Source organism: Heterodontus francisci, chromosome 5 (genome assembly GCF_036365525.1).
Source record: "Heterodontus francisci isolate sHetFra1 chromosome 5, sHetFra1.hap1, whole genome shotgun sequence".
Classification (NCBI taxonomy): Eukaryota; Metazoa; Chordata; class Chondrichthyes; order Heterodontiformes; family Heterodontidae; genus Heterodontus; species Heterodontus francisci.
In genome coordinates this window covers 79,208,183-79,352,361 of record NC_090375.1, presented here as the reverse complement: position 1 = coordinate 79,352,361, position 144,179 = coordinate 79,208,183, and the positions used below count along the sequence as shown (strand labels likewise).

The following is a 144,179-nucleotide window of genomic DNA, read 5'->3' as shown; positions in this document are numbered from 1 at the left end:
GGGTGGGGATGGCGGTCATTATGTCAGGGGAAGGGGGATCCGGAGGGGTACAGTTGTTCCCAGGAGTCATGGAGGGGGTCCTCTGTTGGCCACAAATTGCCTACGAAGGAAGAGCTCCAACACTCCCCCCACAAAGCCTACAGGGAGGGCACCTCGTTTTACACAGCGTCCTCCCCACATGATGGAGGCCCCCCCGCGCTGCTGTTAAGATCGCAATGGCGGTGGGAAGAGGCCCTTAATTGGCTATTAATAGGCCACTTGATGGCCTCAATTGGCCTCTAGACGGGAAGGTCGTTGTCAGCCTATCCTGTCCCCGGAAAGATCAGAACTGGGAATCCCAGTGTCGGGTTCCATGCTGGGCAGTTCGCTCCAATTCTCCAGCCCCCTCCCACGTCACAAAATCCACCTTCTGGATGAGCACAAGATCTGGCCCATTGTTTCCCCTGGCTGGGGAATCTAGAACAAACGGGCACAGTTTCAGGATAAGGGGTCAATCATTTAGGACTGAGATGAGGAGAAATGTCTTCAAAGGGTTCTGAATCTTTGGAATTCTCTACTCCAGAGGGTTGTGGATGTGCCATCATTGAATATGTTTAAGGCTGAGATTGATAGATTTTTGGCCTCTCGGGAAATCAAGCGCTATGGGGAGCAGCTGAGAAAGTGGAGTTGTAATTCTGAGGGAGTACTATATTGTTGAAGATGCTGTCTTTTGAATAAGATGTCAAATTACAACAACAACAACTTGCATTTATATGTCAACTTTGAACTAGTAAAATGTCTTTAGATACTTTGCAGGAGTGCAATCATACAAAAATTGGCACTGAGCCAAAGAAGATGAAAATAGTAGAGGTAGTGTTATGAAAGTAAGGGTTTGTATGTTAGAATCATGGACCTTGGTTTATTTGGGAAAACTGAAAAGACTCCATGGATTTTTTTTTACAAGGGTCACTGAGAGGTCTTGTTTGAAAACAACCTTTACTAGAAGTCACATGCCTTAAGCCCAATAAACAACAGAAACGTTGGTGACTTGGGGAAGATGTTTACAAGAAAAGTGACATGTCAAGATTTATGATGGTCAGGAGGTCGCTTTTGGGATATTGTTTTGGCTTCATGGTTGGGTTGTGGACTGTTTTGAGTGAGTTGGAGATCAACCTGCCAAGGAAGAAACACCCAGCTCATTTTTCCTGCACCTCTCTAAGTGACTCGAAAAAATCCAGTGTGTCAGCTCTTGCTCTATCTCTGGTAATCCAGAATGGGATAACTGAAACCCCTGATGCCACAATTCTCCTGGAAAGCCTACCAGACTACTTCTTGACATCTCCAGATGACCTGCTCCAGAAAAGATCCCAGTGATCTGTCTCCATATACCCAGATGCCAGACCAAAAGGGACAACTGAATTCTTCAAGAATTAGCAAGTATTTGGCCAAAGAATTATTTGGGATTTTTTTTTGTAAAAGAGCTCTGCAGAGAAAATGTCTTTATTTTTCAGTTAACTAGAGTGCGTGTGTGTGAGTGTGTGTAAGGGGCTAAGGTAAAAAGGGAACATTCATATTTCAATCTGTGTGTTAATGCTTTGCTTCATCACTGGATAACTCTTGTTTTACAATTAACTGATAGTTTTGTTCTTTATTAAAGAAACCTGGTTGGTGTATTTTATTCAGGGATAAAAAGTAGAGTATATGATTGACCATATTGGTACCAGGGTAAACATTTAAATATATGTTGTGAACTGTGGACAAGTGGAACTAGAAAAGACAGTGCAATGCTCCTGCCTTGGTCATAACAGTAGTCAAAGAGACTGGTTTTAAGGAGTGTCTTAAAGGTGGAGAGGTTGTGGAGGGAATTCCAGAGTTTGGGACACAGCCAGCTAAAGGCACGGCTGTCAATGGTGGGACGAAGGCAGTGGAAATGCACAAGAGGTTAGAGTTGGAGGAATGCAGAGATCTCAGTAAGTTGTCGGACTAGAGGTTACTGAGTTAGAGAGCAATAAGCTCATGGAGGTATTTGAACACAAGCATGCAAGTTTTAAAATTGAGGTGATGGTGGACAAGGAGCCAATTTAGATCAACAAGCACAGGGGTGATAGGTGAATGGGACTTGTTGAAAACTAAGATATCTACAGCAGAATTCTGGATGAGGTAAAATCTATGGAAGGTGGAAGATGGGAGGTTGGCTAAGAAAGAATCAGAACAGTCGAATCTGGAAGTAACAAAAGCATGGAACATCTGAGGCAGAGGTGGAAACTGGTGTTATTATGGACTGGAAGAAGGCAGTCTTTGTGATGGAGAGGTTTTGGGTTTGGAAGTACAGCTCAGGGTGAAATAGGATGCCAAGGTTACAAAACATCTGGTTCAGCCTGAAACAGTGGCCAGGGAGGGGGATGGAATCAGCGGCTAGGAAAAGGAGCTTCTGGCAAGAGCCGATGATAGTGACTTGGTCTTCCCGATGTTTAATTGGAGGAAATTTCCACTCTTTCAGGACTGGATGATGCACAGTCTGACAACACGGACTGTGGACGGGTTGAGAGGTGGTGATGAGGTTAAACTGGATGTCGTCAGCCTGTGCTTGGAACTTGATGTTGTGTCTTTGGATGATGTCGTCCAGAGGTAAAGGTGTGGGGGCGGCAAGAGTAGCCATTGATGCGCCTGGATAGATAAGAGTGGAATCAGAAAAGGATAGTCTCGTTTCAGCTGGACAGTAGGGGAGAGGTGTTAGAACCATAGAACCAGAGAAAAATTACGGCACAGAAGGAGGCCATTCAGCCCGTCGTGTCTGTGCTGGCCAAAAAAACTAGCCACCCAATCTAATCCCACCTTCCAACACCTGATTCATAGCCTTGCAGGTTACAACACTTCAGGCGCATGTCCAGGTAACTTTTAAAAGAATTGAGGGTTTCTGCCTCCACCACCATGCCTGGCAGTGAATTCCAGACACCCAACACTCTCTGGGTGAAATTTTTTTTCCTCATGTCCCCTCTAATCCTTCTACCAATCACCTTAAATCTGTGCCCTCTGGTAATTGACCTCTCTGCTAGGGGAAACAGATCCTTCCTGCCTACTCTATCTAGGCTCCTCATAATTTTGTACACCTCAATTAAGTCACCCCTCAGCCTCCTCTGTTCTAAGAAAAGCAACCCTAGCCGATCCAATCTTTCCTCATAGTTGCAACTTTCAAACCCTGGCAACATTCTTGTACATCTCCTCTGTACTCTCTCCAGAGCAATTATACCCTTCTGTAATGTAGTGACCAGAACTGTATGCAATACTCCAGCTGTGGCCTAACCAGCATCTTATACATTTCCAGCATTACATCCCTGCTTTTGTATTCTATACCTCTCCCAGTAAAAGAAAGCATTCCATATACCTTCTTCACCACTCTATCCACCTGTCCTGCCACCTTCAGGAACCTGTAGACATGCACTCCAAGGTCTCTCACTTCCTCTACCCCTCTCAATATCCTCCTGTTTATTATGTATTCCCTCACTTTATTTGCTCTCCCCAATGCATTCCCTCACACTTCTCTGGATTGAATTCCATTTACCACTTTTCCACCCACTCAACCAAACCATTGATATCATTCTTTTAGAGTCCACGGCTATCCTCCCCACTTTCAACTACCTGGCCAATTTCTGTGTCATCAGCAAATTTCCCAATCATGCCTCCCACATTTAAGTCCAAGTCATTAATATATACCACAAACAGCAAGGGACCCAACACTGAGCCCTGTGGAATGCCACTGGAAACAGCTTTCCATTCTCAAAAACATCCATCGATTACTACCTTTTGTTTCATGTTACTGAGCCAATTCTGGATCCAACCTGCCACAATCCCCTGTATCCCATGGGCTTTCATTTTACTGACCAGTCTGCCACGGGGGACCTTGTCAAATGTCAAATCCACGTAGGCAACATCCACTGCACTACCCTCATCAATCCTCCTTGTTACTTCCCAAAACATAACCTTCACTGAACAAATCCATGCTGACTATCCTTGATTAATCTGTGCCTTTCTAAGTGGCAATTTATCCTGTCCTTCAGAATTGATTCTAACATTTTACCCACCACCGAGGTCAGATTGACTGGCCTATAATTATTTGGCCTAGCCCTCTCACCCTTGTTAAACAATGGTACAACATTTGCAGACTTCCAATTGTCTGGTACCTCGCCTGCATCTAATGAGAATTTGAAAATGATCCTCAGCGCATCCATTATTTCCTCCCTGGCTTCCTTTAACAACCCGGGATGCAATCCATCTGGCCCTGGCAAATTATCCACTTAAAAGGACGTCAGACCCTCAAGTACTTCCTCTCTCATTATACTTATCGTATCTAATATTTCACATTCCTTATCTTTAACGACAATGTCTGCATCAACCATCTCCTTTGTGAAGACGAGACAAAAAACCTCATTAAGAACCCTGCCCACACCTTCTGCATCCACGCATAAGTTCCCTTGAACATCTTTGATAGGCCCTACCCTTTCCTTAGTTATCCTCTTGCTCTTAATGGACTGATAAAACATTAGAGATACAGCACTGAAACAGGCCCTTCGGCCCACCGAGTCTGTGCCGAACATCAACCACCCATTTATACTAATCCTACACTAATCCCATATTCCTACCAAACATCCCCACCTGTCCCTATATTTCCCTACCACCTACCTATACTAGTGACAATTTATAATGGCCAATTTACCTATCAACCTGCAAGTCTTTTGGCTTGTGGGAGGAAACCGGAGCACCCGGAGAAAACCCACGCAGACTCAGGGAGAACTTGCAAACTCCACACAGGCAGTACCCGGAATCGAACCCAGGTCCCTGGAGCTGTGAGGCTGCGGTGCTAACCACTGTGCCACTGTGCCGCCCATCTTCGGGTTTTCCTTGATTTTACCTGCCAATAATTTTTCATTTCCTCTCTTTGCTTTTTTAATTTCCTTTTTCACCTGCACTTTCTATACTCCTTTTTTTTTGTTCATTCATGGGATGTGGGTGCCACTGGACAGGCCAGCATTTATTGCCCATCCCTAATTGCCCTTGAGAAGCTGGTGGTGAGCTGCCTTCTTGAACCGCTGCAGTCCATGTGGAGTAGGTATATCCACAGTGCTGTTAGGAAGGGAGTTCCAGGATTGTGACCCAGCAACAGTGAAGGAATGGCGATATAGTTCCAAGTCAGGATGGTGTGTGACTTGGAGGGGAACTTGCAGGTGGTGGTGTTCCCATGTATTTGCTGCCCTTGTCCTTCTAGTTGGTAGAGGTCGCGGGTTTGGAAGGTGCTGTCCAAGGAGCCTTGGTGCATTGCTGCAGCGCATCTTGTAGATGGTACACACTGCTGCCACAGTGCGTTGGTGGTGGAGGGGATGAATGTTTGTAGATGGGGTGCCAATCAAGCGGGCTGCTTTGTCCTGGATGGTGTCGAGCTTCTTGAGTGTTGTTGGAGCTGCACCCATCCAGAAGGTGGAGAGTATTCCATCACACTCCTGACTTGTGCCTTGTAGATGGTGGACAGGCTTTGGGGAGTGAAGAGGTGAGTTACTCACCTCAGGATTCCTAGCTTCTGACATGCTCTTGTAGCCACGGTATTTATATGGCTACTCCAATTCAGTTTCTGGTCAATGGTAGCCCCTAGGATGTTGATAGTGGGGGATTCAATGATGGTAATGCCGTTGAATGTCAAGGGGAGATGGTTAGATTCTGTCTTATTGGAGATGGTCATTGCCTGGCACTTGTGTGGTGCGAATGTTACTTGCCACTTACCAGCCCAAGCCTGGATATTGTCCAGGTCTTGCTGCATTTCTACATGGACTGTTTCAGTATCTGAGGAGTCACGAATGGTGCTGAACATTGTGCAATCATCAGCGAACATCCCCACTTCTGACCTTATGATTGAAGGAAGGTCATTGATGAAGCAGCTGAAGATGGTTTGACCGAGGACACTACTCTGAGGAACTCCTGCCGTGATGTCCTGGAGCTCAGATGAGTGACCTGCAACAACCACAACCATCTTCCTTTGCGCTAGCGGAGGGTTTCCCCCCTGATTCCCATTGACCTCAGTTTTGCAAGGGTTGCTTGATGCTATACTCGGTCAAATGTTGCCTTGATGTCAAGGGCAGTCACTCTCACCTCACCTCTTGAGTTCAGCTCTTTGTCCATGTTTGAACCAAGGCTGTAATGAGGTCAGGAACTGAGTGGCCTTGGCGGAACCCAAACTGAGCGCCACTGAGCAGGTTATTGCTGAGCAAGTGCCGCTTGATGACACTGTTGATGACACCTTCCATCACTTTACTGATGATTGAGAGTAGGCTGATGGGGCGGTAATTGGCCGGGTTGGACTTGTCCTGCTTTTTATGTCCAGGATATACCTGGGCAATTTTCCACATTGCCGGGTAGATGCCAGTGTTGTAGCTGTACTGGAACAGCTTGGCTAGGGGCGCGGCAAGTTCTGGAGCACAGGCCTTCAATACTATTGCCGGAATATTGTCAGGGCACATAGCTTTTGCAGTATCCAGTGCCTTCAGTCGTTTCTTGACATCACGCGGAGTGAATCGAATTGGCTGTAGTCTGGCATCTGTGAAGCTGGGGACTTGAGGAGGAGGCCGAGATGAATCATCAACTTGGCACTTCTGGCTGAAGATTGTTGCAAATGCTTCAGCCTTATCTTTCGCACTGATGTGCTGGGCTCCCCCATCATAGAGGATGGGGATATTTGTGGAGCCACCTCCTTCAGTTAGTTGTTTATTTGTCCACCACCATTCACAGCTGGATGTGGCAGGACTGCAGAGCTCAGATCTGATCCGTTGGTTATGGGATCACTTAGCTCTGTCTATCGCATGCTGCTTACGCACTTTGGCACGCAGATAGTCCTGTGTTGTAGCTTCACCAGGTTGACTCCTCATTTTGAGGTATGCCTGGTGCTGCTCCCGGCATGTCCTCCTGCACTCTTCATTGAACCAGGGTTGGACTCCTGGCTTGATGGTAATGGTAGAGTGGGAGATATGCCGGGCCAAGAGGTTACAGATTGTGGTTCAGTACAATTCTGCTGCTGCTGTTGGCCCACAGCGCCTCATGGATGCCCAGTTTTGCATTGCTAGATCTGTTCGAAATCTATCCCATTTAGCACGGTGATAGTGCCACACAACACGATGGACGGTATCCTCAATGTGAAGGCGGGACTTCGACTCCACAAGGACTGTGTGGTGGTCACTCCTACCAATACAGTCATGGGCAGAAGCATCTGTGGCAGGCAGATTGGTGAGGACAAGGTCAAGTATGTTTTTCCCTCTTGTTCGTTCCCCCACCACCTGCCGCAGACCCAGTCTAGCAGATATGTCCTTTAGGACTTGGCCAGCTCGGTCAGTAGTGGTGCTACCGAGCCACTCTTGGTGATGGACATTGAAGTCCCCCACCCAGAGTACATTTTGTGCCCTTGCCACCCTCAGTGCTTCCTCCAAGTGCTGTTCAACATGGAGGAGTACTGAGTCATCAGCTGAGGGAGGGCAGTAGGTGGTAATCAGTAGGAGGTTACCTTGCCCATGTTTGACCTGATGCCATGAGACTTCATGGGGGGGTCTGGAGTCGATGTTGAGGACTCCCAGGGCAACTCCCTCCCTACTGTATACCACTGTGCCACCACCTCTGCTGGGTCTGTCTTGCCGGTGGGACAGGACGTACCCGGGGATGGTGATGGCAGTGTCTGGGACATTGTCTGAAAGGTATGATACCGTGAGTATGACTATGTCAGGCTGTTGCTTGACTAGTCTGTGGGACAGCTCTCCCAACTTTGGCACAAGCCCCCAGATGTTAGTAAGAAGGACTTTGCAGGGTTGACAGGGCTGGGTTTGCCGTTGTCGTTTCCGGTACCTAGGTCGATGCCGGGTGGTCCGTCCGGTTTCATTCCTTTATATTGACTTTGTAGTGGTTAGGTACAACTGAATGGCTTGCTAGGCCATTTCAGAGGGCATGTGAGAGTTAACCACATTGCTGTGGGTCTGGAGTCACATGTAGGCCAGACCAGGTAAGGACAGCAGATTTCCTTCCCTAAAGGACATTAGTGAACCAGATGGGATTTTTACAACAATCGACAATGGTTTCATGGCCATCATTAGACTAGCTTTTAATTCCAGATTTATTAATTGAATTCAAATTCCACCTTCTGCTGTGGTGGGATTCGAACCCATGTCCCCAGCGAAATACCCAGGGTCTCTGGGTTACTAGTCCAATGATAATACCACTACGCCACTGCCTACCTCCTGTAGGCTTTCTAAAGTATTAAGATTTTTGTGATCATCATAAGCTTTCTTTTTCTGCAATTACTTACCCTGTATACTTCCAGATAATCAGGGGGCTCTAGATTTGGCAGTACTACCCTTTGTTTGTGGGGACATGCCTACACTGTGCCCGTAGTATCTCGCTTTTGAATGCCTCCCACTGGTTTGCCACTGATTTTCCTTCAAGTAGCTGTATCCAGTCCACTTTTGCCAGGTCACTTCTCAGTTTCGTAAAATTTGCCTTCCCCCAATTTCGAACTTTTATTGTTGGAGAATGCTGTGGTCAACCATGTCAAAGACTGCAGATAGGTCTAGAAGAACGAAGCGGACTAGTGCACCACTGTTACAGAGGATGTCTTTGTGAATTTGATTAAAATTGTTTCATTGTTTGGCAGGGGTGGACAGATTAGAGAGATTCATACATGGAATTACGGGACAGATGGGTATGGATCTGGGAGGTGACAGCATATTCAAGGACTGTTCCAATACATTACAGTGGTGGATTAGCAGGGAGTCATTTTCCTTACAATAAGATAAGATGAGGTGTAGTGTTACATTAATCTTTCTCTGCTGGTGTTAACTGAAGGAGGAATGAATATTGGCTAGGATACAGAGAATTCCCTGCTCTTCAAATAGTGCCTGGAGTCTTTAACATCCATTGGAACAGATAAACAGGGTCTCAGTTTAACACCTTAGCTCCCTCAGTATTTCATTGGAATGCCACCCAATATTTGCTTGTACAGGAGTGAGGCTTAAATCCATACCTTTGACCGAAGGGCCCTACGCTGACATGTGCATCAACACATAGCTGTAATCCTGACATTCTGCCTTATGTTGTGAGTAATCTAGTGGCTAGTTCCAGGAATTTAAATGAGCAGTGTGCACATAAATGGATTAGTGTGTTTCCCTCTTGCCTTTTTTCAGATAGAAGCTACAGGATATATTCATTAGCTGTGGCTGGCAATATAGAGTGCATCTGTGAGACCCATGTGGTAAGAGTAAAACTGAAGCCTATTTTGTTAAATTTGAACCTTTGGGAAGATGCTTTTTTCAAAAATTTTGAGGGAAAGTTACGTTTTAGGAATCACTTACCACATATATTCAGAAACCACCTGATATCATGGATATATTTTCCAAACTCATTCCTTTACTTCCACCTCCCCCAAATCCAGGCAATGGTATCCGAAACTGGTGCTGTGGTATGATCAGAGTTAATGGTTTTCAATCTGAAACCACTGTTTTCATTTGCTGTACATTTTGTTCCAGTTAGCAGTTACAATTTTAGACAAAAAGAAACTTGTTTCCAATCCACGTCATGCTCACTTAATGGTACTCATGTTTCCCATTTCTTTTCTCTGGTGACAGTGAAAAATGCTCCCCTGCCCATGTCATCCAGGAGAGAGTGTTTCACCAATGGAATGTTTTCGTGAGTTTTTTCCACTCTTTCATTGACAAATATATGTAGGACTTGAACCTCATGTCCAATAGATGCACAGTAGTCAATTTTTCTGGCTGAGGCAAAGTAAGTTGATAATTTAGATTTACCATTGTTAACCATGTTTGCCTTTCACATGTTGTAGCTTTCTTAAGCTAGATCTGTGACCTGGACAAATGACCTTCCATCATTTTCTTTAGTAAATACAGCTGTGAAGGAATTTACTGCTTGTGAGTCTCCTAGTAATGTTTGTAGTGTCTCATGCTAATGCTACAACCTCAGTAGAGACTGTTAACTTTAAAAACAAGAGATATTCCCAGGCGGATTAAAGAATTGCAGAAGATTTCATATTTTAAGACTTTTACTATAACTAAAATAAAAATCAACATTAACGAAACAGTACTTGATCTAATCTTCTAATCTTTGGCCTCCTTGTCTCGAGAGACAATGGGTAAGCGCCTGGAGGTGGTCAGTGGTTTGTGAAGCAGCGCCTGGAGTGGCTATAAAGGCCAATTCTAGAGAGACAGACTCTTCCACAGGTGCTGCAGATAAAATTGGTTGTCGGGGCTGTTACACAGTTGGCTCTCTCCTTGCGCTTCTGTCTTTTTTCCTGCCAACTGCTAAGTCTCTTCGACTTGCCACGCTTTAGCCCCGCCTTTATGGTTGCCCGCCAGCTCTGGCAATCGCTGGCAACTGACTCCCACGACTTGTGATCAATGTCACAGGACTTCATGCCGCGTTTGCAGACGTCTTTAAAGCGGAGACAAGGACGGCCAGTCGGTCTGATACCAGTGACGAGCTGGCTGTACAATGTGTCCTTGGGGATCCTGCCATCTTCCATGTGGCTCACATGACCAAGCCATCTCAAGCGCCGCTGACTCAGTAGGGTGTATATGCTGGGGATGTTGGCCGCCTCGAGGACTTCTGTGTTGGAGATACGGTCCTGCCACCTGATGCCAAGGATTCTCCGGAGGCAGCGAAGATGGAATGAATTGAGACGTCGCTCTTGGCTGACGTACGTTGTTCAGGCCTTGCTGCCGTAGAGCAAGGTACTGAGGACACAGGCCTGATACGCTTGCATTTTGTGTTCTGTGTCAGTGTGCCATTTTCCCACACTCTCTTGGCCAGTCTGGACATAGCAGAGGAAGCCTTTCCCATGCGCTTGTTGAATTCTGCATCGAGAGACAGGTTACTTGTGATAGTTGAGCCTAGGTAGGTGAACTCTTGAACCACTTCCAGAGCGTGGTCGAAGACATTTTTTGATGGGGCATTTCTGACGTCCTGTCCCATGATGTTCGTTTTCTTGAGGCTGATGGTTAGGCCAAATTTGATGCAGACAGCCGCAATCCTGTCGATGAGTCTCTGCAGACACTCTTCAGTGTGAGATGTTAATGCAGCATCGTCAGCAAAGAGGAGTTCCCTGATGAGGACTTTCCGTACTTTGGTCTTTGCTCTTAGACGGACAAGGTTGAACAACCCGCCACCTGATCTTGTGTGGAGGAAAATTCCTTCTTCTGAAGACTTGGACACATGTGAGAGCAGCAGGGAGAAGAAAATCCCAAACAGTGTAGGTGCGAGAACACAGCCCTGTTTCACGCCACTCAGGATAGGAACAGTACTTAGTAGGTAGCTAATACACTAAATTAGAGAAAGGTATTTCCCATTAATTTATTAACATACTCGAAAACCCCACACTACATTTATACATTACAGTGTTCTCATCGAAAAGGTATCCTTGCAGTTTAATGTTCCAAACTCCTCCCAGCTGCAATGGGTTGGATCTCCCAAAGCCAACATCCTTTTCACTCACTTCTTCTGAACACATATAACTGGTTTTTCGTTAATAAGGTAATCTCTGATGACCCCTTTGGTCTTTTAGCCTCCGCAAACCTCGACTTTTGAATCAGGTTCAAATCTTAGCAGCCTTTTGCTCCATCAATGATCTGAGAGCAACTGTTTTCCAGAAAGCAGCCCACTGATTTCTCTCTCTCTCTCTCTTTAGGTTATGCTGCTCTGCTGTTCTTCCTTTCTGCCTCCAGACCTAGGAAAGCCTCTCGAATTTATCTCGATCAAAAGTCAACAGTTATTTGCCTTTTACAATTCTGAGACCATGGGCTGAATTTTTATTCTCCAGCTGCGTGCGGCGGCACAAGTTAATAGTCTGGTTGGGCTGCACCCCACCACCCCCCCCACTCACGTGGTGGGGGCGGGCTCTGCGACACTGGCAATGGCATCAGCTGCCTCTGCGCAGGCACTGGCGCCATTTTTAAAAGGCAGCCAGACCTGCCGCTAAATTTAAACTTTTAAAGCTGTCACCCCATCCGCCCACCAGTACACTGCGAAAAAAAATTTCCCTTTTTCCCTCCCCCAATGACACTTACATATAATAGCTGCCCTCTCCCCATCCCAAAACACTTACCTGGAAGATCTGACCTTTCTCCACCCCAAATGTTCAAAGTGCAGAGGTCACCCCTTCCCCCCCCTCCCGTACACTACACATGCTGATTTGACCCACCACCGCCACCTCGCCCACCCCCACCCTACTCGCCCACTACACCAAAAAACCTAAGTATTGCCCTTCACCACCTCGGTGGTGCCAGCTTTCCCTGGATGGGAAAGTGAAGGTGTGCGAGTGCCAGCCACCGCACGGAAGATCCCAGGCAGCCAGTAAGATCGGTGTCAATTTTACTTAAATTTATTCATTCTCTTAATTTAAAAATGTTAAGTTGGGTCCCGTCGCCAGCAGCTGGGGCCCGCCATGGAGCCTTGCCACTGCCGGGAAAATCAGGTCCAGCACTCCTGATGTCAGACTCCACGATGGGCCACTGCTGCTAGGTGACGGCACCCAAATTTACATATTTAAATTAAGAGAATGATCCTTGGATTTTCAAAAGGCCTTTGATAAAGTCCCCCACAGGAGGTTGGTTAGCAAAATTAAAGCACATGGGATATGAGGTAAGATACTGGCATGGATTAAGGATTGGTTAACAGGCAGAAAACAGAGAGTAGGAATAAACAGGTCATTCTCGCCTTGGCAGGCTGTGATTAGTGGGATACCTCAGTCATCAGTGCTTAGGCCCCAGCTGTTCACAATATATATATCAATGATTTGGATGTCGGATGACACAAAACTAGGTGGGAATGTGTATTGTGAGGAAGATGCAAAGTGGTTTCTAGGGGATTTGGACAAAATAACTACTCCCTGGTTCAATTAACCCAAATAGATTTGGATCACCAGACATTGAAGGTGTAAAGAAAGCTCACATTCCAGGGTCTGCCAAGATGATAGAATCCACAAACGCAGGAGTGTTTAAACCAGCTGGTCACATGACTAAACTGCTGGTCGAGGCTTTTTTGAACTACACACGGGAAAGTTTGAAGACAGACTGCAGATTGCAACTGAAACTGGAACAAGAGAGCCTCTCTCCTGGCTGGCTCTCTCTCACTTTCTCACAAACCTTCAAACCCACTGAAGTCGCTTAAACCTCAAGAGAGAAAAGACTCCTACATCGAAACAAGTTAAAGCGTGCACTGGGCCCCAACCAATGGCAAGACTTACCGGCAACCAAAGACTTCACATCGAACTCAAAGGACTGTAATTACAACCCAGGTATTGCCTCAAACCTTTCCCCTTTATTCTTTCTACTTTTTCTGTCTCTATCTGCATGTGTGTTTATAGCGTTGCATGCTAGTGTGGTCACGTCACGTATTCGTAATCATTAACCGAATAACAGTTTAAGAATAAACTTCCACCTTTTTTGTTTAAATGTAAGAAAACCTGTTTGATTTGATTTCTTTGCCTTGCAATTGGAAAGCAGTAAACAAGGATTCACTGAGGGGGGAGCTAAAAAAACACGGTGTTTTAAAATTAAACCCTGTTACAGTTAAACCAGGCAAAGGCCGAGAGGGAACCCCTAGACCTGTCTCACCTGGTCGTAACAGTAATTTGGGGGCTAGCATCCTGGATTTGACCCACAAATGAGGAAATTGGAAGTAGGAAGCCAAATTGATCCCAATCAAAAAAGAAAAAAGATTTCAATACAGGTTTTCTTGTGGCTATGTGTGCTAGAATACTAACATGTTTGCGACTGAAGCCAGTAACTACCCAAACCAGGGTGAAGTTACTTGGGATATGTTAAAAACACTGTCCATGAAGGAGTTGAGGAAAATGGCTGAGCAGTGTGGGATCACTGTACGTGGCAAAGCTAGAAAGTCTGAACTCCTAAGACTAGTGGCCAACCATTTTTCCCTTGAATCTGAAGAAGCAGAAACAGGATTAGAGATAGACTCCTAGAGGTAATTGCCAGCAAAGATACAATTGGAACGGAGAAAACATGAATTTTAGGAAAAAGAAAAAGAGAGACAGGAGAGAAAGAACCTTCCTGAAGGAACGTGAAAACAAAGAGAGGAGAAAGAGAAAGAAACTTCCAGAAAGAATGCGGAGAGAGAGCTGAGGCAGCTTGAGTTAACTCGGGGGTGACAGAGGATCCCCAGTGAAAGCACGGCCAATATGGAGGAACGTAATTCAGGGGTGGGTACTGAATTGTTAAAACTTTTCCAAATGATCCCAAAATTCAACGAGGGAGACGTGGAAGTGTTTTTTGTGTCTATTGAAAAACTGGCAAGGCAGTTAAAGTGGCCAGCTGAGGCTTGGACTTTGCTGATACAGAGCAAGTTAATAGGAAAAGCCCAAGAGGTTTATTCCATGTTGCCAGATGAGAGTTCATCAGATTATGATGTGACAAAAAATGCTATCCTCAGGGCATATGAGTTAGTACTGGAAACCTATCACCAAAAGTTTAGAACCCTCAAGAAGCAAGCTGATCAAATGTATCTGGAGTTTGAGAGAAGTAAGCAGCTGGCTTTTGACCAGTGGCTGAGAGCTCTTAAAGTGCAACTCAGCTATGAAAAATTCAGAAGTAATTTTGCTAGAGGAATTTAAAAACTCTCCATAAAGACACTTGTAGAGGAACAGAAGGTTCATAGAGCCCGGAAAGCCGCAGTGCTGGCTGACGAATTTGATCTCATTTATAAGTTGGTTTCCCAGGGGAAAACCTTCCCTAGTCACCCCCACAAATCCGAAAGGGACAAAGGGTGGGAAGGTGACAGAAGCCCAAGCAGTCCTGGGAAGGAAAGGAAAGCAGGAGACACAGGGGGCTCTCCTCCATCCAAAAAGGAAGGTGCTGTAAGTAGGAGTGAGACCTGGAGACCTGTGTGCTTCCATTGGAATAAAGCAGGGCATTTAAGAGCTGAGTGCTGGAAACTAAAGGGAAAACCTGTAGGGTTAATCAGGGCAAACCCGCTCAGTGAAGGAAAAGGGATCCTAATGGAAAGCACAGCAGAGCAAGCTGTGGCTTTAACTGCAGTAAGAGTGTGACCCAGGAAGCTTACAGCTGCAAGTGCAGGAAAATTCAATAGGATTCCTGAAGGTTATCAGGGTTTTGCATCTGAAGGGAGAGTAACCCCATACCCCTCGAGTGGGGCAAGCAAGCCCATAGTAATCCTCAGGGACACAGGGGCCACTAGATCCCTTTTACTGGGAAAAGGCCTGACCATTCCTCCAGAGAGTGCAGCAAACACTAGAATGGTGGTGAATGGTATTGGACGACATTGTATGCCTGTACCTTTACACCGGTGCACTTGGAGTGCGACCTTGTTTCGGGACCGGCGACTGTAGGGATTTTCCCTAGTTTGCCTGTGGACAGAGTTGACCTGCTCCCAGGTAATGATCTGATGGTGATAAAGATGGTAGCTTACCCATTAGTGAGAGACCACTGGAGGTCAGAGAGATAGGGCAGTGGCAGGAGGTGGTCCCCTGCAGTTTCCCTGAATGTGTAGTGAATTGTCTATATGGACTTCAGTAAAGCCTTTGACAAGGTCCCTCATGCCAGACTGGTACAAAAGGTGAAGTCACACGGGATCAGAGGTGAGCTGGCAAGATGGATACAGAACTGGCTCAGTCATAGAAGACAGAGGGTTGCAGTGGAAGGGTGCTTTTCTGAATGGAGGGCTGTGACTAGTGGTGTTCCGCAAGGATCAGTGCTGGGACCTTTGCTGTTTGTAGTATATATAAATGATTTGGAGGAAAATATAGCTGGTCTGATTAGTAAGTTTGCGGATAGTGATGAGGATACAGCAGGATATAGATCGGTTGGAGACTTGGGCAGAGAAATGGCAGATGGAGTTTAATCCGGACAAATGTGAGGTAATGCATTTTGGAAGATCGAATACAGGTGAGAAGTATACAGTAAATGGCAGAACCCTTAAGAGTATTGACAGGCAGAGAGATCTGGGCGTACAGGTCCACAGGTCACTGAAAGTGGCAACGCAGGTGGATAAGGTAGTCAAGAAGGCATTCGGCATGCTTGCCTTCATCGGTCGGGGCATAGAATATAAAAATTGGCAAGTTCGTCTGCAGCTGTACAGAACCTTAGTTAGGCCACACTTAGAATATTGCCTGCAATTCTAGTCGCCACACTACCAGAAGGACGTGGAGGCTTTGAGAGGGTACAGAAGAGGTTTACCAGGATGTTGCCTGGTCTGGAGGGCATTAGCTATGAGGAGAGGTTGGATAAACTCGGATTGTTTTCACTGGAACAACGGAGGTGGAGGGGTGACATGATAGAGGTCTACAAAGTTATGAGTGGCATGGACAGAGTGGATAGTCAGAAGCTTTTTCCCAGGGTGGAAGAGTCAGTTACTCGGGGACATAGGTTTAAAGTGCGAGGGGCAAGGTTTCGAGGGGATGTGCGAGGCAAGTTCTTTACACAGAGGGTGGAGAGTGCCTGGAACTTGCTGCTGGGGGACGTGGTGGAAGCAGGTACGATAGCGACGTTTAAGAGGCATCTTGACAAATACATGAATAGGATGGGAATAGAGGGATACGGTCCCTGGAAGTGCAGAAGGTTTTAGTTTGGACAGGAATCAAGATCGGCGCAGGCTTGGAAGGCTGACTGGCCTGTTCCTGTGCTGTACTGTTCTTTGAAGCTATGATCAAACCAGCTCCCCCAGCCAAGCCTGAATTAGCACTGCAGGCAGACAACCATGAGGTCTGTCTGTCTGAGATTTTCTTTGGAAAGTTAGAAGACCCAGGGAATGAGTTAAATGGATTTTCCCTCGTTGAGACTCAGCGAGCTGTCCCAGTATTGAGAGAGTTTGCCACTACTAAACGCATCTTCCCCTGTCAGCGTTTCGAACGGATCGTTCCCTCCGTGACACCCTGGTCCACTCCTCCATTACCCCCACCACATCGTCCCCTTCCCATGGCACCTTCCCCTGCAATCGCAGGAGGTGTAATACCTGCCCATTTACCTCCCCTCTCCTCCCTATCCCAGGCCCCAAACACTCCTTTCAGGTGAAGCAGCGATTTACTTGGACTTCTTTCAAAGTAGTATACTGTATTTGCTGCTGACAATGTAGTCTCCTCTACATTGGGGAGACCAAAAGCAGACTGGGTGACCACTTTGCGGAACACCTCCGCTCAGTCCGCAAGCAGGATTCCGAGCTTCCGGTTGCTTGCCATTTCAACACAGCCCCCTGCTCTCATGCTCACATCTCTGTCCTGGGATTGCTGCAGTGTTCCAATGAACATCAACACAAGCTCGAGGAACAGCATCTCATTTACCGATTAGGCACACTGCAGCCTGCCGGACTGAACATTGAGTTCAATAATTTCAGAGCATGACGGGCCCCCCATTTTACTTTTATTTTTAGTTATTTTTTTCTTTTTCCTTTTTTAAATTTTTTTTTGGTGTTTATTTTATTTTATTTCATCTTAGTTTGTTCAGTTTGCTTATCCACTGTTTTTTTTTCATGTTTGTACTTGCGGCTGTTCAATTTTCAGTCCTATCTGTACTAATGCTTTGTCTTTCAACATACCATTAACATATCATTTTCCTTTGCTCCACGACCTTCTGGTCAGCTATTCTGTGACCTTGTCCTATCTACATCTTCTCCTTTGTTATCTCTTGCCCCACCCCCACTTTACTTGCTTATAACCTTTGATATTTCTAATATTTTCCAGTTCTGAAGAAGGGTCACTGACCTGAAACGTTAACTCTGCTTCCCTCTCCACAGATGCTGCCAGACCTGCTGAGTATTTCCAGCATTTCTTGTTTGTATTTGACAGTTAGCACAGGCTGCCCAGTCTGAAACTGAAGCAGAGGGAGTCCTTGATTGCTACTATTTACAGAAAGAGGAAGTGGAGTTCCCCTCCCAGGCCTGGGGGCAAAGAGTGGACAGTGGTTCACTAGTTAGTGGTGCCACAGAGGTACCGGAAAGATATATTAAGAATGGCCCATGAGATTACAGTGGCTGTGCATGTGGGTATACGAGCAACCAAACCCACATAAGACAGCAGTTTGACTGGCCAAAACTCCACAAAGATGTTGTGGAGTACTGTAGGAGCTGCCACACGTGCCAAGTTGAGGGGAAACCCCAAACTACAGTGAAATCTGCACCCCTAAGTCCTGTTTCGGTGTTTGGAGGACCCTTCAGCAGACAGCTGGTGAACTGTAAGTGACCCCGCCGAGAACAAAAGGGGACAGGCAGGCACAAGGCTGGAGAATGGTTAGAAAGGAAAGGGGGAAGAGGGATCAAGTGGGCAGGTTAAAGGAAGTCTGGGAGGAACCCCAAATGGAAACCCCCTACTGTCCAATCAGCCAACCCCAAAATATTTGAGAAGTTAGACCCCACATCCTCCTATGTAAATGCAGACACTAGAAGCACCCCACCAGAGTTGCTAACAGCATTTACAGGAACCTGCAGAGACAAAGTAAGTCCTCAAGTGGGCAGAGAAACTGTGAGGGTGATGCCTCACTTAGTTGAAGTGCCACAGGGGAGTGCAGCAGTGTCTGGACAAATAACTGCAAGCAGGAGTGTCCCAGAGGACAAAGGGAAGATTAGCAAGGAATCCACCCCCACAGTCAGGAGAAAAGGGAAGCAACCATCCCCTAAGATGTAAAGCCCTTGCATGACTCACCAAAGCACTGAAAGAATGTTCAGAGTAGAACCGCCCATTGCTGACGCCCATGATCAGAACTCCCACTTAGGGCTAATTAATTCTAACCCTCCCGCTGCAAACCTCAACAAGAACAAAGACACCCTCGGCAGTCATGGAAATGTGCAAACTGAAAAACTTCCCCAAAAACAGGATGCCAAAAAGGGCAGAAAAGACAGGCTGTAACAACTGTTAGGATTTCTGAATGAATGAGAGAGATGCATGTGTGTTTTCCTGTACTTATCTTCACTCTAGCCCTTTTTAATGAACTGCTCTTTAAAAACAAAATCGCAATTCATTCTGCTGGGTGTGGAGGTGTCATGAAGACCCTCACTTGCCAAGAATGAGACATATTAATTTTGTCATATTTACATTAATTTTAAACTGTTGCTGGAGTGAAGAAACGACTTGTTTAAAGAGATCACCAGACATTTGGCTGGAGAACATATGCATACTAACAGACAGTGCTTGTGGAGACAAAGCAACTACTCCCTGGTCCAATTAACCCAAATAGATTTTGATCACCAGACATCGAAGGTGTAAAGGTGGTTCGCGTTCTAGGGTCTGCTAAGATGACAGAATCCACAAACGCAGGAATAGTTAAACCAGCTGGTCACATGACTAAACTGCTGGTCGAGGCTTTATTGACTACACAGAGGACAGTTTGAAGACAGACTGCAGATTGCAACTGAACCTGGAACAAGACAGCCTCTCTCCTGGCTGGCGCTCTCTCACTTTCTCACAAACCTCTGGACCCACTGAAGTCGCTTAAATCTCAAAAGAGTAAAGACTCCTACATCGAAACAAGTTAAAGCAGGCACTGGGCCCCAATGAACGGCAAGACTTATCGGCAACTGAAGACTCTACATCTACCTCAAAGGACTGTAATTACAACCTAGCTATTGCTTCAAACTTTTCCCCTTTATTCTTTCTACTTTTTCTGTCTCTGTGTGTGTTTATCATGGTCGTTAACTGATTAAAGTTTATGATTAATAAACTTCCACCTTTCCTGTTTAAATCTAAAAACTTGTCTGATTTGATTTCTTTGCCTTGCAATTGGGAAGCAGTGTACAAGGATTCACTAAAGGGGAGCTTAAAAACAGTTTTTTAAAATTAAACTCTGTTACAGTAAAACCGGGCAAAGGCTGAGAGGGAACCCCCAAGACCCCTGTCTCACCTGGTCGTAACAGCCACCTATAAGAGAAACCAACCTCCTCCTCCTGACCTTCCAATGCCAGCAGCAAGTCCCCACCAGCAACATTTTTGTAGCTCCCATCATCAGTAAGCCTGCTGGTCAATACAAATTTTTACTTTTGTTTTTAAAAGAACAGAAACTGACCTCATTGCAGTTGATTTGGCTGTACCCAGTTGCTCAAAATATGTTAAAAAGTAGCAACACAAATATATCTCTTAAAACAAGAAAATAGTCACTTTAGTATCAATTCTAAATTATTCAAGATTAGGGAAGTCTTCAAAGAAAACTACTGTAGGATAAGTTAGTGAATGAGGTAGTTGAGACAATGATGGGCTACAAATTGATAAAAAGGAGGTATCAGAAAGGCTGGGCTGTACTTACGGTTGATAAGTCAACAGGAGCGGATCAGATGCATTTGAGGATACTGAGGGAAGGGTGGAAATTGCAGAGGCACTGACCATAATCTTTTTTAGATACAGGGTGGTGTCAGAGGACTGGAGAATTGCAAATGTTACACCCTTGTTCAAAAAAAGTGTAAGGATAAGCCCAGCAACTATAGGCCAGTCAGTTTAACCTCAGTGGTGGGAAAGCTTTTAGAAATGATAAAATGGGACAAAATTAAGTCACTAGGCCAAATGTGGACTTGTTAAGGAAATCCATGCTGGCTTTCCTTAAGGGTAAATCGTGCTTAAAATACTTGCATGAGCTTTTTGATGAGGTAACAGAGAGGGTTGATGAGTGTAATACAGTTAATGTAGTCTCTATGGATATTCAAAAGGCATTTGATAAAAGTGACACATAACAGGCTTGCCAGCAAAGTTAAAGTCCGTGGACTAAAAGGGACAATGGCAGCATGGATACAAAATTGGTTGAGTGACAGAAAACAGTAGGGGTGAATGGTTGGTTTTCAGACTGGAGGAAGGTATCGTGGGGTTCCTCAGGGATCAGTAATGGACCACTGTTTTTCTTCATCTATATTAATGACATAGACTTAGGTGTGCAGGGCACAATTTCAAAATTTGCAGATGACACAAAACTTTGTGAGGCTAGGGACAGACTTCAAGAGGACATAGGCAGGCTGGTGGAATGGTGGACACATGGCAGATGAAATTTAATGCAGAGAAGTGTGAAGTGATACATTTTTGGTAGGAAGACTGGGAAGAGGCAATATAAAATAAAAGGATACAATTCTAAAGGGGTGCAGTAGCAGAGGGTTCTGAGGGCATATGTGCACAAATTATTGAAGGTGGCAGGGCAGGTTGAGAAAGTGGTTAATAAGGCATACAAGATTCTGGACTTTACAAATAGAGGCATAGTGTACAAAAGCAAGGAGGTTAGGGTGAACCTTTCACAGGCACTGATTCGGCCTCAACTGGCCAATTCTGGACATCTGGAAGGATGTGAAGGCATTCAAGAGGGTGCAGAAAAGATTTGCAATGATAATTCCAGGGATAAGGGACTTCAGTTACAAGAATAGATTGGAGAAGCTGGGGCTGTTCTCCGAAGTTGAGGGTTTGATAGAGGTGTTCAAAATCATGAGGCGTCTGCACAGAGTAGATAGGGAGAAACTTTACCCATTGGCAGAAGAGTCAAGAACCAGAGATCACATATTTAAGATACATGGCAAAAGAATCTAAGGTGAAATGAGGAAAAACACAGTGAGTGGTTTAGGATCTGGAATGCACTGCCTGAGAGTGTGATGGAGGCAGATTCAATCGTTGCTTTCAAAGGGGTATTGGATAATTATCTGGAGAGATTTTCAGGACTACAGTGTAGTGGAACTAGCTAATTTACTCTTCAGAGAGCCATCTATTCTATATATTAAAATACAAGTAATGATACTGATGATACAAGAATATACTTGAAAATGCTGCAATTATCAGCTGCTACTTGGAAATAAAGGCCAGGTGGACCATGTAAAGCTAAAACATTAATTGTTGGTAGTTTAAGAACTTCAAAACTGTTAAGTAGAATTCCTTGCCATGTGAAACTGGCAGAGTAGGGTGTTCTCATGGTTCGCAGTTTGCCGAATGTAAAGCACAAATGATTTCGCAAGTTGTGTGTGCAGTTTCACACACTTTCAAAGTATAGTAAAGGTGCTTAAAAATTCTGCAAACTTGCACTTGGCAAACAATCGCTTGCCATACTAAACAAAAATAATAATTGTAGCGGGAACAAACTTCAAATGAACAATGGAATGACAGCAGTTCAACATTTAAGTGCTGAGTTTTGATCATGTTTGCATCCAAAAATGTACTACCGAGATCAAACAAAATTAAGAATCTGCATTTATATAGCACATTTCACAATCTCAAAGATGTTGCCAAGTATATTCAAATCATCCTATACCTTATCCTGTTCAGTTTTGCAGCCTACACCTTAAGTTAGCTTTGGTATCATCTGCAAAGTTAGCCACTGTGTTTGTGACTCTTAGCTCCAAATCATATATTAATTTTTTAAAAACAAATAGAGGTCCCTAAACAGATCTGAGACCCCACTGCTAATATTCTTTCCTAGATTGATGACAAACCCACTGGGTTCTACTGGCAACCAATTACATAGCCATTGCAAATTATTTCCATCTATACCTGCTTTCTGTTTTAGTACCAATCTGTATACTGAAACTGTAAAGCAATTTTGGAAATCAAGTACGCCATATCCACTGTCTTGCTCTTAGCAGCTCCTTTGTCACACCCTTAAAGAAAAAACAGTAGATTGTGTGAAGGGGAAATTTTGCCACTCATATTGGCTATATTTTACTTCTATTAAGATGCATCATGATCTTATTTTTAAATCAGGATTTTTGTAACTTTACCCACAAACTCAGTAATCTATAGCTTTTTTAAAAATTCAATCATGGGATGCAGGCATTGCTGGCAAGGCCAGCATTTATTGCACATCCCTAATTGCACTTGTGAAGAAGCCACCTTCTGGAATACAACCAACTAGTTTTCTAGGCCATTTCAGAGGCTAGTCAAGAGTCAAACACATTTCTGTGGGACAGGAGTCACATATAAGCCAGACTGGTTAAAGACTTTGCACGTCTGGCACCATCTGTGAAAAGAGAAGCAGAGTTAACGTTTCGGGTCAGTGACCCTTCCTCAGAAGAAGGGTCACTGACCCGAAACGTTAACTCTGCTTCTCTTTTCACAGATGATGCCAGACCTGCTGAGTGGTTCCAGCATTTCTTGTTTTTATTTCAGATTTCCAGCATCCGCAGTACTTTGCTTTTATTTTTGTGGTTAAGAGCATTGGGTGAGCCAGATTGGTTTTTAATGACAAAATGGTAGCTTCATATTCACCAGCACTGATACTAGCTTTTTAATTCCAGATTCCACGGTGGAATTTGAACTCGAGTCTCTAGATTGAAGCCTCAGGAATACTATTCCAGGAACATAAGCACTGTGCTTTAATAAAAGCAAAATACTGCAGTGCTGAAACTCTGAATGAGAACAGAAAGTGCTGGAAATACTCAATTTTCTCTACACAAATGCTGCCAGACCTGGGTATTTCTGGCACTTTCTGTTCTCATCACTGTGCTACTGTACTTCTATGGTTAATTTTGCTACTTTAAAAAAAAAGTAGCTTTTGCTTTTCTCCAATCCCCAAGCAATTCTTCAGTATTCAGAACTTCCAGAAGATTTATGCCAGAGTTCCTGTTTGTCAAGGACCCATGGATGCATCTTATCTGTTCCAGATTTTTGATGCACTGATGTATCTTATCTGTTCAAAGATTTATTTACTGTAAATTTACATAGCAGCTCGACACCCACGATGGTTGTAATGTGAACAATGTCACAACTCACCTCTTCAAAGCCCTCTAGTTCCCTTTCCAGATCAAAAAAAGTTAATTATCTTCTCCTTGAAGACTGAGGCGAAACACTTATTTCGCACTTTCACCAGCCTGCGTAGCAGCTGATAGCACTTTCCGTGGGACTACTCCACACCTCATTTTTGTCAATTTAGCTAAAAGAAATTACCTCCTCCTCCTGCCATATTCAATTTCAAAATTTTTGGCAATCTCTTGCCTCTCTTACAATCCTGGTATCATTAGTTATTGAACCAATCTTAATTGCATGACACTTTCTTTTATGGATTGCAATGCTATTTCCCCCCGCTTTCAGTTGCTTGTGTTATGACCCTATAGTTTTTTTTCAGGAAGAATGCGGTGTGCCTTTAAAGAGGGAAAGGGAGCAGTACTGCCTTAAGACAGCAAACTCCAAAGACTGAGTCAAAGAATGCATTCTTGTTGCTCGGGATACAACCATTCAAGACCAGAGATGGAGAGATACATTGTTACAATTTAATTTTGAACTGGCTTATAGTGGAAACAGACAGTTCTAACTCAGAGAAACAGATAGCTGTGAGTTAGCACCTGAAAGGAGTACTCTCAGACCATTTAAACTGAAGGAAGAAAATTTAGTTTGTTCATATATTATTCTCTCTCAAAATTCTAAAAAGTCAAGCCAAAACAGAGATCTCTGATATTTTAAACTGAAGGAAGGGAAGTTAGACTGTGACAATCTTTTATCCCTCAAAAAAAAAATTCTAAAGCCAAATTGATTCATTAAAAAGTGTTTGCAAGTTGTTAATAGTTGAAATTCATCAGTGGAGAAGGAGCAACTATTTCAACTTCTGAATTAGACTATGGACTGTTCTTCTGCTGAAGAACCTTTTTCTCCCCCATCGGACAGCTGTGAGGACTTCAAACAACCTTGGACTGTTCCACATCTGGCAGGAGCGTAAATCTGCAAGGCCTCTAATTTTTTCTATTTTTAAATGTTGTTTATATCTTAGTAGTGTTTAAGAATTTAGTTTACCTAATTAAACAATTAATTTGTTGATTTAAAGACACCTGGTTTGGTCAGCCTCATTCAGGGGTTAAGAGGGTGCGCCTTTCTTTAATTTGGCTGCGTCTTTCTTTAATTTGGAAAGTTTAAAATGATGTTAGGCAATCTGTGGAGGGATAGGATTGAATTAACAGTCCATTTTTCCCACCACAATCAGAATCATATATTTTGATTGGGGGCTTTGACTGGAGCGGTCGGTCGTAACACTTGATAGTCCATCTGCATTACCTCTAACAGTTGTTCCCATCTGAGATCTCAAAGCCCTTTTCATTTTTTTCAATATTCTGATCTCTGCATTAAATGAGATCTGATTGCTAGGTGTGTGGTTTTGGGAAGTGTAGGGCGAAAGTACAAGACTATGAAGAGGTGAAGATGATGGGGAGGTCGACTGATATGCTTCGCGTCCATTTTATGCCTGTAAAATGAATGTCGTTTCTAGAGCTGTAAATAACTCAAGAAAATGCAGTCTACAAATCTGCCATTCACTCAAGGCTGATAATTCCTTGAAAGCTCAACTTCTGACAAGCCACAGGTCTGCCGATTCAGGTGCATTTTGGAAGCCGTAGTTTTATGTCAGAAAATGGGCCATTATGAATTTCAAACCTAATGACTTAACACTAAATTAATTCAGCAGAACTCTCTAAATAAAATGGTGCATATTGTATTTTTCCAGTGGAAACTCAGATTGAAGGTCAGGCTTTTTCACATTGTGTTTATTTACAAATATCTGCCTATGTCAGAGACTAGCTCCTTCTTTACCTTAAAGGAACTGGCAGGCTTAAGTCAATCACAGATTTGTAGACTACATTGTCAACCCTACATTTGGCACTCAAGAGACTGACTGCCAACAAATACTTCATATTTCTGTCCAGAGGATGTTCAGCTTAGTTTTAAACATTTTCAGTTGAGTTACTAGGATAGTTCACGATAGAGGTGTGGATTTAGGTTAAATGATCACTGATAATGTCATCTAGTCAGAGCCCCATCATTTGGAGATCCTTTCTGGAAAGGAAAAGTTGAGTAGTTTTTTTTTTAAGAAAATACACAAATTAGACAAAATAATTGCTACTTCGTGCATCCAAGTGTATGGATTTTGAAATGCCAAAAAGATCACAGTACTGCATGACAAGTGAGAAAATTTTTTTATTTTTTTAAAAAAAGCATTTTTTCCACCAATGCAAACATGCAAATTAAAACCAATATTTTCCCCTTTTCAGAAAGCTGTATTTGTTTCTACACAAAAGTTTTAGTGTGGTGGGATAACCCCATGGTAATATGCTATAATTTAAGTCATGCATAAAATCTCCATAAATTTGGCACAGCACACAAATAATGTATACCTACACATGACAAAACATTTAGTGCAAGTCTTCCAGCGGAAGAATGAAGCATCTGATCTGTTCATGTTTGTCTTTAGAGGCCATAGAACTCAATCTGAATTACTAGCATAAATTAAAAGATTTCTAATATGAAATCAGGCAGTTCTGGTATAAATACTCAAAAAATCCTATATGTTGGCTTTATAACTGCCCAACACTTGCCACAGACTGTAACAGATATGGGTGAAATAAAAACTGACAAATGTTACATCTGTTGCAAATCTAAAAAAACAAGGCACTTAGAGCAATCAAGACATGCAAATATGATGAACCAACATTAATGAAGCAAAACCAGCTAATTTGATTGTAATAAGATAAAAAGGCAAATCAAAAACAAACATTTGCCAATGAAACTCGGCAAAAATATTCAAATGCATAGTCTGCACCATGGCTTAGTGAACAGTTTGTGTTTTTTCTAGTCATAACTTAGTAATAAACTGTAAACTACTATGCCATACACTACAGGACAGCCAATAACAGCAAAAACTGCATGAGATTAAGACTTCAGCTACTTTCCTAAACTGACAAAATTAATGTATTATTTTTGCTTCTGGTCTAAACAAAAATCTGTTTAACAGACACACTTAGGTAACAAAACTAAACGAGATCAAGTGCTGCACTTGTGCCCATTAGCTAAAACATAATTTATGCTGTTTAAACAAGGCTCAATCACTTTAACCTGAGCCACACTGATGCTCATTCAAACCCAGTAGTTTTGTTTTGGAGAAACCCAATGACATTCAAAATAAACATCATTTAAACAGTTCAGTTTAGTTAGCTCCGGGAAAGAATGTGGCTTTCATGTTGGTAGATAAATATGGCTTAGATTACAAAATGGTCATATCAGGATTGAGTCTGCCTGTAATGCATTTTAGCCAATATATATACTTCCAGATGGAAATTACATGCAGCTTACAGAAAAACAAATAAAACTGACTGATTCACCATAGAATCAATAGCCCAATTTATTTTCAAAGAAATCATTCGGACCTATAGTCAAGCGCACAAATTTGCAAAATTGAGGCCTAGTAAAACTGATTTACGAATAAAATCTATTTTGTTGCAACAAGCAAAAATATATTGAAATATTTGTTTATAGAAAGGGCAATTTCCCTGGCTATTTCAGGAATGATGAATACTAAAAACATACACAAATTCTAGAAACAATATTGATTCATAGCTTTGAGCTGTATTCCAGCTACAGCTATTGCTGCAATATATTACCAAGAATAACTATCAGTATTAAAAAATGTTAATGTTTGTGTGTCTTATCAGTCTTCTTCTGCAGCTTGGGCTTCTTCAACTTGTGAAGATGTTTTGGTTATAGGGCTATTCCAGGAGGCTCCAGATGGTTCTTTATCAGAGTCCATTCCAGAACTAAATAATTTTAAAGTAAAATAAAATTGAAAGTCTTGCATGTATATTTTTTCCTTAAAATAAAATTGAGAACAGCAACACAATTAAGCAAGAGATTTCATAAAAATTGGGCAAACAGACTGGAGCAGTGGGGGAAGAGGGTGTAAAGAAGTGCGGGTTGCAGCACTGAGGCTCACTACGGACCAGTTCTCCATTTGCACAGGCCTTTATACAGCCTCCGAGTTCTGTCTTTTCATCCACCTGCCTCAGGCCACATATCAAAAGCTTATTCCTGGTCTTAAATTTGTCCTAGTCTTAAATCAGGAACTTTTTATAATTCCAGGGGTAGAATTCCCTAAAGTGCTTTCCTGAAAAACACTTGAGGAAGACGAACAGGATTGGCAATGATAATGCGACTTTCACAACCTAAAAGATCCTAAAGTGCTTTCCAGCCAATTACATACTTTAGGTGTACTCACTGTTGTAATATAGGGAAAGATTGGAAAAGTAGCTTAAAGGCCTGCTCAGGTCAGGAAAAAGAACCCGACCCGAACCCAACTGAACCACAGCGGACCAGAGCCCGATCCGGCCCAAGTCCCTAGGATTTTGCCCCTGAGCCCAACCCCCCCCCCCCCCCCTTTACTTACCTTACTGACACCAAACCTGCAGAAGCTCCAGCGCATGTGTGACGATGTCATAGTGACATCACTCACTCACCTGCGCAGACTCAGTTCCGTCCCAGACTCCCAGCTCAGATAAGTTTTTAATTTCAATACTTACCAGCAGAGCACTTAACGTGTGTCCCCGGCCAGACCTGACCCGAACCCGAAAGTCGGACCCGGAAGAGGGGCCCGACCCGACCCATGTCATCGGGTCCCATCAGGTTCGGGTCGGGTAGCAAGCCTTTAAAGTAGCTCCCCCACTGTACATGTGACATTTTCTTTGCCCTCCATTACCAATTGTCTTTATGTTCTTTGATTAATATTGCTAATTTATATTATATTAATTGTAGCCTGGACTGAGATTGTGCACATTAGAAACTGGTCAAGATATTCACACAGATCAAGGAGGCCTATAAGAAACAAAATGTGTAAATAATGGAAGGTTTAAATCTGCAGATAAATTGGGGAAAAGTTAGATTTATTGCATGCTTTAATAGTTTCCTAAAGCGGCACAGCTTCAACCCAAAAAGGGAGCAGGTAATACGTTATTTAGTTATGGGTAAGAAACCAGAAAAGTAGGCAATTTGGTATTGAGAAGCATCAATCGTGATCATAATATGATGAATTCCATTTGAACTTGAAGAGTAAAAGACATATCACAAGCCAAGATTCTAGATTGAAACAAGAACACAAGAAATAGGAGCAGAAGACCATATGGCCCATCGAGCCTGCTCCGCCCATTCAATACGATCATGGCTGATCTTGGGCTTCCATCCCACTTTCCTGCCTGCTCCCCATATCGCCTGATTCACTGTGAGCCCAAAAATCTATCTATCCTAGCCTTAAATGTATTCAATGATGGAGCATTCACAACCCTCTGGAGTAGAGCATTCCAAAGATTCACAACCCTTTGAGTGAAGTAATTTCTCCTCATCTCAGTCCTGAATGATTGATCCCTTATCCCCGTGTCCTAGATTCCCTGACGAGTGGGAACAATCTCTCAACTTCTACCCTATAAAGCCCTTTCAGAATCTTGTATGCCTCAATTAGATCGCCTCTCATTCTTCTAAACTCCAGAGAATATAGGTCCAATTTACTCAGTCTCTCATCATAGGACAACCCCGTTGTCCCAGGGACCAATCTATTAAATCTTTGCTGCACTGCCTCCCAGTGCAAGTATATCCTTTCTCAAAAGTGGAGACCAAAACTGCACACAGTATTCCAGGTGCGGTCTCACCAAAGCCCTGTACAATTTTAGCAAGACTTCTTTATTCCTGCACTCCAATCCCCTTGCAATAAAGGCCAACATGCCATTTGCCTTCCTAATAGCCTGCTGCACCTGCATGTTAACTTTGAACATCAATACTTGCCAGTTTCACACCTTTGAAAAAATATTCTGCTTTTCTATTTTTATGACCAAAGTGAACAACTTCGCACTTCCTGACATTGTACTCCATTTGCCATCTTGTTGCCACTCACTTAACCAGTCTATATCTCTTTGCAGCCTCTCTACATCTCCCCGCAGCTTACCTTTACACCGAGCTTTGTATCATCAGCAAACTTAAGATATATTACTTTCTGTCTCGTTATCCAAGTCATTAATATAGTATATAAATAGCTGATCCTTGCGGCACCCCACTATTCACTGCCTGCTAACTTGAAAATGCCCCATTTATGCTCACTCTCTGCTTCCTGTCTGTTAACCAATCCTCCATCCATGCTAATATATTACCCCCAACACGATGAGCCCTTATCTTGCCTATTAACCTTCTGTACGGCACCTTATCGAATGCCTTTTGAAAATCCAGGTATACTACATCTGCTGGTTCCCTTTATCTACGGTATTCGTTACATCCTCAAAAACTCTAATAAACTAGTCAGACAGGATCTCCCTTTAGTAAAACCATGCTGAGTTGTTCTAATCATACTATGCTTTTCCAAGTGCAATGTTAAGACTTCCTCAATAATAGTTTCCAGCATCTTCCCAACGACTGATGTTAGGCTAACTGGCCTGCAGTACCCGGTTTTCTCTCTACCTCCTTTCTTGAAAAGCGGTGTAACATTTGCCAACTTCCAATCTGACAGGACGATTCCTGAATCTAAGGAATTCTGGAAAATCATAGCCAGCGCATCCACTATTTCTGCAGCTATCTCTTTTAGAACCCTAGGATGTAGGCCATCTGGTCCCGGGGACTTGTCAGATTTTAGTCCCTCATGTTTCTCCAATACTTTTTCTCGACTGATATCAATATCCTTAATTTCCTCACTCTTTTTAGCCCCAGGCTATCTTTTAGAGGATGAGGGAAGGGAATGTCTGGAATAACATGGCAGAAATTAGTTGATCAACAGCATAATCTGTTCAAATGGATTATAAGGCCTATACATTCCTAAAAGACAAATAGGGTCCTTCCACCATGATGCAATGATGGTCTATGAGAGTATCTGGGACCAGTATTAAACAAAGGGGGAATGCAAATAAAGGGAAGAGTGAAGGACGCAGGCATGAATGAGTACTGGGTGGATTACAGAAAGGAACAAAAGGCACCAAGAAAATGACGACAAATAGGGAGTATGGAAAAAAAAAACTTGCAGATGGTATTAATAGCAAAGTACATCAAGAGATGGCAAAGGAAGTGAACCCCCTAAAAAAAAACTGACAAATACAAGATAAAAGGTAAGACAAAATTGATAAATTAATAATTTGCTTAAGTTTTCACAGTGGAAAAGGTAGATGACACTAGAAATGCAAAAGATTAAATATTAGGGAAGGTAAGAAACTTACAGGCATTTGAACATAGGAACAGGAGTAGGCCATTTAGCCCCTTGAGCTTATTTGCCATTCAGATAAATACATACTTGTATGAACAAAAAAATTGTAATGAATAAAATAAAGTAATTGAAGCTGGACAAATCTCCAGAACCAGTTTTCACAGTATTAAGTAAAGAAATTGGAGATGCGTTTATAATCTTCAAAAATTGAGCATTTTTCCCCATTACTTAGTCAATGTGGCTTCAAATTTACCTGCTATCCTCTATTACAGCTTGGTCAGCCTCTACCGCAGAAGACTCAACTTCGCCACTACATTCACTCTCCTGCTCCGAGGGTCTGCGTGTTTTCTCCTGCTCCAAGGATATTTCCCTACAAGAGTGAGTCAAGAATATAAAAACGTTTTAATACAAAAAGGTAACTTACTCGCTTTACAGTGTGCATATACAACACTGCATTTTGTGGCTCTATTACAATCCTACTGTCAAGAAAAGCAGAAAACAAGAATATGTACCCAGGTTTGAAATGTGCTGCAACATGTCATGGCGATCTTGAAACTCAATAGAAGCTGACAAAACGGTCCTTAAATTGTTGTCAACAGGAAGGTTTGCCCTGCTACGACAATGCTACGCGAGGACAAGTTCGGATATGGTGACATTTATGGTTGAACAACCTACCTAACATTCAATGGCCAGAAGAGAAAAGCTACAGCTAGGCAGGAAATGACATCCAAGAGGTAGAAAGACCACACACGAGTTTAAAATAAAGTTCACACCATGCAATACTGGATAAACATAAATCAGACTGCCAATTAGAGTACAATGCTTTACAATTCTTTACACACAGACCAGTATAGTTCATTTGTGAAATATAAACTATTACATAATCTGGCACCACAATACACAAATCTATACTGTGATGTCCAAGACACTTGATAATTTGTATTTGTAAAAACTTGTATCTGGCACACTGCCTATCCTTAGCTTTAGCAAATTAACACTGCAAAATAGAGTAATTCAGGTGCTGAGCCTACCAAAACTATTTTGAAAGGTTTTTTTTTCTCCAAAGAGAGAGATATTTTGGGCTAGTTTCCTTTTTCGTGAACTTTTTGTCAAGAGGCAAAGTGAATAATGCCCCAAAGTCACTGCCAAATGCCCTTTAGACAGTTGCTGAAAGTTATCAAGGACTACAAATGCAATTTTCCTCCGAATTTGCTTCTAATCTTACTGGACAGAGCTCAGTCCACCGACTGACTAGACAGTATCTCAAACATGTCACTGCACAGATATCCAAGTACCCCAAAGGGCAATTTAATCATTTAACACAATAGACCATAACATTGTGGTAACAGCCATTTTTAGGTAAAAGTGGAATGTCTGAATTTTTTAAACTCAAAAGTGACTGATTTGACAACACAATATTTAGGACATTGATTTTACAAGTCATAAGAAACTCTACAAGTATATCTCATCTAAATACCTTACTCTACTTTCTAAAACTTCTATATGAAGATGTTTTTCTTCCAGTAATTTCTTCAAAGCCTCAACTTCCTTCTGTTTTTCAGCAAGTTCCTTTTGCAGTCTGTAGTTAGTTTCTTCCAATGTTTCACAGAAAGCCTGTGATAAAAAAAAACATATAAATGTAATACACTGGTTCTTGGAATGAACGATATTGTTCCGATAATATAACGACTATGAGACTATGCCTTAAATAATCAACTATGGTAAAAATGTTTTGCAACTTTCAAAGCATAAATGACATTAGTGTGCTGATAGAAACAGAAATGTTGGAAACATACAACAGGTCAATCAGCTGCCAAAGGGATAACACTCAAATTATTAACCCCTCTCTCTTTTCCAGACACGAACCAACCATTTGCAGTTCTAGCATTTAGGATCATCTTTTTACCATTACTGCATGGATAAAAAATTTTAAATCTAAGGAATAAAGATTACCCATTTGAGTTCAACTTCATCTAAATCTGCCAACCAGTGTAGGAGTAGAACGTTTACTTTATATCTTCCAGGAAATAATGTGTTGAATATCATAATATTGTTGTGACTTTGCAATTAGGAGATGTTGCACATCATCTCTTACTCTCATGCTATATAAAGTCTCAGACAACTGCACCAGTTTGAGTTGAAATCTATATTCAGTAATCACTTGATAGTAACTCCACTGCCCCCAAAAGACCATAATCTTGTAAGAATGGAACCATGATGTGTGCAGGTTAGATATCATTCAAAGACTGAAGAAAATTCCCCTAGCTATGTAATCTATTATATTCTTTGTCCTTTGGTACAGAGGTGTTCTAAAACTAAACACAGGGGATGGGAAGGGCCCTGCACAGGAGCCATAACCCCAAGTGTTGGCATTAATATTCCAAGCACACTGCATTGCAATTAAAATTTAGACTGGCCGGTCACATTTACTAAAAGTGGGAGGATTGCTTCATGTAACATCCTTGCATCTGGAATAAAAACAGAGAATGCTGGAAATACTCAGCAGGTCAGGCAGCATCTGTGGAGAAAAGAAACAGAGTTAACGTTTCTGAATTGTTATGAAAGGTCATCGACCTGAAACGTTTAATTCTTTCTCTCTCCACAAAGGCTGGCTGACCTGCTGAGTATTTCCAGTATTTTCTGTTCTTAATTAAAGTGCAGCATTTTGCTCTTGTAACCTTGCATATGGTAACAACTGGAACCTGACTGAAGGATGCTAAGCAAGTATCCACAAAGTGAGCCACAATCTTCTCTGCAAAATATTAACTGTATAGGAAGTCCTCAAGTCCTAGCCTTTTAAAAAGTCTTTACTTGTGCTGGATCTTTGCACATGAAATTAATAAATGTCAATACTGTATAACATCCTCTGCGAAAGAACATGGCTTAGGACTTTATAAGCATGTACACAATGTAACTGAAGTTCAGGCTTTGACTTGTGTTTCTCGACCCAACTGAAAGTGCACAGTAATCTTAGGACTCGAGCTAGAGCTAAGGACATTGTCAGATCACAAATATGTTGGATCTACAATAAGGTTTGTTAAGTCTACAAGTCAAAATTAACACCAGCAGTATCACTATCCATAAAATAAATATGAATTCATAAATTCATTAAAAATTGAACAACAGATACATTCGCTTGCGCATAACAATGTTAATGTTTCAGTTGGGAACCTGTGATGGCCGAACTGGGAACAATTTTCAAATCTCTTGGTTAAAATGGGACGTCACCACGTCAAATGGGATAACCTTCTGATGATCAAAACACAAATGGATTTTGAAAGATTGAAATAACTGCAACATGAACCCAAACTGGATCAAGTTTTGGGTTAATGTTGAACAGATGCTGAAGATACAGCAAAAGAGATGTTCAGCCTGAGGTGAAGGTGATGTGCATGAGGGGTTCGGTGTGGACAAGTAAAGTACTAAACCAATTGGACCTGTATAGGGAATGGTGTGAAAACATACAAATGGGCTGAAGTACACCAAGGTTGAGAGTGATATACTATGCAAAAGTGCCAGAGTCTCACTGGACCCTTTATACTTGGTCAATTTAGAGTTAGAAGTAGATCAGCAAAGCAATTTTGTCTGAGTTAGAAGGATGCGCATTCAGGTCTCATGCCAGAGTCATGAGCACATAATCCAGGCTGACACTTCAATACAGTACTGATGAAGTGCTGCAACAGCAGTCTGCACTTATGGAGTAAAAAATACCAAGGCACTTCACAGGAGCAATTTCAAACAAAATTTTACACCGAGTCACACAAGGAAATATTAGGACAGGAAAAGAGGTAGGCTTTAAGGACTGTCTTGATGGAAGAAAGGTTTAGGGAAAGAATACCATAGTTCAGGGCATAGGCAGCTGAAGACACAGCTGCCAATGGTGCAGCAATGATAATCTGCTCACTAACGCTCAGTTTGGGTTCTGACAGGGCACCTAACTCCTGAACTCATTACAGCCTTGGTCCAAACATGGACAAAATAGCTGAAATCCAGAGATGAGGTGAGAGTGATTGCTCTTGACATCAAGACAGCATTTGACCGAGTGTGGCATCAAGAAGCCCCATCAAAACTGGAGTCAAAAGGAATCCAGGGTAAAACTCTCTGCTGGTTAGAGTGATATCTAGCACAAAAGATGATGGTTGTGGTTGTTGGAGGTCAATCATCTCAGTCCCAGCACATCACTGCAGGAACTCTTCAGGGTAGTGTCCTAGACCCGACCATCTTCAGCTGCTGCATCAATGACCTTCCCTCCATCATGAGATCAGAAGTGGGGATATTCGCTGATGATAAATCCCCAGGGCCTGATAATCTACATCCCAGAGTACTCAAGGAAGTGGCTCTTGAAATAGTAGATGCATTGCTGGTCATTTTTCAAAATTCTATAGACTCTGGAATAGTTCCAATGGATTGGAGGGTAGCTAATGTAACTCCACTATTTAAAAAAGGAGGTAGAGAGAAAACAGGGAATCATAGACGGGGTAGCCTGACATCAGTAGCGGGGAAAATGCGAGAATCCATTATAAAAGATGTAATAGCAGAGCACTTGGAAAACAATGACAGGATCGGACAAAGTCAACATGGACTTACAAAAGTGAAATCATGCTCGACAAATCTACTGGAATTTTTTGCAGATGTAACTAGTAGAATAGATAAGGGAGAACTAGTGGACGTGGTGTATTTGGATTTTCAGAAGGCTTTCGATAAGGTCCCACATAAGCGATTAGCGTGCAAAATTAAAGCACATGGGATTGGGGGTAAGGTGGATAGAGAACTGGTTGGCAGACAGGAAACAAAGAGCAGGAATAAACAGGTCTTTTCCTGAGTGGCAGGCAGTGACTAGTGGGGTACCACAGGGATCAGTGCTAGGACCCAGCTACTCACAATATATATTAATGATATAGATGAGAGAATTAAATGTAATATATCAAAGTTTGCAGACGACACAAAGCTGGGCGGGAGTGTGAGCTGTGAGGAGGATGCAGAAAAGCTCCAGTGTGATTTGGACAGATTGAGTGAGTGGGCAAACACATGGCCGATGCAGTATAATGTGGAAAAATGTGAGGTTATCCACTTTGGTGGCAAAAACAGAAAGGCAGATTATCTGAACGGCGATCGATTAGGAAAGGGGAGGTGGAGAGAGACCTGGGTGTCCCTGTGCACCAGTCGCTGAAAGGAAGCATGCAGGTGCAGCAGGCAGTTAAGAAGGCAAATGGTATGTTGAACTTCATAGCGATAGGATTCGAGTACAGGAGCAAGGATGTCTTGCTGCAATTATACAAGACTTTGGTGAGACCACATCTGAAGTATTGTGTGCCATTTTGGTCTCCTTATCGGAGGATGTTCTTGCTACGGAGGTAGTGCAGCGATGGTTCACCAGACTGATTCCTGGGATGGCAGGACTGACGTATGAAGAGAGATTGGGTCGATTAGGTTTGTATTCGCTAGAGTTGATAAGAATGAGAGGGGATCTCATAGAAACCTACAAAATTCTAACAGGACTGGACAGACTAGATGCAGGAAGGATGTTCCCGATGGAAGGGGGTCCAGGACCAGGGGTCACAGTCTAAGGATAAGGGGTAAGCCATTTAGGACTGAGATGAGGAGGGATTTCTTCACCTATAGAGTGGTGAACCTGAGGAATTCTCTACCACGGAAAGCAGTCGAGGCCAAATTATTAAATATATTCAAGAAAGAGTTAGATATAGTTCTTAGGGATCAAGGGATACGGGGAGAAAGCGGGAACAGGGTACTGAGTTTGGACTAAAAACAAGAAATGCTGGAAATACTCAGCAGATCTGGCAGCATCTGTGGAGAGAGAAGCAGAGTTAACGTTTCAGGTCAGTGACCCTTCTTCAGAACTAGCAAATATTAGAAATGTAAAAGATTATAAGCAAGTAAAGCGGGGGTGGGGCAAGAGACAACAAAGGAGAAGGTGTAAATAGGACAAGGTCACAGAATAGCTGACCAGAAGGTCGTGAAGCAAAGGCAAATAACATGTTAATGGTGTGTTGAAAGACAAAGCATTAGTACAGACAGGGTGTTAATGGACTAAAAATTGAACAGCCGCAAGTACAAACATGAGAAAAAACAGTGGGTAAGCAAACTGAACAAACTAAGATGAAATAAAATAAAACAAACACAAAACACATTTAAAAAAGGAAAAAGAAAAAAAAAAGAAAAATAAAAGTAAAATGGGGGGCCCCGTCATGCTCTGAAATTACTGAACTCAATGTTCAGTCCGCCAGGCTGTAGTGTGCCAAATCGGTAAATGAGATGCTGTTCTTCGAGCTTGCGTTGATGTTCACTGGAACACTGCAGCAAGCCCAGGACCAAGATATGTGCATGAGAGCGGGGCAGGGGGGAGTGTTGAAATGGCAAGCAACCAGAAGCTCAGGGTCCTGCTTGCGGACTCAGCGGAGGTGTTCCGCACAGCGGTCACCCACTCTGCGTTTGGTTTCCCCAATGTAGAGACCACCACATTGCGAGCAGCGAATACAGTATACTACATTGAAAGAGTTACAAGTAAAACGCTGCCTCACCTTGCTTATAACCTTTTACATTTCTAATATTTGCTAGTTCTGAAGAAGGGTCACCGACCTGAAACGTTAATTCTACTTCTCTCTCCACAGATGCTGCCAGACATGCTGAGTATTTCCAGCACTTCTTGTTTTTATTTCAGATTTCCAGCATCCGCAGTATTTTGCTTTTATATTACTGAGTTTGGACGATCAGCCACGATCGTATTGAATGGCGGAGCAGACTCGAAGGGCCGAATAGCCTACTCCTGTTCCTATTTTCTATGCTTCTATCTCCTGACTCCCCAATGCCAGTCCACCATCTACAAGGCACAAGTCAGGAGTGTGATGGAATACTCTCCACTTGCCTGGATGGGTGCAGATCCAACAACATTCAAGAAGCTTGACACCATCCAGAACAAAGCAGCCTGCTTAACTGGCACCCCATCCGCCACTTTCAACATTCACTCCCTTCACCAGCGACGCCAACTGGCAGCAGTGTATACCATCTACAGGATGCACTGCAGCAACTCACCAAGGCTCCTTCAACAGCACCTTCCAAACCTACGACCTCTACCATCTAGAAAGACAAAGGCAGCAGATGCATAGGACCACCACCACCTGCAAGTTCCCCTCCAAGCCACACAGCATCCTGACTTGGAATTATATCGCCATTCCTTCACTGTCGCCAGGTCAAAATCCTGGAACTCCCTCCCTAACAGCACTGTTGGTGTACCTACACCACAAGGACTGCAGCGGTTCAAGGTAGCTGCTCACCACCACCTTCTCAAGGTCAATTAGGGATGGGCGATAAATGCTGGCCTAGCCAGAGATGCCCACATCCCATGAACGAATATTTAAAAAATAAATTGGGGATACACAGGAGGCCAAAATCGGAGGAGCGCAGAGATCTGAGGGTTGTAGGCTGGAGGTGGTTACAGAGAAAGGGAGGTCAGAAGACATGCAGAAAACAAGGATGAGAATTTTAAAATCGAGGCGCTTTTGGATTGCAAGATAATGTAGATCAGAAGCACAGGGGTTATGTTTGGAGATGCCGTCTTTCAGATGCGATGTTCAGCTAAGCCTCCATCTGCCCTCTCAGATGGATGTAAAAGATCCCTTGGCACTACTTCAGAGAAATTACTTCATTACTGTTCGTGGAACATTGCTGTGTGCAATTTGGCTTCCATGTTTCCTGCAATCCAACAGTGACTACACTTCAAAAGTACTTCATTGGTTATGACGTGTTTGGGATGTCTGAAGGTTGTGAAAGTCATCACATAAATGCAAGTCTTCTTTTTCCCCATCCATTGGAGGAATCCTTTCTTGCTACTGCTAGACAAAACTAAAACAGACAAATGGATTTCTCTGAATGCAGTGCAGTTCTGGTTGGTCCAGTTACAGAGGTGAGCATATGTCTTCTTGATTTTGCTAAGACATATAAGGCGATGATCAGATATTTCTTTCTCACCTTGATGACCATGGCAGGGGAAAGGGAAAAATGCTACATTTTCTCTGGTTTCTCCATGAAGTTAGTGGCTTTCGCAGAAAATGTGAAAATTCCAATTTCTGTCCTGTGTGTCAATGCTGCACTCTATGTGGCTGCTTAAGGAGCACAATTATTGCTGGTGTTATCATATGCCCTAAAAAGCAACAAATTTCTTTCAAATGCTTGCCTTGAGAAACAGTTCCCAAATTTTGACAATGAGAGGCCTTAAGACAAGGAGCAAAGAATGTTTATTTTAGGAAAAATGAACTGATGCAATGGCACAGGTCTCTGGGCTTTAAACAATGTGGGAATTCATCAGCAAGTGTGGCACCACTTAATTGTAACATCATGACATTCTAGGAACGCTATGTGCTGAGCAAGCTTATTAGAATCTATTAAACTGGGCTAGGCTAAACTACAAAGGACGTGGAATGAAGCATTCTTTGTAGTTATAGGGCGGATGTAGATATGATAGGAAATACCAAATTTATAAACTTAAAGGTCACACTGAAATCAATTAACCATTCTTCAAATCCTTCACTGAATTAGTTTTATGTTCTTTCACATATGGAAAGCACGTACAGGACACCAACTGCAATTTTGAAGCTCTAAATTGAATAAAATTTTGTAAATTTAAGACCAATAACCTAGCCAGATTTAGATACAAACGCATGATCAATAACAACACAATCAGCATCACAAGGGCAATCAGCCGTGACAACAGGAAGGAGGTCTTACAAACGTGCATGAAAGGGTAGATTTATAGACACAAAATAAAAATTATCCCTCCAAAACATAAGTGCACTATTTTCATCCAGCTTGCACAGCATCTAAAAAATATTGCAGCAGGAATTATAAATAAAAGATTGAGTGCTTGTCCAGGCTCAGTAACATTTATAGCAACATCTCAGACGTTGATTTTTTGACTAAAATCCGGCAACGTTTGCCGACATGAGGTCACTTCGCATCGACATATTCAACATTAAAAAGTACTGGAACCTACTATATGAACTTCACCCATGGCTAGCGTTCCTGCTTTCTTCAACAAATGTTTCAATATCTATTAAAACAATGATACTATTGTGCACAGAAACCATTTGTTCATTTGCTGTAATCATATTACACCTCAGAGAATTAAACTAAAGACTTACCCTACTCTCTTCTAGGCTGTCAAAGGGACCTGGTGGATCATCCAGACATAAAAACTCTCTCACCGAAGTGCTGAAAAGACAAGGTTACTTCAGTAGAGAAGATGGATTTGGTTGCAGATCAATTTCCGACAAGTTCCACGCATTTGTATAAACAGATTGAAGACAAGTCCCCCGGTATTCAGGGTTAATTTAAAAGAAGCAGTATAGCGGGCCCAAGTTCTTCAAATGGACGCATCGTAAACTTTGTTTTGCCATTAATCACTGTTCATTTACATTTTCAGTTAGTGTTGCCATTTCCCCCCAGAAACTCTCCATTTCTGTGGAGCTGGCATTCTCCACAATGATGCTTTCTCAGCATTTAATAAAAATTCGAGTTCACTTAAATCCCCAATTTATGTTCAACCATTAAGAGCACATGAAGAAATATAATGTTAAAGGTTCTATTTTATTTGGATTATATGGGGAAACAATGAAGGAATCCCATGTATGGCAGAAATATCTAGATTTACTTAAAAAGGTATTAGCAGCTTAGTGCAAGTTGATTTTCTGCTAAACATGTTGATCTCCTCTGCCACAACCTCTCTTTGGCAAGTACAGAATGCAAAAGAAAGACGCATTCATACCTTCTAACAGCATCCAAAATACTCTCAGGACTTAAAAAAAAAAAACCAACAGTCCCAATTTTGTCACAAAAAATAAATATGCTTTGGTAAACAAAAAGTGGTTCAATTCAAAATAAAATGTTAGAATTTGATTCAAGTTCCAACAGTGGCTGTGGTGATACAAGCAGCACTGGCACTGGGTTTATATAAATGTGCATGACATCTTCTATTTATTATTCCAGCCTCCAACATGAGAATTGGAACTACCATTTTTTAAGCCACTGCTGCATTCATGGGGCTAAATATTCATATTAGTAGCCCGACAAAAAAAGATAGGAGTCTGTAGAACATTCTTGGAAGTCATTTTTAAAAGAATAGATCTACCGAAAGACACTTTCAGTTCATTAATTGAAATGGGGCCTCTCAACCATTAAAGTAATTTTTTTTAAAGAGACAAAGAGGAAGAAATTTATCTTCTGATTATTCATTAAATATCCATTAAAAAAAAAAGCCTGCAACCAATCTGCAACTGTTTAATAACAAATTTTTAAAAACCTACCAGAGGTGCCAAATTGCTATCCATAAAGCTCACTTTTAATATTATTAGAATGGGGTAGGAATGGAAGATTCCTCATATTAAAACCAATTCATAACATTTGATTATTCCAGTTTAACAGCCTGGAGAGGACTAATGGGTCCCAAGTCTCAACTATGTAAGAGCAAGAATAAATTGGGTCTTGGAGTCATTATGACACACAAGGTGCCCATTCAGCCCATCGAGTCCATGCGAGCTCTCTGTAGAGCACTCCAAATCAGTCTCATTCCTCCACTCTATCCCCGAAGCCCTGCGGGTTTATTACCGTCAAGGGTAATAAGTTATAAGAGGATACAATTAAAATCCCAGTATTCGCTGTAAGTCAGGAAATGGAAGGGAGGGAGGAACTCAAGAAAATTACAATCACCAGGGAAGTGGTACTGAACAAATTGTTGGAGATGCGGGCTGACAAACCCCAGTCCTAATGGACTTCATCCTAAGGTGTTAAAAGAAGTGGCTAGTGAGATAGTTGATGCGTTAGTTTTAATTTTCCAAAATTCCCTAGATTCGGGGAAGGTTCCATTAGATTTGGGGCGGCACAGTGGCGCAGTGGTTAGCACCGCAGCCTCACAGCTCCAGCAACCCGGGTTCAATTCCGGGTACTGCCTGTGTGGAGTTTGTAAGTTCTCCCTGTGTCTGTGTGGGTTTCCTCCGGGTGCTCCGGTTTCCTCCCACATGCCAAAGACTTGCAGGTTGATAGGTAAAATTGGCTATTAGAAATTGCCCCTAGTATAGGGAGGTGGAAGGAATAATATAGGGACAAGTGGGGATGTGGTCGGAATATGGAATTAGTATAGGATTAGTATAAACGGGTGGTTGATGGTCGGCGCAGACTCGGTGGGCTGAAGGGCCTGTTTCAGTGCTGTATCTCTAAACTAAAAAAAACTAAGATTGGAAAATAGCGAATATAAGTCCTTTATTCAAAAAGGGAGGGAGACAGAAAGCAGGAAACTACAGGCCAGTTAGCTTAACAACTGCCTTAGAGAAAATGTTAGAACCTATTATTAAAGACGATATAGCAGGGCATTTAGAGAAATTCAAGGTAATCAAGCAGAGTCAACATGGTTTTTTGAAAGGGAAATCATGTTGCCAATCTATTGGGGGTTTTTGAGGGAGTTACATGTGCTATGGATAAAGGGGAACCGGCGGATGTATTATTTTATTTTTTTTTATTATTTTTTTTTAAAGAGATACAGCACTGAAACAGGCCCTTCGGCCCACCGAGTCTGTGCTGACCAACAACCACCCATTTATACTAATCCTACATTAATCCCATGTTCCCTACCATATCCCCACCATTCTCCTACCTACACTAGGGGCAATTTACAATGGCCAAGTTACCTATCAACCTGCAAGTCTTTGGCTTAGATTTCCAGAAGGCATTTGATAAGATGCCATATCAAAGGTTATTGCAGAAAATAAAAGCTCATGGTGTAGGGAGTAACATATTGGCATGGATGGAAGATTGGCTAGCTAACAGGAAACAGAGAGTAGGCATAAATGGGTCATTTTCTGGTTGGCAAGATGTAACGAGTGGTATGCCACAGGGATCTGTGCTGGGGCCTCAACTTTTTACAATTCATAGAAATGACTTAGATGACGGGACCGAAGGTATGGTTGCTAAATTTGCTGATGACGCAAAGATAGGTAGGAAAGTAACTTGTGAAGAAGACATAAGGGGGCTACAAAGGGAGAGAGATGTGTTAAGTGAGTGGGCAAAGACCTGGTAAATGGAGTATAATGCGGGAAAGTGTGAAATTGTCCACTTTGACAGGAAGAATAAAAAAGCATATTATCTAAATGTGAGAGATTGCAGAGCTCGGAGATGCAGAGGGATCTGGGTGTCCTAGTGCTTGAATCGCAAAAGGTTAGTATGCAGGTACAGCACTTAATTAGGAAAGCTAATAGAATGTTATCGTTTATCGTGAAGGGAATTGAATACAAAAGTAGGGAGGTTATGTTTCAGCTATACAGGGCATTGATGAGACCACATCTGGAGTACTGTGTACAATACTAGTAAGGAAGGATGTAAATGCGTTGGAGGCAGCACAGAGAAGGTTTACTAGACTAATACCTGGAATGGGCGGGCTGTCTTATGAGGAAAGACTGGACGGGCTCAGCTTGTATCCGCTGGAATTTAGAAGAGTAAGAGGAGACTTGATTGATACAATATCCTGAGGGGTCTTGACAGGATGGATATGGAAAGGATGTTTCCCCTTGTGGGAGAATCTAGAACTAGGGGGTCACTGCTTAAAAATAAGGGGTCGCCCATTTAAGACAAAGATGAGAAATTTTTTCTCTTAGAGGGTTGAGAGTCTCTGGAATTCTCTTCCTCAGAAGGCAGTGGAAGCAGAGTCTTTGAATTTTTTTTAAGGCAGAGGTAGATAGATTCTTGACAAGCAAGGGGGTGGAAGGTTATCGGGGGTAGGTGGAAATGTGGAGTAACAGTTCAGCCATGAACTTACTGAATGGCGGAGCAGGCTCAAAAGGCCGAGTGGCCTACTCTTGCTCCTAATTCGTATGTTCGTATTCGTAAGCGCCCATCCAATTTTCATCCTCTCCGCTTCCACCACCCTTGTAGGCAGTAAAAAGTGGCCATGTTAGCAATGGTCCAATTAACTGCTATAAAAAGGACTTCCATTTATATAGCACCTTTCATGACCACAGAACATCCCAAGCACTTTACAGCCAACAAAATACTTTTGAAGTGTAGTCACTGTTGTAATGTAGGAAAGACGATAAACATTAGTCATGATGTATGGAAAGCTTAAATACCTGTTAGCAATATCTTTGTGCGCCACGAGATTTTGCAGAAATGCCTGCAGTCCTAGTTGTCTGTCTTCCAGAAAGTTAGGGTCATAATTATCCTTGAACCAACGTTTGGGAGGAAGTGCAAGACGAAAACCTGGAAACATCTCCTTCAGCTGGAAGAAATTTGAAGAATGTCACAGTTTTTGTTTTATTGGTTAAATGGAATTTCTTGGTGCCAACACATCCTTGCTCGAACAGCTTTCTTAGAAAAGTTCTTTGATTATATTAAATCTACATCCACGCATACAAAAAATAAAAGTCTGATATGTAAAGAGCCTGTGAATATATAATTATGAACTCTAATCTAAGTTATGTGGATACAAATGTAACGCATTACACAAATATTTACATCTAAGCACTTAATGCAACCTACCTGAAACACAAACCCTGTATTTTCTCTTTACACAAGCTGACTGCCAAAGAATTCTAGCATTGAGACTACTTCTATTTATGAACAGATAATCTCGAGAGGGGTTAACTTTGTTTGAATGAGTGGAACTACTTCATGATACTTTCTACTACACAGTGAAATGGTCAAATTGACAATTTTGGCTTAAAGTAATGCAATTTGGAATCAAACCAACTAAAGATCACAACCCAGTACCAATACTGTGGAACTTAACATTACATTTCAATCTTTAACTTATGATTTTGTTTCAAATACTAAAAATTGAAGTGAACTGCTAAATTAGAGCCTGATAAAGAGAAAGGCCACACTTTAAAAAAAGCCAACTTTATGTCAAACATGGAGCTATTTGTAAGAAAATTTATTTCATTTAGTCGACAGAATCACTAAAAAACCAGGGCCCAAAAAACGTAAGAGCACCATTAGTAAAATCATCTGATTTTTAAAATATTTGTTCCCAGGATGTGGGCAATGCTGGCAAGGCAGCATTTATTGCACATCCCTGTTTACCCTAGCTCAGTGGGTAAATATACAACCTAGGCCGATAGTGCATCTGAAACACAAACCTTGCATTACCAACTTTCTGGTTCAGCCACACATTAAATACTTCCCTTGCACTGTTTCTCTATGCCTGGAACTTGTAAAATATGTTAACATATCCAACGAAGCATTAAACCTCTGAAGAGTTATCCGCAGTCATGTTAATTGGAAAACATACCTACTAAAATAATTTTACTTGGAGCTATCTGACAGCTCCATCACTAGCAATTCCAGATTTAAAGATGCGTCCAGATTTAAATATTTATTTCCCCATATCTTTTGTAAACAGTGTAAAAGGATCTTTTCTCTTTAAAAACAGAACTTTCTAAAACACAATGGAACACTGTCTGGATCTCGATTAGTGGCTGATAGGCAGCTGATCCATTTGGCAAGTAAAGCCAAAAACAAATAATGGCGCTTCTTAACATATGGAATGTGATTTAAAAAGGCTAAGGTAACCAATGTACATGGGATGATGTTACCATAAAGAGTACAAACCTCATTCTGCACATAAAAAATGCTCGCTGTATTTGTAGGTACGGCCCATCTAGTCCAGTTGCAGGAGTGAGGGGGTGCCTAACTTCAATTTTTTCCATTTTCCAGGGTATAAATTGTCTACTAATTTGGTCTCCTGTAAACTTGAATTTTGATATCAAAAAATGTTATCAAATTATGGCACAGCTTGGTTTCCATACAGGAAAATTTAGAATGAGTTAATAAATTCACCAGGTAAATTACAAAGAGCCTTCTGCTGTGAAAGTGGGGATCAATAATTTAACCAAAAGTGTTTCAATAAATACAAAGCAGGTAAGCTCATTTTGTACTCATCATTTTTACAAAAAATGCTCAACAAGATTTTTACCCCTTGTTCTCAGAAAAAGTTCCAAAGAAACTGGCCAATAGAGAAAAGAAAACACATATATAGGAGGAAAATATCTTTCAGCCATTGTTTTGCTTTATGACATTTGTATTATTTCGATGATACCAACTAAAAAACTGCATAGTTCATCTTCTGAATCAAGGGAGCATGGATTATGTTGTTCTTTGGTAAATTCTTTTTATTGTATTATACTGATTTCACTTTCCTTGTAATTTATAGAATAACTATAGAATGGTTTGATGGAAGATACAAGTCAGGACATTGTGTGGAAGATGCATTAAACTTGAAGCTTTGTTGATTCAGTTATTTCCATGCATTATTTCTAAATGTAAATGGCAAGTTAGCATCAAGTGTTCTTATAAAGTATGGCAATATTTGATCTATAAAAATCTAGCTAGTTGCTTTGAAAGGAGTACAGCTTATTCTAGCTTGCCATGCAGTCTGGGTACAGACATCCATCATTAACCCCAGAATCTCAGAACTGACCGTATCAAGACCAGGGCTGGGGAGAATCGCATTTGGAGCAGCGCGCATGTACAGTGCAACATGATCCTGGATTAGATGGATGATTCCGCATTCATTACATCCCCTCGGGTCATCTGTTAATGCAGCATTAGACGGTCACCATTGTGAAGTGTGCACAGACACAAATTGCAAGCACTCCTCTCCCATGTTGTGAGCTGCATTGCCTGAGAGACTAATCCTTCATTCCAGGAGACTCCCAGACAATCCAGGAAGGCTGGCTACCCTATGCAATACTGAACCAAACAGACAAGGAAGAGTCAATGTTTAATCCCTGGTGTATGTTTTCAGCCAAGGTGGCAATATGGGTCCTTCAATTAGACTCAGTAATCTTGCTCCTGACCATTATCCAGTGATCCCTGGAGGAAACTCTGCAGGTGGATATTGAATTAAGACAGGATCTAATCTGTATGTCACTTTCTAAAGCTCAGTGAGAATTGAGAGAGAAAATAGAGCACAGCTCCACTGCTTCAGGAGAGAGAAACGGGGGAGGGGGGGGGGGGGGTTGAAAGAAGAAAGGCCACAAACAAAATGTAACTAAATTAAATCAAAAAGGGAGCCATTTACAATAAAATGATTTATTTCCCTAAATGGTAGAGACTCACCGTTTAAAAGTTCAGGGCCCCAAAAAAAACTTTCCAGCACCATTAGTGATATCTCATTTTTAAAAATGTTTTCAGGATTTGGGCAATGCTAGCAAGGTCACATTTGTTGCCCATCCCTAGTTGCCTCAAATGATAGTGCCATTGGGCCTTCTACTTGAACTACTGCAGCTCTTGTGGCAATGCAGCTCCCACAATGGTATTGGGTAGGGAATTTCAGTATATTGAGCTATTAATGATGAGGGAACATCGATATACATCCAAGTCAGAACGACGTGCAACTTGGTGATCCAATGACATTGCTGCACCAGTCCTTGGTGATAGAGGTTGCAGGGGAGGGAAGTACTGGCAAAATAACTGAGTTTCTGCAGTGCATCCTGTAGATTGTACATACTGCAGCCAGGGTGTAGTGGCACTGATCAAATAAACTGTGTTTTGAATAATGCTCAAGCTTCTTGACTGTTATGGCTACACCCATGCAATCTAGTGGTGTTTATTCAATTACTCCTGACTTGAATGTTGTGGATGACTGATGAGCTTTGAAGTGGCAGGTGGTTGAGCCAAGAGTAAAGCCAGCTCTGCCCTTATAATCTATGTGGATACAGCTGATACAGTTAAACTTTACATCAACGGTGACAACCCCGTCCCCACCGACCCCGAAACAAGATGCTAATGATGGGCTCTCAGCACCAATGGTGTTGTTGAAGACTAAGGAAAAATGGCTGGGCTCTCTCAAAAGATGATCACTGATATTTTTGTAGTGAGGATGCTACCTGCCTCTTATCAGCCCAAGACTTGATGCTATTCACATTTTTTTTTATTCGTTCATGGGATGTAGATGTTGCTGGCTAGGCCAGAATTTATTGCCCATCCCTAATTGCCCTCGAGAAGGTGGTGGTGAGCTGTCTTCTTGAACCACTGCAGTCCATGTGAGGTAGGTACACCCTCAGTGCTGTATGAAAGGAGTTCCAGGATTTTGACCCAGCAACAGTGAAGGAGCAGCGATATAGTTCCACGTCAGGATGGTGTGGGGCTTGGAGGGGAACTTGCAGCTGGTGGTGTTCCCATGTATTTGCTGCCCTTGTCCTTCTAGTTGGTAGAGGTTGCGGGTTTGGAAGGTGCTGTCTAAGGAGCCTTGGTGCATTGCTGCAGTGCATCTTGTAGATGGTACACACTGCTGCCACTGTGCGTCAGTGGTGGAGGGCCTGAAAAACAAGCAGGCTGCTTTGTCCTGGATGGTGGGGAGCTTCTCGAGTGCTGTTGGAGCTGCACCCATCTAGGCAAGTGCAGAGTATTCCATCACACTCCTGTCTTGTGCCTTGTAGGTGGGGACAGGCTTTGGGGAGTCAGGAGGTGAGTTACTCGCCGCAGGATTCCTAGCCTCTGACCTGCTCTTGCAGCTACGGTATTTATATGGCTACTCCAGTTCAGTTTCTGGTCAATGATAACCCCCCAGGATGTTGATAGTGGGGGAATCAGCGATGGTAATGCCATTGAATTTCAAGGGGAGATGATCTGATTCTCTCTTATTGCAGATGGTCATTGCCTGGCACTTGTGTGATGCAAATGTTACATGCCACTTACCCGCCCAAGCCTGGATATTGGCCAGGTCTTGCTGCATTTCTACATGGACTGCTTTACGATCTGAGGAGTCGCAAATGGTGCTGAACATTGTGCAATCATCAGCGAACATCCCCACTTCTGACCTTATGATTGAAAGGAAGGCCATTGATGAAACAGCTGAAGATGGTTGGGCCTAGGACACTACCCTGAGGAACTCCTGCAGTGATGTCCTAGAGCTGAGATGATTGACCTCCAACAACCACAACCATCTTCCTTTGCGCTAGGTATGACTCCAACAGCAGAAGATTGCCACTGATTACCACTGACTCCAGTTTTGCTAGGGCTCCTTGAAGCCATACTCGGTCAAATGCTGCCTTGATGTCAAGGGCAGTCACTCACCTCACCTCTTGAGTTCAGCTCCATGTCCATGTTTGAGCAAAAGCTGTAATGAGGTCAGGAGCTGAGTGGCCCTAGCAGAACCCAAACTGAGCATCGCTGAGCAGGTTATTATGACGGAAATGTTTGATAGCACTGTTGACAACACCTTCCATCACTTTACTGATGATTGAGAGTAGACTGATGGGGCACTAATTGGTCGGGCTGGACTTGTCCTGCTTTTTGTGTACAGGACATACCTGGGCAATTTTCCACATTGCCTGGGTAGATGCCAGTGTTGTAGCTGTACTGGAACAGCTTGGTTCGGGGTGCAGGAAGTTCTGGAGCACAGGTCTTCAGTACTATGGCTGGAATGTTGTCAGGGTCCATAGCCTTTGCAGTATCCAGTGCCTTCAGTCATTTCTTAATATCACGCTGGGTGAATTGAATTGGCTGAAGACTGGCATCTGTGATGCTGGGGAGTTCAGGAGGAGGCTGAGATTGACCATTCACACTGTACTTCTGGCTGAAGATTGTTGCAAATGCTTCAGCCTTATCTTTTGCACTGATGTGCTGGGCTCCCCCTTCACTGACGATGGGGATATTTGTGGAGCCACCTCCTCCAGTTAGTTGTTTAATTGTCCACCACCATGCACGACTGGATATGGCAGGTTGCAGAGCTTAGATCAGATCCGTTGGTTGTGGGATCGCTTAGCTCCATCACATGCTGCTTATGCTTTTTGGCATGCGAGTAGTCCTGTGTTGTAGCTTCACCAGGCTAACATTTCATTTTGAGCTATGTCTGGTGCTGCTCCTGGCATGACCTCCTGGACTCTTCATTGAACCAGGTTGGTCCCCCGACTTGATGGTAATGGCAGAGTGGGGGATATGCCAGGCCACGAGGTTACAGATTGTAGTTGAGTACAATTCTGATGATGGCCCACAGCGCTTCATGGATGCCCAGTTTTGCATTGCTAGATCTGCTTGAAATCTCTCCCATTTAGCACAGTGGTAGTGCCACACAACATGATGGAGGGTATCCTCAATGTGAAGATGATGAGGACGAGGTCAAGTACATTTTTTCCTCTTGTTGTTTCGCTCACCATCTGCCAGAGACCCAGTCGTGCAACTATGTCCTTGAGGACTCGGCCAGCTCGGTCAGTAGTGGTGCTGCCGAGCCACTCTTGGTGATGGACATTGAAGTCCCCCACCCAGAGTACATTCTGCACCCTTGCCACCCTCAGTGCTTCCTCCAAGTGCTGTTCGACATGGAGGAGCTCTGATCAATCAGCCAAGGGAGGGCAGCCGGTGGTAATCAGCCAGAGGTTCCCTTGCCCATTTTTGACCTGATGCCATGACACTTCATGGGGTCTGGATCTAATGCTGAGGACTCCCAGGGCAACTCCCTCCCAATTGTATATCACTGTGCCGCCACCTTTGCTGGGTCTGTCCTGCTGGTGGGACAGGACATACCCGGGGATTGGTAATGGCAGTGTCTGGGACATTGTCTCTAAGGCATGTTTCGGGAAGTATGACTATGTCAGGCTGTTTCCAGACTAGTCTGAGACACAGTTCTCCCAACTTTGGCACAAGCCCCCAGTAAGGAGGACTTGGCAGGGTCGACAGGGCTGGCTTTGCCGTTGTCGTTTCCAGTGCCTAGGTCGATGCTGGGTAGTCCGTCCGGTTTCATTCCTTCATGATTTCATAGCAGTTAGATACAACTGAGTGGCTTGCTAGGCCATTTCAGAGGGCATGTGAGAGTTAACCACATTACTGTGGGTCTGGAGTCGTATGTAGGCCAGACCAGGTAAGGATGGCAGATTTCCTTCCCTAAAGGACATTAGTGAACCAGATGGGTTTTTACAACAAATGACAATGGTTTCATGGCCATCATTAGACCAGCTTTTAATTCCAGATTTATTAATTGAATTCAAATTCCACCTTCTGCCATGGTGGAATGCCCTTCTGTAGGCTTGCATAAGCTGCTTCATTATCAAAGGAGTTGTGAATAGAGCCGAACACAGTAAAATCAATGAACAACCCCCCTCCTGATTTTTGGCAGAGGGAAGGTCATTGATGAAATAACTGAAGATTTTTGTGCCAAGGATGCTTCCCAAAGGAACTTCTGCAATGATGCCCTGGGATGCAATATTCTCCAAAAACCAGACCCATTTTCCTTTGTGTCAGGTATGTCTCCAGCTGGTGGATTGGTTTTCATTTAATGCCCATTGACCTCATTTTCGCTAGGAATCCTCGTTGCTATATCCTGTTGAAAGGTGCTTTGTTGTCAAGGGCAGCTATTCTTTCTTTCTGCCCTTCCCCTCTGATATTCAGCTTGTATCTGTGATGCAGCAATTCTTTCTGCTTGATCACATATAAAAGGACAGCGTCACTGCAATACATTTCAATTGTACAAGCATATACTGGAAACATCTTTCTCCTTTTCCTTCTTGAAGGTGGTGACTCATGCCAATGCACATCATAACTTCCCTACCACCTAACTCAGCAGAGTAGGGATTAGATGTAGGTTTACCCTGGTCTGTATGGCTCTGTGGGCAAATACACTATCAGGTATGCTAATGAGCTATCAATATAAGCAGCTTCAAAAAAGAATCTCACTAGCACATCTTCAAAACAAAGTTTCTATTTTGGAATTTTTCTTTGACATGTGCCCCAGAGATTTCATATGTCATCAATTCAATTAAGATGAAAAAACCATCTGTAACAAGAAATGCAAATTTGAGAGTATGCGCCTACATAGTTATTTCCTCAGCTCCATATTTGCATTAAATCTGAACTTGCATTATTTATGTTTTAAGTGCTACTTTAAAATAGTTTTTCTATCAGTCTATTTAAGGAAAAATAAAATGTTACAAACCTTGTCATTCAGTCGTGAAAAATCTGTATATCTCCTAAAAACCACCCAGCTCTCGTCTAGATGATTTTTCACAAGTATCTTGTAAACCTATGATTAACAAAATGATGTAAAAGTGTACATGCAAAATTGTAGGTTCAAAATAATGTTCAACAATTTAATTGTTAAGTATTTAGAGACTCAGTGAAAACTATAGCTGAATTAAGGAGGGAAACAGAACTTCACTTCGAAGAAATGTTTTTCAATCTCTTGTATGTGCTTTGTTCTGATCTAAACTGGAGAAACACAGCAGGTAAGGAACTGAACAAGAGTTCCTGCGCTAAAAGTGCACATCTGGATTTTGGGCAACAGACTCCAGATCGGACGCCTTCCCCTTCTTCAAATAGCCTGTTTACTTATTGCCTAAGGTGAAATGAACTACTCAAAGATCACAAACTATGGAGCCATAAAGCTGCAGCCTCGGAGAAGCAGGCAAAAAAAAATTTGCACTGAAAAAAGCTCATTTCAAAATATGCCTTCTGTCTTCACTCATTTCAAATACACATGTTGAAATGACCAAATCAACAAAACCTAGAGTTGTACTAAAGACCATCACAAACCTCTAAATTTTGTAAATGCATTTGATAAAGTTGGACAGATCATTGATTTTACTTTAGGGCCATGTTACATGCTCAGATTGCTATAATATTTTTGTATGCAAAACTTCCGAAGCCCAAAACATCTCATTATTCCCCACCCAAATGTTATGCATTGCACTTTACATACACTAGATTATACCAACATGCTACTTTTCTTACAAATAGAATTAAGAAAAACATATTCATCATAATGCCTCATCAAATCAAATACATGCCATGGGGCCATATCACCTAATTATCATAGAATCACTGATATAGCAGGTTGCCATTCAGCTCATCAATTCTGTGTCTCTTTGGTAGAGCTATTCAATTAGTCCCACTCCCCTACTCTTTGCCCATACTCCTGTAACTGTTTTTTCTTCCAAGTATTTGTCTAATTCTCTTTTGAATGTTACTACCAAATCTGCTTCCACCCTTTCAGGCAGTGCATTCCAGATCACAACAACTCTCAGTGTAAAACAATGCTTGCCTCTGGTTCTTTTTCTCAATTAGCTTAAATCACCCTTCTCTTACCTTCACATGATCCATCTCCAATACTTCCCTTCCTTCCCTTGACTTCTGTCTCTCCATTTCTGGGGATAGGCTGTCTACTAATATTCATTATAAGCCCATTGACTCCCAAAACTGCCTCAACTCCACTTACTCATACCCTGCCTCCTGTAAGGACTCCGTCCCATTCTCCATCGCATCTGTTCTGCTGATGCAACCTTCCACAACAGCGCTTGATATGTCTTCCTTTTTCCTCAACCGAGGATTCCAAACTAGTCCCCAGCCGCGCCCCACCCCTCAACCACTGCAGTTGACAGGGCCCTCGACCGAGTCTGACCCATTTCCCGCACTTCTGCCCTCCCTCCCAGAACTGAGATAGGGTTCCCTTTGTCCTCACTTTCCATCTCACCAGCCTCCACATGCAAAGGATCATCCTCTGCCATTTCCACTACCTCCAAGCATGATGCCACCAAACACATCTCCCGCTCACTGCTCCCGTCAGCATTCCGAAGGGACCGTTCCCTCTGTGACACCCAGGCCCACTTTTCCATCACCCCTGATACCTTGTCCCCTTCCCATGCAATCGCAGGAGTGTAAAACATGCCCTTTTACCTCCTCTCTCCTCACCATCCAAGGCCTCAAACACTCCTTCCAGGTGAAGTACTGATTTGCTTGTACTTCTTTCAATTTAGTAAACTGTATTTATTGGTCACAATGCGATATCCTCTACATTGGGGAGACCAAACATGGATTGAGTGACTGCTTTGCGGAACACCACCGCTCAGTCCGCAAGCATGATCCTGAGCTTCTGGTTGCTTGTCATTTTAATTCACCACCTTGCTCTCAGGCCCACATTTCTGTCCTCGGCCTGCAATGTTCCAGTGAAGCTCACTGCAAGCTCGAGGAACTGCACCTCATCTTCCGATTAGGCACTCTACAGCCTTCTGAACTAGACAATCAGTTCAACAATTTCAGACCCGCTCCCATTTTGATTTTTTTTTAAAAACTGTGCGTCAGTCTTAAACTTGTTCTTCATGTTTTTGCTTTCAGTCAGAGCTGTTCATTATTCTGTCATTGACACTCTCTCTGCACAACTACTACTCACTTACTCCAACTATTATTACTCCCTTTGCCTTTTGCTCCATGACATCTTTGTCATTTAATCTCCCCTGCCCCGACAGACCTTCAGTTTTGTTCTTCTACACCCTCCCCCACCATTTCACTTGCTCAAAACCCATCACATTTCTAACCTTTGCCAGTTCTGATGAAAGGTCATCACCCTGAAACGTTAACTGTGTCTCTCTCCACAGATGCTGCCAGACTGAATATTTCCAGCATTTTCTGTTTTTGTTTTTATTTTAGCTTAAATCTGTGCCTGGTTACCAACCCGTGTCACTGGAAACAAATTTCTCATTTACTCCATCAAATTTGAGCCATTTTTGAACGCTTCTACCAAATCTTCTTTTAACCTTCTCTGCTGGAGGTTATTTTTTTTCTAAATTTGCCATTTCGATCCCAATGCATTTTGTTACGGCCAGATGAGAAAAGGTGTCGAGGGATCTCTTTCAGCCTTCATCTGGTCTTACTGTAACAGGGTTTCAATTTTTATCACACCATGTCTAAAGCTCCCCCTTGGTGAATCCTTGTTCACCGCTTTCCAATTATAAGGCAAAGAAATGAGCACAAACAGGCTTTCTTAGGTTCAAAGAAAAAAAGTGAAATTTATTAAAACTTAAACTCTTAATTCGGTTAACACCTACACAACGCGCCCATGCTAACATGCACACGCGATACACACATGCAAACGGACAGGAAAGAGAAGAAAAATAAAGTGGAGAGGTCTGAGGCAATCTCTGAAGAGGGTTTTTGTTACTGCACTTTGAGCTCGCTATAGTCCTTTCTTGCAGGTAGATCTTACTTTTCACTGGGGCCCAGTATTCTTCTTAAACCTTGTTCACTGTAGGAGACTTTTCTCTCTTGGGGTTCATATGTCTTCAGTGGTTTTCAGTTCTGTGAGAAAGAGATGTTCTCAATCCAGGAGTCAGGAGCGTTCAGTTTAAATTCTCTGAGGCAAGTTCAAATTCAAAAAACTCAGGTTGCCGAGCAGGTTAGTCATGTGACTAGGGGGTGAGACCACGTCCGTTTGTGTATTCGGTCATCTCAGTGGTCAACCTGGAATGCAAACTCCTCCACCCTCAACGTCTAGTAATCAAAAGTCCACTGTTGATTGAATGCGTCAGGGCATGGTCTTTTGTCCCTTTTAAGCACTATCTGTAAATATGCAAATGTGTTTCCAATCAAGGGTCTGGTGTTGCTTTCTTTTAAAAAAGAAGTTCTTTCTTTACTCCAGTAACAGTTTAAAAATCAATTTTCATGTGGTGAAATTAATGTGCCTCATTCTTGGTAGGTGGGGGCCTGCATGACTCCTCCACACCCAGGGGAATGAAATCGGATTTGAAAAAAAAGTTTCATTAAAAGGTTTTAGAGAAACATAAGATACAGAAAGAAAAACCATGCATTTCTCTCATTCATTTCCACTCATTCATCAATCTTAAAGCCTATTAAAGTTGTCTTTTCTGGGTGCCAGTGCTGCTTTAATTTCCCTTTTTGGCATCCCAGTAACCATTTGATTCTTTGGGGAAGCTTTTCTTCTGTTTGCCTAGGGTCTTGGTCCCGGCTGAGGTAATGTTTTTTCTCGGAGAGTTAGTGGTGGGCAGGTCGATCCTGAACTCTCAGTACTTTGCTGAGTCATGCAAAGGCTTTTGATTTCATGGGATGGGTGGTTCCCGTTTTCTCTGAGTGTGGGGAAGCATTCTTGGTTATTCACCCCTTTGTTCTCTGAGACATTCCTGCCTGCAGGTATGTGTGCAGACTTGACTGCACTCTCCTCCGGCAATTTGACGAGGGGAGGCGTCACCCTCATTGTTTCTGTGCCCCCTAGAGGTCTCTCTTTATCTCTGCAGGTTTCTGTAAATGCTGTTAGCAACTCTGGTGGGGTGCTTCCAGAGTCTGCATTTACACAAGAGGATGTGGAGTCTAACTTTTCACATTTTTCGGGGTTGGGTGACTGGACAGTAGGGGTTTTCATCCAAGATTCCTCCTGGTCTTCCTTTAACTGGCCCTCTTGGTCACTTTTTCCCTTTCTCTTTCCAAACCTTTGCCAGTCGTGTGCCTGCCTGTCCCCTTTTGTTCTCGGCAGGAGTCCCTTACAGTTCACCAGCCCTCTGCTGGAGGGTCCCCCTAACACTGATACAGGATTTAGGGGTGCAGGTTTCACTGTAGGTTGGGATTTCCCCTCAACCTGGCACATGTGACAACTCCTGCAGTACTCTACCACATCTTTGTGGAGTTTTGGTCAGTCAAACCACTGTGTTATGTGGCTTTGGTCCTTCGTATACCGGCATGCACAGCTACTGTAGTCGTGGGCCCTTCTTAATATTTCTCCCCGGTAACTCTGTGGCACCACTAACTGGTGAACTATGTCCACTCCTGGGAGGAGGACTCCATTTCCTCATCAGTACCTCATTCTTTAAATAGTAGCAGTCAGCAAACCCTTCTGCTTCACTTTCAGATTGGGTAGCCTGTGCTAACTCTTGCAATACAGGGTTGGCTCACTGAGCCACAGCTAGGGAAAATCCATTTAATTCATTCCCTGGGTCTCTAACTTTCCAAAGAAAGTCTCAGACAGACAGACCTGGTCATCTGCCTGCAGTGCCAATACGGTCTCCTCTGGGGGAGCTGGTTTGATCATGGCCTGATCCACTACACATTCAGGGAAACTGCAGGGAACCATCTCCTGCCAAGGCCCTGTCTCTCTGACCTCCTGTGATCTTTCTTTCACTACTGCGGGGCTACCACCTTCACCCCCGCCAGATCATTACCGAGGAGGTCAACGCCAATCAAACGCCAGGCAAACTAAGGACAATCCCTACAGTCACCAGTCCTGAAACTAGGCCGCACTCCAGGTGCACCCGGTGTACAGGTACAGGCATACACTGCCCTCCAATACCACTCACCACCATTTTGGTGTTCATTGCAGTCTCTGGGGGAAAGGTCAGGCCTTTTCCCAGTAAAAGGGATCTAGTGGCCCGTGTCCCTGAGAATCACTGTGGGCTTGCTTGCCTCACGAGGGAGATAGGGAACTTTCCCTTCAAATACAAAACCCTGATAACCTTCAGGAATCCTATTAACTTTTCCTGCACGGGCTGCAGTAAGCTTCCCGTGTTGCACTCTTACTGCAGTGAAAGCCACAGCTTGTTCTGCAGGCCTTTCATTAACCCTACCAGTTTTCCCTTTAATTTCCAGCAGTCAGCTTTTAAATGCCCTGCCTTATTACAATGGAAATACACAGGTCTCCGGGTCTCACTCTTGCGCACAGCACCTTCCTTTTTGATTGGAAGAGGGCCCCTTGTCTCTCCTGCTTTCCTTTCTCTCCCAGGACTGCTTGGGCTTCTATCACCTTCCCACCCTTTGTCCTTTTCAAACTTGTGGGGGTGATTAGGAAAGGTTTTCCCCTGAGAAACCGACTTATAAATTAAGGTAAACTCACTGGCCAGAACGGCCGCTTGCCAGGCTCCCTGACCCAGCTACTCCTCTACAGGGGTCTTTATTGAGAGAGGGAGAGAGTTTTTAAATTTCTCTAACAGAATTACTTCTCTGAGAGTCTCATTGTTGAGCTGTATTTTTAGATCCATCAGCCACCGGTCAAAAGCCAGCTGCTTACTTCTTTGAAACTCCAGGTAAGTTTGATTTGCTTGCTTTTTGAGCGTTCTGAACTTTTGACGGGTGGCTTCAGGTACTAATTCACATGCCCCGAGGATAGCATTTTTGGTCAGTTCATAATTTGATCAACTTTCACCTGGCAGGCTATTTTAGCTGTCTTGCCAGTTTCTCAAAAGACACAAAAAACACATCCATATCTTCCTTATTAAATTTTGGGATTAGTTGAATGAGTTTTAGCAGTTTTGTACCCAGCCCAGAATTATGCTCCTCCATACTGGCTATGCTTTCACTCGGGCTACTCTGCTGCCCCCTAGTTAAGCCGCATCAATTCTCTTTCTTCGCATTCTTTCTGGAAGCTTCTTTCCCTCTCTCCTGTCTTTCATTATCTTCACGTTCCTTCTGGAAGGCTCTTTCTTTCTCGATCTCCTGCCTCTCTCTTTTTCTCTTTCCTCTAACTCAAGTTTCCTCTGTTCCAATTGTATCTTTGCTAACAGTACTCTGTCTGATTCTGCTTCTAACACTGCTTTAGCTTCTTCAGATTCAAGGGAAAAATGGTTGGCCAGTAGCCTTAGGAGTTCAGACTTCCTAGCCATGCCACGGTTCAGTGATCCCACACTGCTCAGCCATTTTCCTCAACTCCTCCATAGACAGTGCTTTTAACTTATCCCAAGATACTTCACCTGGCTTGGAGAACTACTAGCTTCAGTTGCAGACATGTTAGTAATCAATCACACACAACCAAAAGAAAACCTGTATTAATCTTGCTCTTTCTTTTTGATTGGGAACAATTTGACTTCCCACTTCCAATTTCTCTCATTTGTCTGTGGGTAACATTCCGGACATTAGCACCCAAACATCTGTTATGACCAGATGAGACAGGTGTCTAGGAGTCTCTTTCAGCCTTCACCTGGCCTTACTGTAATAGGGGTTTAATTTTTAACACACCGTGTTTAAAGCTCCCACTTGGTGAATCCTTGTTCACCGCTTTCCAATTATAAGGCAAAGAAATGAGAACAAACAGGCCTTCTTAGGTTTAAAGAAAAGTGAAATTTATCAAAATTTAAACTCTTAATTCAGTTAGCGCCTACACGACACGCCCATGCTAGCATGCACACGCGATATACACATGCAAATAGGGACAGAAAAGAGAAGAAAAATAAAGTGAAGAGGTCTGAGGCAATCTCTGAAGAGGGGTTTTTGTTACTGTGATTTGAGCTTGCTGTAGTCCTTTCTTGTAGGTAGATCTTACTTTTCGTTGGGGCCCAGTATTCTTCTTAAACCTTGTTCACTGTAGGAAACTTTTCCCTCTTGGGGTTCATATGTCTTCAGTGTTTTTCAGTTCTGTGAGAAAGAGATGTTCTCAATCCAGGAGTCAGGAGTGTTCTCAGTTCAAGTTCTCTGTGGCAAGTTCAAATTCAAAAAACTCAGGTTGCCCAGCAGGTTAGTCATGTGACTAGGGGGTGAGACCACGTCCATTTGTGTATTCGGTCATCTTAGCACTCAACCTGGAATGCGAGCTCCTCCACCCTCAACGTCTAGTAATCAAAAGTCCATTATGGACTGAATGTGTCAGGGCATGGTCTTTTGCCCCTTTGAAGCACTGTCTGTAAATATGCAAATATGTTTCCAGTCAGTGGTCTGGGTGCTGCTTTCTTTTAAAAAGCAAGTTCTTTCTTTACTCCAGTAACAGTTTAAAAATCAATGTTCATGTGGCAAAATTAATGCTCCTCATGCTTGACGGGTGGGGGCCTGCATGATAATTTTTTTAGGTTTGACGGTTGCTTACAGAGAAAGGATAAACAATACACTTGGCTAACTCCATGCTTCATCTAATCAGAGATTTCAAAAAAATTGGTGTCCAAATTGCTAAGTGATCTGAAACATCTCAGGGATTTGAGATCAGGCATGATCGTATTGAATAGTGGAGCAGGCTCAAGGGGCTGTATGGTCTACCCCTGCTCCTATTTGTTACGTTCTTATTCTATGAATTATTTCTGCAGTGATTGGGTTGTTGAGCACACAAAGTACTCAAAGGATGATCAATGAGATAAGTGATTCCCTGACTGTAGCTGATTGCTCCAAGATTATACTTCTCCCACTACACTGAATCTAATGTTCATGCAAGTCTTTTGCAGAAGTCCACAAGGATATATTTTAAAGCCAAACAATTCATCATTGTCCTTATAAACAAATGTTTCGGACATATTCCTTTTTACTTATAGGAAACTCCAAGGAAAGAAAGCCTACAAAGGTTCTGTGCCCCCAATATTTTCTAGCAATGGTCTCCTACCCACACGCCTAAATGTGCTGACTTGTGATTTCTATGGGTTCCATTCTGCAGAAATTGGTTTCTATTCATTTGTAAGAGTGTCAGCTGGTGATATGATCGTATGACAATATAACCAAGCTCAATCCGGTCCTCAGCCTCGATCCAGCCAAACAAATTTCAGAAAGAATTAACAGATGATCTGGAACAGGAACTGTGGGAACCCCTCAAATTAAAAAATGGTCAAATGCAGCATCTCTACTGTTGCCTTGGCCAAGTTCAGCAGAAATAGAATAGGCCAGGGAATGTAACCTGTGAAACTTCCTGTTCGATGCGCCTCATTGTGGTCTCAGCTAGCTGAACCTCGGACAACAAAAAGATCTTTAATAAAAACAAGAAATGCTGGAACCACTCAGCAGGTCTGGCAGCATCTGTGAAAAGAGAAGCAGAGTTAACGTTTCAGGTCGGTGACACCTTCTTCGGAACCGGTTCCGAAGAAGGGTCACCGACCCGAAACGTTAACTCTGCTTCTCTTTTCACAGATGCTGCCAGACCTGCTGAGTGGTTCCAGCATTTCTTGTTTTTATTAAAGATTTCCAGCATCCGCAGTATTTTGCTTTTATAAAAAGATCTTTAACTTTCATTCTGAATAAGACAAATGTTTTTGCCTGTTTAAAATGAGTCCTCCTGTCCCGATATTGAAGCTTTTTGCTAGAGGCTGTCTGGTAACTCACTCAAATAGCTAGACTACATGCGAGTCAAAATCAGGAACAATGGAGAATTATTTGATTGTATACAGACAATTGCAATTGAATGCAATCCCACCCATACTTTCGCCAGATTTCTTGCGTCACCTTAGACTGGGGTTCACAATTGTAAGATCTAGTTACAATGGCTTTTTAAAAACTCAGTATTTCTATACTTAGAAACTCAAGACTAATTTTCTGAGATCACAGTCTATGGCTGGAATTCCTCACGCTGGGTGCAGAAACAGCAGTGGCCGCCACTTACGGTGGTGCTACTGGGACTGAGGAGCTGCCGAACCTCTGACTTACCGGCAGCTCTTGGAGGCAAGACCGCCTGCTCCAGAGGGGTAGAAGCCTCGACCATAGCCAATTAAGGGCCTGGACCATGCAAGATCACTGCATGACTTCCAGGCCTGGCAAAGGCGGGCTCTTCCCCTGACCTTTTAGCCGGTGGGCGGGGCCACTACTAGGACATAAAATTCTGGCATATATTCCAGAAAACTGACAAGTTTAATAGGTCACTACTTGCAGAGAAATATAGAATATACAGGGGGAATTACAGAACAGCTGTAAATATAGAATATACAGGGGGAATTACAGAACAGCTGTAAATGCAATGCCAGGCACATAGAACATTTACCAGACCAACATGCCATCACCACTGTCACCTACCCATAAGTTATGAAACTCAGAAATCAAGCACTGAATACCAGCATGATCTTTAGGACAAGCTTTGAGCCCACCATGTTTGCATGACAGTTTTGTAGTAGTCACAATACATATCTGCAGGGTACTTGTCAAGGTGATCAAGTATCCAGCCTCAAAAATGGTTCATAATGTTCACAGACATTATAATAATGCAAACCTCACAGAAAAAAAATCCCAAATTAATTAAGCTTAATCCAAAAGTACAGTTGTCAACTGTAACATGCATGTCAAATGCAAACAGATTGCCAAATTTGTCCATTTACCCCCACTGTGCAGGACAATGAACTAGTGCCTCAACATATACTATTGACTCCAGAACCATTATGAGCTGGATTTTATGCTCGCCCCCGCAGTGAGTTTGAAGGCGAGGAGAGCATTTAATCAGGAGGGATGGTGGTGGGTGAGGACCCCGCCATCGTCCTGCCTCCAACCCAATTAAGTCCACTGCCAACTGAGGCCTGAAGTGGGTAATTAATGCCCAATGAAGGACCTCATCCTGCTGCCGGCAGTATTAGCCCAGTGGCGGGTGGGCCTCTCGATACACCGGGAGCACAACAAACAAGCCCGTGTGGGTTGCTTGCCAGCTCCTGGGGTTGTTGGGGTGGAGGGGGGTGCCTGTTGCAAGCCAACACCCTGCCCTTGTTGCTGACTCGCTGCACTCCCTCATGACTCCCACCCTGCAAACTCCCTTCCACCATGACTCACCCGTGGCCTGGGTCCCTCGCCAATTCTCAGCCTCAGGTGAGGAAACACTGTGGAGCATCCGCGAGTCTGACAGCATCGTGGATAGCACGTATAGAGAGGTGGTCACACCGCAGCTGAAGGGACTTGAGGAAGGAAGGGAGTGGGTGACCACCAGGCAGTCCAAGAGAATCAGGCAGGTAGTTCAGGAGTCCCCTGGGGTCCCACATGCAAATCGGTATTCCATTTTGGAGGCTGATCAGGCTGGTTCCTCCCGGGAGTGCGGACAGAGCCAAGCTTCTGGCACCACGAGCAGCCTGTCTGCACAGGAAGGGGGAAAGAAAGAGCAATAGTAATAGGGGATTCTATAGTCAGGGGAACAGATAGGCACTACTGTGGCCATCGTGACTCCAGGATGGTGTGTTGCCTCCCTGGTGCCAGGGAGAATGTCCTGAACGGCTGCAGGGCATCCTGAAAGGGGGGGGGGGGGGGGAAGAGTGATAAGGCAGAGGTCATGGTACATGTTGGTACCAATGACATATGTAGAAAGAGGGATGAGGTCTTGCATCAAAAATTCAGGGAGTTAGGCAGCAGACTAAATAGCAGGACCTCTCGGGTTGTAATCTCTGAATTACTCCCAGTGCCACATGCTAGCGAGTATAGAAATAGCAGAATAGCACAGATGAATGCGTGGCTTAAGAGTTGGCGCAGGAGGGAGGGTTTTAGATTCCTGGATCACTGGGACCGTTTCTGGGGAAGGTGGGACCTGTACAAGAGGGACGGTCTACATCTGAACCAGAGGAGGACTAACATCATTGCTGGCGGGTTTGCTAGTGCTGTTGGGTGGAGTTTAAAGTAATTTGGCAGGGGGGGCGGGGGGGGGTAAGAACGCAGACTCCTAGCAGAATAGGGACACAACTAAACACAGGAAAGCAAACAAGTCAGAGGGAATACAGCGGAAGTAAGTTTCAAGGCAGTAAGACCAGGATGAATGGCCTCTACTTTAATGCCAGGAGTATTACAGGTAAAACGGATGAGTTAAGGGCAATGATTGACATGTGGAATTGCGATATAGTAGCCATCACGGAGACATGGTTGAGGGAGGGGCAGGATTGGCAGGTCAATATCCCGGGACATAGAATCTTCAGGCAAGACAGAGGAGGGGGTAAAAGAGGAGGGGGCATTGCAATATTAGTTAAGGAGTCAGTTACTGCAGTAAGGAGAGATGATATCTTGGAGGGGGCATCAAATGAAGCTTTATGGGTAGAGTTTAGGCATAAAAAAGGGACAGCCACATTGCTGGGTGTTTGTTATCGACCCACAGACAGTCAGCGGGAAATTGAGGAGCAAATATGTGCGCAATTTGCAGAGGTGTGTAAAAATAATAGGGTAATTATATTAGGTGATTTCAACTTTCCCAACATTAATTGGGACAGTCATCGTGTTAAGGGCTTAGATGGAGTGGAGTTCTTAAAATGTATACAGGAGAACTTTTTAGCTTAATATGTAGAGGATCCAACTAGGGAGGGTGCAGTGCTGGACCTAATTCTGGGGAATGAAGCCGGACAGGTGGTTGATATGTTGGTGGGGGAGCATTTTGTTGATAGCGACCACAACATGGTACAATTTAAGCTTGTTATGGAGAAAGAAATAGACAAGTTGCAAAAAAAGGTTTTGGATTGGGGGAGAGCGAATTTTAGTAAAATAAGGCAGGATCTGGCCAAGGTAGACAGGAAAGAGTTACTTGTCGGGAAATATACAGAAGAGGGGGGGGCATTCAAAAAGGAAATGGGGAGGGTACAGGCCCAACATGTTCCCTCTAGGGTAATAGGTAGGAGCAACAAGCCCAGAGAACCATGGATGACCAGAAACATTCAGGGTATGATGAGAAGGAAAAGAGAGGCTTTTAGCAAATACAAGGAGAGCAAATCAACGGAAGCATCAGTGGAATACAGAAAGTGTAGGATGGAGCTTAAGAAAGCAATTAGGAGAGCAAAGCGGGGATATGAGAAAGCTCTGGCTGGTAAAAGTAGGGAAAATCCCAAGATATTCTATAAGTATATCAATGGGAAGAGGATAACCAGGGAAAGAGTAGGACCCATTAGGGACCAAGGGGGAAATTTGTGGGTGGAGCCAGAGGACATTGGTAAGGTGTTGAATGAATACTTCACATCTGTCTTCACCCAAGAGAATGAGGATGTAGGTATGGAACTCAGAGAGACAGACTGTGAGGTTCTTGAGCAAATTGTCACAGGGAGCGACAAGGTATCGGAGGTTTTGGCAGGCTTAAAAGTAGACAAATCTCCAGGTCCGGACAATTTGTGTCCCAGGATGCTGTGGGAGGCAAGGGTGGAGATTGCAGGGGCTCTGACCCTGATTTTTAAATCCTGTCTGGCCACAGGGGAGGTGCCAGAGGACTGGAGAACGGCTAATGTGGTCCCACTATTTAAGAAAGGTTGTAGAGATAAGCCAGGGAACTATAGACCAGTGAGTCTCACGTCAGTGGCAGGGAAACTATTGGAGAAAATTCTGAAAGAGAGAATCTATCTCCACTTGGAAAGGCAAAATTTGATTAGGAATAGTCAGCATGGCTTTGTCAGAGGGAGGTCATGCCTAACAAATTTGATTGAATTTTTTGAGCATGTGACCAGGTGTGTAGATGAGGGTAGTGCAGTTGATGTAGTTTACCTGGATTTCAGCAAAGCCTTTGACAAACTCCCACATGGGAGACTTATCAAGAAAGCAAACGCACATGGGATACAAGGTAACTTGATGAGGTGGATTCAAAATTGGCTTAGCTGTAGGAGACAAAGAGTGCTGACAGACGGATGTTTTAGTGACTGGAAGCCAGTGTCCAGTGGCGTACCACAGGGATCTGTGCTGGACCCCCTATTGTTCATCATTTATATAAATGACATAGATGACTATGTGGGGGGTAGGATCAGTAAGTTCGCGGATGACACAAAGATTGGCAGAGTGGTTAACAGTGAGGTTGAGTGTCTTGGGTTACAGGAAGATATAGATGGGATGGTCAAATGGGCAGAAAAGTGGCAGATGGAATTTAACCCTGAAAAGTGTGAGGTGATACACTTTGGAAGGAGTAATGTGACACGGAAGTATTCAATAAGTGGCCCAACACTGGGAAATGCCAAGGAACAAAGGGACCTTGGCATGTTTGTCTATAGATCTCTGAAGGCAGAAGGGCAGGTTAATAGGGTGGTGAAAAAGGCATATGGGACACTTGCCTTAATCAATTGAGGCATAGATTACAAAAGCAGGGAGGTCATGTTGGAGTTGGACAGAACTTTGGTAAGGCCACAGCTGGAGTACTGTGTGCAATTCTGGTCACCACATTATAGGAAGGATGTGATTGCACTGGAGGGGGTGCAGAGGCCTTTCACCAGGATGGTGCCTGGGATGGAACATTTAAGCTATGAAGAGAGGTTGGATAGGCTTGGGTTGTTTTTGCTGGAGCAGAGAAGACTGAGGGGTGACCTGATCGAGGCGTACAAGATTATGAGGGGCATGGACAGGGTGGATAGGGAGCAGCTGTTACGAGGGGACACAAGTTTAAGATGAGGGGCAGGAGGTTTAAGGGGGATTTGAGGAAGAACTTTTTTACCCAGAGGGTGGTGACGGTCTGGAATGCCCTGCCTGGGAGGGTGGTGGAGGCAGGTTGCCTCACATCCTTTAAAAAGTACCTGGATGAGCACTGGGCACGTCATAACATTCAAGGCTATGGGCCAAGTGCTGGCAAATGGGATTAGGTAGACTGGTCAGGTATCTTTAATGCATCGGTGCAGACTCGATGGGCCGAAGGGCCTCTTCTGTAGTGTATTATTCTGTGATGCACTACCGGCAGCAGCCACCATCTCTGCAATGGCGCTGCTCAGTACAAAAGCTTATTTATTTGGAGATGCAGCACTGAAACAGGCCCATCGGCTACCGGCCTATGATTGGTCAGCAGCTCTCAGCAGGTGGAACTTCCGCCACGGGGTCCTTAATCCCGGGGAAGGCCCGCTACTGTCCAGTTAAGTGCCTGATTGGCATGTGATGCAGCAGGCCTTGCCAAAAAGTGGCGGCGTGGGGCTCTCGTTGGCTCTTCAGCCAGTGGCAGAGAGCGGCACCACCTAAATAAAATACTGCCCTATGATTCTAAAGTTGAATTTAATTAAATACCAGTTCTTGAATTGTGACATTTTGATCAGACATTAACAAGTTCCATTTCTGAATGGCTCTACAGACAGCAGCATGTTTTCTTTTTACACAGTGGTTACAATATGTTCTGAAGCAGTTACATATTTTATTGGAGCATGTTGGCCATGGTATATAGATACTTCTTCCTTCCACCCACCACCTCCCGAACACCCACCAGCCTGTTAAAAGTAGTAGTCCAAGCATCTGATTCGGTAACCTATACATCTGATTGAATCCTGATAGATGCAACAACAGAAAAAGATAACTGTGATTACTGTTTTTTTTCATGTTTAATGGCAGTGTAAGTCACAAAGTTCAAGAAAGACAAAGGAAAACATTCCTCCTCCTTGGTTTCTCTCTCGCTCCTCCATCAAAAATAGCAAATGTCTTGGTAATAACACCAATCCTGCGTCACTTCTGGGTCATACTGTAGCCATGGTCCCCACTTCATTATCCCTTGGCAGTCTGTGGAAACTTCATCACAGCTTCTCACCTGCCTTCAACCAGCCCTTTACCTCCAGAAGGTGAAAATGACACTAAACCTACACAAACAAATAGACTGAGATCCCACATTTGAACAAAGTTACAAATATTTCACATTTATACCTTTCCCTTGGACATGAAGCTGAAATTCATATTAAACAATTTCCTTGCCTTACCTACAATGAGACCACATTTTTGATTGTCACTTCAATTTTTTTTTCACTCTTTCACGGGATGTGGGTGTCACTGGTTAGGCCAGCATTTATTGTCCATCCCTAATTGCCCTCAAGAAGGTGGTGGTGAGCTGCCTTCTTGAACTGCTGAAGTCCATGTGGTGTAGGTACACCAACAGTGCAGTCAGGAAGCGAGGTCCAGGATTTTGACCCAGCGACTGCGAAGGAATAGCAATATAGTTCCAAGTCTGGATGATGTGTGGCTTGGAGGGGAACTTGGAGGTGGTTGTGTTCCCATGCATCTGTTGCCCATGTCTTTCTAGGTGGTAGAGGTCCCTGGTTTGGAAGGTGTTGTCGAAGCAGCCTTGGTGAATGACTGCAGTGCATCTTGTAGATGGTAGACACTGCTGCCACCGTGCGGCAGCGGTGGAGTGAGTGAATGTTGAAGGTGGTGGATGGAGTGCCAATCAGCAGGCTGCTTTGTCCTAGATTGTGTGGAGCTGAGAGTGTTGTTGGAGCTGCAACCATCCAGGCAAGTGGAGAGTATTCCATCACACTCCTGACCTGTGCCTTGTAGATGATGGACAGGCATTCGGGAGACAGGCGAGTTACTCGCTGCACAATTCCCAGCCTCTGACCTGCTCTTGTAGCCACAGTACTTATATGGCTGATCCAGCTCAGTTTCTGGTCAATGGTAACCCCCAGGATGTTGATAGTTGGGGATTCAGCGATGATAATGTCATTCAATGTCAGGGGGAGATGGTTGGATTCTCTTTTGTTGGAGATAGTCACTGCCTGGCACTTGTGTGGCACGAATGTTACTTGCCATTTATCAGCCCAAGCTTGAATGTTGTCCAGGTCTTGCTGCATATGGTCACGGACCTCTTTGGTATCTGAGGAGTCACGAATGATGCTGAACATTGCAATCATTAGCAAGCATCCCCATGTCTGCCCTTATGATGGAGGGAAGGTCATTGATGATGCAGCTGAAGACGGTTGGGCCTAGGACACTACCCTGAAGAACTCCCACAGTGATGTCCTGGGACTGAGATGACTGAACTCCAACAACCACAACCATCTTCCTTTGTGCCAGGTATGACTCCAACCAGTGGAAAATTTTTCCCCTTGATTCCCATTGACTCCAGTTTTGCTAGGGCTCCTTAATGCCACACTCAGTCAAATGTTGCCTTGATGTCAAGGGCAGTCACTGTCACTTCATCTCGAGTTCAGCCCTTTTGCCCATGTTTGGACTGAGGCTGTAATGAGGCCATGAGCCAAGTGGCCCTGGCAAAACCCAAACTGGCGTCAGTGAGCAGGTTCCTGTTGAGTAACTGCCACTTGATAACACTGTTCACAATACCTTCCATCGCTTTGCTGATGATCGAGAGTAGACTGATGGGGTGGTAATTGGCCAGGTTGGATTTTCCTGCTTTTTGTGGACAGGACATACCTGGGCAATTTTCCACATTGTTGGGTAGCCAGTGTTGTAGCTGTGCTGGACCAACTTGGCTAGGGGTGCAGCCAGTTCTGGAGCACAAGTCTTCAGTACGATTGATGAAATTTTGTCAGGGCTCATAGCCTTTGCAGTATCCAGTGCCTTCAGTCGTTTCTTCATATCACATGGAGTGAATCGAATTGGCTGAAGTCTGACATCTGTGATGCTGGGAACCTCAGGAGGGGACAGAGATGGATTATCCACTCGACATTTCTGGCTGCAAATGCTTCAGCCTTGTTTTTTGGCACTGATGTACTGGGCTCCCTCCATCATTGAGGATGTGGCTATTTGTGGAGCCTCCCCCTCCTGTTAGTTGCTTAATTGTCTAACATCATTGATGATTGGATGTGGCAGGACTGCAGAGCTTAGATCTGATCCATTGATTATGGATCACTTCGCTCTTGAGGCTTCAAGGGCTTCAAAAAAATTCACTGTTTTGCACATTAGTCCTGTGTTGTAGCTTCACCAGGTTGACACCTCATTTTGAGGCATGCCTGGTGCTGCTCCTGGCATGCCCTTCTGCACTCTTCAGGGTTGATGCTAATGGTAGAGTGGGGGATATGCCAGGCCATGAGGTTACAGATTGTGGTAGAATACAATTCTGCTGCTGTTGATGGCCCACTGCGCCTCATGGATGCCCAATTATGAACTGCTAGATCTGTTCAAAATCTGTCCAACTCAGCACGGTGGTAGTGCGACATAACACGATGGAGGGTATCCTCAATGTGAAGATGGGACTCCACAAGGACTGTGCAGTGGTCACTCCTACCAATACTGATATGAACAGATGCATCTGTGACAGGTAGATTGATGAGGAAGAGGTCAAGTAGGCTTTTCCCTCTTGTTGGCTCCCTCACCACCTGCTGCAGACCCAGTCTAACAGCTATCTCCTTTAGGACTCAGCCAGCTCGGTCAGTAGTAGTGCTACAGAAAAACACTCAAAGAGACAATCAGTTCATCTGAAGCAACGTGGCTTTTGGATGCTTCACATTCATTCCAAATCAAACTGCTTTTTCCCTTAGGGGTAATACTTGTCTTGTCTGGCACTTTGTCCTTGCTGACCAATGTTAACTGCTGGTCCCCCAGTGCGTCAAATTTAAAATCATGTTTAAATCCCTTCATAGCTTTCCCCCTCTCTTTCTGTAAAACCACCTTATGCTCTACAGCCATCCACAAACTCCGGTCCTCTGACTGGCATCTCTTTGTCCCATTATTAGTTGTCATGCCTTTAGCTATCTAGATCCCACTCCCTGAAATGGCCACCCTCTGCCCCTCTCTCCTCCTTAAAACCAACTTTGTCCAAACTTTTGGTCACCACCTATACTTTTGTGTCAGCAATTTTCCTTATTTATCTATGAACTATCTTGCGACTTATTCCACGTTCAAGAGTTGCTATTGTCAAAAACCATAAAATTCTCAATTCCAGAAGTAACAGAAGTCTGCAAATTGATTGACAGCAATTAAAGTAAACCTTACACTATTTTTGAAACCACATACATATTAATCTTGCCTCTACGTATTACTAACGTCCAAGTGAAAAAGAAAAATTGTGCTAAAGTTGCCAAGTTTCTGAAATTGCTTTATGTTGTTTTGAAACCCATTTTTCTCCTCTACTCCTATTCAAATGTACCAAATTGGTTCCTCTACTTCCCAACAGCTCCAATCACAAAGTTGAGAATTAGCAGCATCGCACCCATATCAAGTTATCAACATTCATATCTGTAAACATGTACAAGCCAAAAACTAAAAATCCAGAACTACAAACCGAGAGTATGGCTCATGGGACAGTAAAGTTTTCTCTTACTATTAAAAGGATTTCATTTGATCAGTAACTGAAGTTAAGAAAGATTTACATAACAGGATACATCTGCACCGTGATATTGCTACCTAGTTCCCTTACTTTCTGAAAGATGTCAGACCTCAACCACATTTATCTTTTTAGAGTTGGTCTGCATATGAGTGCAGAGAGGAGAAAAAAAAAATCAATTTTAACAGGCACTTTAGAAAGAACAGGTAAAGAATCAGAACATTACATCACAGAAACAGGCGACGGGTCACCTCATGTCTGCGTTGGGTGTTTTTCTGCACCAGCCATCTAGTCTAATTCCAGTCTTCTACTCATTCCCTTAACTTTTAACTTCTTTTTTAGCAAATATCCAATTCTCTTAAAACTAATTTATGGAGTTTGCTTAAGCAAAATTTTGTGACAGATTCTTTTCGAATCCTCCCTTTTTCCTTATGATTAGTGAGACTGCAACAGGGACCCAATCAGTGGAAATAATCCATCACTATCAAAATCTTTCATAATCTTGAATGCCTTGATCAGAGCCCCGTTTAACCTTGAGCTGTAATTAAAAAGAACTTCTAAAATTTGTCTTTGTAAATGTAACCTTTAATCCCTTAACATCCTTTGCTTTCTTTTCTTTCCCATACTGGGTCTCCCAAAACTGCCCACAATACCCCAACTGCAACTTAAGTCTTGTACTAAATCAGTACTATCTCCTTGCTTTTTCATTCTATGTCTCTAGAATCAAAGCCAAGTATTCAGTCTGACTTTATTACAGCACTATGCTAGAGTCCATTACAAAAAAGATGTAATGGCATAGCACATGGAAAACAATGATAGGATCGGACAAAGTCAACATGGATTTACAAAAGGGAAATCATCCTTGACAAATCTACTGGAATTTTTTGAGCATGTAACTAGTAGGATAACGGAGAACCGGTGGATGTGGTGTATTTGGATTTTCAGAAAGCTTTCGATAAGGTCCCAATAAGAGATTAGCGTGGAAAATTAAAGCACATGGGATTGGGGGTAAGGTACCGATATGGATAGAGAACTAGTTGGCAGACAGGGAATAAACAGGTCTTTTTCCGAGTGGCAGGCAGTGAGTAGCTGGGGTACCGCAGGGATCAATGCTAGAACCCCAGCTATTCACAATATATATTAATGATATAGATGAGAGAATTCTTATAATGATATAGATGAGAGAACTCTTCAGACTACTAGAAAAGATCGGATGTCCACCAAAGCTACTAAGTATCATCACCTCATTCCATGACAATATGAAAGGCACAATTCAACATGGTGGCTCCTCATCAGAGCCCTTTCCTATCCTGAGTGGTGTGAAACAGGGCTGTGTTCTCGCACCCACACTTTTTGGGATTTTCTTCTCCCTGCTGCTTTCACATGCGTTCAAATCCTCTGAAGAAGGAATTTTCCTCCACACAAGATCAGGGGGCAGGTTGTTCAACCTTGCCCGTCTAAGAGCGAAGTCCAAAGTACGGAAAGTCCTCATCAGAGAACTCCTCTTTGCTGACGATGCTGCTTTAACATCTCACACTGAAGAATGCCTGCAGAGTCTCATCGACAGGTTTGCGTCTGCCTGCAATGAATTTGGCCTAACCATCAGCCTCAAGAAAACGAACATCATGGGGCAGGATGTCAGAAATGCTCCATCCATCAATATTGGCGACCACGCTCTGGAAGTGGTTCAAGAGTTCACCTACCTAGGCTCAACTATCACCAGTAACCTGTCTCTAGATGCAGAAATCAACAAGCGCATGGGTAAGGCTTCCACTGCTATGTTCAGACTGGCCAAGAGAGTGTGGGAAAATGGCGCACTGACACGGAACACAAAAGTCCGAGTGCATCAGGCCTGTGTCCTCAGTACCTTGCTCTACGGCAGCGAGGCCTGGACAACGTATGCCAGCCAAGAGCGACGTCTCAATTCATTCCATCTTCGCTGCCTTCGGAGAATACTTGGCATCAGGTGGCAGGACTATATCTCCAACACAGAAGTCCTTGAAACGGCCAACATCCCCAGCTTATACACACTACTGAGTCAGCGGCGCTTGAGATGGCTTGGCCATGTGAGCCGCATGGAAGATGGCAGGATCCCCAAAGACACATTGTACAGTGAGCTCGCCACTGGTATCAGACCCACCGGCCGTCCATGTCTCCGTTATAAAGACGTCTGCAAACGCGACATGAAATCGTGTGACATTGATCACAAGTCGTGGGAGTCAGTTGCCAGCATTCGCCAGAGCTGGCGGGCAGCCATAAAGACAGGGCTAAATTGTGGCGAGTCGAAGAGACTTAGTAGTTGGCAGGAAAAAAGACAGAGGCGCAAGGGGAGAGCCAACTGTGCAACAGCCCCAACAAACAAATTTCTCTGCAGCACCTGTGGAAGAGCCTGTCACTCCAGAATTGGCCTTTATAGCCACTCCAGGCGCTGCTTCACAAACCACTGACCACCTCCAGGCGCGTATCCATTGTCTCTCGAGATAAGGAGGCCCAAAAGAAAGAAGATGAGAGAATTAAATGTAATATATCCAAGTTTTCAGACGACACAAAGCTGGGTGGGAGTGTGAGCTGTGAGGAGGATGCAGAGAAGCTCCAGTGTGATTTGGACAGGTTGAATGAGTGGGCAAATACATGGCAGATGCTGTATAATGTGGATAAATGTGAGGTTATCCAGTTTGGTGGCAAAAACAGAAAGTCAGATTATCTGAACGGTGATAGATTGGGAAAGGGGGAGGTGCAGAGAGACCTGGGTGTCCTTGTGCACCAGTCGCTGAAAAGAAGCATGCAGGTGCAGCAGGCAGTTAAGAAGGCAAATGGTATGGCCTTCAAAGTGACAGGATTCGAGTACAGGAGCAAGGATGTCTTGCTGCAATTATACAAGACTTTGTTGAGACCACATCTGAAGTATTGTGTGCAGTTTTGGTCTCCTTATCTGAGGAGGGATGTTTTTGCTATGGAGGAAGTGCAGCGAAGGTTCACCAGACTGATTCCTGGGATGGCAGGACTGACGTAGGAAGAGAGTTTGGGTCGATTAGGCTTGTACTCGCTAGAGTTTAGAAGAATGAGAGGGGATCTCACAGAAACCTACAAAATTCGAACAGGACTGGACAGACTAAATGCAGGAAGGATGCTCCCGATGGCGGGGGAGCCCAGGACCAGGGGTCACAGGCTAAGGGTAAGGGGTAAGCCATTTAGGACTGAGACGAGGAGAGATTTCTTCACCCAGGGAGTAGTGAACCTGTGGAATTCACTATCACGGAAAGCAGTTGAGGCCAAATCATTAAATATACGCAAAAAAGAGTTAGATATAGTTCTTGGGGCTAATGGGATCAAGGAATATGGGGAGAAAGCGGTAACAGGTTACTGAGTTTGGATGATCAGCCATGATCGTATTGAATGGCGCAGCAGGCTCAAAGGGCCAAATGGCCTACTCCTACTCTTCTATGCAGTTGCACTGTACCTTTAATGATCAGTGTTGCTATACAGCAAAGTCTTCTGCTCCTCTCTTTCATTTATAATCCTACCTATTAAGGCATATTTCCTTTCGACATTTTCAACATTAGTTGATTTATTTTTTTTTACAGTAAACTTCACCTACCATCCATCTGCCTGCCCAGTCATCCTTTAATTATCATTCGGTAGTCTTTCGCAATTTTCTTTAACATCTCACATCTCACACCCATATCCTCCCAAAAATTGGTATCAACAAATTTCCAAAGCAGTCTGAGACCAATTCTTATATATATGTATTTCAAAGAGTAGACTCAAAACACTTTTGCAGAAAATGTACAGGAGTTACAAATTCTACGAATTAATATTGATTAGGAATTTTCTTCTTGGGAACATGGGTATCAGTTTAGATTTGACAGAACCAAAAAACACCAAAAAAAAAATAGGGTTATCATAAATAGTTATATCAGACATTTATATCTCTTAATAAACAATGACACACACAAGATTTATTAGAAAACAGTACAATACGAATCAAAGCAATAGGACAAAGATAAAGGAATACTTTAATAGAAACAGAAAACGAGGAAGCTCTCTACAAAGCTAAATCTAGTGGGTGAAATTCAAAATAGTGAGCATGAAGTAAATTTTACTCAGTTTAGTTTATTTTGCATAGTGATTAAAATGCATACACCACAGATCTACCCAACTATCATCTGAAATGCACGGAAAACATAGTGAATACAAATGACCTTCAGTTATTTGCATTCCCATTACTTGAAAAAACTAGTGCAAGGAGGGGCTTACTTTTGCATAAGCTGGGTGAATGATAACTGAGAATGATATTAGTCTTGTTTTAGCAAAATGCAGTACTTTATTGATCCAATAAGACAAGTAGTTATCTCTCCATGCAGTACCTGTATAAGTTACAGTTAAAACAGCTCTAAAACTTCAGCAGAAGACAGGGAACTGGACTGCTCTTTGAAATAGTTGGCGGAGACTCGATGGGCTGAATGGCCTCCTTCTGTACTGTACTATGCTATGATTCTAAGTCGTCATCTTCAGCCCAGGAGATTATTACATTAGTATCCCAACACTTATTTCAAGAATATCTTTTTTTTTAAAGTGGGTCTTATCTGCACTTAACAGGAACTTGGTTACCTAATTCAAATAAATCATATTATGTATTACGGGAGTCTTGATTATTGGCCAACTTCCATTATCTGGTTTGTTTTTGATAATTTAAGCCCCCACTGTATTTTTGTAGAAAGAAAAGTACCAACAGTAAAGTTAAAACCAATGTAAAATCTTCACTTGCAACAGACTGTGATTAGAGATTTGATGCTTCACAGTTTATATTTCTATTCTTGCTACTTGCCAAACTATATCAAATTAACATTTGTATTTTACCTTTTGTCAGAAGCCATTAATTAAAATTGTTTGGCGCTCTCGAAACTTACTGAGTAATTATTTTGCTGTACTCCTACCATTTCTATTCTATGAACAAAGCTAACTCTAACTTTTATTATACATTTAAACTGAGGTCCACATTAGTCTGCCTCAAGTAGAATGAAAGTATAAACTGAATAATGTGTTTGCCTAAGTACTCCACTTAGGGTTTTATCTTCCAAAACCAACATAAGAATAACATGGGCTGGCATCACAATAGTTATTATTCAAATAAAAGTCTATGTGAGCTAATTCTCGCAAGCGTAGTATGCACAGGAGTTCCCTCCACACACAAATATGTCTTTTATATTTACCTTTGTAGTTCAGTAGATGAGTCAGCTTTGTATAGGCAATTGTTCTGGTTTGTAGAACATGTACAATTTATATAGAACAGTGAATTGAGCAAAGAAAGGGGAAAATGTGCATGAGATTTCCATCTGTGTTATTCATTCGGTGTCAAATGTAACTAATGTTACGACACAGTGTGACTAGTGAAGGTCTATATGTTAGATTGACAGTTCAGACATTATTTGGGGGAGCCAAGCCACGTCACATTCTGCCACGTGCTCCATTTATTTTGCCACTATAGGCTGATGGCAACAAATGAAAATCTTGTCTCAGGAGTTCCTCTAATGCCAAACAACTTATTCACTAGTTGTGCCAGAGGCAACTTTTAAGTGGGATAACAGTGTTAGAGTTTCAAGTGTTTTGCAGTTTCTTGCTTTCCTCTCAAACAGAACAGAGGTATTTCTATAGCACCTTTCATGCCCTCAGGATCTCCCAAAGTGTTGCATAATTAACTATTCTGAAGTGTACTCACAGTTGTTACATAGAAAATGGCAGTGTTAAATTTCTAACTTAAAACTTACAGACGTCCAAATTTCAAATTAGCCTAAGCTCCTCTCGCCCATTGATTCAAAGCCTGAAACAATTCAGAATCCCAAAAAGGCAAACATGTCAACACACAAACCTCTTTTTAAAAAAAAAAGGTGCTGCCCCAACTTGGCTCACCCTCCAGTGCAATGGTTTCCATACCAACCATGAGCAATCAGAAAAAAACTGGAAATAGATACACAATAGCTACACAAGCATGAGCTCTGCCTGTGTAAGCAGGAGTACTTTCAGTTCCTATTTCTTTCATCTGCCCCATTCCCCATTGAGGTCAAAGTAGGTTGGGAGCCCTGGGGAACTGCTGTGTATGATGAACAACCAACTATAGGATGTCAAAGCAATGGTAATTATTTTGAAGACACCCTAGCAAAAACAAAACAAGCAGGTTTTACGAGTCAGCAGGAAAAGGGACAACAGTAACTCAAATGAATCCAATGTCAAAACTAGATGGAATATGAAAGGTTAAGCCTCAAATGAACTGAACCACTTATTTCACCAAAGTACACAATGGCAGTTGAAACAAGGATATTTATAAAAGTCAAGTATAGCTTACTGTGAATTTTGCCCTTTCTTCCATAACTTCATATCCCAACATAGTAGGTGTAGCAGGTCTCTCTTCCCAGTTTGCTGATTCAGTCTCTTTCTCAGACTCCACAGGTCTGGAAGAATATTCAATAGATGAGTTTGCACCGTTAAGCTTAGTTCGTAGTAAAGGACTATTATTTGTCAAGTTTATGGAAGCAAGGTGTTCAGAGGTAACTGTCTTTCTAAATCCACCAGAATGCAAATCGCCTATATGACCTTTTGATGAATTTGAGCCAGTGGATACACTGTCCAAAGAGTGAAGTGAAGAACTCCTCCGACTTCTACTTGTAGCTGTCCCAGAAGAGGAATTCCCTACCGGTATGGGCACAGGGACATATGAAGTGGTCATCCTTCTAATGGCAAACTTGCTGGAACCAGTTCTGCCCTGCCAGGTATAAGAGGCAAATTACAAAATCAATTTTTAAAAAAATCATTAAAAATTAACACCTTGCCAAGCCCAAGCCAGGTATAAATGAAAACTCCTACTCAGTCTTTTCTGCTGCAAAAATAGGCACATGTCAATTCTCCTCCAGGAGACAACTAGGATTTTGAGTCTTACCACAATGAAGAGGAAGTTATAGAAAACAGGACATCAATGTCATCAGACCTGATACCACAGTATTCATCAATGCATTCAACCCAGACAGCCCAAAGTCTGGGCATGTCAGCACTCAAAGTTTTTAAACCAGGGAATGATCTGTTACTCAAAATCTCCCAAAAGACAGGCAACACCATTTGTGCAGTTCACCCTACCCTCTTTCCCATATGACAATAATGCAGAGAAATAGGAGGAAATATGTAAACAGTGGCCTGTAATGACCAAGGTGGACAAAATCTGTTGGGGCTCACTATGCCAATACCACCCTGCTTCACATCCCAACAACCAATGTGCCAGTTTATTGAGCCAATAAACAGCCCATATGGAGCTTGGAGCCACTTCCTTTCAACCAAGTCTAAACTCTAGGGTTTGTACAGTAGGTTTAATCCTTGTTTTCAAATCCCTCCATGGTCTCAACCCTCCCCATCTCTCCAATCCCACAACCCTTCAAGATATCCACACTCCTCCAATTCTGACCTCTTGTGCAGTGGTCTTCTAGTAACTTGCCAATTAGCCATTTTTCATATATAAATCAAAGCAATGAGCATCAAGTCATTAACCATGTCCCCATCATTGCAAGGCAGGACCATGACCTATCCAACAATCACATACTTTCCAAATAGATGTAGGAATTCAAAACAATTTGCTTCTCCCTCATTCAGGGTGCAAAAACCAAACACAGACCACACACATCCCCCGAGTGGAGATCAGGTAACTTGCATTTATAGAATGCCTTTCACCACCTCAGGACATTCCAAAGTGCTTTACAGCCAATTAACTACTTTTGAAGTGTAGTCACTGTTGTAATTTAGGAAATGTAGCAGTCAGTTTATACACAGCATGCTTCCACAAACAGCAATGAGATAATGACCAGATGATCTATTTTAGTGATGTCAACTGAGGATAAATATTGTCACCAGGGAGAACTCTTCAGCTCCTCTTCGAAATAATGGAGTTTAGGAAGGGAGTTTCAGAACCTAGACAGTTGAAAACAAGGCAGCCAATAGTGGGACGATGGAAATCAGAGGTGTACAAAAAGCCTTAATTGAACGCGCAGAGATCTCAGAGGGCCGTAGGACTGGAGGAGGGGGAAGGAGGCGAGGTCATGGAGAGTTCTACCTAAAAGGGGCAGACTGGATCGTGTGAAAAATGACATCTCCAATAGTACTGTACTGAAGTGTCAATTTGGATTATGTACTCAAGTCCCCAGAGCAGGGATTGAACCCACATCCTTGCCATTGATGATTCAGTAGCAAAGTGTATTGTCTCACTAAGCCGTTCAGCAGAGAAGCTCTTAGTACCAAACGCTGGAACAACCCCTTGACCAACATTAACCCCTTGACCACCAACATTAACCCCTCCCACAGCTCCGTAAACACGTGCAGACACCCCCATTTGATCATAATCCAAGTGCTTCAGTTAAGTCACTGTCCGGGGAAAACACAAAACGAACTTTCTCTCCCGTTAATGAGACCAGCCTGTAAATGGGATCATTAATTTCATTCACACCCGAAGGACCTGCACAAGCTTATGTAACTGTGGGCGTTAATGTGCGACACAAGTAGAATCGCTGTAATAAATGTGTTTACATGAATGTTAAGCCATCTACGTGGTGCACTCAATAACCGCATAAATTTAACGTACAATAGACGGTGTTAAATCAGGGACCCCTTGGATACCATTCTGCAGTAATGGAGCCCACTAACTGGGTTCATCCCCTGAGGCAAAGCCACTTTTCCGAACCCACCTCCATCTCATTCACGCGTTTCGGTCACTCTGGGTATCGAGCAGCTCACTTGGTGTGGCCGTCCCAGGCCGCGGCGACCTCCGACCCCCCCAGACAGAACGTTGCCCGGGAGCCGCAGCACGCGCGGCCCGGTGCAGGAAGCAGCAGCTGATGGCAAACAAACAGGGTCACGCGCTGAGACTGCAACAGGAGCGCAATCCCCAGTGCAATAAACCCTGCACACCACCACCATCCTCCCTGCAATCAGTCACGATCGGGAGGGCAGTACCGAAACCCATTGCACTTACCACTACGGACAAATACCCCCGTCTATCCCCCAAAAAAACTCAACAGGCTCCAACAACCACCTCCTACTTCTCACTCCCTGCTGCGTCAACACGTCGCCGACGGCTGTTCCACAAACAGACAGCACGTTGAGAAGCGTGCGGCTCCATTCACCATGTGACCTGCAGGCTCCGGTTGCGAACTGGGAAACTCCTACTCGAAGGATTAGTATTGCATACATTGAGTAAAAGATACAGTCATGACAGAGTTGCCAATCCTCCAGAACTGTCCTGGAGTCTCTAGGAATTACAGAACAATCTGGACACTGCTACGTGCACCTGGGGATATGAAAAATGTGTTTTTTTAAATTTTCTTTGAATGTTTCTCTTTATTGTAAAAATATTGGAGATGGGGAAAAAAGGATTGACTGAGTGGGATGGTTGTAGGCAGCAGATCACTATCGACATCCTAGGGGCTACCATTGAATAGAAACTGAACTGGAGTAGTCATATAAATACTGTGGCTACAAGAGCAGGTCAGAGGCTAGGAATCCTGCGGCGAGTAGCTCACCTCCTGACTCCCCAAAGCCTGTCCACCATCTACAAGGCACAAGTCAGGAGTGAGATGGATTACTCTCCACTTGCCTGGACCGACGCACAGTGGCAGCAGTGTGTACCATCTACAAGACGCACTGCAGCAACGGACCAAGGCTTCTTCGACAGCACCTTCCAAACCCGCGACCTCTGCCACCTCGAAGGACAAGAGCAGCAGATGCATGGGAACATCACCACCTGCAAGTTCCCGTCCAAGTCACACACCATCCTGACTTGGAACTATATCGCCGATCCTTCATTGTCGCTGGGTCAAAATCCTGGAACTCCCTTCCTAACAGCACTGTGGGTGTACCTACCCCAAATGGACTGCAGCGGTTCAAGAAGGCAGCTCACCACCACCTTCTCAAGGGCAATTAGGGGTGGGCAATAAATGCTCATAGCCAGTGACACCCACATCCCATGAATGAATAAATAAATGGTGTGACTAAACCTCCAGAAGTGTGTTGGCAACTCTAATTAAATGAGCAAATTTCCTATAATAAGTGGGGGTTATGCTACAGGAGGATTATCACATGTGAGGCACAATTTTGCTGCTGAGCAACTGTACAAAGAATTACATAGAATCAACATCACAGAAACCAGCCATTTGGTGCAACTAATCCAAGATGCAATTTATGCTTCACCTTTATACTCCAACGAGCCTCCTCCCATCCCTCTTTGTTTAACCCCATAAGCATATCCCTCAATTCCTTTCTCATGCTTATGAAGTGGGACCAATAGGAAACAGTAGATTATTTAGCATTAGGATACGTTAACAGTCTTGGAAGGAATATGGAAGCACTGTAGTTGTGGGGAACCAGGGCATGGTAATGGTCATGGGAAATTGTACAACCCAGAGCCTAATTGCTTCCACATCTGTGTAAGCATGCTGTCCTTGCTTCACAAATCAAAGAGATAAGAGTGCGACTGCAGGAGGCACAGGGTGCCATAAACTATGAGAAATACCAAGCCTCAAGGATGGGGAGGAGATGGCAGGGGAATGATTAGTGGGGCAATACAATCCAGTTTATTGATCAAACTGCAGCTTTGGAATGTGTTGGGGGTACTGTGGACAAATGAGTAATGGTGATTGTATCCTATAAATGTGAATTTTAAATTCCATCTCGCTGAGAAGCTGTTTGGCTGACCAGAGAGCTTCTCCCATGCACCGTGCTTGAAATAAACCTTTATTTACTTTAATCCCGTGGACTCGAGACAATTTATTTTCTCCACAACACTTATCTATCTTCTTAAATGAATATGTGTGCGTTGTCTCAACTGCTTCTTGTGGTAGTGAGTTCCACATTCTTACCACTCTTTTGGTAAAGAACTTTCTCATGAATTCTCTATTTATTATCTTATGTAATGACATTTAATTTTGAACTCTCCCACTGGTGGAAACATTTTCTTTGTCTACTCTACAAAACCCTTTCCTAATCTTAAATACCTCTCAGGTCATCGTCCAACAGCCTTTTATCTGGAGAATAAAGTTCTGTTCAGCTTTTCCTTATAAGTATATCCTTTCAGATCTGGTATCAACCTTGTGAATCTTTTTTCCACCTTTCCTGTTGTATCTATTTTATAATATGGAGAATAGAACTGTGAAAATTATTCCATGTGTGGTCTTACCAAGGTTCTTTATAAGTTTAACATAGCTTCTCTAGTTTTCCATTCCATCTATCCCTCTGAACCCCAGTGCTTTGTATGCTCTTTTTATGGTCTTATTAACCTGCACCACCACTTTCAGTGATTTGTGTATCTATACCCTTTGATCCCTTTGCTCTTCTACTCCATTTAGACTCTTATTACCTAAACAGTATATGGCCTCCTTATTCTTCCTACCAAAATGTATTACCTCACACATCTATATTTAAATTCATTTGCCTATAAATGCTCCTATAAATACATGCCCATTCTGCCAACTTCCTGTATTTTGTCAAAGTTGTCCTTTGTATTAACTGTGCACACCCTCCCCCCCCCCAAAACAAAATCTGTGTCATCTGCAAATTTTGAAGTTGTATTTTGAATTCCCAAGACCAAATTGCTTAAGCAAATGGTGAACAAAAGTGGTCCATCATTTGTCAATCCGAATAACTACGTGAAACCCCTAATTTCTGTTTTCTGTTTTGTAGCCAGCTTGCTATCCATTCTACTAGTGGTCCCCTGACTCCATATATCATGAGTCTATAAAAAAAGTCTTTTACTAAACCCAAATATACTACATCTACTGCATTACTCATCTACCATTTTTGTTACGTCTTCAAAAAATTCAATAAGGTTGGTCAAGCATGACCTTCCTTTTTGGAATGTTTGCTGACTACACTGTTACAACCCAGTGAGAAAGGGGTCTAGGGTTTCCTCTCAGCCTTCACCTGGTCTTACCATAACAGGGTTTAAATTTAAACACTTTTTTTAGCTCCCCCCTAGTGAAACCTTGTTCACTAATTTCCAATTATAAGGCAAAGAAACTAACCAAACAGGTTTTCTTAGGTTTAAAGAAGAAAGATTGAAATTTTATTAAATTTAAACTTAAACTCTAATTCGGTTAATGCCTACGGATACACGACACACCCATGATAGCATGCATACACGATACACACATGCACATAGAGACAGAAAAGAGCAGAAGAAAAATAAAGTGGAAAGGTTTGAGGCAATATCTGAAGAGGGTTTTGGATACTGTTCTTTGAGCTCACTGTAGAGTCCTTGATTGTAGGTCAATCTTGTTTTTTGTTGAGGCCCAGTATTCTTCTTAAACCTTGTTCGTTGTAGGAGACTTTTCTCTCTTGAGGTTCATGTGCCTTCAGTGGATTTGGAGTTCTGTGAGAAAGAGATAGGAGCAGATAGTCAGGAGAGGTCTTCTCCAGTCCAGGAGCATTCTGCAGTCTCTCAGTTCAAACTGTTTGTACAAGTCAGAAAAACCAGGTTGCCAAGCAGGCTAGTCATGTCACCAGCTGGTCTGACCACGTCTGTTTGTGGATTCAACCATCCCAGTAGTCATCCTGAAATTTGAGCTCCCTCCCTCACTTTCAATGTCTGGTGCTCAAAGTCCATTTTGGCTTAAATTGGATAAGGGAAGTAACCCCTTTGTCTCCCCAAGCACTGTCTGTTAATATGCAAATATCTTTCCAGCCAAGGGCCTGGTGATTTTTTTAAAACAAGTCTTTCTTCACTTCAGCAACAGTTTTCAAATCAATGTTGTCAAGGTCCTGTAGTTTCTTTTTCTATCTGGGGAATATGTGGTGTGTCTTTAAGGCTGGAAAAGGAGCCGTACTGCTTTAAGAACCAGCAGTTAGAGAAAATGCATTTTGGTTGCTGTTGGATACAGCCATTTGGAGACTGCAATCTCATTACCATGGATACAGCCACTTGGACTGAATATCAAGTGATACATTTGTTACAATTGAATTTTGAACTGGCTTTTTAGTTGAAGACAATCTGTTCTAACAGAACACTAACAGACAGCTGGTGTTAGCACCTGAAAGAAGAGCTCTCAGCCATTTAAACAGAAGGAAGAGAATTTAGTCTGTTTAATTATTATTTAGAGATACAGCACTGAAACAGGCCCTTCAGCCCACCGAGTCTGTGCTGAGCATCACCCACCCATTTATATTAATCCTACTTTAATCCCATATTCCTACCACATCCCCTCAATTCCCCTACCACCTACCTACACTAGAGGCAATTTACAATGGCCAATTTACCTATCAACCTGCAAGTCTTTGGCAGTCACAGGGAGAACTTGCAAACTCCGCACAGGCAGTACCCAGAATCGAACCCTGGTTGCTGGAGCTGTGAGGCTGCCGTGCTAACCACTGCACCACTGTGCCACCCTATTCTCTCAAAATTCTAAAAGAAAATCAAGCCAAAACAGAGATCTCTGGGTAATTTGAACTGAAGAAAGGGAAGTTAGACTGTGACAGTCTTTTATCCCTCAAAAATTCCAAAGCCAAATTGATTTATTTAAAAAGTGTTTGCAAGTCATTAATTGTTGAAATTCGCTGAAGGAAGGAAAACATCACTTACTGCTGGAATTAGACTATGGACTGTTCTACTGTGGAAGAACCTTTTTTTCCCCATCGGATGGCTTTGAGGACTTCAAGCAACATTGGACTGTAAATTTGCAAGGACTCTAATTTTTTCTGTTTTAAATGTTTGTTTTTTAAATGTTGTTTATGTCTTATTAGTGTATAAAAATTTAGTTTTTCTAATTAAACAGTTAATTTATTGATTTAAAGACACTTGGTTTGGTTAGCCTCATTCGGAGGTTGGTACAATTTGGTACAAATCAATGGTACAATTTGGGTCTTTCTTCAATTTGGAAAGTTTAAAATGATATGTTAGGCGATCTGTGGAGGGACAGGATTGAATTAACAGTGGGTTTCCCCCACCACAATCAGAATCGTATATTGTGATTGGGGGCTTTGACTGGAGCGATTGGTCGTAACAATGTTCATATGACAAAATGAATATGCCTCATTCTTGGCAGGTGGTAGTGGGGGGAGCGTCTGCATGACACCTCCACACCCAGCGGAATGAAATGCGATTTGAGAAAAGCACATTTCATTAAAAGGGTCGAGAAAAAATATAAGATGCAGAAAAAAAACATGCATTTCTCTCATTCATTCCCATTCATTCATAAGTCCTAAAATTTATTGCAGCCTGTCTTTTCTTAGTGGCAGTGCTGCTTTAATTGCCCCTTTTTTTGGCATCCCAAGAACCATGCGATTTTTTGGGGGGAAGGTTTTCTTCAGTTTTCCCATTTCCATGGTTGCCTAGAGTCTTTGAGATTAAAGGCTGGCTACCCGACCCGAACCCGACGGGACCCGACGACTTGTGTTGGGTCCGGGTCGGGTTGGGTCACACTTCCGGGTCCGGCATTCAGGCTCAGGTCGGTTCGGACCAGGTCGGACACGCTCCATCACAACCTCAGGTAAGTGGCTCCACTGTTAATTTACTTTTTGGGCTTGAAAGGTTGTTTCGTTAGAATTATTTTAAGCTTGTGCAGATCAGCAACAAAGTGAAAAGTGTAAGGTAGGTTAATTGATGGTCAGGTCTGGTCAGGTCGGGCACGGGAAAAAATGGAAGGACTCAGGCCGGATCGGGCTTAGGATCAAATGTGGTTCTGTCGGGCTTGGGTCGGGTTTAATTTGTAGACGTGAGTTGGCCTTTATTTGAGATGGTTAGGTTTAATTAGCCCTGAGTTGGAATTTTTTTTCCAGGTGAGTCGGTAGTGGGAGGGTCTATCCTGAACTCTCCTTCAGTGCTTTGCTGGGTCTTGCAGAGGCTTTTGACTTCAGGAGATATGTGGTTCTATTTTCTTCTGACTGTGGGGGGGATTCATTGCTAATCACCTCTTTGTCCTCTGGGACACTCCTGCCTGCAGGTATTTGTGCAGACTCTACTGCACTCCCCAGTGGCACTTTGACTAGGTGAAGCATCACCCTCACGGTTTCTCTGCCCCCGATAGGTCTTTCTTTGTCTCTGCAGATTCCTGTAAATGCTGTTAGCAACTCTGATGGGGTACTTCTAATGTCTGCATTTACGTAGGAGGATGTGGGGTCTAACTTTTCACATTTTCACCTCCCTTGACAGTCTCACATTGGAAATTGTATGGCCTGACTGGGCTCAAAGGTACTCGGGGTCAAACACAGCAGTTTTTCCTCCATCTGCACTCCAGCGCAAACTGATGTAACAAAAAAGACCTACACAGGAGGCCAGGGATTGAATTCTGCATCCAACACCCACCCTGATACAAACTGTGTTTCTCGACTCAGTTCTGTGAGCAACACCTGTAATAAAACAAAAGCAAAATACTGCGGAGGCTGGAAATCTGAAATGCATACCATTTTATAATCTAAGTCATGGTTTTTTTGATAAGTATAAACTTACTGCACATTGATCAGCATTTTGCTGCTCTTCTGACTTATAAGGGCTTTGCAAGTTGAGGCTTCTAATGCAGAGCTTTATCTTGCAAGATTTGTCTCATGGTATATATTTTGCTGTTGTTGCTTCTAGCTTACCATATATACTCACATATGAGACAATCTGAATCTAAGATGACAATCTTAACTTTCCAGCCAGATATTTGATAAGGGTTAATATTGACAATTACTGACCAGGTTTATAAACAATTATCATTTTAGGCACAATATCCTCATAATGATATTTTATGCTTTTCGCTTAAGAGGCAACATACCATGTTGATTTCAGACAGAAACAGACTTGATCCACTGCCAGTTGGAAGTGTGCCAGAACACTAAAGATGAGCATATACCTAAGAACTCTCCAATCAGTGGGTAATTCCATTGCCCATTGTAGTACTGAGCCATACAAACTGGAAGTTCCCAAATGAGTCTGATGAATTTATTAAGTTTGAAACAGAAATTTAGTATCTGGAGAGACAATCATTAAGGAAATTTGCTTAATATAGAATCAAGTGTTTTCTGCGCCCAAAAGTCAGTTTTAAAAGGGTTACTGTATTGCAAAAGCAAATACAGGGCCAAAGGATATAACATCCCCACCACCTTGTTTGAAAAGAATGAAAGAGAAGGAAAAGTTACTTAAGGAATTGTGATTAGGTGGCAGCAAGCTTGGGTTTTAAAAGCCAGAAGATTGAGGAGGAATGAAAGACTGAAGAAAGTAAGGAATTACTACGAGTTGAGGTCCTGGGAAAGAATGGATTAGCAAAATGAGTCTTGATGTTAACACAGTGAGGATGTGCAAGATGGTATTTGGAGTTTAGAAGTAAGAACAAAAGAAGGTTTAGAGTAGAAGAGAACATAGTTGTGTTGCTAAATAGAGGAAGACTAGGAAGGCTGTATTTTGCTTGCTGTAGGAAATAATCCTCTAATCTTTAATATTGCTTGAAGTTTGCTTATTTTAATCTTGCAACCTCTAGCATTCTGCTCACTGTTTAACTCAAACAGTTTTATTAAAATCAACCTCATCTATTCCTCTCATCATTTTGAGGAGCAGGTTGTTGCTCCCTCTAAATACTTTTTTCTGTCATGTTTCAGAAGGTTTCCTATCATGTTTCATGTATAGTACATATACACTTATCAGTATTTCAGTTCTCTAAAAATGTTTTTGAAAATCCATTCGATTAAAAAGTGTGAGGAAAGTGGAAGAGAGAAAAACCTCTTAGATATAGTCATGAATAAATAAGCTTGTTTCATGAATTTAATGTAAAAACATTAGGTGACAAAACTTCACAAAGTAATAAAATGCTTGGATAGGCACTTGTGGTGCCATAATCTACAGGGCTATGGACCAAGAACTGAATATGGGATTAGACTAGACAGCACTTCTTTGGCCAGCACAGACACGATGGACGGAATGGTCTTCTTCTGTGCCAAAAATCTTTCTATGTTTCATATACCCAAGTTAATACTGGCTTCAAAAACAATAACCACCACAGCCCTAACAGAATACTTTGTACAATAACATCATCTACAGACCATTGCATGCTTCAGGGCAAGAGGCTACTATCAACTAATTAAAAATACGCCAACAAAAATTTATTAAATCATTATACACCAATTTATAAAAGTAAAATAACTGACAATGTTCCTGTGGATTTGTACTGGTTTTTATTTTTCTCCAAACCAGCCAGGAGGCAAAACAACGTGTAATTGTTTAATCTCATTTAGCACTGTCAAAGAACAAGAACAAAGAACAAAGAAAATTACAGCACAGGAACAGGCCCTTCGGCTCTCCAAGCCTGCGCCGATCCAGATCCTCTATCTAAACCTGTCGACTATTTTCTAAGGGTCTGTATCTCTTTGCTTCCTGCCCATTCATGTATCTGTCTAGATACATTTTAAAAGACGCTATCGTGCCCGCGTCTACCACCTCTGCTGGCAACGCGTTCCAGGCACCCACCACCCTCTGCGTAAAGAACTTTCCACGCATATCCCCCCTAAACTTTTCCCCTCTCACTTTGAACTCGTGACCCCTAGTAATTGAATCCCCCACTCTGGGAAAAAGCTTCTTGCTATCCACCCTGTCTATACCTCTCATGATTTTGTACACCTCAATCAGGTCCCCCCTCAACCTCCGTCTTTCTAATGAAAATAATTCTAATCTACTCAACCTCTCTTCATAGCTAGCGCCCTCCATACCAGGCAAGATCCTGGTGAACCTCCTCTGCACCCTCTCCAAAGCATCTACATCCTTTTGGTAATGTGGCGACCAGAACTGCACGCAGTATTCCAAATGTGGCCGAACCAAAGTCTTATACAACTGTAACAGGACCTGCCAACTCTTGTACTCAATACCCCATCCGATGAAGGAAAGCATGCCGTATGCCTTCTTGACCACTCTATTGACCTGCGTTGCCACCTTCAGGGAACAATGGACCTGAACACCCAAATCTCTCTGTACATCAATTTTCCCCAGGACTTTTCCATTTATTGTATAGTTCACTCTTGAATTGGATCTTCCAAAGTGCATCACCTCGCATTTGCCCTGATTGAACTCCATCTGCCATTTCTCTGCCCAACTCTCCAATCTATCTATATTCTGCTGTATTCTCTGACAGTCCCCTTCACTATCTGCTACTCCACCAATCTTAGTGTCGTCTGCAAACTTGCTAATCAGACCACCTATACTTTCCTCCAAATCATTTATGTATATCACAAACAACAGTGGTCCCAGCATGGATCCCTGTGGAACACCACTGGTCACACGTCTCCATTTTGAGAAACTCCCTTCCACTGCTACTCTCTGTCTCCTGTTGCCCAGCCAGTTCTTTATCCATCTAGCTAGTACACCCCGGACCCCATGCGACTTCACTTTCTCCATCAACCTACCATGGGGAACCTTATCAAATGCCTTACTGAAGTCCATGTATATGACATCTACAGCCCTTCATCAATCAACTTTGTCACTTCCTCAAAGAATTCTATTAAGTTGGTAAGACATGACCTTCCCTGCACAAAACCATGTTGCCTGTCACTGATAAGCCCATTTTCTTCCAAATGGGAATAGATCCTATCCCTCAGTATCTTCTCCAGCAGCTTCCCTACCACTGACGTCAGGCTCACCGGTCTATAATTACTTGGATTTTCCCTGCTACCCTTCTTAAACAAGGGGACAACATTAGCAATTCTCCAGTCCTCCGGGACCTCACCCGTGTTTAAGGATGCTGCAAAGATATCTGTTAAGGCCCCAGCTATTTCCTCTCTCGCTTCCCACAGTAACCTGGGATAGATTAACCTTGGCGGCACAGTGGCGCAGTGGTTAGCACCGCAGCCTCACAGCTCGAGCGACCCGGGTTCGATTCTGGGTACTGCCTGTGCGGAGTTTGCAAGTTCTCCCTGTGTCTGCGTGGGTTTTCGCCGGGTGCTCCGGTTTCCTCCCACATCCAAAAGACTTGCAGGTGATAGGTAAATTGGCCATTATAAATTGCCCCTAGTGTAGGGAGGTGATAAGGAATATGGGATTACTGTAGGGTTAGTATAAATGGGTGGTTGTTGGTCGGCACAGACTCGGTGGGCTGAAGGGCCTGTTTCAGTGCTGTATCTCTATAAAAAAAATATAAAGATCCCATCCGGACCTGGGGACTTGTCCACCTTAATGCCTTTTAGAATACCCAACACTTCCTCCCTCCTTATGCCGACTTGACCTAGAGTAATCAAACATCTATCCCTAACCTCAACATCAGTCATGTCCCTCTCCTTGGTGAATACCGCTGCAAAGTACTCATTTAGAATCTCACCCATTTTCTCTGACTCCACGCATAATTTTCCTCCTTTGTCCTTGAGTGGGCCAATCCTTTCTCTAGTTACCCTCTTGCTCCTTATATATGAATAAAAGGGTTTGGGAATTTCCTTAACCCTGTTTGCTAAAGATATTTCATGACCCCTTTTAGCCCTCTTAATTCCTCGTTTCAGATTGGTCCTACATTCCCGATATTCTTCCAAAGCTTCATCTTTCTTCAGCCGCCTAGACCTTATGTATGCTTCCTTTTTCCTCTTAGCTAGTTTCACAATTTCACCTGTCATCCATGGTTTCCTAATCTTGCCATTTCAATCCCTCATTTTCACAGGAATATGTCTCTCCTGCACGCTAATCAACCTCTCTTTAAAAGCCTCCCACATATCAAATGTGGATTTATCTTCAAACAGCTGCTCCCAATATACATTCCCCAGCTCCTGCCAAATTTTGGTATAGTTGGCCTTCACCCAATTTAGCACTCTTCCTTTAGGACCACTCTCGTCTTGGTCCATGAGATTCTAAAACTTACGGAATTGTGATCACTATTCCCAAAGTAGTCCCCTTGTCCTTCTCAGCAATTCGAAGGAAAAATATAATCAGAGCAAAACAAAAACAGCAAAGAAGCATATAATGTGGAAAAACAAGCTAATTAATTTGTCAAGATGATAAATGTGCTTTTTAAAAGGAACAAATTATTTATTTTATTATTTAATTTAAGGATAAACCAGAGCAAATATATGGAGAATAAACTACAGTACAATTTACAGTCAACATACCTCATGGCTTTTGCCTAAATAGCTTTTGCCTAATTATACATTTATGGCATAAAGCTGAAGATATATATTTCTAGTTTCATTCATTCTGAATATATCAACGATTTTGTGGGTGGGATTAATATGAATATTGCACACTTTCATTAGATGTGCTGCTGAATGCTGTCCTTTACCCCTGAATTCAGATGATTGTTTACTATCATCAAAAAACAAAGGTCAGCAGTGTGCAAACACAAAGTTCAAAATTCACTTCCACTGTGGAGACTTGGAAATTTTCAGAAGAAAGGCCAGGAAATATTTAATATATAGCAGTCAACATCCCATGGCATTTCAAATGGGGATTCAAGACCAAATGTGGTGTCCAGGTGAAGCAGGATTAGAGGGCAGGAGATAATTGGTACAGGGCAAGCAGATTTAATTCAGTCCCCCATTTTAAAGACATATATTCTGTCCTGTACAACGTTTTGATTTTATATCATTACTAATTGATCTCCCATGGTGTTACTTATAGAGAATGGAGACAAACTGTAGTCCTCAGATGAAGTGGGATTCGAGGGTAAGGGGGCTAGGGAAGATGGAGGGGTAGGAGAGAGTGAGCTCAGAGGGATGAGTGGGTAGGAGGGGAGAAGTAAGTTGGGGAGAGTTCGGTGAAGTAGGAGTTGGGGAGAAGGAGATGAGAAAGTGGAGAGGGAAAGTCAGCAAAAGGACAGGTAGGACAATCTGGTGGAGAAGGGGCGGCAGAGTAGCAAATATTTTTGCTAGCAATTTTTAAATTTTGATTGAAAGCAAATTAAGTAAAATGAATAAAATATAGCAGATCCAGAGAACGGACTCAGGATTCCCAAAAAGGTTAAATCATAGTGCAGACCAAAGGACTAGTGGCAGACCAAGGGATAGCAACAGCCAAGAATGGGCCACATGCCCTCAGTTCACCCAACAAATCGGGGCATGTGAGACACATGAGAACAGGCCTGAACCCATCAGGGGCTGACAACCAGCTGGTGATTGACAGGGCTGGGAATACAACGGCAAAATTGGAAGGGGAAAAATAAAGAAAATGTAAAATATAAATGGAAACATTAAAAAGTGAAATTTTTCTGGAAAATTATTTAATCAGATTAATAATGATTGTAAATATATGATTTCTGTCCAGTCCAATAAACCATGATGACCAGTTGCTACAGTAGCTTAGCAACAGGCGCCAATGTTGAAAACAATAACTCACAACACTACTTGGTAACTTTACGTGTGGCACTTGTAGCAGAAAATGCCTCTCAGAAATTTGCTGCTTCTGTGCTTGGCAGGGACCTGAGCAGCGTTGTGTTGATAGCACGTGGTACAGCCAGCCTTCTATTCTTAAAGGCAGTCAGTCTGTCCCTCCTAAAGGGAAGCTGTGCTGAATATTATTGCTGCAATCCCAACAAGGAAAATAGAATGCCAGGGCAGAGAGAGGCTCCAGAGTCATGGATGGGACACTGGATGCCTTCGTGGTGGAGGTGGCAAGGGAGGAGACACCATGGCTCTGTGATAGTCCAGGAGGCCCTCAACGAGCACCATCAGAAGAGAGCGGGAGCAGGTTGGAAAGGTTGTCTTTGTCTATAACAGAGGATGGGGATGAAAAGTCAGATTGTCCTCACTGGGGTTGTGATTAGCAGGACTATTTTGTCCTCAGTAAGGGCTAAGGACAACCAAGTTCGCCTTTACTGTAGGGTGTTAGATTGTATTTCTGTTGAGTGAGAAGATGGGAGATTAGTAACCATATTTCTGTTCAGTTGGGGGTGGAGTTGTTGGATTTCTTATTGGATGTGGTGGATTGTGTACTGATGTTTGCTCAATGGAGGGGTGGCTGTGGCTTAATTACATGTGAGTAGGGAATGGGGATTGGGGTGCACGTCAGTGGTGAAATTTGATAGCTGTATTTCTGCTCAGTTGGGGGCGGGAGGGGCGGGACTTGCTGAACAGATTTTTGCCTGATGGGGAGTGGAAGGGGTGGTTCCTGTTTTTGAGTGGGGCGGAGAGCTGATTTTGGTGGGAAGGTGATCAAAATGAAAGGGCAGATGGGACAGCTGATTCAAAAGACAATGTAATACTCCCTCAGTGTTACATCAAAGTTGCAGCCCAGATTGTTCAGTCAAGTCGGGAGGGGGGTTTGAACTTACAACCTTTTGGCTCCAAGGTGATACTCTAAAGATTTGAGTATAAAAGCATGGTACATTCCTCCACACCTGGACACATCCCACACTGATTTGAAATCAGGGCAACTCCAACACTTACTGAGCCAGAAGGTGTTATTGGAATGGAATGATAAAGGAGGAGTGACTTGTATTTATATAGTGCATTTAACATAGTACAACATCCCAAGGTACTTCACAGAGGAATTATGAAACAGAACGAGACACAGAGCTACATAAGGTGATATTAGGGCTGATGACCAAAACTTAGCCAAAGTGGTAAGTTTTACAGAGTGTCCTAAAGGTGGAAAACAAGGTAGAGAGTTGGAACGGTTTAGGGATGGAATTCCAGAGTTTAGAGCTTAGGCAGTTGAAGGCACGGCCACCAATGGTGGAGCCATTAAAATCAGGGATGCTCAAGAGGCTCAAGAATTAGAGGAGCGTCGATATCTTGGTGGGTTGTAGGCCTTGAGGAGAGATAAGGAGAGGCCAGGCCATGGAGGGATTTGAAAACAAGGGCTGGGATTTTAGGAGGAGGCGGTGGTATTGCCACTCAAGAAGCCATGACCGTATTTTATGGTTCTCAGGCAATTAGCAGCCCCTCTCAGGCAGGACGCCCATCTCCAATCAGATGCTGTCAGCTCTTCAGTCCCCGCATTGCCACCGGGAGTGGGGATGGGGTTCGCCGAGACTAATCAGCCAGACCCCGGGGCGGGGTGGGGGAGTGTCAATCGTGAGGGCAGCGGGGGGGGTGTTCCATTGGGAGTGGTCCATGCCGTGGGGGGGCCCTCTGTGGGGCATAGGGTACCCAATCAGGAGGGGTACCCTCCAGCCTGCAAGGAGGCCACTTGGTTTAACAAGGTGACCTCCCCAAGTGGTGAAGTGGCAAAATACCAGTGGTGGTAGGAAGAGGCGCATAAATGGCTATTAATTGGCCACTTAAGGGCCTCAATTGGCCTAAGGGCGGATGGGCCGCCTGCCACCTGCCCTGCTGGAGGTAAAATACTAGTGGGTGGTGATACACTTTGGAAGGAGTAATGTGACACGGAAGTATTCAATGTATGGCCTGACACTGGGAAGTTCCGAGGAACAAAGGGACCTTGGCGTGTTTGTCCATAGATCTCTGAAGGCAGAAGGGCAGGTTGATAGGGTGGTGAAAAAGGCATATGGGACACTTGCCTTTATCAATCGAGGCATAGATTACAAAAGCAGGGAGGTCATGTTGGAGTTGTATAGCACTTTGGTAAGGCCACAGCTGGAGTACTGTGTGCAATTCTGGTCGCCACATTATAGGAAGGATGTGATTGCGCTGGAGAGGGTGCAGAGGCGATTCACCAGGATGTTGCCTGGGATGGAACATTTAAGCTATGAAGAGAGTTTGGATAGGCTTGGGTTGTTTTTGCTGGAGCAGAGAAGACTGAAGGGTGACCTGATCGAGGTGTACAAGATTATGAGGGGCATGGACAGAGTGGATAGGGAGCAGCTGTTCCCCTTAGTTGAAGGGTCAGTTACGAGGGGACACAAGCTTAAGGTGAGGGGCGGGAGGTTTAAGTGGGATTTGAGGAAGAACCTTTTTACCCAGAGGGTGGTGACGGTCTGGAATGCACTACCTGGGAGAGTGGTAGAGGCGGGTTGCCTCACATCCTTTAAAAAGTACCTGGATGAGCACTTGGCACAGCATAACATTCAAGGCTATGGGCCAAGTGCTGGCAAATGGGATTAGGGAAACAGGTCAGTTGTCTGTAATGCATCGATGCAGACTCGATGGGCCGAAGGTCCTCTTCTGCACTGTATTATTCTGTGATTCTGTGAATAAAGATGGATGAAAAGTTTAGGGTTGATGTAATCACGAGTAACTGAGTTGTTAATGGTGTGTTAACTGATAATTGCTGCTGAATAACCTCTTTGGCCCTGAACTTTTTTATTTGAAGTTTGGAATCTCATTCCCTGAGAAGAAAATTAATGTTGCAAATAAAAAAAAAGTTTTTCTGTTTTTTTCTGTTTTATTCTGTTATGTGGCTCCCTTAACCTCATGTGTATGTCCAAATCTTTATTTCAAATCTTTATACAATGATCTAAATGGAGTTTGTATTCCCTGTTTTTTGCTTACTGCTTTGCAGTCTGCGTGTCTCAGTAAGATTCTTCAATCTGATTGGTTGAAGAACCTCCTTGCTGCTTTCCCTACTCACAGATAGCTGATAACCCTTTTAGAGGGCACTGCACTGGTTCAGATGTCTGGTTACATGAAAACTTTGCTGACAAGCCTGCGAAAAGTCTCTGGGCAGCTGTATGCTAGGTGAACAGTGAAGATCATTCCTTCACTGCTAACAGCAAAATCCAGGCTGTTATTTTCCTTTCTCTCTCCACAGATGCTGCCTGACTGAGTGTTTCCAGCATTTTCTGTTTTTATTTCAGATTTCCAGCTTTCGTAATATTTTGCTTTTGGCAATTTATGATCCCGATTTACAGTACAGATGAAGCTGGTGTTACAAAAGTTGGGAATGGTAATGCTGGTCCCACTATGTTGGGGGAGAACACCTTCAACAGCAGTGGTTCTGGAGCAGAATAGTGGTGGATGGATAGAGTTGTATATGACTAATGTATCTCGAAACACCACATTCTGGTTTGAATGGAATCTTCTTGCATAGGATTATACAGATGATGCACAGAAAGTAGGTATGGGCAGATATTTCATCCATTTTCAAAGAAACATTTGTCTCCCATTTTCTGCTGTAAAGGAGAGAGACAGAAAGTAGGAAAATACAAGCTAGTTAGCCTAACATCTGATACAGAGAATATGATTGAATCTATTCTTAAGGAGGTTATAAGGGGAAATAGAAAATCTTAATGCAATCTTAATGCAATCAGGAAGAGTCAACGTGGTTTTATGAAAGGGAAATCGTGTTTGACTAATTTATTAGAGTTCTTTGAGGAAGCAACTACCAAGGTGGATAAAGGGGAACCTGTAGATGTAGGAACATAGGAAACATAGGAACATAGGAGCAGGAGTAGGCCATTCAGCCCATCGAGCCTGCTCTGCCATTCAATGCGATCATGGCTGATCATCCACTTCAATGCCTTTTTCCCACACTATTCCCATATCCCTTTATGTCATTCATATTTAGAAATCTGTCAATCTCTGCTTTAAACATGCTCAATGACTGAGCTACCACAGCCCTCTGGGGTAGAGAATTCCAAAGATTCACAACCCTCTGAGAAAATAAATTTCTCCTCATCGCTGTCCGAAGTGGCTTCCTCCTTATTTTGTGTCCCCTGATTCTAGACTCCCCAACCAGGGGAAACATCTTAGCTGCATCTACCCTATCTATCCCTTTAAGTATTTTGTAGGTTTCAATGAGATCACCTATCATTCTTTGAAACTCAAGAGAATATAGGCCCAGTTCCCCATTCTATCTTCATAGGATAGTCCTGCCACCCCGAGGACAAGTCTGGTGAACCTTCGTGACACTCCCTGTATGGAAATAATATTCTTCCTAAAGTAAGGATACCAAAACTGCACACAGTACTCCAGGTGCAGTTTAACCAAGGTTCTATACAATTGAAGAAAGACTTTGTTACTCCTGTACTCAATTCCTCATGTGATAAAGGCTAACATACCATTAGCCTTCCTAATTGCTTGTTACACCTGCATGTTAGCTTTCAGTGACTCATTGATGAGGACACCCAGGTACCTTTGCACATCTACACTTTCTAATCTCTTACCATTTAAGAAATACTCTGCACATCTATTCCTCCTACCGAAATGGATAACCTCACATTTTTCCACATCATATTCCATTTGCCACATTATTGCCCACTCACTAAGTCTGTCCAAATCCCCTCAAAACCACTTTACATCTTCCTCACAACACACATTCCCACCCTAGTTTTGTGTCATCAGTGAACTTGGAAATATTACATTTGGTCCCCACATCCAAATCAGTGATATATACTGTGAACAGCTGGGGCCCTAGTACTGATCCTTGTGGTACCCCACTAATCACAGCCTGCCAAACGGAGAATAGCTTGTTTATTCCTACTCTCTGTTTTCTGCCTGTTAACGAATCCTTAATCCATGCCAGTATATTACCTCCTATCTAATGTGCTTTAATTTTGCTAACCAATGGGCGGCACAGTGGCGCAGTGGTTAGCACCGCAGCCTCACAGCTCCAGAGACCCGGGTTCAATTCTGGGTACTGTCTGTGTGGAGTTTGCAAGTTCTCCCTGTGTCTGTGTGGGTTTTCCCCGGGTGATCCGGTTTCCTCCCACAAGCCAAAAGACTTGCAGGTTAGTAGGTAAATTGGCCATTATAAATTGCCTCTAGTATAGGTAGGTGGTAGGGAAATATAGAGACAGGTGGGGGTGTGGTAGGAATATGGGATTAGTGTAGGATTAGTATAAAATGGGTGGTTGATGGTCGGCACAGACTCGGTGGGCCGAAGGGCCTGTTTCAGTGCTGTATCTCTAAACTAAACTTCCTGCGGGGGACTTTCTCAAAAGACTTTTGAAAATCCACTGACTCCCCTTTATCAATGCTGTTAGGAACATCCTCAGAAAACTTCAACAGGTTTGTCAAACATGATTTCCCATTCATAAATCCATGTTGACTATGCCCAATCAGATTATTGTTACCCAAGTTTCCATTTATCATCGTTTAGAATAGATTCTAGCATTTTCCTTATTACTGATGTAAGGCTAACAGGTCTGTAGTTCCCTATTTTCTCTCTCCCTCCCTTCTTAAATGGTGGTGTACTTGGATTTCCAAAAGGCATTTGATAAGGTGCCACATCAAAGCTTACTACACAAAATAAGAGCTCATGGTATAGGGGGGGTTTACATATTAGCATGGATAGAGGATTGGTTAGCTAACAGGATACAGAAAGTAGGGATAAATGGATAATTTTTGGGTTGGCAAGCTGTAACTAGTAGAGTTCCACAGGGATCAGTGCTGGGGCCTCAACTATTTACAATTTATATCAATGACCTGGATGAAGGGACTGAATGTATGGTTGCTAAATTTGCTGATAACTTAAAGATAGGTAGGAGAATAAGTTATGAGTAGGACATAAAGAGTCTGCAAAGGTTAAGTTTGTGGGCAAAATTTGGCAGATGAAGTATAATGTGGGAAAATGTGAACTTGTTCACTTTGGCAGGAAGAGTAGAAAAACAGTATATTATTTAAATGGAGTGAGATTGCAGAACTCTGTGGCACAGAGGGATCTGGGTGTCATACAAACATACGAATTAGGAGCAGAAGTAGGCCATTCGGCCCCTCGAACCTGCTCTGCCATTCAAGAAGATCATGGCTGTTCTGTTTGTGTTTTGAATTCCACACTCCCATCTATCCCCGATAACCCTTGATTCCTTTGCCTAACAAGAATCTATCTACCCTGCGTTAAAAATATTCAATGACTCTGCCTCCGTCACCTTCTGAAGCAGAGAGTTCCAAAGTCACACAGCCCTCTGAGAGAAAAAAATTCTCCTCATCTCTGTCCTAAAAGGGTGACCCCTAATTTTAAAACAGTGCCCCCGAGCTCTGGACTCACCCACAAGAGAAAACATCCTTTTCACATCCACCTTGTCAAGACCATTCAGGATCCTATACACTTCAATACCCTCACTCTTCTAAACTCCAGTGTAAACAAGCCCAGTGTCTAACCTTTCCTCATAAGACAACCTGCTCATTCCAGGTATCAATCCAGTAAACCTCCTCTGAACTGCCTCCAACACATTTACATCCTCCCTTAAATGAGGAGACCAAAACTGCACACAGTTTTCAAGATGACACAATGTCCTGTATAACTGAAACATAACATCCTTACCTTTATTTTCAATTCCTCTCGTAATAAAGGATGGCATTCCATTAGCCTTCTTTATTACTTGCTGTACCTGCATACTTACTTTTTGTGACTCATGCACTAGAACACCAAGGTCCCTCTGCACTCCGGAATTCTGCAGTCATTCTCTGTTCAAGTAATGCTCTGATTTTTTGTTCTTCCTGCCAAAGTGAACAAATTCACATTTTCCCACATTATACTCTATTTACCAGATTTTTGCAAACTCAACCTATCTATATGTCCTCTTCACAACATACTTTCCTACCTATCTTTGTGTCATCTGCAAAACGTAGCTACCATGCCATTGCTCCCCTCATCTAAGTAATTTAAATAAGCTGTAAAAAGTTGAGGCCCCAGCACTGATCCCTGCAGGACCTGTGACAGAAATCACACCTACCAAATGGAAACATATTAATTTCATCATGTGGGACACTACTTGAAACTTTTTTGCTGGACATTGCAAAGAACCTGTTTAAAAAACAGAACTGACCAGCTGAAAACAAGGTTGCACATTTGCATTCTGAGAAGACAAAGTCTAACTGCGAGACTGTTGAATAGAGGGACAATGGGAGTGCTCACTGATTCAATAAGTGAGATGGGTTTTGTTAATCGTGGTGATCAACATCCTTGACTGTGTAAGAGCCAGAACTCCACCCCCCACCATGTGTGTCCAGAAAAAAATTGAAATCTATCAACCCTCCAAGAAGCTGTGGTTTCAAACAAAGAGATGGTCACATGACCTATCTGCTGGCCAGACTGGTGGTTTTTTGAATTGTGCCTCACAGAAAGGAAACAGACTGCAATTTGAACAGAAAGGAGAAAGACAGCCACTGTACTGGTGGAAGGAAGATCTCTCTCTTTCTCTCTCCAGCAAAGTCCCAGGAAAACCATGGTGGCAACTTCTATGCTTCAAGACTACAGACAAAACCTCTTTTCAGCCTACAGGTACCAGAGGACACCAAGACCTTAACTTCCATTGAGGACATTGTATCAAGGACATTACCACCCAGAAACTGAATTCCATTTATTTCAAACTCTACTTTACCACCTCCCCTTAATTCTTTCTTCCCCGCTGTATCTATTTGTATGTGTGTTTCTCTTGTATCCATGCGAGTGTGGTTGTGTTGTGTATTTTAGTAATTTTAATCGAGTTAGAGTGATAGGTTAATAAACTTACACCTTTCTTGTTTAAACCTGAGAAAATCTCTCTGATTGGTTCATTTGCAGTTACAATTAGAGTGGAGTGAGCAAAGGCTCACTGAGGTGGTAAGCTAAAATCACAGTGTTTTTTAAAAGATAAACCCTGTTACAGTCAAACCAGGAAAGCGGCAAGAGGGGAACCTGAAACTGCTTCCTCACCTGGTTGTAGCAGACTCCGCTTGTTATATCTTGCCACTCAGAAAAGGATCCATTTATGCATACTTTCTGTTTTCTGTCAGCCAGCCAATCTTCTATACATGCTAATATGTTACCCACGACACCATGAGCTCCTACTTTGCGCAATAACCTTTTCTGTGGCACATTGTCAAATGCCTTTTGGAAATCCAACTGCAGTATGTCAACGGGCTCTCCTTTATCCACAGCGAATGCTACTCCTTCAAAGAACTCCAATAAATTGGGTAAACATGATTTCCCTTTCACAAAACCATGCTGACTATTTTCGATTAACTTGGGTTTTTCTAAGTGCCCAGCTATAAAATCCTTAATGTTTGATTCTAACACCTTCTCCATGACAGACGTCAAGCTAACTGATCTACCTTCTTCTTCTTCATTGGCCTCCTTGTCTCGAGAGACAATGGGTAAGCGCCTGGAGGGGTCAGTGGTTTGTGGAGCAGCGCCTGGAGTGGCTATAAAAGCCACTTCTAGAGTGACAGACTCTTCCACAGGTGCTGCAGAAAAATTTGTTTGTCGGGGCTGTTACACAGTTGGCTCTCCCCTTGCGCTTCTGTCTTTTTTCCTGCCAACTGCTAAGTCTCTTTGACTCGCCACACTTTAGCCCCGCCTTTATGGCTGCCCACCAGCTCTGGCGATCACTGGCAACTGACTCCCACGACTTGTGATCAATGTCACAGGACTTCATGTCATGTTTGCAGACGTCTTTAAAGCGGAGACATGGACGGCCGGTGGGTCTGATACCCGTGGCGAGCTCGCTGTACAATGTGTCTTTGGGGATCCTGCCATCTTCCATGCGGCTCACATGGCCAAGCCATCTCAAGCGCCGCTGACTCAGTAGTGTGTATAAGCTGGGGATGTTGGCCGCCTTGAGGACTTCTGTGTTGGAGATACGGTCCTGCCACCTGATGCCAAGTATTCTCCAGAGGCAGCGAAGATGAAATGAATTGAGACGTCGCTGTTGGCTGACATACGTTGTCCAGGCCTCACTGCCATAGAGCAAGGTACTGAGGACACAGGCTTGATACACTCGGACTTTTGTGTTCCATGTCAGTGCGCCATTTTCCCACACTCTCTTGGCCATTCTGGACATAGCAGTGGAAGCCTATCCCATGCGCTTGTTGATTTCTGCATCGAGAGACAGGTTACTGGTGATAGTTGAGCCTAAGTAGGTGAACTCTTGAACCACTTCCAGAGCGTGCTCCCCGATATTGATGGATGGAGCATTTCTGACGTCCTGTCCCATGATGTTCATTTTCTTGAGGCTGATGGTTAGGCCAAATTCATTGCAGGCAGCCGCAAACCTGTTGATAAGACTCTGCAGACACTCTTCAGGGTGAGATGTTAATGCAGCATCGTCAGCAAAGAGGAGTTCCCTGATGAGGACTTTCCGTACTTTGGTCTTCGCTCTTAGACGGGCAAGGTTGAACAACCTGCCCCCTGATCTTGTGTGGAGGAAAATTCCTTCTTCTGAAGACTTGAACGCATGTGAGAGCAGCAAGGAGAAGAAAATCCCAAACAGTGTGGGTGCGAGAACACAGCCCTGTTTCACGCCACTCAGGATAGGAAAGGGGTCTGATGAGGTGCCGCTATGCTGAATTGTGCCTTTCATATTGTCATGGAATGAGGTGATGATACTTAGTAGCTTTGGTGGACATCCGATCTTTGCTAGTAGTCTGAAGAGACCACGTCTGCTGATGAGGTCAAAGGCTTTGGTGAGATCAATGAAAGTAATGTAGAGGGGCATCTCAGTGTTCGCGGCATTTCTCCTGTATCTGAGGAAGGGAGAACAAAGAACAAAGAACAGTACAGCACAGGAACAGGCCATTCGGCCCTCCAAGCCTGCGCCGATCTTGATGCCTGCCTAAACACCTTCTGCACTTCCGGGGCCCATATCCCTCTATTCCCTTCCTATTCATATAATTGTCAAGATGTCTCTTAAACATCGCTATCGTATCTGCTTCCACCACCTCCCCTGGCAGCAAGTTCCAGGCACTCACCACCCTCAGTGTAAAAAACGTGCCTCGCACATACCCTCTAAATTTTGCCCCTCGCACCTTAAACCTATGTCCCCCAGTAACTGACTCTTCCACCCTGGGAAAAAGCTTCTGACTATACACTCTGTCCATGCCGCTCAAAAACTTTGTAAACCTCTATCATGTCGCCTCTCCACCTCCGTCGTTCCAGTGAAAACAATCCGAGTTTTTCCAACCTCTCCTCATAGCTAATGCCCTCCAGAGCAGGCAACATTCTGGTAAACCTCCTCTGTACCCTCTCCAAAGCCACCACGTCCTTCTGGTAGTGTGGCGACCAGAATTGTACGCAGTATTCCAAATGTGGCCGAACCAAAGTCTTATACAACTGTGGTCGAACTCAGGTTCTGTGCAGCTGCAACATGACTTGCCAATTTTTATACTCTATGCCCCGACCGATGAAGGCAAGCATGCCGTCTGCCTTCTCGACTACCTTATCCACCTGCGTTGCCACTTTCAGTGACCTGTGGACCTGTACGCCCAGATCTCTCTGTCTGTCAATACTCCTAAGGGTTCTGCCATTTACTGTATACTTCCCACCTGCATTAGACCTTCCAAAATGCATGACCTCACATTTGTCCGGATTAAACTCCATCTGCCATTTCTCCGCCCAAGTCTCCAACCAATCTATATCCTGCTGTATCCCCTGACAATCCTCATCACTATCTGCAACTCCACCAACGTTTGTGTCTTCCGCAAACTTACTAATCAGACCAGCTACATTTTCCTCCAAATCATTTATATATACTACAAACAGCAAAGGTCCCAGCACTGATCCCTGCGGAACACCACTAGTCACATCCCTCCATTCAGAAAAACACCCATCCACTGATACCCTCTGCCTTCTATGACCCAGCCAGTTCTGTATCCATCTTGCCAGCTCACCTCTGACCCCGTGTGACTTCACCTTTTCTACCAGTCTGCCATGTGGGACCTTGTCAAAGGCTTTGCTAAAGTCCATATAGATAACATCCACTGCCCTTCCTTCATCAATCATCTTCGTCACTTCCTCAAAAAACTCAATCAAGTTAGTAAGACACGACCTCCCCTTCACAAAACCATGCTGTCTCTCGCTAATAAGTTCGTTTGTTTCCAAATGGGAGTAAATCCTGTCCCGAATAATCCTCTCTAATAGTTTCCCTACCACTGACGCAAGGCTCACCGGCCTATAATTTGCTGGATTATCCTTGCCACCCTTCTTAAACAAAGGCACAACATTGGCTATTCGCCAGTCCTCTGGGACCTAACCTGTAGCCAATGAGGATGCAAAGATTTCTGTCAAGACCCCAGCAATTTCTTCCCTTGCCTCCCTCAGTATTCCAGGGTAGATCCCATCAGGCCCTGGGGACTTATCTACCTTAATGCTTTGCAAGACACCCAACACCTTCTCCTTTTTGATAATGAGATGACTGAGACTATCTGCACTTCCTTCCCTAGGCTCATCATCCACCAAGTCCTTCTCTTTGGTAAATACTGATGCAAAGTACTCATTTAGCACCTCACCCATTTCCTCTGGCTCCACACTTAGATTCCCATCTCTGTCCTTGAGTCGGCCAATCCTTTCCCTGGTTACCCTCTTGCTCTTTATATATGTATAAAAAGCCTTGGGATTTTCCTTAATCCTGTTTGCCAATGACTTTTCATGACCCCTTTTAGCCCTCCTAACTCCTTGCTTAGGTTCCTTCCTACTGTCTTTATATTCCTCAAGTGCTTCATCTGTTCCTAGCCTTCCAGCCCTTACAAATGCTTCCTTTTTCTTTTTGACTAGGCTCACAATATCCCGTGTTATCCAAGCTTCCCGAAACTTGCCAAACTTGTCTTTCTTCCTCACAGGAACATGCTGGTTCTGGATTCAAATCAGCTGACGTTTGAAAGACTCCCACATGTCAGATGTTGATTTACCCTCAAACAGCCGCCCCCAATCTAAATTCTTCAGTTCCTGCCTAACATTGTTCTAATTAGCCTTTCCCCAATTTAGCACCTTCACCCGAGGACTACTCTTATCCTTATCCACAAGTTGCTTAAAACTTATGGAATTATGGTCACTGCTCCCGAAATGCTCCTCAACTGAAACTTCGACCACCTGGCTGGGCTCATTCCCCAATACCAGGTCCAGAATGGCCCCATCCCTAGTTGGACTATCTTCATACTGTTTCAAGAAGCCCTCCTGGATGCTCCTCACAAATTCTGCCCCATCCAAGTCCCTAGCACTAAGTGAGTCCCAGTCAATATTGGGGAAGTTAAAATCACCCACCACCACAACCCTGTTACCTTTACATCTTTCCAAAATCTGTCTACATATCTGCTCCTCTACCTCCCGCTGGCTGTTGGGAGGCCTGTTGTAAACCCCCAACGTCGTGACTGTACCCTTCCTATACCTGAGCTCCACCCATATTGCCTCGCTGCATGACCCCTCTGAGGTGTCCTCCCGCAGTGCAGCTGTGATATTCTCCTTAACCAGTAATGCATCTCCCCCACCCCTTTTACATCCCCCTCTATCCCGCCTGAAGCTTCTAAAGCCTGGAACATTTAGCTGCCAATCCTGCCCTTCCCTCAACCAAGTCTCTGTAATAGCAACAACATCATATTTCCAAGTACTAATCGAAGCTCTAAGTTCATCTGCCTTACCTGTTATACTTCTCGCATTGAAACAAATGCACTTCAGACCACCAGTCCCGCTGTGCTCAGCAACATCTCCCTGCCTGCTCTTCCTCTTAGTCCTACTGGCCTTATTTACTATGTCCTCCTCATTTATTTCACTAGCTGTCCTACTGCTCTGGTTCCCAGAACAGCATGTCAATGGTCGATCTCTCTGCACGAAAGCCACACTGTGCCTCAGGGTAGACGCGCTCGGCCAGCTTCTGGAGCCTGTTTAAAGCGACTTGAGCAAAGACTTTCCCCACTATGCTGAGCAGGGAGATTCCACGGTAGTTGTTGCAGTCACCGCGGTCACCTTTGTTTTTATACAGGGTGATGATATTGGCATCGCGCATGTCTTGTGGTACTGCTCCCTCGTCCCAGCACAGGCAAAGCAGTTCATGTAGTGCTGAGAGTATAGCAGGCTTGGCGCTCTTGATTATTTCAGGGTAATGCCGTCCTTCCCAGGGGCTTTTCCGCTGGCTAGAGAATCAATGGCATCACTGAGTTCCGATTTTGTTGGCTGTACGTCCAGCTCATCCATGACTGGTAGAGGCTGGGCTGCATTGAGGGCAGTCTCAGTGACAACATTCTCCTTGGAGTACAGTTCTAGGTAGTGCTCAACCCAGCGGTCCATTTGCTTGCGTTGGTCAGTGATTGTGTCCCCTAATTTAGATTTGAGGGGGGTGATCTTCTTGATGGTTGGCCCAAAAGCTCTCTTAATGCCATCATACATTCCTCTGATGTTTCCGGTGTCTGAGGCCAGCTGAATATGACTGCATAGGTGTTGTCAGTAGTCATTTGCGCAGCGCCTTCTCCATGACAGACGTCAAGCTAACTGATCTATAGTTTCCTGCTTTCTGCCTCTCACCCTTACACAATAGAGGGTTATATTTGCTACTTTCTAGGCTGATGGAACCTTTCCAGAATCTAGCGAATTTTGAAACATTAACACCAATGCATCTACTACCTCATTAGCCATCTCTTTTAAGATCCTAGGATGAAGTCCATCAGGACCCGCGGACTTGTCAGCCCGCAGCTCATGTCCTGGTACATAATTTGCAAAAAGTCAGTATGCAGCATGTGATTAGGTAGGTAAAAGGAATGTTGTTGTTTATTGCAAGGGGAATGGAATATATAACTAGGGACATTTTGCTTTAGTTGTATAAGGCATTGGTGAGACCACATCTGGAGTACTGTGTCCAGTTTGGTCTCCTTACTTAAGAGATATAATTGCATTAGAAGCAGTGCAGACAAGGTTTACCCGATTGATTCCTGGGATAAAAGGGTTATCTTATGAGGAAAGGTTGGACAGGTTGGGCCCGTATCCATTAGAGTTTTGAAGAATGAGACATATTGAAACATTTAAGATCCTGAGAGGGGGCTTGACAGGGTGGATGCTGAAAGGATATTTCCCCTTATGGGAAAGACTAGAACTCGGGAACACAGTTTAGAAATAAGTGGTCTCCCATTTAAGACAGAGATGAAGAGACATTTATTTCTCTCAGAGGGTTGTTAGTCTGTGGAATTCTCTTCCCCAGAGACGTGTGGGGGCAGGGTCATTGAATATTTTTAAGAGTGAGTTAGATAGTTTTTTGATTGACAAGGGAGTCAAAGGTTGTAGCAGGTAAACAGGAAAGTAGAGTTGAGGCCACAATCAGATCAGCCATGATTTATCAAAAGGAGGAGCAGGCACGAGGGGCAGAATGGCCTACTCCTGCTCCTATATTGTATGTTCATATGTATACCATATGTGAGGTATGAGACTTTCAAAGTCATTACCATTGCTGAATCCCTCATCACTAGAAAGGTTCATCAGTGGAAATAATTTTGACTTCACAAAAGTTGTAATTAAAGAAAATTGCACTGCTTGAAAGGGTGGTGGAAGCAGATTCAACATTGACATTCAAAAGTAAAAGATTCCAGGGCTCTGTGGAAATAGAAGGGGGGTGGGACTAATTGGATAGCTCTTTCAAAGAGCTGGCACAAGAATAATGGACAAATTGTCTTCTTCTGTGCTGTAAGGTTCTATGATTCTATGAAAAATAAGATTTATTATGGAAGACGTAGATGGTTTGTGCAGTTAAAATAACCCGTGCAAACTGAAAGGCGGCTCAAATATTACACATTATGAAAAAACCTGATTTTAATAGACATTAAAGTCAGTTGACTTCAAGGGATTAATAGCAAAAAGAGAAGGCATGGAATTAAAAGTAGCCTGTTGACTTGGATTGAAAATTGGTTGTGAGGTATGAAACTTTCAAAGTCATTACCATTGCCGAATCCACCATTATCAACATCCTTGGGGTTACCATTGACCAGTAATTGAACTGGAGCAGCCACATAAATATTGTGGCTACAAGAGCAGGTCAGAGGTTGGGAATTCTGCAGCGAGTAGCTCACCTCCTGACTCTCCAGAGCCTGTCAACCATCTAGAAAGCACAAGTCAGGAGTGTTGCCTGGATGAGTGCAGCTCCAACAACACTCAGGAAGCTCGAGACCATCCAAGACAAAGCAGCCCGCTTGATCAGCACTGCATCCACCAACTTAAATATTCACTCCCTCAACCACCACAGTGGCAACAGTGTGTACCATATACAAGATGCACTGCAGCAACTCACCACGCCTCTTTCGCCAACAACTTCCAAACCTGTGACCTCTTCCACCTAGAAGGACAAAGGCAGCATTTGCATGGGGATACCACCATCTGTAAGTTCCCCTCTAAGACATATACCATCCTGACTTGGAAATATATCGCTGTTCCTTCACTGTCGCTGGATCAAAATCCTGGAACTCCCTCCCTAACAGCACTGTGGGTGCAACCACACAAGATGGACTGCAGCAGTTTAAGAAGGCAGCTCACCACCACCTTCTCAAGAGCAATTAGGGATGGGCAACAAATTCTGGCCTTGCCAGCAATGTCCACATCCCATGAAACAAATGAAAAAAAATGTATGGGATGTGACAAGTAGTGTTATCCAGGGATGTGTCGTAGGGCCTCAACTTTTTACTGCATACCTTAATGACTTGGATGAAGGAATAAAGAGCTCTATATCCAAATTTGTAGATGCCACCAAGTTAGGAGGGACAGATGAGGGCAGGAAGTTGCACAGGGACATAGATTAAGTGAGTGGGAAAAACTGGCAAATACAGTTCAATGTGGGGAAGCATGAGGTCATCCACTTTGGATGCATAAAAAATAAATTGGTGAATGGTGAGAAACTATGGACTGTACAGGAGCAAACAGAATTGGGAGTCCAAGTACTCAAAGAATTAAAAGCAAATAGACATGTACAAAAAGCATTCAGAAAGGCTAACGGAATGTTGGCCTTTATCTCAAGAGGGTTGGAATATCAAGGGGAGGAAGTTATACAGCACAGACTCACCAGAATGATGCCAGCATTTATAGGGTTAAATTAGGAGGTCAGGTTGCATAAACCTGGCTTGCAATCTCTCATGTGAAGAATGAGGCACACTAATTTTGCCACATGGATATCAAACTTCAACTTGTTGCTGGGAAGAGGGCCTATTACAAGGAATTGCCAGGCCCCTAGCCAGAAAGACATTTTTGCATACTAGCAGACAGTGTTGGAACAAAGGAACCAGTCCCTGCTCCCAATATACAGAACAGTCATGGTCAGACCAGTTTAGTCATATGACTAACTGGCTGTTGAAGAGTTTTGAACTGCGAGATTTAAATTGGAGAAACAATGTGTTTGAAGTCAGAAAGTTCCTGGCTCCTTGATTGAGAACATCTCTCTCCTGTCTGCACCCATCTCTCTTTCTCACCAGCTTTGGAATCCATTAAAGACACATGAACCCCAAGAGAGAAAAGTCTCCTACAGTGAACAAGGTTTAAGAAGAATACTGGGCCCCAAAGAAAAGCAAGAATTATCTACAAAAGGACTCTACAGTGAGCTTGAAGCACAGTAATGACAAACTCTTCAGATAATGCCCCAAAATTCTCCACTTTATTTTTTCTTCTGCTTTTTTCTGCCCCTATCTGCATGTGTGTATTGTATATGTATGCTAGTGTTCCATAGCATCAACTGAATTAGAGTTTAAGTTTAAGTTTAATAAATTTCACTTTTCTTCTTTAAACCTAAGTAAGCCTGTTTGTGCTCATTTCTTTGGCTTATAATTGGAAAGCAGTGAACAAAGATGCACCAAAGGGGAGCTCAAAATATAGTGCATTAAAAAATAAAACCCTGCTACAGTAAGACCAGGTGAAGGCTAAAAGGGAAACCTAGAACTCTTTCTCACCTGTTCATAACACTCAACTATAGGAGATTGAGGGGTGATTTGATCGAGGGTGTTTAAAATGTTGAAAGGATTTAATTGGAATAGATTCAGAGGCAAAGAAATTATTTCCTCAGGTTTGCGGAGTCAAGAACAAGGGGATATAATCTTAAAATTAGAGCTAGGCCACCCAGGAGCAAAATCAGGAACTGCTTTTTCACACAAAGGGTAGTAGAAATTTGGAACTCTCCTCCAAAAAGCTGTGGATGTTGGCATAAATCTTTGTTTGGTAAGGGTACAAAGGAATATAGAGCAAAGGCATAAATACAGGAACTGAGTTGCAGATCAACCATGATAGAACCATAGAACATTAGAAAATTTATGGCACAGAAAGAGGCCATTCAGCCCATTGTGTCTGTGCTGACTGAAAAAACTATCCGCCCATTCTAAGCCCACCTTTCAGCACCTGGTCCGTAGCCTTGCAGGTTACAGCACTTCAGGTGCAGGTCCAAGTACCTTTTAAATGAGTTGAGGATTTCTGCCTCCACCACCGATCTGGGCAGCAAATTCCAGACAACCACTACTGTCTGGGTGAAAATGTTTTCCTCATGTCCCCTCTAATCTTTCTACCAATAACCTTAAACTGGTGCCCTCTGGCGATTGACTTCTCCACCAGGGGAAACAGGTCCTTCCTGTCTACTCTATCTAGGCCCCTCATAATTTTGTACACCTCAATTAATTCACCCCTCAGCTTCCTCTGTTCTAAGGAAAACAACCCTAGCCTATCCAATCTTTCCTCATAGCTGCAATTTTCAAGCCCTGGCAATATTCTTGTAAATCTCCTCTGTACTCTCTCCAGAGCAATTATGTCCTTCCTATAATGTGGTGACCAGAACTGTATGCAATACTCCAGCTGTGGCCTAACTAGCATTTTATACAGTTCCAGAGTTACATCCCTGTTTTTGTATTCTATACCTCGGCCAATAAACAAAAGCATTCCATATGCCTTCTTCACCACTGTAACTACCTGTCCTGCCACCTGTAGACATGCGCTCCAAGGTCTCTCTCTTTCTCTACTCCTCAATATCCTCCTGTTTATTGTGTATTCCCTTGCTTTGTTTGCCCTCCCCAAATGCATTACCTCACACTTCCCAAGTTTGAATTCCATGTGCCACTTTTCCGCCACAGAATCACAGAATTGTTACAGTGCAAAAGGAAGCCATTCGGCCCATCATGTCTGCACCGGCTCTCTGAATGAGCAATTCACTCAGTTCCATTCCCCCGCCTTCTCCCCATAACCCTACACATTCTTCCTTTTCATATAACTTTCTAATTCCCTTTTGAATGCTTCAGTTGAACCTACCTCCACCACGTTCTCAGGCAGCACATTCCAACCTCAGCCACTTGCTGCATGAAAAAGCTTTTCCTCATGTCACTTTTGCTTCGCTTACCAAATATTTTAAATCTGTGCCCTCTAGTTCTTGATCCTTCCACAAGTGGGAAGTTTCTCTCTATCTACTCTGCCCAGACCCCTCATGATTTTAATACCTATATCAAATCAACCCTCAGCCTTCTCTTCTCCAAGGAAAACAGTCCTAACATCTCCAATGTAGCTTCATAACTGAAGTTCTTCATGCCTGGAACCATTCTCGTGAATCTTTTCTGTACTCATTTCAATGCCCTCACGTCTTTCCTCAAGTGCAGCACCCAGAACTGGACACAGTATTCCAGCTGAGGCCAAACTAGAGTCTTGTACAAGTTCAACATAATGTCCCTGCTCTTGTACTCTGTGCCCCTATTAATAAAGCCCGGGATACTGTATGCTTTATTAACTGTGCTCTCAACCTGTCGTGCTGCCTTGAGTCTACAGCTATCCTCTTCGCTATCATGGCCAATTTTTGTGTCATCTGCAAATTTCCCAATCATGCCTCCCACATTTAAGTCCAAATCATTAATATATACCACAAACAGCAAGGGATCCAACACCGAGCCTTGTGGAATGCCACTGCAAACTGCTGTCCATTCGCAAAAACATCCGTTGACTGTTACCATTTGTTTCCTGTCACTGAGGCAATTTTGGATCCAACTTGCCACATTCCCGTGTATCCCATGGGCTTTTACTTTTCTAACCAGTCTGCCATGTGGGACCTTATCAAATGCGTTACTAAAATCCATGTAGACAACATCCACTGCACTACCCCCATCAATTCCCCTTGTTACTTCCTCAAAAAAATTCGATTCTGTTAGTAAGACACGACTTTCCCTTAACAAATCCACGCTGGCTGTCCCTGATTAAGCCGTGCCTTTCTAAGTGACAGTTTATACTATCTCTCAGAACTAATTCTAATTATTTGCCTACCACCAAGGTCAGACTGACCGGCCTATAATTACTTGGCCTCTCCCATGCACCCTTTTTCAACAATGGTCCAATGTTTGCAGATCTCCAATCCTCTGGTACCTCGCCTGTATCTGGTGAGGATTTGAAAATGATCCTCAGAGCATCTGTTATTTCCTCCCTGGCTTCCTTTAATAACCTGGGATACAATCCATCTGACCCTGGTGATTTATCCACTTTCAAGGACGTCAGACCCACTAGTACTTCCTCTCTCATTATATTTATCGTATCTAATATTTCATACTCCTCTTTAACTACAATGTCTGCATCATCCCTATCCTTTGTGAAGTCAGAGACAAAGTACTCATTAAGAACCCTGCCCACATCTTCTGCATCCACACATGTTACCTTGTACATCTCTGATAGGCCCTACCATTTCCTTAGTTATCCTTTTGTTCTTAACATACTGATAAAACATCTTTGGGTTTTCCTTGATTTTACCTGCCAATATTTTTTCATGTCCTTGCTTTACTCCTTAATTTCCTTTTTTACTTCACTCCTGCACTTTCTACACTCCTCTAGGCTTTCAAAAGTATTACGTTTTTTGTGACTGCCATACGCTTTCTTTTTCTGTTTTATCATTCCCTGTATGCTTCTAGATAACTAGGGGGCTCTAGATTTGGCCGTACCACTCTTTTTCTTTGTGGGGACGTGTCTACACTGTGCCCTTAGAATCTCGCTTTTGAATGCCTCCCACTGGTTTGCCACTGATTTTCCGTCAAGTAGCTGTACCCTTTCGCCAGATCACCTCTCAGATTCATAAAATTTGCCTTCCCCCAATTTAAAACCTTTACTTCTGTTCTCTTTGTCCTCTTCCATAATAATGCTCAATCTAACTGTATTATGATCACAACAGGTCTGGCAGCATCTGTGCAGACAGAAGCAGAGTTAACGTATCAGATCAATGACCCTTCACCTGAAATGTTAACTCTGCTTCTCTCTCCACAGATGCTGCCAGACCTGCTGAGTATTTTCAGCATTTCTTGTTTTTATTTCAGATTTTCAGCAACTGCAGTATTTTGCTTTTATTATTGTATTGTGATCGCTGTCTCTAAAATGGTCACCCACTGCTACTTCATCCACTTGCCTAGCTTAATTTTCTAAGACTAAATCTAGAATTGTGCCCCCTCTTGTTGGGCAGTTCAAGAATTTTGTGCCCTCTGTACCCTTCACACTGCTTGTATCCCAGTTGATATTAGGGTGGTTAAAACCCCCAACTATTATTGCCCTATTGTTTTTGCACTGAGAAATGTTCCTACACATTTTTTCTTCTTTCTCCTTCTCACTATTTGGGGATCTATAGTACAGTCCTGGTAGTGTGACTGCCCCTTTTTTATTTTTGAACTCAACCCATATGGCCTCAAATGATGATTAATTTAGCATATCATCCCTTATTGCAGCTGTAATTGAATCTTTAACTAACTGAATGGCGGACAAGCCTAAGTGGCAAAAGCAACCTACTCCTGTTCTTAATGTTACTATGCTTCATGATACATGAGAAATCCACTCTGTCAGTTTACTGCCCAAATTGTGAAGGTGAAAATGACCCTTCGTGAGCGAGCTGATGGATGCATAATTTGGCTGAATCCACTCAAATCATTAGGTAAATTGGAAAATAAATCTGCCTAGTTTGACATTGAGTTTGATGGCAGGGATGGGCAAAAATGTGGCCAAATCCAGATTTTCTACCATGATGGAGAAGGATTTATGAACATCTGAACTATTTCTTGCACTATATTTTTCCAGTTATATTGAAGAAAGCTTCCTGGATCAACAGAGGAATCAAATGGAACATTAGATGGCAGTATTTAGCTTTAAAAACTAGATTAGCGGCACTGTGGGATAGTTGCTGAACAGACAACCAAGATGCAGGTATGAAATACCTTTACATAAATTATTCCTTTTCTGCACAAACCATCTAAGTCAATTGCTCACAACTCATTGTGTAAACTAGGGAACGGCTATAGCACTAATCAAAAACAGCTGGCAAAAATAAAGCTGAATATAAAGTGTATTTTTGTTGTGATAATGACGTCAATGTTCCAAAAGACATTTACACATTTAAAATGCCCATTGTATCTGAAGGTAGTATGGCAAATGAAATGTTTCTTTTAATGTATTATTTATTCTTCTTGCAAGTTATTGCACTCAATAGAGTTAAGATCTGGATCACTTGAATTTCATTGAAGTTGAGCTTGAAGTCAAACTTAAAGATTTCCCAACAGATTTGACTTTCTGAATCTGAGTTTGGGGTCATTAGAAATCACAAAAGCTCATGTAACTGTAGCCATTCAACACTAGCATTCGCCATTAATAGGTGTCGGAGGGTATTACTAGCGTGTTCAAGATGTGCAAGAAGAAGTTGGGGTTAATTTTAACTTCCATCACCAGGCAAAAAACAAGCGCTGGTAAATTGGACGCCTGTTTAATATTCCGCCCTATCTTCAATGGAAAAGAAAACCGAGCCCTGTATAAAACAGGTGACTGATACACTATCGCTCATTTTTTGTCCAACAATAAAAGTTAAAATCAACCTCAGACTGTTCAAACAATTCCAATCTTGTATGTAAGAGAAACACTCAAAAGAAAACCATCAAAATGGAAATTCATTGGATTTTTTTTGGATGATTGCTTTGATTCCAAGGCTTGTTTGCTCTACGAATAAAGAATGATTTACCATTATCTTTTTATAGAATCAAATGTTTCAACAAAGTGCAGTTTTGTAGAAACTGAACCCATGGTGAAGTGTATTAATAAAAAGTGTTTTTGCTTCTGGTAGTTTTGAAACATGGCAAGGCACAAATAGATATTCCTACAAGCAGTATTGTCTCAGTGTTTGTGTTCATTCAAAATTACAATTCTGAAATATGACAATTATTAAAAGAATAAATTAACTAAAAGGACCATAGGCACGATTTTTTCCCATATTCTTCCAGTCTCCCACTGAATTCTGCCTCATACTGCATTCCACTGAATGTTGGAAAATTTTACTTCTTTGTCAATAAGATTGAGACCATCCGTTCAACTGTGTCTGCCACTTTACTCAGCTCAGTCAACCCACACTCGATCCCTCTTCCCTTATAAATTACTGCCAAATCTCCAATTTCCCTTTCATCTCCAATGCCCTTGAATGCGTTGTTGCCTCCCAGATTCCTGCCCATCTTTCTGGGAACTCCATGTTTGAATTCCTCCAATCAGATTTCTGCTCTTCCACAGTTCTGAAATGGCTCTTAACAAAGTTACAAATGGCACGCTATCTGACTCTGACATAGGTAAACTATTCTTCCTCGTTCATCTCGACCTATCTTCAGCCTTTGACATGGTTGACCACACCATCCTTCTCCAAAGCCTCGCCACTGTCATCTGGCTGGATGACACTGCACACAACTGGTTCCATTCTTATCTATCTAATCATAGCCAAAACATCAATTGCAATGGCTTCTATTCCCGCTCCTGCACCATTACCTCTGGACTCCACCAGAGATCTATCCTTGGCATCCTCCTATTTGTCATTTATGCTCTGTCCCCTCGCCAACATTGGTGAGTGGACTGAACAATGGTAAATTCAATTTAATTCAGACAAGTGTTAAATAAAGCATTTAAGATGGAGAAAAGAGCAATATACATGCTTCAGGAATGCTGTTGATATATCAAAGGATGAAGTTGAAAGAGATCTATGAGTCTTAGTTGACTCAATGCTCAACATGTCTATTCAATGCAGAACAGCAATCAACAAAGTCAATAGAATGCCAAGCTATATGGCCAAAACAATAGAATACAAGACAAAGGAAGTCGTAATCAAACAATGCAGTACCCTGGTCAGGCCACACCTTGAATACGATGCAAGCTGAGGTGAAAGTGACTGCCCTTGACATCAAGGCAGCGTTTTACCAAATATGGCATCAAGGAGCCCGAGCAAAACTGGAGTCAATGGGAATCAGGGGGAAAACTCTCTGCTGGTTGGAGTCATACCTAGAACAAAGGAAGATGGTTGTGGTTGTTGAGGTCAATCATCTCAGTCCCAGGACATCACTGCAGGAGTTCCTAAAGGTTGTGTCCTAGGCTGAACCATCTTCCACTGTTTAATCATAAGGTCAGAAGTGGGATGTTCACTATTGCACAATGTTCAGCACCATTCGGAACTCCTCAGATAATGAAGCAGCCCGTGTCCAGATGCAGCAAGACCTGGACAAATCCAGGCTTGGGCTGATAAGTGGCAAGTAACATTCACGCCACACAAGTGCCAGGCAATCACTATCTCAAACAAGGGAGAATCTAACTATCTCCCTTTGATGTTCAATGGCATGACCATCACTGAATCGCCCACTATCAACACCCTGGGGGTTACCATTGACCAGAAACTGAATTGGACCAGCCACATAAATACTTTGTCTACAAAAGCTGGTCAGAGGCTGGAAATTCATCAGTGAGTAACTCACCTCCTGACTCCCCAATGCCTGTCCACCATCTACAAGGCACAAGTCAGGACTGTGATGGAATACTCTCCACTTGCCTGGATGGGTGCAGCTCCAACAACACTCAAGAAGCTTGACATCATCCAGGACAAAGAAGCCCACTCGGTTGGCACCCATCCACCACCTACAACATTCACTCCCTTTACCATCGATGCACAGTGGCAGCAGTGTGTACCATCTACAAGATGCACTGCAGCAACTTACCAAGAGACAGCGCCTTCCAAATCCACGACCTCTACCATCTAGAAGAACAAGGGCAGCAAATGCATGGGAACACCACCACCTCCAAATTCCCCTCCAGGTTAACACCATCCTGACTTGGAACTATATCACCGTTCCTTCACTGCCGCTGGGTCAAAATCCTGGAACTCCCTTCCGAACAGCATTTAGATTAGATTAGATTAGAGATACAGCACTGAAACAGGCCCTTCGGCCCACCGAGTCTGTGCCGACCATCAACCACCCATTTATACTAATCCTACACTAATCCCATATTCCTACCAAACATCCCCACCTGTCCCTATATTTCCCTACCACCTACCTATACTAGTGACAATTTATAATGGCCAATTTACCTATCAACCTGCAAGTCTTTTGGCTTGTGGGAGGAAACCGGAGCACCCGGAGAAAACCCACGCAGACACAGGGAGAACTTGCAAACTCCACACAGGCAGTACCCAGAATCGAACCCGGGTCCCTGGAGCTGTGAGGCTGCAGTGCTAACCACTGCGCCACTGTGCCGCCCAATGTTGGTGCACCTACTCCACATGGACAGCAGCGGTTCAGGAAGGCAGCTCACCACCACCTCCTTTTCAAGGGCAATTAGGAATGTGCAATAAATGCTGGCTCTGCCAGCGACACCCACATCTCATGAATGAATAATAAAAAAATGTCCAGTTCTAGTCACTAGTTTTCAAATTTATTTTTGTTTCAGCTGTGACTCTGCAGCAGTTTTGCCTCTGAGTCACAAGGTTGCGGGTTCAAGGCCCAATCCAGCACTTGAACACAACAATCTAAGCTGACAATCCAGTGCATTACTAAGGGAGTGCTGCACTGTCGGAGGTGCTGTCTTTTGAATGAGATGTTAAATCATGGCCCCATCTGCCCTCTAAAGGATGTAAAAGATCCCATGGCACTATTTCAAAGAAGAGCAGGGGAATTATCCTATGTCCTGGCCAATATTTATCCCTCAAGCAACATCACACACAAAAACAGGTTATCTGGTCATTATCACATTGCTGTTTATGGAAGCTTGCTGTGCGCAAATTAGCTGCTGCGTTTCCTACAATACAACAGTGACTACATTTAAAAAGTACTCCATTGACTGTAAAGTACTTTGGGTCATCCAGTGGTGGTGAAAGGCATTATATAAATGGGAGTTTTTCTTTTCACTGAGAAAAGAATCAAACATTGGAGTCTGTGTACAAAAGAGCCACGATGGTAATCTCCAGTATCAGGGGTCTGAGTTCCTGAGGAAAGACTGGAGAAACTTGGACTTTTCAGATTGGAAATGAGGTTTCAGAAAGGTGATTTTATAGCAATATGTAAGATAGTAAATGGTACGGAAAGGGTTAATCTGGACTATTGCTTCAAATTAAACATTGGGAGTAGGACGAGGGAGCACAGGTACAAACAAGTAAAAGTAAACTATTAGTTAAATGTTAGATATCAGTTAGTTCATCATGCAGAGAATGATCAACATTTGGCATGGATTTCCAAGCAGAATGGTGGAGGCAAAACCCTGTATAATCATACAAGAAACAATTAGGTGCAGTAATGGGTGAAATGTTGGATTGTTCCTAATGGATATATTAAGATGGTTTAAATGGCTTTCCTCATCCATAAATATTTTAATGTCTTGTGATCAAAACACGGGTTTTGATGAAATGTCTACCATTATAACAACAATTTGCATTTAAATAGCATCTTTAATGAACAAGGTGTGTGATGGAACTTTATTGAAAAATAGTAAGTGGAAAGGACACTAAGCGCTGGGAGAGAGCTTAGAGATGACAGAAGGGTATGTTGAAAAGATGTGTTTTGACAAAAGTTTAAAAGGAGCATAGGGAATAGAGCGGCAGAGAGATTTAGAGAGGTCTTCCAGTGTATAGGGTTGACATGACAGAAGGCTCTGTCACCAATCGTATGGTGAGAGGAGAGTTTGATGTGCATGGAGGTCAGAGTCGGAGGACCAGAACATTCGTAAGGTACAGGGCAGGAAAAGGCCATAGAAGTACAGAACTGCAAGACTGTGGAGGGGTTTGAAGACAAAGACATGATGAGCTGGGAAAAGGGAACCAGTGTCGGTCAGTGAGGAAGAGAGTTTTCTGTTCATTCATTTATGGGATATGGGCATCGCTGACTAGGCCAGTATTTATTGCCCAACACTAATTGCCCTTGAGAAGGTGATGGTGAGCCACCTTCTTGAACCGTTGCAGTCCGTGTGGGGTAGGTATATGCTCAGTGCTGATAGGAAGGGAGTTCCAGAATTTTGAACCAGCGACAGTGTAGGAACGGCGGTATAGTTCCAAGTAAGGATGGTGTGTGGCTTGGAGGGGAACTGACAGGTGGTGGTGTTCCCATGCAACTACTGCCCTTGTCCTTCTAGGTGGTAGAGGTCGTGGATTTGGAAGGTGCTGTCTCAGGAGCCATGGTACATCTTGTAGATGGTACACATTGCTGCCACTGTGCGTCAGTGGTGGAGGGAGTGAATGTAGATGGAGTGCTAATCAAGTGGGCTGCTTTGTCCTGGATGGGTCGAGCTTCTTGAGTGTTGTTGGAGCTGTACCCATCCAAGCAAGTGGAGAGAATTCCATCACACTCCTGATGGTGGACAGATCTTGGGGAGTCAGGAGGTGAGTTACTCGCTGCTGAATTCCCAGCCTCTGACTTGCTCTTGTAGCCTTGGTACTTATATGGCTATTTAAGTTCAGTTTCTGCTCAATGATAACCCCCAGGGTGTTGACAGTGGGCGATTCAGTGATCGTAATGCCATTGAACATCAAGAGGAGATGGTTAGATTCTCTCTTGTTGGAGATGGTCATTGCCTGGCACTTGTGTGGTGTGAATGTTACTTGCCACTTATCAGCCCAAGCCTGGATATTGTCCAGGTCTTGCTACATTTCTACACGGACTGCTTCAGTGTCTGAGGAGTCACGAATGGTGCTGAACATTGTGCAATCATCAGTGAGCATCCCCACTTCTGACCTTATGATTGAAGGAAGGTCATTGCTGAAGCAGCTGTAGATGGTCGGGCCTAGGACACTATGCTGAAGAACTCCTGCAGTGATGTCCTGGGACTGAGATGATAGCTCTCCAACAACGACAACCACCTTCCTTTGCGCTAGGTACGATTCCAACCAGTGGTGAGTTTTCCCCCAATTCCTATTGACTTCAGTTTAGTTAGGGCTCCTTGATGCCAGACTTGGTCAAATGCTGCCTTGATGTCAAGGGCAATCACTCTCACCTCACCTCTTGCGTTCAGCTCTTTTGTCCATGTTTGATCCAAGGCTGTAACGAGGTCAGGAGCCGGGTGGCCCTGGCGGCACCCAAATTGAGCTGCAGTGACCAGGTTATTGCTAAGCAAGTGCCGCTTGATAGCACTGTCAACGACACCTTTCATCACTTTACTGATGATTGAGAGTAGACTGATGGGGTGATAATTGGCTGGGTTGGATTTGTCCTATTTTTTGTGTACAGGACATACCTGTGCAATTTTCCACATTGCTGGGTAGATGCCAGTGTTGTAGCTGTACTGGAAAAGCTTGGCTCCTGGCGTGGCGAGTTCTGGAGCACAGGTTTGTTCTATTGCTGGAGTATTGTCAGGGCCCATTGCCTTTGCAGTATCCAGTGTATTCAGTTGTTTCTTGATATCACACGGAGTGAATTGAATTGGCTGAAGTCTGGCATCTGTGATGCTGGGTCTTCAGGAGGAAGCCGAGATGGATCATCCACTCGACATTTCTGGCTGAAGATTGTTGAAAATGCTTCAGCCTTGTCTTCTGCACCGATGTGCTGTATTCCCCCATCATTGAGGATGGGGATATTTGTGAAGCCATCTGCTCCTGTCAGTTGTTTAATTGTCCACCACCATTCATGACTGGATGTGGTAGGACTGCAGAGCTTGGATGTGGTCCGTTGGTTATAGGATCGCTTAGCCCTGTCTGTTGGAAACTGCTTCTGCTGTTTGGCATGCTAGCAGTCCTGGTTTGTAGCCTCATCAGGCTGACACCCCATTTTGAGGTGTACCTGGTGCTGCTCCTGGCATGCCCTCCTGCACTCTTCATTGAACCAGGATTTGTCCCCCGGCTTGATGGTAATGGTAGAGTGGGGGATATGCTGGGCCATGAGGTTATAGATTGTGGTTGAATACAATTCTGCTGCTGCTGATGGCCCACAGCGCCTCATGGTTGCCCAGTTTTGCATTGCTAGATCTGTTCTAAATCTATCCCATTTAGTACAGTGGTAGTGCCACATAACATGATGGAGGGTATCCTCCGTGTGAAAACGGGACTTTGTCTCAACAAGGACTGTGTGGGGGTCACTCCTACCAATACTGTCATGGACAGATGCATCTGCGGCAGGCAGATTGGTGAGGACGAGGTCAAGTATGTTTTTCCCTCTTGTTGGTTCCCTCACCACCTGCCGCAGACCCAGTCTAGCAGCTATGTCCTCTCGGACTCGGCCAGCTCGGTCAGTAGTGGTGCTACCAAGCCACTCTTGGTGATGGACATTGAAGTCCCCCACCCAGAGTGCATTCTGTGTCCTTGCCACCCTCAGTGCTTCCTCCAAGTGGTGTTCAACACGGAGGAGTGCTGATTCATCAGCTGAGGGCGGGGTGAGGGGTGCGATAGGTCATCAGCAGGAGGTTTCCTTGTCCATGTTTGACCTGATGCCATGAGACTTCATGGGATCTGGAGTCGATGTTGAGGACTCTCAGGGCAACTCCCTCCTGACTGTATACCACTATGCCACCCCCTCTGCTGGGTCTGTCCTGCTGGTGGGACAGGACATACCTGGAGATGGTGATGGTGAGTAGCAGCTGTTGGAATATCTTTAAAAAATAAGAGGTAAGTGAGTACTACTAAAATGTTTTTTTTAAGGACTTTAAATTGAAGTGGGTAGAACAAGGCCCCTAGTGTAATTCGTATTTTTTAATTAAGGGAGTAACTAATTAACCTAAGGGTAATTCATGACAGGAGAGCTCAGCCCCGTGATATGCTCCTCCTGCGCTATGTGGGAAATCAGGGATGCTTCCAGTGTCCCTGATGTCCATGTGTGCAGGAAGTGTATCCATCTGCAGCTACTGGCTACCCGCATTACAGAGCTGGAGCTGCAGGTGGATTCACTGTGGAGCATCCGCAATGCTGAGGAAGTCGTGGATAGCACGTTTAGTGAGGCGGTCACACCGCAGGTAATGGCTGCACAGGCAGAAAAGAGATGGGTAACCACCAGACGGAGTAGTAGGCGCAGGCAGGTAGTGCAGGAGACCCCTGTGGCCATCCCCCTCTCAAACAGATATACTGCCTTGGATACTGTTGGGGGGGGATGACCTCCCAGGGGAAAGCAGCAACAGCCAAGTTCGTGGCACCACAGAGGGCTCTGCTGCACAGCAGGGGAGAAAAAGGGTTGGAAGAGCTATAGTGATAGGGGATTCTATCGTAAGGGGTACAGATAGGCGTTTCTGTGGCTACAAACGAGACTCCAGGATGGTATATTGCCACCCTGGTGCTAGGGTCAAGGATGTCTTGGAGCGGCTGCAGGGCATTCTGAAAGGGGAGGGTGAGCAGCCAGAGGTCGTGGTCCATATTGGTACGAATGACATAGCCAGGAAAAGAGATGAGGTCCTGCAAAGTGAATGTAGGGAGTTAGGCAGAAGGTTAAAAAGCAGAACCTTTAGGGTTGTAATCTCAGGATTACTCCCTGTGCCACATGTTAGTGAGGGTAGGAATAGGAGGATTAGGCAAATGAATGCATGGCTGAAGAGCTGGTGTAGGCGGGAGGGCTTCAGCCACTTGGATCATTGGGGTCTCTTCTGGTGCAGAGGTGACCTGTACAAGAAGGACAGGTTGCATCTAAACTGGAGGGGAACCAATATCCTTGTGGGGAGGTTTGCTAGTACTACTCAGGAGGGTTTAAACTAGTCTTGTAGGGGGGTGGGACCCAAAGTAGTTGTCTCTCAGGTGAGATAGTTGAGGCAAATGTAGAGGTTAAAACAAGCAAGTCCAGTAGGCAGGCCGGGCAGGGGCAGGACAGGGAGCATGGAAGGTCTGGTAGGCTAAATTGCATTTACTTTAATGCAAGAAGCCTTACAGGTAAGGCAGATGAACTCAGAGCATGGATCGGTACATGGGATTGTGATATTATAGCTATTTTACGGAAACGTGGTTGAGGGATGGGCAGGACTGGCAGCTCAATGTTCCGGGGTGCCGATCTTTCCGGCGTGACAGAGGTGGAGGTAAGAGAGGAGGGGGAGTTGCTCTATTGATTAGGGAGGACATCACGGCAGTACTTAGAGAGGTTCCGAAGAAGGGTCACTGACCCGAAACGTTAACTCTGCTTCTCTTTCCACATATGCTGCCAGACCTGCTGAGTGGTTCCAGCATTTCTTGTTTTTATTATCTTAGAGAGGATATCCCGGGGGGAATGTCCAGTGAGGCTATATGGGTAGAACTTAGAAATAAGAAAGGGGTGATCACTTTGATGGGATTATACAATAGGCCCCCCAATAATCAAAGGGAAGTGGAGGAGCATATACGTAGGGAAATCACAGATAGGTGTAGGAGTTATAGGGTTGTAATAGTAGGTGATTTTAACTTCCCTAATATTGACTGGGACTGCCTTAGTGCTAAGGGATCAGATGGGGAAGAATTTGTTAAGTGTGTCCAGGATAGTTTTCTGAAGCAGTATGTGGATGGCCCGACTAGAGAAGGGGTTACACTGGACCTCCTCTTAGGAAATGAGGATGGGCAGGCGGTTGATGTGTCAGTGGAGGAGCACTTTGGGACCAGTGACCATAACTCTATTAGCTTCAAGATAGTTATGGAAAAGGATAGGACTGGTCCTCAGGTTGAAGTTCTAAATTGGGGGAAGGCTAATTTCGATGGCATCAGACAGGAACTCTCAAAAGTTGAATAGGAGAGGCTGTTTACAGGTGAAAGGATGTCTGGCAAGTGGGAGGCTTTTAAAAGTGAGATAGGAAGAGTTCAGGGCCGGCATTTTCCTGTTAGATGGAAGGGCAAGGCTGGCAAGTTTAGGGAACCTTGGTTGACGAGGGATATTGAGGGTCTGGTCAGGACAAAGAAGGAGGCATATGTCAGGTTTAGGCAGTTGGGATCGAGCGAGTGCCTCGAGGAGCATAGGGGATGTAGGACTACACTTAAGAAGGAAATTAGGAGGGCAAAAAGGGGCCATGAGATTTCCCTGGCAGATAAGATAAAGGAGAATCCTAAAAGATTCTATAAGTATATTAAGAGTAAAAGGGTAGCTAAGGAGAGAGTAGGTCCCCTTAAGGATCAGTGTGGCAATCTATGTGTGGAGCCACGGGAAATGGGCAAGGTCTTAAATGAATATTTCTCGTCCATATTTACCGTGGAGAAGGTCATGGAAGCTCGTGAGTTCAAAGGAGGGAACACCGATATCCTGGAGCTATCAACATTACAAAGGAGAAGGTGTTGGAGGTTTTGAAGCACATTAAGGTGGATAAATCCCCAGGGCCTGACCAGGTGTATCCTAGGATGCTATGGGAAGCAAAGGAGGAGATTGCGGGAGCCCTGGTTCAGATTTTTGTATCATCGTTAGCCATGGGTGAGGTACTGGAAGACAGAGAGAGAGTCAGAGAGCTGGGGATAGAGAGAGAGAGAGAGAAAGAGAGAGAGGGGGGAGTCAGAGAGAGAGAGGGAGTCAGAGAGCTGAGCGATAGGGGGGAGTCATAGAGACAGGGTGGACGGGGATAGAGAGAGAGAGGGAGTCAGAGAAGCGGGGGGGTGAGTCCGAGAGAGAGAGAGAGGGGGGATAGAGAAAGGGAGTTTGAGAAGAGAGACACGGGGTGGGGTGCGGTGGGGGGTGGGGTTGGTGGCAGAGAGAGAGAGGGACAGAGAGAGAGAGACAGAAATCAGAGAGACAGAGATAGAGAAAGAGGGACAGAGAGAGAGAGTCAGACAGAGAGAGAGAGAGGGAGTCAGAGAGTGGGAGAGAGGGGGGAGTCAGAGAGACAGGGGGACAGGGATAGAGAAAGAGAGGGAGTCAGAGAGGTGGGGGGGGGGGGGGGGAGTCCGAGAGAGAGATGGAGAGAGAGAGAGAGAGAGGGGGGACAGAGAGAGGGAGTTTCCTGCAAGTTCCCGTCCAAGTCACACACCATCCTGACTTGGAACTATGTCATTGTTCCTTCACTGTCGCTGGGTCAAAATCCTGGAACTCCCTTCCTAACAGCACTGTGGGTATACCTACCCCAAATGGACTGCAGTGGTTCAAGAAGGCAGCTCACCACCATCTTCTCAAGGGCAATTAGGGATGGGCAATAAATGCTGGCCTGGCCAGTGACGCCAACATCCCATGAATGAATAAAAAAAAAAGCTAGAGAGAGAGAGAGGGGAGTCAGAGAGAGACAGAGAGACAGAGAGAGAGAGAGGGGGCTGAGAGAAGGGGGACAGAGGGAGAGAGAGAGGAGACAGAGAGAGAAAGGGGACAGAGAGAGATAGGAGGGAGTCAGAGAGAGAGAAGGGACAGAGAGAGAGACACAGAAAGAGACAGAGAGAGAGAGACAGAGGGGGTTGGACAAAGATGGAGGGAGTTAGAGAGAGAGCAAGAGAGACGGGGGGGGGGGGGTGGGCGTGGTGGGGTGGCTGTGGGACAACAGAGAGAGTCAGACAAAGAGAGAAGAGAGTCAGAGAGGGACAGAGAGGGGGACAGAGAGAGTGAGAGAGGGAGTCAGAGAGAAAGTGAGAGAGAGAGGGAGTCAGACAGAGTGAGAGAGAGAGGGAGTCAGACAGAGAGAGGGAGTCAGACAGAGAGAGAGAGGGAGTCGGGAGTGGGGGGTTGAGTCAGAGAGAGAGTCAGAGAGAGAGAAAAAGCGGGGACAGAAAGAGAGAGAGGGAATCAGAGACAGAGACAGAGAGATGGGGAGGGGCAAACAGAGAGCGACGGTGGACAGAGGGAGAGAGAGACATCAGAGAGAAGGAGAGGGGAACAGAGAGAAGGGGGACAGCATAGAGAGAGGAGGACAATCCCGAGAGTGGGGGGAAAACACAGAGAGGGGGGAGACAACACAAAGAGAAGGGGGACAATAGAGAGAGAGGGGACAACACAGAGGGAGGGAATACAGAGAGAGGAGGGGTCATAGAGAGGGAGGGGGAGACAGAGAGAGAGACAGAGAGAGAGAGAGACAGACAGACATAGAGAGAGAAAGGGAGAGAGAGAGAGAGAGAGAGTGATCAAGATCACTCCTGACAGATGGACATCTACCCAGAATACTACGCATCGCTGCAAGTGTGTGAGCAGACAGTGACTACTTTTGCAAGCAAGAACTGTTGCTTCCTCCACCTCAGCTTCCACTCTCTGTGTCTCGCTGTCTCTGTCTCTCACTGATTCCCCCCTCTTTCTCACTAAATCAGTGTCCAACATAGTGAAGAGAAATTAAATAATTTAGTATTCTGATTTAAAGCTTCTTCACAAAAATGCACATTTGTTGTTTTGATTAATAGTAAGATACATTTTTAATGCCTTTATCTTTCCAAAATAAACCTAGGGTTATTTTAGAACACAAGTTTATAGTCTTGTGTTATGTAAAATCATTTCAAAAGTGCAAAAGTCACTTAGGGAATGTTTTGATTTCTACGCTCTGGCTTGCATTACTTTCACTTGGGACACAAGCTCATGTTGAAATTTGCTGGACGTTTACTTCTATATTAATGTCAGAATTCCATACGAACGTATGAATTAGGAGCAGGAGTAGGCCACTCAGCCCTTCAAGCCTGCTCCGCCATTCAATAAGATCATGGCTGAACTGATTACTCCACATTTCCACCCACCCCGATAACCTTTCACCCCCTTGCTTATCAAGAATATATCTACCTCTGCCTTAAAAATATTCTAAGACTCTGCTTCCACTGCCTTTTGAGGAAGAGAATTCCAAAGACTCACGACTCTCTGAGAGAAAATATTTCTCCTCATATCTGTCTTAAATGGGCGACCCATTATTTTTAAACATTGACCCCTAGTTCTAGATTCTCCCACAAGGGGAAACATCCTTTCCACATCCACCCTGTCAAGACCCCTCAGGATCTTATATGTTTCAATCAAGTCACCTCTTACTCTTCTAAATTCCAGCAGATACAAGCCTAACCTGTCCAATCTTTCCTCATAAGACAGCCTGCCCATTCCAGGTATTAGTCTAGTAAACCTTCTCTGTACTGCCTCCAATGTATTTACATCCTTCCTTAAACAAGGAGACCAGTACTGTATACAATACTCCAGACGTTGCCTCACCAATCCCCTGTATAGCTGAAGCATTTAGTTTAGTTTACTTTAGAGATACAGCACCGCAACAGGCCCTTCAGCCCACCGAGTCTGTGCCGACCATCAACCACCCATTTATACTAATCCTACACTAATCCCATATTCCTACCACATCCCCACCTGTCCCTATATTTCCCTACCAGCTACCTATACTAGGGGCAATTTATAATGGCCAATTTACCTACCAACCTGCAAGTCTTTTGGCTGTGGGAGGAAACCGGAGCACCCGGAGAAAACCCACGCAGACACAGGGAGAACTTGCAAACTCCACACAGGCAGTACCCAGAATTGAACCCAGGTCGCTGGAGCTGTGAGGCTGCGGTGCTAACCACTGCGCCACTGTGCCGAACCTCCCTACTTTTGTATTCAATTCCCCTCGTGATAAATGATAACATTCTATTAGCTTTCCTAATTACATGCTGTACCTGCATACTAATCTTTTGTGATTCATGCACTAGGACACCCAGATCCCTCTGCATCTCAGAGCTCTGCAATCTCTCACCATTTAGATAATATGCTTCTTTTTTATTCTTCCTGCCAAAGTGGACAATTTCACACTTCCCCACACCATACTCCATTTTCTAGGTCTTTGCCCACTCACTTAACCTATCTATATCCCTTTGTAGCCTCCTTATATTCTTTTCACAATTTACGTTCCTACCTATCTTTGTGTCATCAGCAAATTTAGCAACCATACCTTCAGTCCCTTCATCTAAGTCATTTTTAAATTGTAAAAAGTTGAGGCCCCAGCACAGATCCCTGTGGAACACCACTCGCTACATCTTGCCAACCAGAAAATGACTCATTTATGCCTACTCTCTGTTTCCTGCTAGCTAGCTAATCTTCTATTCATGCCAATATGTTACCCCCTACACCATGAGCTTTTATTTTCTGCAATAACCTTTGATGTGGCACCTTATCAAATGCCTTCTGCAAATCTAAGTACAATACATCCACTGGTTCCCCTTTATCCATCGCACATGTAACTCCCTCAAAGAACTCCAATAAATTGGTTAAACATGATTTCCCTTTCACAAAACCATGTCGTCTCTGCCTGAGTACCTTGAAATTTTCCAAATGCCCCCTGCTATAATGTCTTTAATAATAGCTTCTAACATTTTTCCTATGACAGATGTTCAGCTAACTGGCCTGTAGTTTCCTGTTTTCTGTCTCCCTCCCTTTTTGAACAAAGGAGTTACATTAGCTATTTTCCAATCTAATGGAACCTTCCCTGAATCTAGGGAATTTTGGAAAAATAAAACTAACGCATCAACTATCTCACTAGCCACTTCTTTTAACACACTAGGATGAAGTACATCAGGACCCGAGGACATGTTATCCCATAGCTCCAACAATTTGTTCAGTACCACTTCCCTGGTGATTGTAATTTTCATGAGTTCCTCCCTCCCTTTCATTTTCTGACTTACAGCTAATACTGGGATGTTACTTGTATCCTGAATAGTGAAGACTGATGCAAAATACCTGTTCAATTCATTTAATATCTCCTTATTATCCATTATTAATTCCCAAGACTCACTTTTTATAGGACCAATGCTCACTTTGTTAACTCTTCTTTTTTCAATATCTATAGAAACTCTTACTATCTGTCTTTATATTTCTAGTTAGCTTTCTCTCGTACTCTAATTTTACCTTCCTTATCAATCTTTTAGTCATTCTTTCCTGTTTTTTATATTCTGTCCAACCATCTGACCTGCCTCCCATCTTTGCACAATTATAGGCTTTTTCGTTAAGTTTAATACTATCTTTAACTGTTTTAGTTAACCACGGACGGTGGGTCCCACCCTTGGAATTTTTCTTTCTCGTTGAAATGTGTATTCTGAAATATCCCCTTCAATGTCTGCCATTACATCTCTATTGACCTATCCCTTAACTTGATTTGCCAGTTCACTTTAGCTGGCTCTGCTTTCATGCCCTCATATTTGCCCTTATTTAAGTTTAAAATACTAGTCTTGGACCCACTCTTCTCTCCCTCAAACTGAATGTAAAATTCAATCATATTAATTCTATCTCGTTTGCACAACACCAGGTCTCGTATAGCCTACTCTCTGGTTGGCTCCAGATGTATTGTTCCAAGAAATTATCCCGAAAACATTCTATTTACTCCTCATCTAGGCTACCTCTGCGCATCTGATTTTTCAAGTCTATATGTAGGTTAAAATCCCCCATAATTATTACTGTGCCTTTCTGACAAGTTGCCATTATTTCTTCTTTTATACAGTGTGTCCTATAGTGGGGTTAATGTTAGGTGGCCTATACACCACTCCCACAAGTGACTTCTTGCCTTTGTGATTTCTCATCTCTACGCAAATTGCTTCTACATCCTGGTCTCCTGAACTTAGGTCATCCCTCTCCATTGCGCCAATACCATCATTAATTTACAGAGCTACCCCTCCACCTTGTCCTAATTTCCTGTCCTTCCTAAATGCCATGTTCCCTTCAATAGTCAGGTCCCAATCTATGTCATCCTGCAGCCATGTCCCTGTAATTGCTATCAGATCGTACTTTTTTATTTCTATTTGCATTCTCAGTTCATCTGTTTTGTTTCGAATGCTACGTGCATTCAGATACAGAGCCTTTAGTTGTGTCCTTTTATTATTTTTGTAACCTCTAGCCTTATAATTCCGCTGCTATCCATTTGAAATCACATTGTTCCAGAACTTGTATTGAGGGGAAAACAGGCAAGAAAATCCAAGGAATCTCCAGAAATCAGCATTGTAAGTTCCTCATGGATATACGATTACAGTGTAAAGGGGCTGACTGATATTGGCAAAAACAGGATGCTGCTGACCCATTTAAATAGTTAGTAAATACAATGTAACAGAGCTGTAATAAATCTTAATCTATGATGAACTGTCTATAATTCTTTAACAAAATCTGTACTGCATTTGCAGTTTTAAAAACTGGCAAGGAAGACATAATAAAATTTTATTATGTTTCAATGACCATGCTAGAAACAGTCATTAACTGATTTTTTGCTGCAAATTGGGTTAAAGGACAACTTTTACAAGCATGTCAAAGATCAGTAACTGCAATGTACATCATTTACTATCCAGTTTGAGGGCAGATAACCTGAGCGGCCAATGTCATTTGAAAGTTGGCTGTATCATATAATTACAATACGTTGAAAGTGCACCTTTGCTAACAGGTAACAGATTTGGCTTGGACATAAAGTGATTAGTCTGTAGTACAATCTTGTAACTGAATAATACATGCAGTAACAACTGCTCAACTTTTTGCAGAAAAGCTTTTGTTAATTATCTTGTCAGAGCTGAATCGGAATTGACAGTGGTTAACTGAGATACAGACATAAGTGAATTTAAGAGAATCACTTTATTGGAGCAACTGAAAGGCACTCTTTATTTGTAATTGTGTTGATCTAATTTTGTCACTAGCTTGGTGAGAAAATGACATTTTGTCCATGAGAGATTCTTTTGTTTCTGTATTTTAGAATCCAGGACATGGTTTACCAGCCTGTCAAGATGAATAAGCCAGTCTTGGCTACCTACTTTTATTCTTTCTGCCCCTTCCCACTCTGCTTTTTCTGTACATGACTCTTCTGAAGTAGCTGAGCACTTCATTCTATAAAATTCTATTGATTTGGAGATCACTGCCCTTTTGTTGGCTGCCCTGTCTTCAGACACATATTAGAAGGAGGTGGAGAAGTTGCACAAACATTGACCATCATGGATTAAATTGTCTTGTGACAATAACAGTGTGCGAAATGGTCCATCTTCCTATTTTCTACCTCAATAACCACAATAACAATCCTTGCCTTGAGTTTCATGATTTATTAGATGAATTTGCACTCCTGACACCGTGTGAATCTACAGAGATCATCTGTTAAGGTCCATCTACCATGCTGTGACATGGTGTAGCTAGTTCTATTCTGTCAACAAAAGGAATTCACAGTGGCATTGCATACTGTTTTGCTTGCTTGCTAACTAATACAGTTGTGCTGCTCTCCATTGATGTTTTTATGCTCAGCTACTTTATTTATAGGGAGAAACGTGTTTTAAATTGGACTGAGTTTTGATGGCATTAGACTGGTTATGCACTTTATATACAGATTAATTACATGCCTGTGGCTGAGTCAATCATTTTATCAAATGTCTGTGGTGCAACATGTCAGTGCCTATCCTCATGTAGATCCCATTAGAATACAAAGATAAGATTGACTTTGTCGGCTTGCTTGAAAATAACCTAATTAAATAAAAGAAAGCAATACTCAGCCAAGTGCTCTGTAACAATGCATTATGCTTCACTGGGCAAATGGTTGGATTTTTAACATCCGAGTTATAAACTGGAGCTTTGGACTATTACCTCTGTTATGTAGAAGGAAGGAGTCATAAAGAACTGTAATAAAAAAAATTACAAAGGGCGGCTAGATAAACTGACACAAAATAATCACCCAGCTAGTGTTGTATGCTTGGCTAGTCTAGGTAGGAGAGATTAATCTGTCTTCAGTAAGTTTTAACAATAACTAGTTTATTATGAGCTGCATTTTACATGTCCGCTGCTGAGATCAGTGATGGACGTAAACTGTGGCGGTCTACCTGTGCAGACCGCATGTCGCAGAGCTACTGCGATATTAAATGCGGTGGCTCATTTAAATGGCCAGGGCAGATCACCCACCCGATGTCATGGAGGGGGAGGTGGTCCATCCCTGGCAATGGCGTCAGGCGCAACAATTCTTGCCCTCTCCCCCACCAAAATACTTACCTTGTGTACCTGACCTTTACCCTCCACAGTTCATAAACTGTGAACTTTACCCCTTCCTACCATCCTCTGCACCAATCAAATGAGTTTGACCCCGCTCCTCCCATCCTGCACTGTAACACTTACCTACTCCTCCCTCCGTACCAGTGTTATGCCTCGGATCCCCGGATGGGGATCTGAAGGCGACAGAGTCCCGGCCACCGGCAGCAATATCACTCAGGGATGGACAGTGGGAGTGGGTCAGTACTTAATTCAGTAATTTAAATAAATTAAATTATCTAAATTTTGTTTCCATCACCGAGCAGTGGGGGGCCACCTCGAGGCCTTGCCACCGCCGGCAATATCAGGCCGGACCTTCCTGGAGTCAATACCTGTGGCAGGCCTCTCCTGGGGGCATTTTCTGGCCCTCCCCTCTGCCACAATCTCCGATGTTGTAGGGGCTGCAAAATCCAGCCCTATATTTCAGGAACTATATACACTTTACTTAGACACGTTTAACTCCTCTGATAGTCATGATACTTCTCCTTCAAGTCTCTCTCTCATGTGATTGCTTACATCAACATAGTGAGAGGTGTTACTCACACTGTCCCAAACATTAACCCTTTCAAACCCTTATTCTACAGCTAATAGCCAAATCTACACTCTTAACAAATTTTGTAGAAGGAAGACTGAAAGTTTAAAGACATAGAAAGGTTGGGAATATTGATGAACATGTCTACAATTATAAAATAGACATCATAGCAAAGCAAGGCAATCAATACATTAGATCTCCTTTGATTTTGAAGAAATGCTTAGTTAAGTGAAGATGCACAGATGTTATGCAGATAGGATCATAGGAACATTGGAGCAAGAGCAGGCCATTCAACCCATTGAGCCTGCTCTGCCATTCAATATGATCATGGCTGATCATCCACTTCAATGCCTTTTTCCCACACTATCCCAATAACCCATTATGTCATTGGTACTGAGAAATCTGTCAATCACTTCTTTAAACATACTCAGTGACTGAGCTTCCACAGCCCTCTGGGGTAGAGAATTCCAAAGATTCACTACCCTCTGAGTAAAGACATTTTTCCTCATCTTTGCACTAAGTGGCTTTCCCCTTATTTTGAAATTGTGGCCCTGGTTCTAGTCTCCCCAACCAGGGGAAACATCTTACCTGCATCTACTCTGTCTATCCCTTTAAGTATTTTGTAGGTTTCAATGAGATCACCTCTCATTCTTAGAAACTCTAGAGAATACAGGCCCAGTTTCCCCAATCTCTCATCATAGGACAGTCCCACCATCCCAGGAACAAGTCTGGTGAACCTTTGTTGCACTCCCTCTCTGGCAATAATATCCTTCCTAAGGTATGGGGACCAAAACAGCACACAGTATTCCAAGTGTGGTCTAACCAAGGTTCTATACAATTGAAGCAAGCCTTCACTACTCCTGTACTCAAATCCAGTACTCAAATGCAATCAAAGACGAGAAGAACACTCCTTTTATTATTATTATTTATTATTACAATTATCTGCAAATTGTTACAAATTATATAAAAATAGCAGAAAGCATTTTGGGTAATGTAATAGTGCTTGTATATAATATGCAAGGACGAAGACATCATTAAACAAATTATAGTGCAGCTAAAAGCCTGTGTTATAGGAGGGGCAAAACAGTCAATGTAACACTGCAAAAACGTATGTAAGGAATTGTCTCCTTATTCTACAGAAGAATGTGAAATGATTAGCCATGCATCCGGGCATTTCTTTTTTCAGTTTTTATACTTTAGTAAAAAAGTACAATTTGGTCTTTCTCCTGACACTTCAACTTGTGTTCACAGCAAAAAGGCATTTTCAAAAGAGGATTCAGTCTCTTATGAATTATTGAAAAATGCAGGTCCTGGATAGATAGCACACCACAGGACCAATAATTATCCTTTTACCACATATTCTATATCAGAGGCCAAATGTGATGTTCAACAAGCTCTCCTGTACATTCCAAAAGGTGGAAAACACTGCAGCCTATGGTCTGGATTTGATGGGGAATGGGGGCCGACAGAATTGCGACAGAAGGCGGAGGGGGTAGGGGGGGTGCGGTGGTTGGGGGTGCGGAGGGCCCTTTGCCTTGCTGTTGCAATATGATAAAGTCGGGGGTGGGAAAGGCTGAAGAAGGCCTTCCCGTCCAGAGGCCACTTGACGCCCTTGTGTGGCCAATTATTAGCCACTTAGGGGCCTCTTCCTGCCGCTGCTGGAATTAAGTTGGGTGGGGGTCTCCTCTGTGGGCAATCTATGGGCCACAGAGGGTGTCCGGCAGCAAAGAGCACCCCTCTGTTAACCACTGTGGGCGGCACAGTGGCGCAGTGGTTAGCACCACAGCCTCACAGCTCCAGGGACCCGGGTTCGATTCTGGGTACTGCCTGTGCGGAGTTTGCAAGTTCTCCTTGTGACCGTGTGGGTTTTCGCCGGGTGCTCCGGTTTCCTCCCACAGCCAAAGACTTGCAGGTTGATAGGTAAATTGGCCATTGTAAATTGCCCCTAGTGTAGGTAGGTGGTAGGGATTATGGGATTACTGCAGTGTTAGTATAAATGGGTGGTTGTTGGTCGGCACAGACTCGGTGGGCCGAAGGGCCTGTTTCAGTGCTGTATCTCTAAATAAATAAATAAATAAATAAAACCCCCCACCCTCATTGCCCACCCTTCCCCCCCACCATCACCAGAGCCTGCTGGACTGGCCCTGGTGACCCCGCCTCACCCCTTCTTGTCCCAGTCTCCAGTATTGGACCTGGTCCCAGGCCTGGTGTAATACTGACACTAGCCACTGCTCCTGATAGCGCTGCAAAATACCGAGCTTCTGGCCCTCTGATTGGCATGCAGCTCTGGGAGGAAGGATCCCTGTCCTTAATGGGGCCGGGATCACGGCGCAGAGCACTTAGGTGCATGAGTGCCGTTAAATCATGCCGGGGGTTGGGGGGCGTCTCCAAAAGGCTGAGGCGGTGCTCCCCTCACCTTTTTGACCGGGCACCGGGAACACAGCTGGCACGACTAAATCCAGCCCAAGTTTAGACTAAAACTAACAGTCCCTCTTGGGCTGCATCATGATAGGGACATGGGACAGAGGTTGAAGAGAGAGGAAGCTTTATGCAGAGGGAGAAGGAGGAGGGCTCACAACAGAAGAGCTGCCCACCAAAGGGCTTCAGGGAGCACTTCGCCTCCCCACCTCAGCCAAGAGCAGTGTCTGAGGCTGCTACACTTCGCCAAGGAGGAGTCACTAAACTGTGCCACCTCCCACAACTGTACCTGCAGCCATACAACAGTGTGAGGATGGCACTGCTGCTGGTCATCAAGGCAAACATCGTCCTTAATTTCTGTACAAGTAGATCCTTCCAGGCGGGAGCAGGCGTCATAACCAACATTTCACAGTTTGCAGTGCATTGCTGCATCAGGGAGGTGACAGGGGCCCTGCACGTCACGAGAGGGGACTTTATCATCTTCTGTCTTACTAGAGAGAAGACGGATGAGTGAGCATGTGGCTTTGCCAGGGTAGCGGGATTCCCTTTTATGCAGCATGCTATCCATTGCGTGATCGTGGCTCTGTGGGCCCCACATTTAAACAGGGAGATTGCAAGGGTTCCCACTCCATCAAAATACAATTGGTGTGTGAGCATGCACAGAACATTCCATGTTAGAGAATGCCCGCTATCCTGACAATAGCTATGCTGCCTTTGCTTAATCCTGAAGCAGTCAGCCGTATCCGCTGCCCTTGCACCACCAATACAAACCAGAGCCTGGCTGCTTGGTGACAAGAGATAGCCGCTTTATTCCTGGCTCATGACTCCTTTCCGTTGCCTGACCACGTGAGGACACAATGCCTAGAGCGAGAGCCACAAGGAATGTCATGGAGCAAACCAACGGTGTCCTGAAGCAATGGTTCCACTGCCTGGACTGCTCCTGTACTCAGCAGAGTGTGTGTCCAAATTCATGGTGGTCTAATGCATCCCGCACAATTTCGCTATCCTGAGGATGCAGCCCTTGCCACTAGGCATTTGAAGGCCACTTCGGCATCAGGAAGAGGAGGAAGAGGAGAAGGTAGAAGAGGAGACAGGGAGGAGGCATACTGGACCACTTCACTGTGGAAGGCTGTCCGTCAGTGGCTACTGAGACTCTTGTTCAATTAAGATGTTAGCCCATCATTACCAACGCTTCACACTTCCCCACCTTTCTATCTATTTGCTATGGACCATCATAGTGTCCTCTTTGCCAAAATCCTGAAATAAAAGCCATCAGCAAAAAACCCTTCCATATCAACTTTATCCAACAACACATCCAATAATGCATACAAAACTGATCTATTCACCCTTGTGCATCCTTTAGTCCCCGCTTGGTGGGAGCTTTTGCCTGGCCTAGTGTTCCTATGCAGTTCTATCCCAGTGGCTGCAGCATGCCAGGTGGAAAGCTGCTGATTTTCACTGGGATTGACTGCAAATATATTAATGATTTAGATGAGGGAACCAAAAGTAATATTTCCAAATTTGCAGATGACACAAAACTGGGTGGGAGGGTGAGTTGTGAGGTGGATGCAGAGAGGCTTCAGGGTGATTTGGACAAGTTGAGTGAGTGGGCTAATGCATGGCAGATGCAGTATAATGTGGATAAATGTGAGGTTATCCACTTTGGTAGCAAAAACAGGAAGGCAGATCATTATCTGAACGGCTATAAACTGAGAGAAGGAAATATGCAGCGAGACCTAGGTGTTCTTGTACACAAGTCGCTGAAGGTAAGTATGCAGGTGCAACAGGCGGTAAAAAAGGCAAATGGTATGCTGGCCATCATAGCGAGAGGATTCGAGTACAGGAGCAGGGATATCTTGCTTCAATTATACAGGGCCTTGGTGAGGCCACACATGGAATATTGTGTGTAGTTTTGGTCTCCTTATCTGAGGAAGGATGTTCTTACTATAGAGGGAGTGCAGCTATAGAAGTTTTACCAGACTGATCCCTGGGATGGCGGCTCTGACATATGAGGAGAGATTGAGTCGCTTGGGCTTATATTCGCTAGAGTTCAGAAGAGTAAGGAGGTATCTCATAGAAACCTCTCAACTTCTAACAGGACTTGACAGGGTAGATGCAGGAAGGATGTTCCTGATGGTGGGGGAGTCCAGAACCAGGGGTCATAGTCTAAGGATACGGGGTAAACCTTTCAGGACTGAGATGAGGAGAAATTTCTTCACCCAGAGAGTGGCGAGCCTGTGGAATTCACTACCACAGAAAGCAGTTGAGGCCAAAACATTGAATGTTTTCAAGAAGGGGTTAGATATAGCTCTTGGGTCTAAAGGGATCAAAGGGTATGGGGCGAAAGCGGGAACAGGTTACTGAGTTGGATGATCAGCCATGATCATAATGAATGGCGGAGCAGGCTCGAAGGGCCGAATGGCCTACTCCTGCTCCTATTTTCTATGTTTCTATGTTTCAGATGGCCTTTCAGGAGCACCCCAAGCAGCTCTGGGCCTTGGGGGCACAGCTTCAGACTGCACCCCTCACTATGGGCAGCAGCAGCCTGGGCTGGCTGGCTGTGAGGCAACAGCAAGCACGCTCACAGAGTAGTAGTGGTCGGTGGATGAATGCTATCATCCTGAGAGACGACAGCAGGTTCATGTACTATATAGCCACTGGCACTCCCTGAGGTGATGCCTCAGCAATCCTTTTAATTGTTGGAGCACAGTTTGGTGGACTGCTGTGAGAACCTGCATGCCCCTTTGGACACTGAGATCTACAGTCATGATGACAACAGCCTGAACTTGCATGGTTACAAGCATAGATCTTATGCCCTCAGTCTGAACTTCCACTGCAGTAGGGAGACATTTGGTGGCTTCTGCCTGTTGGAACCGAACTTCTTGACAGTGATAGAAGGCTGCCTGGCAGGCCTGCCAGTGCACCAAACATCTCTGTGTGTATGCCCATCAGCGTTCTCCTATATGCTGCCACATTGAAGTCCTCATCTGAGTCTGGTACAGCAGAACTCATCTGCGACCTCACCCTCCGGTGAGCAGGGATACTAACTTTCCCCTGGCCTAGCTGTATCCCACTCATGCCCGGTGACTCGCCCTATGCACATTCTAATTCTATGATACCCTCTAAAATTTGTGCAGTGCCAGTATCTGAGCTGGTGGCTGCAACTGTCAGATCAAGTGTTTGTCCTCTTAACTGCTCAACAGTTAAGCCATCGAGACAGCCATTCGGCAAGTTTGAAGGTTGAGAAGGAACTCACTTCAATACACAATTTGATGATATGATAACTTGCAGTAGACATGCTTTTTGAGTGCTGAACACACAGTACAAGGGGGACAATTAGAGCTCACAGTCATTTACAAGTTTTATCACCTTGAACATGCAAGAAATAGGTTATATGAATCTATTGTATCCCTGTGACATTTATTAGCATTGATAGTATTGATGTCTGAGTTATAAATTTGCATTTGGATAACACACTCGTGCCTGAATCATGAAGAATCATTGCATTGTGTTTCAGGATTTTCTAGGACTTGTTTGCCGCTTGGTCCCCTGACCCCACTCAGCCCCCCGCTCGTCACTCAATTCCCCTTCACCCCTTTCCCCCCCGCCACTGTTAGTCCCCCCACTCACTCCCCCGCTTGCTGCTCAATTCCGCCCACCCCTGTCACTGCTAGTTCCCCCACTCACCCCTGTCGCCACCCAGCACTCCCCTTGCTTCCCCACTCCCGCCACTTGCTTCTCCCCCCTCTGTTCGCTTAATTCTACCCCCGCCTCCCGCTTCTCCCCCACCCCGACGCTCACTCGACACATGATGGCGTAAAATGCGTAGTGAGGTCAACAATGCATGTGCGGATTAATGCTGGTAAGCTGGCAAACATGAAGGAACTTGGGATGACGTAGGCCATCGATCTGTTTTGTCAGGAAACACAGTGCTTACTTACTAACAGGATGACATGAGGAATTTGTGCTATAGTTTGCTAACAGATTATGTGTGCTGTGAAGCATGACCTGGAAGAAACTTGCAGGGGGAATTTGCGCTCTCCTCTGGTGGGTTTGGAGGTGAGGCGAGCATGTACTCGGGCAGGATGGTGGCGGGGAACCCCATCACCTTCCTGCCTCTGTCGAAATTAAGTCCTAGGCAGGAAGGCTTGTGAATGGCCTTCCTGCCTTCCCACCAATTAAATGAGCAACTAAAAACCGTGCTGGTTGCTTGCCAGCTCCAGGGTGGTGGGGGTGGGGCAGGGGTAAAGGGGGTCCCTCGTTAAAAGGCACTTAGTGTCTGAATGAGGGACCTGGCATTGGGCGGGGAGGGGGTGGTGGTGGCGCACTGAGACCCAACCCTGCCCTTGCTGCCGCCTCCCTCCTACACACCCATCCCCCGCGAGACCCCTTCCACCCTGACTCACCTGTGCCTTGGATCCAGCGTTGCTCCTGGGCCTCGGGTAGGTGCTCCACTGGCAGCAGGCACTGCCTCTGTGGTGGTGCTGCTCAGTTAAAGGGTAGCCGACCTCTGTGCAAACTTCTGATGAAATGTCACTGACCTGAAACGTTAACTCTGCTTCTCTCTCCAAAGATGCTGCCAGACCTGCTGAGTATTTCCTGCACTTTTTGTTTTTATATAAAAAATAGCTTAAAGGCACCAATATAAATTTCAAAAGAACCTACAAAATACAAGGGAAAGAAATGGGAATATCAATGAATTGAGAAGGACAGGTTATGGTGAGTTCCTCAATAATGATTGCTTAAGTACTTCAACAGACATAAGAGACCAGACTATTCCTTTGAGGAAAGAAGATAAAGCTTGTAACAATGACAGCAGATCAGAGAATTATGGTTGGAGATAATCTTGCTTCATTATAAATGATTATGCCACTCCAGACCAGTCCTGAACAATGTTTACCTGCAAGAGAGGACATAATGAAACAGTGACTGAGATCACCTGGCAGTGCATACTGACAGCATGAAGTCCAAGCAATAAATTGTAATTCACTCATAGCAAATACTCCGCACTCTAAAGTTCAAAGGATGCTTTGAATTGCTAGCTTAAAAGAGATGCTAAAACATTGAATGTCCTGATGAGTGCATATCTTAATAGAGGCAGGGCTTTTAAATTAAATTCTAATTCATAACCTCCAGATAATGATGATTTACAACTTTACCCCAGTGAGCAGTCAATCTGAAGCCAACAGATGACAGTGTAAATCAAAACTATGGCAGCATTTCATTGCACAGGAAGTGAGTGACAGTTTCTCAAGGATAATTATATGCTGAGGGTTAGTGCAAGAGAAGTATCTTTATTGTTTCGATTTTCCAAGAATATTAAAGTTTATAATCAGTGTAAATGTACTATTTGGACAAAAAAAAGTTCAATTACTTGTACATGTTTAATGCAAAATAAATTGGTCTACTGTTTCCAGCTGGCACCACAGTTGGAGAGAGTGTCTAGTCATCGAGCAAAGATAGGAGGTTCATATGGCAGCACAGATGCTGTAGTTCAGTAGCAAAGGCCTCTGTTCAATCTTTTGGTCTTGCCTCATTTGTCTAGATATTGGGAAGGTGAAAGCATAATACTGATCATAGGGGATGTCTGGTCTGCTTGCGAAAGTGATCAGTGATGTTGCAATATCTTGCATTTAAAATTGTAACACTTTCATTGGAAAGGTTAGCGGAGGATCAAGACATCTGATCCCAAGTGTGAAGAGGGTGAGCTGTGTGGAAAGATTGGCGATGTTTAAGCTTTGCAGCCAAAAAAAAGTTGCTACAAGCCATCCTTATATAAAATATTCATGTTGAATGAGAGGGGGAAATCTGCAGTTAATTCAGAAATATATAACAATAGCACAATAATATTGAGTGATTTTAACTATCCCAAGGTAAGTTAAAGGTAATGCATATGGTCACAGTGGGGAGTGCTTTTAACAAGCATTCAAGACTGCATTCTAGATCAGTAACAAGGAAGGAAGTTTGATATAGCTCTGGGAAATTAAGTGGAGCAAGCAACTGAGATAAAAGTAGGCAAAAATTGAGAAATAGAAGCAACATAGTAAGTAAAAAATAGAAAAAGACAGTGAAGAATGAAAGATACAAGTACTGGATTGGGGTAAAAAGTTTAATGAGATTAGAAGGGAACTGGCCCCAATTAACTGGGTAGAAAAATTAGCAGGCAGTGGAAATCTTCAAATTTGGGATGGATAAAGTAGAAAATAAATATATTCCAAAAAGGTAACAACTGGGTGCTTCAAAGCTGAAAGCTAGGTTTTTCAGACTCCAATTAAAATACCATCGGCATTCTAGTCTCATTATAGGACCCCACTTAGCAGTGATGCATGAGGCTGTCGCCTAAGTTCAATGGACATCTCATCCGCTGCCAAAACCAGTGGTGTAAAATTGGAGATCGGCAGGAGCAGAGCAGGAAATGGAGCTGCTCCATTTTAATGTGCATCCACTCCATTACTGCTGAGGCAGGAGAGTTAAAATTCCCCCCTCCTGGGCTTTTCAGCTTGTAGAAGTGATCTTATAAATGTGTACAAGAGAGTTAAGAGTATGGAAAAATTAAATCTGGAATATTACTTTCAATTATGGATGGTTAGGATGACTGTGCATTCGCTTATGATAAAGCGAGAGGCTTGAAATATTTTCATGTGTAATAGGGAAGGCAAAAACTCTGAAATCGTTTAACAGATGCTAAAATGAAGGTGGAAAGAGGAACAGTAGCACCTTTCTGAATGGATGAATTTAGATGGCCGGAATGACCTTTCTCATCTGTAACTATGTATCAGATGTTATTCTGTTAAATTTTACCACAAAATTGTTTGAAAGTTGTTTGAAGGTTTTCATGATGAGAGCGGTAACATTGAGTAAGGTGACTTTACAGTTTTTACACCATGTGAACTTGCTGTAAAAAGAGCAGTTGTTTCCTTGAAAAAAGGAGTTCTTAGAAGAACTGTCAGGTGTCGACGTTTCGGGCAGTGTACTCTGCCTGTCGTCTGGAGAAATAACCGGAAAGGGTGGAAACAGTGGGTTTATATGTGGTGGAGAATGGGAATGTGGGCGGGATATTACTGCTGATAGGTCATTACGTGTTCTTGTTCTTGCTGCTATTGGTTAGCAAATTGTGTCTCGTGCTAAGTCGATACATACTATTGTTTTGTTGGGTATGTTGGCTGCAGAGCAGGTGGTGATGTGTTTTTTGAGTAGGGGTAGCCAGATATCATTGCTGAGCAGTGATCTTGGGGGGGCTGTGTGGTGTTGATAGATCTCCATAGCCAGTGCGTAATGAGTTTGGAATTAGACCATTCGATGTGGTGGTTATTGAGTTGAGCGTGCTTGCCAATGGCTGACTTGTCCCATTCACTGTATTTGAAGTAGCCTTGGTGTTCCTTGAGTCGAGTGTGTAGGCTGCGGCCTGTTTCTCCGATGTAGATGAGTCCATAGTCGTATGGTATGCAACAACACGTACTCAAGTCAGCGGACATAGAAGTCTGACATAAGTGGTCTGAGAAAGTCTACTCTATCCTTCATACACACAAAGCCAAGAAACCATCTCAAAACAAACCAGGAATTCACAGCATACCATGTGACCATGGAGCACACTGCAGACAAGGTGTGCTGGTGGTGGAGGGACTGAATGTTTAAGGTAGTGGATGGGTGCAGATCAAGCGGGTTGCTTTGTTTTGGATGGTGTTGAGCTTCTTAAGTGTTGTTAGAGTGGCACTCATCTAGGCAAGTGGAAAGTATTCCATTACACTCCTGACTTGTGCCTTGTAAATAGTGGTAAGGCTTTAGGGAGTCAGCAGATGGCTTGCTTGCCATAGAATACCCAGGGCTGAGTTTTTGGGCCCCACTGAGGTCAGGAGTGGAGGCAGACTGGGCCTGAAAATTATGAAGCTGGCTACCATGCCTTTGGCTGTCAGAGGATTAGGGCCTGGCAAGGCCACTCACGCCCACAAGGCATGCAGGCAATTAAGCTTGTTGAGAGCCTTGTTACCTAGGGATTAAGGAAGCTGATTGGGATTTTCCAGTTGGTCTCCAGTTTCCTGATGCGACAGGGGGCATGCACCCAGAGTTAGTCTGAGTTGTCAGTGCTCCAGGCAGGCCTACAGGTCCTTCCTGCCTCCCTGGGTAGGGGTGCAGCCAAAGTAGAGGGGCTCCTCCCCCCCATCCCCGCAGTGGTGACCTGGCTGCTTTCTCTGTTTTGTAATTAAATTTTTAAAAATATGGCTGAGAGGACACCTTCTTGTTAAACGCCCCCTCAGTTACTTACATTTACATAGAAACATAGAAAAATAGGAGCAGGAGTAGGCCATTCGGCCCTTCGGGCCTTCTCCGCCATTCAAAAAAGATCATGACTGATCGTCTAATTCAGTACCCTGTTCCCGCTTTCTCCCCATATCCCTTAATCCTTTGGCATTAAGAAATATATCTATCTCATTCTTGAATATATTTAATGACTTGGCCTCCATTGCCTTCTGCGATAGAGAATTCCACAGGTTCACCACCCTCTGAGTGAAGAAATTTCTCCTCATCTCTGTTCTAAATGGCATACCCCATATCCTGAGGCTGTGACCTCTGGTTCTGGACTCCCCAGCATTTGGGAACATCCTCCCTGCACCTAGCCTGTCTAGTCCTGTTAGAATTTTATAGTTTTCTATGAGAGCCCCTCTCATTCTTCTGAACTCTAGTGAATATAGGCCTAGTTGACCCAATCTCTCCTCATACGTCAATCCTGCCATCCCAGGAATCAGCCTAGTAAATCTTCTTTGCACTTCCTCCATGGCAAGAACATCCTTCCTCAGATAAGGAGACCAAAACTGCACACAATACTCCAGATGTGGTCTCACCAAGGCCCTGTATAACTGCAGTAAGACATCCTTGCTCCTGTACTCAAATCCTCTTGCAATGAAGGCCAACATACCATTCGCCTTCCTAACTGCTTGCTGCACCTGAATGCTTGCTTTCAGCGACTGGTGTACAAGGGCACCCAGGTCTCGTTGCACCTCCCCCTTTCCCAGTCTATCACCATTCAGATAATAATCTGCCTTTCTGTTTTTGCAACCAAAGTGGATAACCTCACATTTATCCACGTTATACTGCATCTGCCATGCATTTGCCCACTCACCCAACTTGTACAAAACACATTGGAGCCTCTTTGCATCCTCCTCGGATGCTCACATTCCCCCCCAGCTTTGTGTCATCTGCAAACTTGGAAATGCTACATTCAGATCCCTCACTCAAGTCATAAATATATATTGTGAATAGCTGGAGCCAATGCACTGATCCGTGCGGTACCCCACTAGTCACTGCCTGCCACCTGGAAAAAGACCCGTTTATTCCTACTGTCTGTTTCCTGTCTGTCAACCAATTCTCAATCCATGCCAGTATATTACCTCCAATCCCACATGCTTTAATTTTACACACTAAACTCTTATATGGGACCTTATCAAAAGCCTTCTGAAAATCCAAATACACCACATCCACTAATTCTCCCTTATCTATTCTATTAGTTACATCCTCAAAAAACTCCAGTAGATTTGTTAAGCATGATTTCCCTTTTGTAAACGCATGCTGACTTTGCCCAATCCTGCTTATGCTTTCTAGGTGTTCTGCTATCACATCCTTTATAATAGACTAGCATTTTCCCCACTGCTGCTGTAAGGCTAACTGGTCTGTAATTCCCTGTTTTTTCTCTCCCTCCTTTATTAAATAGTGGGGTTACATCTGCCACCCTCCAATCTGACGGAACTGCCCCAGAGTTTATAAAATTTTGGAAGATGACCACCAATGCATCCACTATTTCCAGGGCCACTTCCTTAAGTACTCTGGGATGTAGATTATCAGGCCCTGGGGACTTGTCAGCCTTTAACCCCATTAATTTCCCAGGCACTATTTTTTCTTACCAATACTGATTTCCTTAAGTTCCATGCTCTCGTTAGACCCTTCATTCCCTAACATTTCTGGGAGGTTATTTGTGTCCTCCTTTGTGAAAACAGAACCAAAGTATGTGTTTAATTGTTCTGCCATTTCTTTGTTCCCCATTATAATTTCCCCCATTTCTGACTGTAAGGGACCTACATTTGTCTTCACTAATCTTTACCACTTCACATATTTATAGAAGCTTTTACAGTCAGTTTTTATGTTCCCTGCAAACTTACTCTCATATTCCATTTTCCCCTGCTTAATCATCCTCTTTGTCCTCCTTTGCTGAATTCTAAACTGCTCCCAATCCTCAGACTTGCTGCATTTTCTGGCAATTTTATATGCCTCCTCTTTGGATCTAATACTATCCCGAATTTCTTTTGTAAGCCATGGTTGAGCCACCTTTCCGGTTTTATTTTTGCACCAGACAAGAATGAATAATTGTTGTAATTCATGCACATGTTCTTTAAATATTATTCATTACCTATCCACCATCAACCCTTTTAGTAAAGTGCTCCAATCTACCATAGCCAACTCG

The 144,179-nt window shown here is 43.6% G+C and overlaps 1 protein-coding gene across 3 annotated transcripts; it reads right to left on the bottom strand.

Moving 5' to 3' along the window:
• Window positions 1-25,865: 25,865 nt before the first annotated feature.
• Window positions 25,866-79,333, bottom strand: snx16 (sorting nexin 16). 3 transcript variants are annotated; one of them, XM_068031673.1, is made up of 8 exons: window positions 79,244-79,333; window positions 76,580-76,996; window positions 51,835-51,921; window positions 44,033-44,181; window positions 40,061-40,130; window positions 32,383-32,519; window positions 31,159-31,275; window positions 25,866-27,495 (listed from the first exon to the last, which is right to left on the bottom strand). In XM_068031673.1, the coding sequence occupies exons 2-8, from the start codon at window positions 76,958-76,960 to the stop codon at window positions 27,390-27,392; spliced, it is 1,047 nt and encodes a 348-aa protein (XP_067887774.1). In that variant the 5' UTR covers window positions 76,961-76,996; window positions 79,244-79,333; the 3' UTR covers window positions 25,866-27,389. The 3 variants fall into 3 exon arrangements, with proteins under 3 accessions (XP_067887774.1, XP_067887772.1, XP_067887775.1); XM_068031671.1 differs by lacking the exon at window positions 79,244-79,333 and adding an exon at window positions 78,957-79,209; XM_068031674.1 differs by lacking the exons at window positions 51,835-51,921; window positions 79,244-79,333 and adding an exon at window positions 78,957-79,211.
• Window positions 79,334-144,179: the final 64,846 nt, after the last annotated feature.

Bases quoted from the DNA above. Each gene is read 5' to 3' on its own strand.
- snx16 (XM_068031671.1), bottom strand. The intron at 40,131-44,032 runs GTATTTAAGCTT...TTGTCTTTTCAG, and splicing joins CACAAAGATATTGCTAACAG to CACTTCGGTGAGAGAGTTTT. The intron at 32,520-40,060 runs GTAAGTCTTTAG...TTTTTATCACAG, and splicing joins ACAGCCTAGAAGAGAGTAGG to GCTTTCTGTGAAACATTGGA.